Source organism: Catharus ustulatus, chromosome 14 (genome assembly GCF_009819885.2).
Source record: "Catharus ustulatus isolate bCatUst1 chromosome 14, bCatUst1.pri.v2, whole genome shotgun sequence".
NCBI classification, from domain to species: Eukaryota; Metazoa; Chordata; class Aves; order Passeriformes; family Turdidae; genus Catharus; species Catharus ustulatus.
The window spans coordinates 7,746,473-7,851,724 of NC_046234.1; the positions used below are offsets into that span (position 1 = coordinate 7,746,473).

At 50.9% G+C, this 105,252-nt stretch overlaps 4 protein-coding genes, 2 long non-coding RNA genes and 1 other non-coding gene across 10 annotated transcripts; 4 read left to right on the forward strand and 3 right to left on the reverse strand.

The window, feature by feature from the left end:
- The first annotated feature begins 12,944 nt into the window (after positions 1-12,944).
- C14H8orf48 (chromosome 14 C8orf48 homolog) lies at positions 12,945-26,737 on the forward strand. Its single transcript, XM_042779722.1, is given in 9 exon segments — positions 12,945-12,976; positions 13,867-14,263; positions 14,904-15,035; positions 17,942-18,052; positions 21,246-21,404; positions 21,407-21,456; positions 22,903-23,055; positions 24,024-24,108; positions 26,309-26,737. Coding segments are annotated over 8 exon segments (1,113 nt in total). The 5' UTR covers positions 12,945-12,976; positions 13,867-13,875; the 3' UTR covers positions 26,344-26,737.
- LOC122149431 lies at positions 24,093-26,302 on the reverse strand. The gene is made up of 2 exons (XR_006163047.1): positions 24,232-26,302; positions 24,093-24,184 (listed from the first exon to the last, which is right to left on the reverse strand). It is a non-coding gene; the product is annotated as an uncharacterized LOC122149431 (long non-coding RNA).
- Positions 26,738-28,641: 1,904 nt separating the features above from the next.
- LOC117002852 lies at positions 28,642-37,706 on the reverse strand. Its single transcript, XR_004419424.2, has 2 exons — positions 37,510-37,706; positions 28,642-30,278 (listed from the first exon to the last, which is right to left on the reverse strand). It is a non-coding gene; the product is annotated as an uncharacterized LOC117002852 (long non-coding RNA).
- Positions 37,707-56,496: 18,790 nt separating this feature from the next.
- Positions 56,497-56,568, reverse strand: TRNAE-UUC. The gene has a single exon. It is a non-coding gene; the product is annotated as a tRNA-Glu (tRNA).
- Positions 56,569-56,970: 402 nt separating this feature from the next.
- Positions 56,971-66,869, forward strand: LOC117003040 (ras-related GTP-binding protein A). Its single transcript, XM_033072658.2, has 10 exons — positions 56,971-57,106; positions 57,648-57,681; positions 59,648-59,747; positions 60,686-60,752; positions 61,369-61,591; positions 61,966-62,061; positions 62,746-62,868; positions 64,590-64,681; positions 65,397-65,512; positions 66,409-66,869. The coding sequence occupies exons 2-10, from the start codon at positions 57,655-57,657 to the stop codon at positions 66,504-66,506; spliced, it is 942 nt and encodes a 313-aa protein (XP_032928549.1). The 5' UTR covers positions 56,971-57,106; positions 57,648-57,654; the 3' UTR covers positions 66,507-66,869.
- Positions 66,870-69,780: 2,911 nt separating this feature from the next.
- On the forward strand, positions 69,781-75,959 carry KLF8 (Kruppel like factor 8). Of its 4 annotated transcripts, none has more exons than XM_033072781.2 (5): positions 69,781-69,819; positions 72,820-73,366; positions 73,945-74,047; positions 74,132-74,265; positions 74,396-75,959. In XM_033072781.2, the coding sequence occupies exons 1-5, from the start codon at positions 69,793-69,795 to the stop codon at positions 74,575-74,577; spliced, it is 993 nt and encodes a 330-aa protein (XP_032928672.1). In that variant the 5' UTR covers positions 69,781-69,792; the 3' UTR covers positions 74,578-75,959. The 4 variants fall into 4 exon arrangements, with proteins under 4 accessions (XP_032928672.1, XP_032928671.1, XP_032928673.1 ...); XM_033072780.2 differs by having other exon boundaries at positions 73,921-74,047; positions 74,396-75,957; XM_033072782.2 differs by lacking the exon at positions 69,781-69,819 and adding an exon at positions 71,917-71,974 and having other exon boundaries at positions 73,921-74,047; positions 74,396-75,956.
- A 6,537-nt stretch (positions 75,960-82,496) lies between these two features.
- On the forward strand, positions 82,497-104,852 carry LOC117003118 (Krueppel-like factor 5). Its single transcript, XM_033072784.1, has 5 exons — positions 82,497-82,598; positions 93,379-93,426; positions 96,592-97,453; positions 100,141-100,200; positions 104,674-104,852. Exons 1-5 carry the CDS (start codon positions 82,509-82,511, stop codon positions 104,850-104,852), a joined length of 1,239 nt encoding a protein of 412 aa, XP_032928675.1. The 5' UTR covers positions 82,497-82,508.
- The last annotated feature ends 400 nt before the right edge of the window (positions 104,853-105,252 follow it).

Consider the following 105,252-nt stretch of genomic DNA (forward strand, 5'->3'; position numbering starts at 1 on the left):
TAACTTATTGTAACTTCTTGGGCTTTTTAACTTGGGTGGTTTTAATGTGACATCCTGAGGCTTGTGTGAGATCCTGCACACCTGCTCAAGGACTGACTGAAGCTGTAGAAATGAGCTCCAGCCTCCCCATGGGGACATTTCACACTGCCACATTCTGGGGACATGTCTTGGTTTGAAAGAGAGGTGTTAAGAAAGGCAGGAGCCTCTCTTTGAAATGGAGAATGTAAACCCCCTCCCTCCAAAGTATTATAATTTTGAAATTAAGGGGCTCTCAGGCAAAGATATGGGAATGGGAATAATGGTGTTTTAGGAAAATTAAAATAGAAATACAGTTTTACAAAGAACAACCCCAAAACCCTGCCAGAGTCAGAATCCAACCTGACACCCCATCAGTCAGGCAGGGTGTTGGCAGCAGTCCCATTCCATGGTGGCTGCATTCTCCTGCAGTGACAGATGTGATTCAGTCAGAGCAGTGCTCCTGTACAAGGTGCAGTTTTCCTCCCAAGGTCCAGTGATGATGTGGAAAGGTCTGGCTTTCCTCTGCAATCCAGTGGAAAGAAGGCTGCTGTGATGTTCCAAATCTCAGTTTTTATCTAGGTAGGAAATGTTTGGCTCCTCCTCCTGGCTGGAGCATCTCCCCATGGGATGATGGAATTTCATCAGCCATGCAGTGGGACTCAGTGGCCATTAACAGGAGAGATCTCCTGGAGGCAGGATGGGATGTGAAAAGATAAAGAGCACTGCCCCAGCTGGTTTAACAACAGGCCCATTAACAGGAGATATCCCCACAGAGATCAGGATCCCTGCCCCAGCTGGTTTAACAGATAGTGATAGAATCCACACTGCTGGGCACATCCTGCATTGCAGTCTAAGACAGGACATTTCAGAGGATTTGGGCTCAGTTTCTGTGGCTGGCACTGCTCAGCAGTTGGGGACAGGGCAGTGCCTTTGTGGGGTTTTTAATTGTAGGGTTGTAAAGCACAGCAGGACTGGACTTTACCCCTCACTTCCAGGACAGTGAAACACTGCCCTGCCAGTGCTGCTGAAGGAGCAACTTCTATCCCTGATTTCACTAAAATGTAATTCACTACCTGAAGATAATAAACCACTAATGTGCTGCTTCCTCTCTTCCAGTGGCTTAGTGTTTTATTTTCTTTCTTTCCATAACTGGACACACCAAATGACTGAAGAATTAAAGGGTGAGGGAAGAAAAAAATTGAGATTCCAGGTGGTTTTCCTGAGGAGAAACCCCTGGCTGCAGCCATGCCCTTCCCAGCGGGATATTGATGGGAAGAAGTTGTCAAAATCCACAAGTCGCTGCTGGAGTGTTTGAACAGCTCCTGCCAGCTGGGAATCCTGAGGGATTGGGTTGTTAAAAGCACTCCACAGGTGTCACCAGCACGAGCAGAGGCCTTAAAAACCTTCCCTGTACAGAAGGAAATGCTGGAGCTTTCCCCCTCCTAGTGCTGCCTATCCAACAGCAGATTGGAAAAATAAAAATTTGGAAATGTTTCCTGCAATTCTCTGGAATTTTGGATGAAGCAATATGACCTTACACTGATTTATTTTACTTCAGAATGTTACATCAGAGTTGTGGTGAGCACCAAGTTGTGTTCATATTACATCCAAGTGGCCTCATTTGTAGGGGAAATGCCATAATTTGATAATTCCTGGCTCTTGCAGGGGGGTGACTCAGGAATTTCACAGAATTTAGCTGACCCTAAAGAAAGTGAGAGCAAGGGATAGGGATGTGGAGAGCAGCAGGATGAGATCAGAGCTGCCTGATCAGCTGCACTGCTGCCTTTGAGTGACTTTATTTCCAGCAGGTTGCTCAGCACCTCCTTGTGGGATTTCAGCTTTCCTTGGATCCTCATGGGGAATTTATCAGCAGATGCAGCCAACTCGACAGCCTTTATCTTTTTATCTGGCCCATTCTTATTCAGATAATTATCTAATCCTGATTTGAAACTCCCCAAGCTCTTTGCCTCAATTATTGAAGTTTTAGTCATGCTCTGGGGTTTGAAGAGCACAGAGAAATCCAGAGGATGTTCCTTTGTGGCTGGAATTGTCTGGTCCTGTGTTCCCTGCTGCTCTGCTGCCTGTGGGCCAGCTGAAAACGGGAGATTCAGCATTCAGGGGTGCAGGGATGCAAATGTGTCAGAGCTCCAGACTGAAATGTTGCTGGAATTGCAGAGCTGGACCTGAAGGACACACAGCCCTCCCCACTCCTTCCCTCACATAAAGAATGTCCCATTTTCCACTGCTCAGCAGGGAGTGCTCCTCACTTGTCACTGCTCCGTGGAGAAAATGAAGTTTTACACCTCGAGTTTTACTGAGGTGAGGGAGGGGAAGGCTCAGCTTTGTTCTCCAGAGGTTATTCCAGATGTCACTGAGTGCTTTGCAAACATTTCTCACTCTGCTCAGGTGGAATCTGCTCTGATTCCTTCAGATCCCAAAAGGGAAGGGAAGGGAAGGGAAGGGAAGGGAAGGGAAGGGAAGGGAAGGGAAGGGAAGGGAAGGGAAGGGAAGGGAAGGGAAGGGAAGGGAAGGGAAGGGAAGGGAAGGGAAGGGAAGGGAAGGGAAGGGAAGGGAAGGGAAGGGAAGGGAAGGGAAGGAAAGGAAAGGAAAGGAAAGGAAAGGAAAGGAAAGGAAAGGAAAGGAAAGGAAAGGAAAGGAAAGGAAAGGAATTTGTTTACTCAATCTCAGCCTGAGGTGAGTTTTAGCTCTCTCAAGAGGCTTCAGCCACATAATTGCAAATAGTTATTTGAGCTGAACTTCATAACTCTGAGTTGCCGTGATTAAACTGAAATTCCCATCCCAGACCTGCAGGAAGACGAGCCCTAATAACAACTGTTAAATCTCAATATTGCATTCAGCCACCTCAGTAATCTGTTTCAAAAAGCAAACATCTGCAATCTCATTATCAAGCAGCCCAGGGGCTGAGACCTCCCATGTGGATATGCTGGGAAAAAGAGAAATTTTGCTTAAAAAGGGAGCTTATCTCATCAGGATGAAAAAAACCCAAGGAAAGCAAAATGTGCTGTAAAACATAACCACAATCTTTTTTGTCTCTCCGTGTCTGAGCAATTAAAATTCTCCAGTGGATTCTCCCCCTCTGAAATGCAGCTCCAGCCCATCTTTTAAAACAATGGCTTCAGGTTTATCACAGCGTGTAAATTGTTTTTTCGTGACAAGCACAGCTAATACAACAAATAGCCTCACATTCTTAGGGGGTGCTGGCAAATAAATAAAATTAATTCCTACACCACCACAACTCCCAATATTTCAGTGTGATAACAATGCTCTGGAGCATTTCATCCCTGCACAGCCCTCATCCATCTGAGGAGCCAGGGCAGCTTTTCTCCTTTCATGAATCAAGAGAGAGGAACCAAAGCTGAGGCTGATCTTGCTGAATGTTTTTGGGTAGCTGAGCAGAACCCTGGCTGCATTATGATACATCGATTAAAAAACCCAGAAACTCACTTTCACACAGCTCCCAGCACTGCTGCTGCAGACAAAGTTTCTTGAGGAGAATAATGAAAAATATCATTACACTCATTAACTCCACCAGTTTCTGTAAATGTAAAGGATTGCAGAGATGTGGACAGCACTTTTTAAAGTGCTTTTTTAAAGCACTCAGTTGTTGGAACTCTGGAGACAGAGAGTTTTGAGCTTTCTGTGCTGTCAGGCACAGAAACCCCAAAAAAGTGACTCCCCAAAAGGTGACCCCCAAAAAAACACTGCTTTGGAGAGGCCTTGGAGAAAGCTTCCAAAATTCAATTTGAGAACTAGAATCACTGGTGTGTGTTTTGAATAGAAGTGTGTGATATCACATGGTGAAGGATTTGGAATCTGGAGTTTTAAAATACATTAATAAGTAGAAAGCAAGAGAGACGTTTTAGGGTGGAGGTTTTCTGTCTTCTCATCCTTCTTCTTGGGTATAGGTGGTACTTCTATAATTAAATGTAGAAGGGACACAAGTCTTTGGTCATTGAGTCAAAAGTAAAAATAATTTAAGTGTTAGTTCTTAATTAGACAATTTAAAAACCTTTAAATACATTGCCATTTCACCATTTTTAGCTTGTTAGCTGAAAGTGCTGTAACACTCACTGTAACATAAATAAATATTAATAAACATCTGACCCAAAACACGAAATTCCATCTCTCATGCCTTTAATCCCAACCCTAGCAAAGAAACAAAAAAGGAAAATTTAAAAGCAATACTCAATTTTACATCTTCACTTCTCTCTTGTTTCTCTGTGAAATCCAGCAACTGAAGCCTTACATGCAATTTGACTGAATAAATTACCAGGAGCTCCTCTGAGCATCCTCTGAAGCAGAGATGAAGCTCAGGGAGAAGCTCAGATTTCATTTAACAGAATTTACCTCTCTAGGTGGGAGCAGGATGTTGAAGGCTTTTGCAAGCACTCTGATATCCCTGATTCCCTTCACAACAGAACAACCCTGGCTTTACAAGGGGTGCTTCTAATGAAACTCTCAATATTTGCTTTATTTGGGGAGGGAAGAGAAGAAAGTTGGAACAACAGCTTGGCTTTTAAGTTTTGATAAAACTCCAGCAGCTGCTGTGATTGTCCCAGCCGAGATCAAGCTCTCATCTTCACTTCTGAGTGTTTGCACACCAGGGTGGTGTTTGATGCTCCCTGCTGCTGGGACAAACAATTTTTTGGGGGTAGAATGCATTTAATCACCCAGACCTGCTCCTATTCCATGCTCAGGGTGTCACAGCTTCCCTGGCTCGTCCTGCTCTGTCAGCTCAGGGGCTGAATTATGGTTTTAATATCTCACTCTCTGCTCTGACTGGGATTTGTTCTTCCTTGTGTTTCTGATCTGTACTTCAGGGTAATCCATTGTTGGCTGTGTCACAGAGCTCTGCTAACAGAAAAGCTCTTCACAAATTCTGTGTGTTTGTGGCAGTACATGATGGGAACGTGCTCAGGGGCTGTGAATCTTCCAGAACATTTGAGCACAAGTTCCTGACAGAACAGAAATGCATCTTCACACGTCATGTTTTAATTAAAACAACCAGCACACTCCAGTGTGTGTTTTCTCCATTTACATATTTTCATTCAAAATGCATCTTCGTACATTCTTCACAAGTTTTTTACTTCAAACATTCAAGGAGCAACACAGAAAATGCAATTGAATCAATTTGGCTTTGCTTTAATGAACTATTCCCAAAGCACAACACATATGGAGACACCTTAACACTTAAATAAGTATGCAGTGGATCAGAGTCTGGATTATTGTTATTCATAACTAGGAGAGCACTGTGGATGTATTTTGCTTTTCAAAATTCAGGAACAACCCAGCAGAGGCTTTTGAGTTATCACAGGAGTCAGCAGGTGCTCGGTGAATGAGGAATTGCAGAGCTCAAGGCCTCAGAGCTGTAAGCATTCCTTGCTTTGAAGAATTTACAAAGGTAAATAGGTGCAGGAAATAATAATGGGAAATTCCATTTAATGCAGGACAAATGCAGGGGAATGTCAAATTACCCTTAATGAAGTGAATAAAGCTTGGCAAGGAGCTCAAGCCAGGCAAAACCTTCAAAACTTTCCCCAGCTGAATCCATCCTGGACTGTGCAAATCACAGAGGGGAAAAAGTGCAGATCCCTCATCCTGTTCTAATCCAGCTGTGGAGAGTGAAATTTTTACAAGTTCAAAAGGAAAATAAAATAATTAAAGCTACAAGTTTTGGTAGTTCTGCAGGTCAGGTGTATTTTTTGACAGCATTTTTGGTTCAGGTAACCACAGCTGAGTGTTACTTTAATGACATTTCACCCATTAGGTCATTAAGATCAGTCCATTTGTTTCCCTTGTTTTTAATTACCTTCTGTGGAGTCATTCTGGTTTGCTACTGGTGTAAACACATCCCATCCCATGCTGCTTAATTTCCTTAAAAATTTTATTTGCCCATTTTTGGTTTCATGAGGACTTTAACTTGCAGGTGTTTAAATCAGCAAGGAAACAAAAGGATCTTCTTCTTAGAAAATGGAGTCAGCTCAAGCTGTATTTTAATTTTATGACTGTTCATTTTCTTACACTGGCAATTCCCAGTCAACAGCTCAGGTGAGAGAACAGGACATTTTTAACCTCCAAAATCCCATAATTTTGAAGTTACTATGGGCTTCTGCTTGTTATTGCTTAAGATTCAACAGAGGCTGCATCAGAAATGAGCCTTGGAGGAAACCAAGTCTATTATCCCTGCTAGCAGGGGCAATGGCAACCACCATGAAAGCAAAATTACTGCCATTAAATCAAGAAACTAATTAGAATCAGATCATCAAGTTCCTTTTCTGCTGGAGCCTTGGTCTCCTGGCATAGGATAGGGTGATTTACTCCAGAGTACACACCAGGGCTGAGCCCAGTCTGTCGGTTTAGAGCTTTTCTGATACTTCCAGAAACTCAATAAAAGCTCCAGAAGGTTCAGTGGCACTTTGAGGCCATGGATCTGGGCTGGCAGCTCTCAGGGAGAGAGGCTGGGAATGGAAAACTCAGGAAATCTGATGCCTATGGATGTAGTCAGAGGGAATCAGGGAATGAACTCAGGAAATCTGGGTGATGCTTCTGGATGGAGTCAGAGGGAATCAGGGAACAAACTCAGGAAATCTGATGTCTATGGATGGAATCAGGCAATCAGGGAATGAACTCAGGAAATCTGAGCTCTGGATGGAGTCAGAGGGAATCAGGGAATACAAAACTCAGGAAATCTGATGTCTATGGATGGAATCAGAGGGAATCAGGGAATGCAGAACTCAGGAAATCTGAGCTCTGGATGGAGTCAGAGGGAATCAGGGAATGCAGAACTCAGGAAATCTGATGTCTATGGATGGAATCAGAGGGAATCAGGGAATGCAGAACTCAGGAAATCTGAGCTCTGGATGGAGTCAGAGGGAATCAGGGAATGCAGAACTCAGGAAATCTGAGCTCTGGATGGAGTCAGAGCCTCTGCCCCCCCTGCATGGCCCTGAGCAGAGCAGGAGCTTTCAGCTGCATGTCAGAAATCCTGGCCTTGATTTCCTCCCTTCTTCCTCCCTCTCCCAGCCCCCAACACAGACCAGTGTGATCCCAGATGGAAGGATCCTGAGCATGGCTGGGCTCAGGCATCTCAGACAGACAGGAGGGATCTCTGTGCTTCCCACGAGACCTTCAGGTCTGGCAGCATTTGGGAGGCTCTGCACTCTGCAATCCCCTCACCCTCACATCTGGGAGTCTGGAATTCCACCTGCCTGCCAAACTCACTGCCAGCTCCCTCCCATCCATCTTCTCCTGTGGGTGGCTCAGCCACTCAATTGAGCACGATTATTTCATAAATATCCACCAGTGAGCTCAGGAAACTTGGGGGGAAAAAGCACAGGACTTGTGGAGTTCTCACACTGAGGATGAGAAAGGTGATTCACTCTAAATTTTACCACAAGCAATGAGATAATAACATGATCAAAGGTTAATAATGAATTACAAGATGCATCTGAAGTTCCCCAGTGAGAATCCAGGCTGTCACTCTGACCTCACAGGAGTCATTTACTCTTCATTCCTTTGATTTCCCAGCACTCATCCTTATTTTCCCTGTCTTTGGAGAGTAATCAATGTTTTGAATGTTCCTCAAAATTATATGAGTCAGTACAAATCATGTTCCCATTTGTACTCTTAATTTGGTTTTAAGGCCATTTTAGGCATCTGCATGCTCATAAGTCAAATAGGAACTCTTAAAAGCCTGAAATAATTTGGGACCAAAATTGACACCTGGGGGCCATTCTATTAATGGGAGTTGAGAGTTAACAATTTTACAGTTGTTTTGTTCAGAAACAGAGGGAAGGACAGGTTTACTCAGTAGCTGCAGCATTACTCAGCACAGAGGCCTGAAGAATGTTCCAGAAAGCACCAAGGAATTTGCCTGGTGCAGAAATAAAATTTAAGATTATAGGAGCTACTTTTATTGAGGAGATCTGCCTCAGATTAGGACGCTGAAGTCCTCAAATATCTACACACAAAAGCAGCACAAACTGGTGGCCAAACTTCAAATCAATGTTTATTTTCTGAGTTATCAAACAGCCCCAGAAAATGAAGGGAGAAGTTCTTTCCCCAATAACACAATCACTCAAAACAAGTCACCTCCTTCCCAGAAGGGAAATGCTCAGAGCAGCATTGATGTTCCTTCCTCCAGGACCATGAGATTTCTCAGAAATGAGCTGAAGCTCAGAAAAGATTATAAAAGTCCTCTGAACTACCAAATCAATCCAGGTTCTCCAGTAGAAACAATATTCCACCAGCAAAGGACTGGAAAGGAAAACAGAAAATCCCTTGCTGGTATGACCCACAGCATGTGTAGGGCACCTCAGTACTGCAACAAACTGGCTGAGGAACAAATAAATAAACAAACAGATAAATTATGTGGTTTTAGGTTAAACACAGAATCAGTGTTGAAAAGCTGCAATTTCTGAATCAAAGCATTTGCTGAACTGGCAAAATAACTCAAACCTGAAAGATTCCCAAAAGAGCCAACCTATCACCAAAGCAAAGAAAATTAATAATCCAGTATTGATCTGCCAAGAGCATGGATGCCTTTGCTGATCCCTCTGGAAGCTCTTCCCACAGCAATGCTCTGGGAATTCAGCAGGATGGGCCACAGGGAAATCATTAATCAATCCAAAATAATAAAAGGAGGGAAGAAAATGAAGGAAATCTCAAGGCTTCACTAGATGGGTTTCTGATTCTCCTCTTTCCTATGAATTAATGCCAGGTTCAGGTTGTAATATTGGAAAAACAAGGAAAAAGCACTGCTCTCCAACACCCAGCTACAATAACTCTGTACAATAACTGTAAAAAGAACTGATGCAAACAAGAAACCAAAGTGAGCTCAAAACCAGCCCCTCTGGGTGTCCCTGGGAGCAGCAGGATCTGGACATTTTTTCCAGGCTGCTGTTGTAAAGCAGTGCTGATTTATTCAGACACAAAAGATTAAAGCTGTTGGGGAAGATGTGATTTAGAAATTCAGTGTGTGGTGAGGACCTGGATGCTCCCACAGAAATGATATTTATCCCTGTGAATGGAGATTTGATAATGCTGCCTAATGGAACTTGATCACATTTTCAGATGTTTTCCCATCAGGTTATTGAAATTCTTGCTTCTGTAAGAAGAGAGGACTCAGGAGGAAATCTGCAGCTAGCAGGCACCAAGGGGGGAAGATAAAAATGTGCTCTTTGCCACCTCCTTGGGACAGGCTGAGGAAGGATATTTATCCAGGAAAATCAGGAAGGCAGAGCATGGCCTTGCTGACTGGAATGTTGTTTCCAACAACACAACATAATTAACAACAGCTGCCCACAAATATGGATTTTTTTTTCTTTCCCTCGTCTGAAACTCAGTGGACACGTTCAGCATCTCATTTGTATGCAGAGCTCTGATCTGCCAGGGACAGCTGCCAGTCTCCAGCAACTTTAGGCAGAGATCAATCCATTTTCTAATTAGGGATGGGAGTTGATGGCAGCTGAAATGACCATTTTAAATCCAGCAGGCCCTAAACAATGACTTCTCAGGGTGCTGCCTGCCCCAGAGCATTTCCTTTGTAATCTTCTCAGCCTCTCCACTCTCCTGGATGATTTATGGTGTCTGGGGGCTCCTTGGCAGTACTTTCTGTGCTGATAAAGAGGAAAACCTTGAATGTATCTTAAATTGTCAACAAATGCTTTCAAATTTCCAAAGAGTTCTTATGTTTGTCCTTCATATTTCCAGGGTTAAAAAAAAAATTGTTCCAGCCTGAAACTGCCCTTTCCCACAGAATAATACCCATGAGCATCTCGTTATTGAGCCTCAGGAACTTTCCCCACAATCAAAATGTGCTTAATTCCACTGGCATCACCTCATCATTCCCAACTGGATACCCAACCTCGTGGTGACAGCCCAATTAATCTGCTGGCATCATTAATTAAAGAGGCTGATTATTTGAGAAACACACCTGACAGGAGTGTATTTCCAAAAGGGATATTACAACTTTAATAGAAGAAGACATCAAAAAGCCTTTGCCCACAGCAAGGAGTTCAACAATTGTGTTTAAATTTAATATAACATGTGATAAAGAGTGGAGCTGGAGTCAGTCTGTCACTGGCTGTCCCACAGTATTATTTATGGCTCTATATAGGCCCAGCTCCATGACTTTAGCAGGCAGAAACCTTAATACTTGGTGACACAACTGGGCTGAGCCATCTAATATCACCCACAAATCCTCAAAAAACAAACTACTCCTTCAAATAATTATGCTGTTCCAACACATTAACTTCCCAGGCAGAGATGGAATGTCCTGGTTTAGGGAACACCACTGAAAAGCTCTGTCTGTAGCCCAGGCTTCAAATCAAAAACCTTTAATATTAGGATCACACTCTGCACTGAATAAATGTCAGAGAAATAAACTTGATGGAACAACATATTTTTCATGCTCTAAAATGAATTTTAAAAAGGACCTAGAACAGGAAACTACAAAGTCTTTAACCTCCAGGGGGAAAAAAATCAAATACCACCCAGGTCACTAATAATCTAATGTCAACTGTTTCCATAAAAAATGGGCAATGATAAATAATCAAAGCATTTAGTGGGAGCTGTGGGGATCTGAGTTATTCTCAGCTATCCTGTGCTATTCTCTGTGCATGTTGATTAGAATTTTAAAGAAAAGGTAATGTTTCTCCCAGTCATGGTTTCTAACTCAGAGCATGGAAATCTGTCACTTTATTTTCCAGATCCTGATTTCCCTCAAAGTGACTGGTTATTTTATTGAGAAGGAAAAAACCTCAGAGCAGCCCTCAAGGTGAACCTCTGGGCTGGAGAGGTTGAGGACACAAGGCAGGTTTGGCTGATCTAAACTGTACAGAATTCCAGAATTCCAACATTCCAGAATTCCAGAACTCCAGATCCCTGCCTCCATGAGCTCCTGGCACTGAGCTGACTCCCACCTCCTGCAATGGGATTATTGCCCTTCCACTTACACACCCTCTCATTTTTATGAGCAGGAAAGGTAAAAGAAATGCTTATCCCATGTAAATTATTTTAATTTCTTGCAGCTAACTACGAGAAAATGGCCAGCCCTGAGCAGCCCACTTAGCAAACAACTGATTTTAAAACTTGAACAATGTGTAGGCAAAGCTGTTTATTTATTTATTTATTTATTATTTCTCTACTGCATCCACCTCGTGCTGGCCAATCCTTCTTTATATTAAATGTGAGATCAGCAGAGAGTTTTGTGTTCCAAGAGACACAGGATCACTTCTGCTGCACTTCATCAAGTGTGAGAAAATACAAAACCTCTGTCCTTTGGCCAGGCAGTCCAAACTCAGCATGAGGATAAAACATAAAACCCTGGTGACAGACAACACACTCTGCATCCCAGGACTGAAAAATCAGCTTTTCTTGATAAGAAAGACTTCACTGAAACAAAACAAAACAAACAAAAAAGTGCTATTAGCTAACCTGAAATAACCTTAAAATAATAATTTTAAAGCAAGATCCCAGACACAGAAGAGGCTTTTATAACGGTGTAACCTATGGAAATTGTACCTGAAAACATGGGAAGATTTCATGCCCTGGAATACTTTTTGCATTTTATTTCCAGAAAGTGTCACATCCAAGGCCATCTGCATTCATCTTCTTGATTGCAATACACTGTCCTAAAGGTAAAAAAAGCAATTTAAACCCCCTGATGTTTCTCTTGGCTCTTCTGTCCTTCTGGCAAAGCTGACCTGTAATGTTTTTAACACAAGCTGGTGTCACACCTCGGGCCAGCTCTTCAAAAGTGTTTTTGCTATGTGTTATTAGTCCATATTATATTATCGGCTTTTTGCAAATATTAAGATGAATGCTGTATGTATATCGCTGGAAAACTTTGCTGTATGAATATAGTTTCTTTTAGTTCTGCTATTAACAAAACTTAGAAATAGCAATATGAGATATATATATATATATTTGTTGGACTGTAACATGGTAATGTAAAAAGCTTTTGTTCACATAAATAACTTAGAGAATGGTAAAAAAAAAATCAGGAAATTATTCACATTCTTGGATTATTGGTGGCACACCAGAACGCCAGGGAAGGAATTTATTGATATTCCATTAACAAATGTTGATTTACAGGTAAGAGTGGGATAATTTTGAATAATGCATGAAGATCTATGAATATGCAAGGTGTTGATGCACTTAAAGAAGTGTTTTCTGAGTTTGTGTGTGCTCTTGGCTAAAGGCTCAGCACCCGGCCCTATAACCTTATCTTTATTGTTTCCCTCTTATTGTATTTTATTAAACCTTTTAAAATTTACCAGGACAGTGAACCTCTTTTTTCACACAGGTATTGCCCAGAAATCCTATAAACCCACAACAGTGAATGAGGGATTTGTCTTTCTAAACAAGCTGGTGGATCAAACCAGCACTGAGAAATAAAAGAAACAATGGGAAGGATTCCACTGATTGATGAATGGAAAAAAAGATCTTTGCCTTTACAGACAAACTGTAGGTTTGCTGAGAAATGGAATTGGATACTGAAAGATGAAAGAAGCAATGGAGAAAAAAACATGAATTCTATAAGAATTCAAAATGAAAAGGGAGGGTTGTACATTAGAGGGGAATCTCAGGTATCAGTGTTTGGGAAGTCTGTGCCTCTCAAGTACCTCAGCAATGGGAAAGAGAGAGGGAAATTGGGATAAAAAGGGAGGTGAGGCCTCCAAAAATCTGAGAGACCCCAGGGAATGCCCCATGGCCTCTCCCTTTATTCCAATAAAGCAAAAGGACTCCTCTGGCTCCTTTTTGGACAGAAACCTCTGGTGTTTGTGGGTTCATTTCGCTAACAGCAATCCTATAACCCCACGACACCAATCCTATAAACCCGGACTATTGCAGGGCCGGATTTTCCGCCTCAGCCGGGGCCGCCCCGCCCTCAGCGCCCGGGGCCGCCCCTTCCCGCCCGGGGAGCCGGGCCGGGGTGAGGAACGGGCTCAGGAGAGCTCCGGGGAGGGAAAGTCGGCTCCTGGAGCCCGATCCTGAGGGAAAAGGGGAGAGAAGGAAGGGCAGGGCAGCTCCCGGAGCCCCTGAGGGGCGGACACGGAGCTGCGGCAGCGGGGCCGGGGGAGGCCGCGCAGCCGCTCCGGGCTGGAGCCCTCAGAGCCCCTGGCAGGGCAGAAAGGAGCTCCAGGAGAGCTGCAGAGACAAGGGATGGAGGGACAGGACACAGGGAATGGCTCCCACTGCCTCAGGGCACGGATGGGTGCGATTTGGGGCTGGAATTCCTGGCTGGAATTCCCAGAGAAGCTGTGCCTGCCCCTAGATCCCTGGAAGTGACTCGGGCCTGGTTGAACATTGGGATTGGAGCACCCTGGGACAGTGGAAGTTCTTTTCCCTGGGACAGTGGAAGGTTTTTTTCCCTGGGACAGTGGAAGGTTTTTTTGCCTGGGATATTGGAAGGTTTTGTCCCACTATCTCATCTAACCACACTCTCTTTCCATTTCAACTCATTCCCCCTTGTCCCATCGCTATTATAAACAGCCTTGCCTCATCTTTCCTCATCTTTCAGGTACTAGAAAGGGGAAAATTTGCGTTTAATTTTTTTAAATGAATTTTATCCAAATGTCAGTACAATCAGTCCACTACAGAATTGAAAGGAGTGATGCTCAGATTTCACAGCTCATGTGCAGTGCTAATGGTCACTGTACATTTAGTCTATGGATCTGAACTAATCCATGCTTTGGCTTGATCACAGCTGTGATTTTACCCTCGTGTTGTGGTGGTTAAATCTGGTGTGATGTGACTAGAAGAGCCCAATGTATATCCCATGCTGCTGTGAAACTTTATTTTTATTTCTATTTTTATTTGCAGTGCTGCCCCATGGCCACTGCCCCAGCAGAGAGCTCCAAGAAGGGGCTGGGGTTGAGCCAGAGCCACAGCAATTCTGCTTTGGATTATTCGGGAGACACCTTTGAGTCCTTCAGCGAGGAGGAGGAGAGCCAAGCACCTGGATCCTGGTGTTCCACTGAAGATGAGGAGAGCCAAGCACCTGGATCCTGGTGTTCCACTGAGAATGAGGAGAGCCAAGCACCTGGATCCTGGTGTTCCACTGAGGATGAGGAGAGCCAAGCACCTGGATCCTGGTGTTCCACTGAAGATGAGGAGAGCCAAGCACCTGGATCCTGGTGTTCCACTGAGGATTTGGAGGGGGCAGCTGTGTCAGAGGCTTTGGAAAGTTCCTCATCACTGGCAGGCCAAAGTCCTGCAGGTATGCAGAGCTCTCCCTGCTCGAGGCCCGTGTTTCACAGCTTCAAAAAGTGCAGGGAGGACTTGAATCAGCAAAAATAAATGTGTGAAAATTGCATACAGTGTTCTTGCAAAGTGCTGACCACATCCATGCTCAGACAGCTCCATGGGAAATCCTTCCTTAGTAATCTTGTGATGCTCAAATTCTGTTGGCACCTTAAAAAACAATTCTCCAAGCTATTTTTTTACCATAGCTGGGCCATAAAACAATTTTTCTATGGGATACTTCCAGGTTTTGAAATACTGAAGAGGGCTGGGGGAGATCTGAATGTGTAAATACTTCAGGTAAAAGACAAACTTTTCTCATGGTTTTTTGGGTTTGTTTCAGTAAAATTCAGAATAAACCCAAGCCCCAAAGTAAGAGCTGAGGTCCCCTGGGCAGGTGAGCCTCCCACACCTGGGGGAGATCTGAGTGTGGAAATAATTCAGGTAAAATAAGAGAAGATAAAATAAGCTGAAGTCTGTGGCCTCATCTGTGTGTCTGTGGCTCAAGGTTTCTCCTCCCTCAGCAGGGAGAACTGGCACATTCAAGTGGAAGATTATTTGCCTCCCACTTTGCTTTCCTCACAATGTGTGTTCAGATTTGCCTTTTTTCCTTGCAGAGGAGGAGTCTGAAGCAGTGGATGCTGCAGCTGCCATAGGAAAATGGATTGATGCCATGGGAAAAGGGATTGATGTGAAAAATAAAGCCGCTGGGATTGGGCCAGACAAATCTGACATCACAGCTCCTGCTGGTGAGTTTGGTAACTTCAGCAGAGTTTCTCTTGGAAGGAGGTCTAAACTTGACTTAAATTTTATACACAGGCTATTAAATTAAGCCAGCTAATTAGCATGGCTTAATTAGCCAAGTAATTATGTACAAACTTTCTTTTATTCTTTCTTGGAGAGCAGTTTGTCTCCTATATCACACATGGCTTTGGTGCTCCCCCCATGTAGTGCCATTATCCTGGTGATGCATTACCACAAAACCTGGAAAAGTACATTAAAAATGTCCCTACATTTGACATTTAATTGTTTAATTCAGGGTTTTTTTCTCCAGCTGTAGTGGTACCAGGAAATTTGGGCATTTTTCCCTCCAAAATAAACATGATTTCAGAATTGATTGTGTGAATGGTTTTTCCCCCTTGTTAATCAACAGTATTGATAATTGAGTGATTTGTTTGCCCTGTTTTAATTCCTTTCCCAAGCTGAGGGAGGCAGCAGGGCACCAATTTTGGCAGGAACAATGGAGCAGCTTTACCCAAATGATGCTGGAGTGTAGGGAGGAGGAGGAGGAGAGAAAGGAGGAAGGAAAGATCCATTTCCATTTGCTGGTTATGAAAAGAACTGTGAGAGCAGATGGTGGGATGCCAACCCCGCTAAAGTCTGTCAAAAAGTGGGTCAGAGATGTTATTTTTAATTAAGAAAAAAGAGCAAGAAAGCTGTAATTGAGCAAAAAAATAATGGGAGCAGAAGGGGAATCTTCCTCAGTGTGCATATTGGTGGGAAGTGAGCAAACCTGGAGTTTTGTAGGTCAGTGTCTCCACTTCTTCCTCCTCTTCTTCCTCCTCTTCTTCCTCCTCTTCTTCCTCCTCTTCTTCCTCCTCTTCTTCCTCCTCTTCTTCCTCCTCTTCTTCCTCCTCTTCTTCCTCCTCTTCTTCCTCCTCTTCTTCCTCCTCTTCTTCCTCCTCTTCTTCCTCCTCTTCTTCCTCCTCTTCTTCCTCCTCTTCTTCCTCCTCTTCTTCCTCCTCTTCTTCCTCCTCTTCTTCCTCCTCTTCTTCCTCCTCTTCTTCCTCCTCTTCTTCCTCCTCTTCTTCCTCCTCTTCTTCCTCCTCTTCTTCCTCCTCTTCTTCCTCATTTCAGGTAGTAATTTCTAGTTGAATAGTCAGTGCTGCTCTGCAGGTGACAAAAGTTTAGTTATTGAGTCAAAAGTATAAATAATATAGGTGTTAGTTCTGTTGGATTGTTTAGCTTTAAAAGACCTTGTAACTAAATTCAGCTCCATTTTGCTTTTAGCTGGTAGCTACAAGTGTTACAAAACTCTCTGTACTTTAGATCAAATTTAATTAACAACCAAGTCCAAACACAAAAAACCTTGTCTCTTGCATTTTAATCCTAACTCTGAGTAAAGACAGAAGTCTCAGGTACACTGGTGCTTCCAGTGATCCATATGAAGAGCACAAATTATGCTTCATGCTTTTCTTTGATTGCAAACACCTTACCCAGCCATGTTATCCCCAAATCAATCAGCATTAACCATGCACTGCATTTTTTTATTGCAGAATATTACTCTAAAATAAGCACAGCAACTTTTGTCTTCTGATATCTATAATGCTTCTTTTGGATTTAATCCTTCAGCACTTGGTAGCCCCCAAATTTTGCATTGTTTTAGCAGCTTGGAGATATTTTATGTTTTAAATGCAGAGAAGGAGCTCACCTAGAAGTGAGTCCCCTCAGAACACTCAGCTCAGTGAATTGTGTGCACTGAGCACACAGGGTACTCTGAATTAGGGTTTGTTTTATTGCCTCAAGACTTTCTTCTCATCTTACTACTAATAGGGTTAAATATGATGGGGAGAGCAAAAGGCTCTGGTTTGCTTGTGGGGAAATGTAATTTTTATTTTTCATGGTTTTCTTTGTGGGCTGAAAGAAGAAAAACATGCTGGCCTCAGGAGAAGTGAGGAATTTTCATCAGAGTTTGTCTTTGTCCCTCCACCCCAGTGTGGAACAGGAGCTGTTATTAGGAAAATGCATCACAGCACGACCATAAATTCTCAGTTCCACAGAGATTGCTCCATGTTAGTCATCTTTAAAATGCACTCAGGAAACTGCAATTCTTCAGCTTGATGGATCTGAAAATTCAGATTTTCAAATTTAACCCCCTGGCTGCTGCTGTGCTCACAAAGTTACCTCACTTTTGTGATTGAATGCTTTGCCTGTTTCTTTTTGTGCACTGTTCCTGGAATTGTTCCTGGCAGGGTGGGCAGGTCCTGGCAGAGGTGCCCAGAGCGGCTGTGGCTGCCCCTGGACCCCTGGAAGTGCCCAAGGCCAGGGCTTGGAGCAGCCTGGCACAGTGGGAAGTGTCCCAGGGTGGCACTGCATGGCCTTCAAGGTCCCTCCAGGCCAGGTTGTTGTGTGACTCTGGGATGATTCACTGTGCTGGAGGATTTTTACTCACTCTAAATCCCCCTTTGTGATGAGCAGCCTGGCATTTCAGCCTGTTTCTCTCAGTTCTGTGTCACCTGCAGGGGTCTGTGTCATGATCTCTGCTGGTCAGGCATGTTCATCTGAGCTGGAAAATCAATTTAGGTCATTATGGACATGGTGTCTGGAGCTGCACAGGTAAAACTTTGCTGAAGGGCAGTTATTGATTATTGCCTTTCACACCTATCTCTTTTTAATTTTTATTAGTAGGGAATCATAACAGCACAATGCCTGCCAATTTTCCTATTAAATCAAGGTTAGACATGAAAAGAAGAGGGAATTCATAAAGATTTTCTCCTCATGGATTTCAAATGTCACACTTGTTGTACAGAGAGCAAAACCTGCATAAGTCACTGAGTTCCAGGGTTTGGGATGCAGATATGGGGATTAGCTATTTTATTTTATTTTATTTTGTCTTATTTTATCTCTCCTGGGCTGCTGGAATCTGCCAGCACAGCTGCAGAAGGAGCAGTCCAGCATGTTGGGATCACACATGGAAAAGTGGGAATCTGGGAGAGACACAGAACAAACTCAACCCCCAAAGCAAGACCTGACATCCCCTGGGCAGGTGAGCCCCCCACACCTGGGGGAGATCTGGATGTGGAAATAATTCAGTTAAAATACAAACTTTTTAAATTTTTGGGGGGTTTGTTTCAGTAAAATTCAGAATAAACCCAAACCCCAAAGCAAGAGCTGACATCCCCTGGGCAGGTGAACCATCCACACTTAGGGGAGATCTGAGTGTGGAAATAATTCAGATAAAAGAGACTTCTCATGGTTTTTTGGGTTTATTTCAATAAAATTCTAGTCCTTGCTCCCTAATTTATATTCTTTCTGAAATTCCTGTTAAGCATGAGTTAATATGAAGAAATAACTGCAGCACTGAGGTTTAAAACTTGCTGCTCCCTTTGCCAGTGTTTCTTCTGAAGTCTGGGGGTGCAGATGAGCACTGGGTGGGTGTGTGGCAGCACAGCATTTATGCATTTTTAGAAACCAATTCTTAATAAAATTGCACTTGTGGATGTCACAAGAACCTTAAGTGAGTTATTCAGGCTGTCACTAAATGCTCAGTGGACCTGATGTTTTACTGCTCCCTTTGAGTACTCAAATGCTTTTGTTCTGGTTTTTTTTACCCCCCTCACAATGGTAACTTTTTAATCTTTTAATTCATTCTGTGTTCTGCATAAATGAACCTGCCAGGAATATTTAATTAGTGTGATTAAACCCAGTAGTGGCACATGATTTCCACTTTCCCACACAATTCTTGTAAGAAAATTCACCTGATGGTGGTTTCCACTCAGATATTTATGATTTTTTTTATTATTAAATTTCATTTTAAGGTATTGCTAATTTTTATTTATCTGTCTATAGATTGTCACCATATCTTTCCTTTTAATCATTTTGATAGATGATCTTTTTAGGAAGAGGAAGTTTCTCTGTGATGCTCTCAATTCTGAAGTGTTGCAGAATTTATTTATTTTTAATTGTGCTTGTTTAAGAATTGCACTTGAACATATTTTCCATGTTGTCCATGAAGCCACAAAATTCCTGCTTTGCTTAGTTTTAGTTATAGATTGCCTTTTCCTTTATAAATATTGGATTTCTGAGGAGATGCTCAGTTTCTTTGCAGAATTCCACAGCTGTGTCTTGTGCACTCAGGACTAAATAAATCCCAGGAAATTTGAGGGATATTTTATATTCCCATTTTTCAGTATTTTGAGGATTTGTGTTGTGGCACTGGAATGTCTGGAGATTGAATTTAATCCTGAAAAAGCAGAATGTGGAGGGGTTGTTGAAAAGATACAACCCAACCTCCCAGCAGGAATTTGGGGGTGAATCCTTGGCCTTAAAGTGGCCACACTTTGGAGTCAAATTTTGAATTTGGGGGAAATTTGGCCATGGAAACCTGGAGAGTTGTGGGGTCTCCACCTCAGCCAGCCCCATCCTGTGCTGATGTCCATGAAATCCATCCCTGCTTGTGCTCTAAGCCCTGGAAAATCTCCCCAAAAGCCCTGAATGAAATTGTAAATCTTTCCTAACCCACCCAGCTGAAGTCTAAGCTCTATTTTATTTATTTTTATGTGCCACTGGGAAGGATAAGAGAAGATGAAAGAGGGGATGATATTTTTTAAATAAGATCTTATGAAGAGTTTAGGAAATGATTGTTGAAGCTTTAGAGGAAAAGTGTTTTCCAATTGCATTTCCTCCAAAAAAAAATTGCCTTTCTGTAGTCTGTGCAATTTATTGGAGGTGTTTCCAGACTGACTCCAGTGGACACTGCCTCTAATTTTTCTTACAAATTGCTCCTTAGAGTCATTAATGAAGAACTCTCTTGAAATATTAATTAATTTGGGTTTAGCCAGTTGCAGTTTCAGGTAGGGAGATGCTAAATCTGTATTGCTGACAGCCAGTTTATTTAATGTCATGGTGTTTAACTGCTTGCTTTGCTAATCTATTTATCCTGTGCCATTAACCTTTTGTCTTTTTATTTCCTTCCCATCTTTAGAGCCATTTATTGTGCAAGTTCCTACAGTTTCCATTTAAGTTTGTGTTTAAATTCTGATTTTGGAACCTGTTTTTATTGTGCAAGTCCCCATCCACATTTGTGTTTAATTTCTGCTTTTGGAGCCTGTTTCAGAGCCATTTATTGTGCAAGTTCCTACAGTTTCCATTTAAATTTGTGTTTAAATTCTGATTTTGGAACCTGTTTTTATTGTGCAAGTTGCCATTAGGATTTAAATTCTGCTTCTGGAACCTGTTTCAGAGCCATTTATTGTGTGCAAGTTCCTATCCATATTTATGTTTAAAATCTGATTTTTGGAGCCTGTTTTAGGGCCATTTATTCTGCAAGTTTCTGCAGTTCCCATTTAAATTTCTGTTTAAATTCTGATTTGAGAGCCTGTTTCAGAGCCATTTATTGTACAAGTTCCTATCCATATTTATGTAAAAATCTGATTTTTGGAGCATGTTTTAGAGCCATTTATTGTGCAAGTCCCTGCAGTTCCCATTGAATTTTGTATTGAAATTCTGATTTTGGAGCCTGTTTTAGAGCCATTTATTGTGCAAGTTCCTACAACTCCCATTTAAATTTGTGTTTAAATTCTGCTTTAGAGCCATTTATTCTGCAAGTTCCCATCCACATTTGTGTTTAAATTCTGATTTTGGAGCCTGTTTAGAGCCATTTATTGTGTAAGTTCCCATCCACATTTATGTTTAAATTTTGATTTGGGAGCCTGTTTTAGAGCCATTTATTGTGCAAGTTCCTATCCATATTTATGTTTAAAATCTGATTTTTGGAGCCTGTTTTAGAGCCATTTATTGAGCAAGCCCCATCCACATTTATGTTTAAATTTTGATTTGGGAGCCTGTTTTAGAGCCATTTATTGTGCAAGTTCCTATCCATATTTATGTTTAAAATCTGATTTTTGGAGCCTGTTTTAGAGCCATTTATTGAGCAAGCCCCATCCACATTTGTGTTGAAATTCTGCTTTTGGAGCCTGTTTTAGAGCCATTTATTGTGCAAGTTCCTATCCATATTTATGTTTAAAATCTGATTTTTGGAGCCTGTTTTAGAGCCATTTATTGTGCAAGTCTCTGCAGTTCCCATTGAATTTGGTGTTGAAATTCTGCTGTGCTGTTGCTGCAGGCAGGGCCTGACCCTGCCTTTGGCTTTTCCTTGGCTGCCACGAGGTCACCCAGACAAAGAGCAGCAATTCCCCTTGCCCTGCCCCAGGCACTGATGTCCTGTTGTTTCCTGGCAGGGGTTCCTGGACTGTCCCCAGAAGAGCTGGCTGCTCTCAGGAGGTTCTGCAGCAGCAGGATCAGCAGGATGCAGCAGCAGCAGGCAGGGAAGGGCAGGAGGCTGCAGGGGAGGATCCCAGCAGGGCAGAGGGACACAGGAGATTGCTGTGCTGTTCTGCCCAGCTGATGAACAGGATCCTGCTGGACAACACCAGGCAGGCTGTCAAACAGGTATGGGCAGAAAAAATGAGATTTGCCCTGAATTCTGGGAGAACCACTGGAGAAAAAATCCATAATAACAACTTACTATGCCAGGCTCAGATCTCTCAGGTTGATATCCCAAATTTATCCTTCTCATTTCTTAGACATCACTGTAGAGCTGTTGGTTGCAAATAATCATCATAAAATATTGTCTGCTGATAAAATCCTGATTTGTGGGATTGAGCAAGGCTGGGATCATCATTTCTTTTATAAACTCTGGATCAGCTGAAGAAAAAAGCCTTTTTTTTCTGGTTGTGTTTGCCCCATTTATTTATCAAATTATTTTGCATGTTATTTGTTGTGAATTCTTTGTGTCTCCAGGATTAGAAATATTGCAAAGACAAAACCCGCTCCCAGCTTTCTTAGGTATTAGATAATATTACAGATAATAGTATAGATATTATATTATAGATATTGTAATATTATAGGTAATATTGATAAAAACAGTTCCAATGAAATCTTGCTGACCTCAGCCCCTGATTAAGAAGCCTCTGTCTCATCTTTAAAATGAGATTCAAAGCTCTTTTTTTTGTCACCAGCCCAGTGGTGTTTTCCCACCAAGGATGGTTTTTATGCCCCAGCTCCTCCCCTCAGCCCTGCACCTAAAAATAACATTTTAAACTCAGTTCTGGTGTGATAATTATTTCAGCCTTCCTGTCTTTTAAAACGATTTTGACATTTCAGCCATCTGCTTTTTAAATTTCTAATAATGTTAACCCACCTTGCAATTTTTGTGGAATTTTTATTTCCTCTTTATTTATCTTACATTGTGGGAATACATTCCCTAAAAAAAAAACTTTATCTGCTCTTCTGCTTGGTTCTGTCTGTAGCTCCACACAACATTTTTATCCAGAGAAGTCAGGGAGGAGGGGACAGGGAGGCCTGGGATGGGATTTCTTGGGTTGATTCCCCAGCTTTTGTAGCAATTTCATGTGTTTATGAAGCCAGATGGAATCTGAGTCAATAAAATCAGATCAAACCATTGATATTTCATAAAAGCACAAACCCTGGGATTTGTGTAATGCTGTTAAATAAGATTTCATGGTGGATAAACTAGCCCAAAATCAGTGAGTAGCACTGATTATCTTACAGAAAAAAAACTGCAGAGTCTGACTTGGATTCTGGCTCCGAGCTGCCTGTTTGAACTAATTACTCCAGAGTTTATTTGCCTCTTAATTTATTTATTAAATGTATAAATATAATTTATAATCATAACCCCTCTGGTTGGTGTTTAAGGCCTTGCACACAGTCAGTATAGGCACAGTTATAAATGATGGAATTGTGATTATGAATTATTTTAACACTGCCTGAAAAGCAAATTTTTGTCCTTAGACAGTCCCTCTGTGTATTTTTATAATTTGTTCTCAGAGTTGCCAGGCCAGACATTGCTCATGGTATCAAAGTTTCCTCTTCCAGGTGACAGAAGCTGAAATCCATGAGGCTTCAACATGTCCTGAGTGCCAGCAGAAGGAAGCAGAGCTGGCCAGGGCTGCCTTCCTCAGGCACAAAAAGACTCTGCTGGAAGGTGCTTTAATCCAAGAGAAATTGAAAGAACAGCTTTACTCCAGAGTAAGCAAATATTGTTGAAAAAAAATTTGTGCTACATTTTATAGGTGATGTAATGAAAGAATCTGTAATTCAGATTTTCCCTGATTTCTGGCAGAGAGATCAATGCAAACCAAAATAGAATTTAGATACTGAGATATCATTCATAAAATGCTTGGGACCAACATTCTCCTCAAGTCCTTTGAGCTGCCTGATTTATGGGAGGTCACTGCCAGCATGTCCTGGAATTGATTTTGGGTCCCTTTGGGCTATGTGTCCCCAGTTTGTTTTCTGCTGGGCTGTCCAAGCTGAAATGGAAAATGGAAATTATGTGATAGGGGTACCTGCCCCTGCTGGGCTTCCTCACTCATCCTTTGCCATGGCAGTCTTGGAATATTCTCCAAGAAACCTCCAAACTCTGGTCAAGGAGCATTGACTCATCTGGTTTGTGCTTGCTGGGGCATAAAAGGAGCTTAGGAGGGATTCCCTGAGAAAAGCAATGTGTGATGGAGGCTGAGGTACTCTGAGACTGCATTTCTTGGAATTCCTGTCTCTGTGCCAGTGTGTGCCTCTGGGTGAGCAATGAAATGTGCACAATTCCTTGGGCCTCCTGTTCTTCAGGAGAATCAGAAAGAAGAGCTCTTCTCTTTTCTGGGGGTCAGAGTGGAGGCAGCTCCTTCCTGTGTGCTGTGCCACACATTCCTTCCTTCCCTAAGAGTTTGGACTCTTCCTCACTCCACACCTCAGATCTGAGAGCTTCAGTCTCAGGTGAGGCTTCACCTTTTCCCACTTTTCCCCCCTTTTTCCCTCCTGCTTTTCCCTGTCCCTCCTGAGGGGAGAATCCTGCTTTTTGGGCCATGCTGTTGTTATTGTGTTATTAAACAGAATCCTTTCAAATTGTGTGGATGAGTGCTGCCCAGCTGGCTGGCTCTGAGGGACTGGGTGTGTGAAACATGAAATGTGAGACATTCCATGTTCCCTTTCTGTTTCAGGACATGCTCACACTTCTGGGAGAAGCCCTCAGCAGCTTTCCCAAACCTTCAGAGGATCCCAGGGATTTGTGGCAAAGGCTGAAGGGTAAGGAAATGGAAAAACAGAATCAAGCATAACTCCACTGGGTGAAAAACTGGGAGAGCCTCTTGTGGGCAGGCACCTCCAGAATTCCAATGGGTGAAGGACTGGGAGAGCCTCCTGTGGCACCTCCAGAATTCCAATGGCTTTGGCTCTGAGCTGCCCTGGCAGTGATGGATTGGGTGCTGCTTTAATATTCCTGCAGGTGGAACCAGATCTGCCTGCCTGGGGTGTGACTCAGCCCTTTCTCCTTCCTCAATGCAAATGTTGCTATATTTTGTAATCCATCTCCATAGGTTTCTCAAATTCTAGAAGCCAAGAGTTTCCATTATTAATCTGCAAAGGCAGAAGTATTGTTTTGGGTTTTTTTTTTTTTTTGTGGGATTGCTGTGGGATTGCAGAGCAGCTCCCAGCTGCTTCCATCCATAAGGAAAATAAATGATTCTGTTTGCCAGGCCAGGGAGGTGTAATTACTGCATTTCAGCTCAGTCTTTGCCCACTGTCTCATGGTAAATTGAAAGTGAGAGCCCCAGGTGGAGGACAAAAAGCAAAGTTAACTATAGAAAGCAGTGAAATGAGATGCAGTATTTATAGAAGGGAAATAATGAGGCTGTAGTAGAAATTAATCAGCAGGACTGGGGCTGCCAATGGGATGAGAAATGATAATAAATTAATCATGGAATCTGTATAGGATAGAGAGAAAAAAACCAATAGATTAAAACTGGAATAAAAATTGTAAGAAAATACTTTGGAATTTGTTGTAATATTTCAAGATGATGAAGTCACAGGCTGGATCTGGGGCTCAGTACACATGCAAATAAAATGGAATTGTGCTGGGAATCTTTGGCTTAGACAATGAAATCATCCTCACTGTGGCCTCCAAAGCCTGGTGCTGCTCTGTGCTCACCTCTGTGATCAGAGCTGGCAGCAGGGGCTCAGCCCCAGCCATGGCCTGACTCCTCAGCCTCCCAGTTCCTGATCTCTCTGCACTCACATCTCTCTGGAAATCTTGGAGGAATATCTCCATCTCTGAACCCAGGCTGTATTTTTGTGCCAAAGCAGGGAGGATGAAACCCCTCTGTTGCATTTTCTTCCCCCATTTTGGGACAAGAGCCCTCACTGCTGAAATGAGGTTTGTGTTTCAAGTGGTTGTTCCCTCCTTGTGCTCCTTGAGGGCTCTTTAGCCTCTTGTTCTCACTTCCCAGAAAAGCTGGAGGGAAATGCTGGGATAGAAACAGAATAACAGCATGTTAGCAAAGTTCTGCCTTCTGCTGCTTAAAAAAATCTAAAAATCTCTGAGTGATTTCCCTGGGAGTGGATCCTGAGCAGGTCAAACCCCAGGTGGGAACCCAGCCCTGACTCACCCAGTCCTTGCAGAGAGCTTTAATAATTCATCAAAAATATTCCCCTAAAAACATCCCCTTTTGGATTGTCCCTGCAGAGCACCTGGGTAATGAATAAACCCTGCTTGTTCCTTCCTGTTGCTCTGGAATCCTTACAGGTGTTTAAATCCATTAAATCTCTCTGTGGATACCCCAGCTCTGCTCCTCACTGGGTTTGGTCTGCACTCCCTGGTTCTCTGAGCCTTTGGAAGTCTCTGCAGACACTGGGAAAAGCACTCAGAATTTCAAATGGAGCCTTGGAAGGGCTGTCAGGTGTACAGGAGGGGATCAGGAGCTGAATCCTTGGAAAATGTCATTTTATAGCACAGATTTCAGCCCCACCAAAAGTGACTTCCATGCACATGTTGATAGTTTTGTTTTCAGAACACAGAAGCTTTCTAGAGCTACTGGAATTTCTTTGCAGCTGCTGTCATCAAGCCTTTCTGTGAATCCTGAATTGTGAGTTATTTGGGTTATGTCTGACAGTATTTGTCTGTGGAACAGACACAGTGCCTGCACAGCTCTTGTTTGTTTGCATAAATGTTACAAACAGAACTCAGGTAACTCCTCAGCAAAATCAAAGCAGATTTTGCTGATGGCTGTTGGGTGCATTTTCCTGCTGCTCACTACAGTTGTTTCATTCTTTTATCAGCAAGGACTCTGAGGTCTGAGTGTTTTTCTTCAGCAGCAATGGAATGAACAATCAGAGCCCTTAAATATTTTATTTTCTAATCCTGCAGTTTTTGAGGCTGGAGATCCAAAACTCTGCCAGGGAGGATGTGGGAAGGAGGGTGGGTGATGTTTCTTCCTTTTTCCCCTTCCAGGAGCTCCTCCCTCCAGCAGCAGCTTTTTCTTTTGATCCAAAGAAACCTCAAAACTCTGGTCAAGGAACATTTACTCATCTGCTGCCTGGTTTGTGCTTGCTGGGGCATAAAAGGAGCAGGGTGGCTCAGGAGGGATTCCTTGGGAAAAGCAGCTGTGGCTGTGAAACAAATCCATCTGCCTCTTCAGAGTGCTCTGCAGCTCTGCCTCTGTGGCTTTCAGGCCACCCAGACTTGCATGATTTAATCTTCTGCATGGCTGCTGATGTGATGGGATCACTGCTCTGAACTCTGCTAACCAAGAAGGTTTCTCCCACCTCAGTGGTTTCATGCTCTGTGTGTGCTGATACCCACTTTGGGGATGTTGGATTTGATAACTGACCCTTTGGAGAAACATTCCTCAAATTATCATTAAAATCAGTTTCCCATGGACTGCAGCACTGTAACTTTGCCTTTCACTTGCTCTAGCTTTATAAAAATCCATCCTTTTCCAGCCTGGAGCATTCCAGGCTCCCTCATTCCTCAGTCTCCTTTGCACCCATCTCTTAGGCTCTGGGAATTTGTATCTCTAGAAACAACTTCCATCTCAATCCCAACAGGCTGCTAGCCCTGAGTGGGAATGAGGTTGTAGTGTCATTAACTTCCCTGATGTGAGCTGGCAACAAAGCTAAAAATTCACCAATGACCTGTTCTGCCCATGCCAAGGAGCTGGCACTGGATGAGCTTTGAGGTCCCTTCCAACCCAGCCCATTCCCTGATTCTGGGATATTTGAATCTGGATTTGCAGCTGCTGAGGAAATCTCTTGTCCCACTGGTCCACAAGAAGAGTTTGAGTTGGAAGAGACCTTGCAAAGGCCACTTAACCCACCCTGCCATGGCAGGGACACCTTCTGCTATTCCAGCTGATCCAGCCTGGCCTTGGACACTTCCAGGGATCCAGGGGCAGCCCCAGCTGCTCTGGGAATTCTATTCCAGGGCCTCCTCAGTATAAAAACCCTCTTGTAGCTGATCTAAGCCAACCCTCCTGCAGGTAGAACCATTCTCCCCTGTCCTGGGGGCCCAGGGCCTGCTGAGAGCTGTGCCCCATCTTCCCTGCAGGCCCCCTTCAGATACAGGAATTTTCCCCCTTTCCCCCTGAACACTCAGTTTTTCCTGAGGGGTTCCAGCCCTCAGAGCATCTTTGTGACCTCCTTCCATTAATCCTGAACCTTTTCTCTGAAGTCACATAAAAATCTGAAATGCTCCAGGCTCCCCTGGGGTCCCTCCTCAGAAATTCCCCTCATGGGGTTGGGGTGTGGGGCATAAATATCCCATTAGACTGGGGTATTTTTTTTTGTTTTATTTTTTACCACAGCCAATTTGATGAGGTTCTAAGAAGAGCTGCTGAACCCATTTATTCATAGTGAGAACTTGACAGAAATGCTAAGCTGGTGGCACCAAGGATGAGATTTTGCTCCATGGAACTGGAGCTCCCAGTAAACCCCTGAGCTGAGTGCAGCTCCCTCAAACCTTCCACAAATCCTGCAGCAAGAGCTGCAGTGCTCCCAGCTCTGCATCCTTCAAGCCTTTCCCAATCTCCCTGTATTCTTCAAGCTGCAATTTTATCACCACTGGAAGGGATTGTTCAGAGGGTGACTTTTGATTGTGCCCCTTAGAGAGGCACTGGGTGTGTGCAGGTGAGCCCTGCCTGCTTTCCTGCCTGCTCTGGCTTTAAATGATGGCAGAACAGATATTAATCCTATAAACACCACATCTGCATTGTTTTCATGCAATTAATTGTCTTTTTTTTTTCCCCTCCACAACTGATTTTGAAGATCTTTGGCAGCACTGACAGCAGCAGGGTGTGGATGGGAGATGAGGAGGAGTGGATTCCTTCTGTCAGGGTTCTCCATCTTCCACATTACCTAAATAATTGATCAGGGTACTTAAAAAAAAAGACAAAACAACCCCAAACATTTTCCAGCTTCTGGGCATGGATATTCACTGCTCATTTATTCATTTATTTATTCTGTAATAAAATAGTACTGTTCTCACAGACTGGGCTGTATGATCCATAAACACCCCTGTAAAATAGATTTGTAGCATGTAACAGAATCCTTTAGAATATTCTGTGAAAATTCTTTTTTTTTCATTGTTGTTGTTGATAGCACTTTCAGAACATTTACATCCTTCATCCTGACATTTTGAAACAACATTTTTTGCCTACAGAGGTAAGTTTACAGCATCATCACAGTATTATAGCTTGTTTAAAAATACATACAGCAGCACTGGTAATTGCAAGCAAGCTGTAGACTTTGCAGGGGGCTGGTGGCAACTTCACATGGTTTGTACTTTATAAAACAATGACATTTATTCATATTACACCCATCACTTGATTAGAAAAGATTACTTACAAGTGCTGCTCACAATAAATCTGTCATTTTTCTGTGACATCACAGGACAGGCTGTGGAAATAGAAACACACTGTGGTAGTGTGATTTAAAAAGGAGTTGTAAAAAAGAGGTTTAGGCTGCACCTTCCCTTGGGAGTCGAGTTCCATCCACTTGTGGCAATGCCACAATGCTGAGCAGCTCTCTGCTGTGAAGTAAAGATGGAAATGTCACCTTCAGGAGCAGCCTGGCAGCACCAGCTGGTCCCAGGGGATTCCAAGCCCTGCTGGGATCAGTGCAGCACAACTCCCCTGCTTTGGGATCCCCCAAATCTGCCTCTCCACCTTCCAGTGGGTTTTGGAAAGAGTGAGAGCAGCAGATTGAAATGTGCTGGTTCAGTAATACACAGAAAATTGTGGTTAGGGTTGGAATGGACCCAAAAATTCATCCCACTGTCCCAGGTGATCCAGCCTGGCCTTGGACACTTCCAGGGATCCAGGAACAGCCACAGCTGCTCTGGGAATTCTATTCCAGGCCTCCCCACCCTCACAGGCACTGCCACAATTTTCCCAGCGAGGATTCAAAGGACAGAAGAGATTAAAAATACATCATTGCATTGGTTTTACTTTGCACAAATGAGACTAAATGTATAAATATATATATATATATATATGTATAATAAAGCTGTAGGAAATCTCCAAACTGCTAACAACTCTTAGAAATGAGATAAAACAAGAATGCATTTGCTTGGAAATCTCAAATTTGCAGTTCTCTCATGATTTCCACTTCCAGATAATTCAAGAGTACTTCATGGTGGATCCTGGCTTTCCTCTTTTTATGAAACAAGCCCAGGTGTGCTTTGGCAAATGCTCTTTTCTTGGTCTCTCTGGTACTCCTCTTGTGCTTTCTGCAGTCTTTTCCCTCGGAGTTTCCACTTGTGGAAGCAGTAGGTGATGAGGGATGTGATGAGCAGGGAGGAGATGAGGAGCAGCACGACAATGAGGGCGATGGTGGAGGACAGGGACCCCTCCAGCTGCTCCCTCTCCGTGTCCCTGGTGCAGTTGAGCTCAGCAAAGCTCTCATCATCTGCTGAGGCCAAAAGTGCAGCTGCAGGAGCCTCCTGGAACCTGGGCCTCATTGGGACTGGGGAGTGTTCTCACAATTCCTGCAGAAGGACGATTAGGACTGGGGCATCCAGGAGCCAGCGTTTCCTTTGGGTTCTGCAGGTTCTGCAAGCATGGGGGAGCCTCAGCAGTGGGGTTTGATGTCAGGGGAGCCTCAGCAGTGAGACTGGAGGCTCAGCAGTGGGGTTTGATATCAGAGGAGGCTCTGCAGCAAGGTTGGAGCCTCAGCAGTGGAGTTTGAGGCTCAGCAGTGAAGTTTGATCCCAGGGGAGGCTCAGCAGTGGGGTTTGATATCAGAGGAGGCTCTGCAGTGAGGTTGGAGCCTCAGCAGTGGGGTTTGAGGCTCAGCAGTGAGGTTTGATCCCAGGCACTGCAGGAACAGCAGCCTGTGGCACAAAGTTTCCAGCCCAGGTCAGTTTGATCCCAGATGTTGAGGTCAGGGAAGTCTCAGCCAGCTGCCAGATTGGGATTCCTTCTTTTCTGCAAGAGATAATTGGAGAGAATCCAGTCAGGAGCTTGTCCTGGGGCTGAAAGCAAAATAAACACTGCAACAAGTGTGACTTTCTGTCAGAGGAATTGTTTCAGTGAAAGATTTGTTTTTCTTTCCCAAAATACTGCCAGAAGAGAGGGAAATAAAGGCCAGTTTTGTACACTGCCCACATGAACAAAATCAGCTGCAAAGGGGAGTTCTCACATTAATGAAGGAGTTTAATTTCCCCTCCTCTCTGTATCTGCTCTTGGACTGGGCTTGAATTTGGGGTTTTAATCCTGGAGGTTTGGTTGCAGTGGAATTGATCTGGAGAAAGGTCCTGGTGAAAACCCAGCCCGGGTTACTGGGGAGGTGAGCTCCCCTGCAGGCACTGAGCTGTAAGCTGGAATTTAACCCCCCACCCTTCCTCAATTCTGATGGAATTTCAAACACTTTTAAGTCATTTTCTTTGATATGTGCTGTGTGTGACAAATCCTAAAAAATTCACTCATCTGAGCAGCTCTGAAGCCCAAAGCTGCTCTGCCCTCCCTGTTCCCTCCCTGATCCAAATCCCATTTTGCAGTTAAACCTGAGGACAAGGTTTAACTCTGCTCTTGATTCCTGCTCCTAATCAGGACAGGAGGATTTGCCCCGGGCTGTTTTCCTTTGAGGAGCTGTAAGTACATTCAGGGCTCTTTATTTCAAACAACAGCTTGCTCCAAACCCCCTCCACCCTCCTCCCAAATGCTTGGAGGCCAAAATGAGGTTTCAGAGATCTTGGAGAATCATTGTTTGGAGATGCTGTGTTTGAGAGGACGCACTTCATCCTCTTTATAGAAATAAAGTTCATCCCACTCAGGCTCACAGGGAACTGAGGGTCTCTTTTCCTAATTAACAGCATGTTGTTGATTAGCAATAACCACTGTTTATACAACTCAGCATTCTGTTGGTGCTGGAAGATGTAAACAGCATTTCCTGCCAGTTTGGAACAATATGTTCAGAGTCAGAAATGGGGATTCACTGGGAAGTTTGGAGAATGGATTCACAGAGAGAGGAATGGGAATTATCAGAGAATTTTGTGATAATATATTCACAGAGTCAGAGAGAAATGGGGGTTCTCAGAGAAGTTTGGGACAATGGATTCACAGAGAAATGGAGATTCTCAGAGAACTTTGGGATAATATATTCACAGAGAGAAATGGAGATTCTCATGGAAGTTTGGGATTATATATTCATAGAGTCAGAGAGAAATGGGGGTTCTCAGAGAAGTTTGAGACAATATGCACAGAGAGAGAAATGGGAATTTTCAGGGATGTTTGGGACAATATTCACAGAGTCAGAAATGGGGATTCTCAGGGAAGTTCAGAGCAGATTTTGCTGTGGCTCAGGGAGAGCTGACTGAAAGCTCCTTTCAGAAGGGCCCATCTTTATTAATGGCCACAATGGCACTGCTGGCAGGTCATGCATCAGGAGGAGGTGACACCAGAATATTCCAGTGCTCCTTGGCAGTGCCACCACTGCTCCCCTGGGTGACACGGCAGTGCCACCTCTGCCCCTGTGACACAGCAGTGCCATCTCTACCCCTGTGGGTGACACACTCCTTGCAGGGATCCTGTGGGACTGGCAGGGAAGCTGCAGACTCCAGCAGGGGCTGGTGACAACTTCACATGGTTTGTACTTTATAAAACAATGACATTTATTCATATTACACCCATCACCTGCTTAGAAAAGATTACTTCGAAGTGCTGCTCACAAGAAATCTGTCATTTCTCTGTGACATCACAGGACAGGCTGTGGAAATAGAAACACACTGTGGTTGGGTGGTTTAAGAAGAATCAGATATCTAATTTAAAACAGGGAATTAAAAAGGGGTTTAGGTTGTTTCTGCCCTTGGGAATTTGAGCTCCATCCTCTTGTGGGAATGGAGGAGTAGAGAGGAACCCAGTGAATGATCAGCACCCATCCCATCCTCTGGACCCTCACTGGCACCACGTCCTTCCCATCAAAATGCCCCAAATTTCTTCCTTTTCCTTGCTTCAGCTGAACTCCAGCAGCAGAGAATAATCAGAGATTGTTTGGTTGTGAGTCATAAACCTTCAGTGGCTTTGGCCTGAGCCTTGCAAACATTGCAGTCAGGAGCTCAGGGCTGGGCACATTTCATTCCCATTAAAATCTATCAGAAAGATTCAAGTCTTGACAAAAATAATGAGATTTTAATTTTTTTAATCTGGAAATTTGTTAGGATAAACTTCTCATGCAAGCACATTGGACTATCTGGGAGTTGCATTCATTTTTAAAGCTGTTGATGAAATATAAATGTTTTACTCTGGTGTTTTTACAAGCTCAGGCTCTTGGTATAGCACATGTCTGCCTTGGGATGGACTTTCCATGGTCCCTTGTCATTTTTAGCCTGTTACAAAGTAAAATACAACTGAGTTCAAGATGGGGAGGACAAAATCTGCTCCTTGATTTGAAATCTCCTTAGGACAGGCATTGCCTTCCCTTTGTCCTCCAAGTTTGGCCTTTGAGGGCCTCAGAGAGAAACAGATTTTGGGGTTTTTTACAGTTTTTGAGGGTGGAAAATAAGAGAGGGTTGGATGCAATTTATATGAGAGGAACAAAGGAAATAATAGTAAAAAAAACAGTGTCTAAGATGAATTCAGGTTATTGACACCTGTCAGTACTGAATCACTGAAAAGGGATAAGAATGTTCATCAACAGCTTTTTGATTTCTGAGTCCTCCTTTTTATGAGGGCAAACCTTGCCTCTGTTTGCCACACTTGGCAATAATGATGTTATCAGTGTTACATTCAAGACAGAAATGATGATTTGCACTGCATTCCTGAAAATAAAATAAAATAAAATAAATCAAAATATTGTGTAGAAGATCAGACTTAAGTCTTGGATCTTTTGTATAGTTAGGAGAAGTTTTTATTTCAGCCCAAGTGCCTGAGTTCAGGGAATGTCTGGAATTTTCAGGTTTATTGGAAGGATGAGGGGCAGGAATCCCAAAGGGAAGCTGCTGCCACATCCCTGACCCTGGGGATAATTCATTTCCTCATGGGCTGATAAAAAGCAGCTTGTGAGCACATCACAAGCAAGTGAGGAAAAGGAGCAGCCCTGCTCTCAAAGAACACAAAAGAGCTTTCCAAAGGAAAGGTGACTGCCCTGAAACCACAAACCTGCTCCTTAGGATGGAAAATGATATTTTAAAAAATCTTTGATATCAGGAGAACCTTGGGTTTTGTCTTTGTGTCTCATGTCCTCATCCCCCCCTCTCCACTCTTCTGAATTACTCCCTGCATTTATGTACCCTAAATATATATTGATTTTTTTTTAAAACATAGTTTCAGGCTTGCTTTCTTCCCTTTTTGCCTTCAGCTTTGCCTTTCAAATTGCCTCTTCCATTTTAATTGCATTAGGGAAGAATGCAGCTCCTCTCTCTCCATTTGCATCTTTTTGATGTGAGAACACTGGGATGAAAGGTGTCCCTCTGCTTCAACCTGGAAATGTGGAAAAGGTTCCTTGGAAAAGGTTATTTGGAAAAGGTTTTCTCCTCCCCCAGAGGTGGGGAGCAGAGACATCAACTCCAACACTTGTGCTCAGATAAAAGGCACAGTGGGAGTGGGAGCAGTGCAAGGGGGACAGGGAGGAGGAAAGGCAGAAAATGCTTGGGAAAACACAGTGAGATGTTTCAGCCCTGCTGCATCTTCCAGAAACTCAGAGGAACAAAAAGCCAGGCTTTAAGAGTATTTAAAACAGCTCCATAAATAGGGGTGTGTTTATTTTTGGATGCTTAAAATGCCTCATTTGGAAATCTGCAGGTTTCCAGTCTCCAAAGTGCTGCTCAGTTGAATTCCTGAGGTTCTGTGTCCTTTGGGGTGTGTCCCCAGGTTTGTGGGTGTTAAACAGCACAGATTTACCTGAAAAAGCCTCACATTAAACCTCTTTGTGCCTCTTTATTCTGTATTGGTGATCTCCAGAGAGGAAACACGACCTGTGTTTGATTTTTCCATGTGGTCACCCCTAGAAACTTGATTTGCATAAACCCCTTGTGATTACAGCCAGTGCCAGGGCTGGCACTTGGAGAAAGGTTGGAGCAAGCCAATTAATCTTTTCATTAAGTGTACAAAACCCTAGCCCTGATTTATCCCAGTGAACGAGAAATCTCTGCTGTTGGTGTTCCTGAATAAAAGGAAAAGGTTGGGAGTTTGGGGATCACTCATCCCAGGAGCCAGGGGAAAGTTCTGTTCTTATAAAAACACCAAAATCTGCTGGGATCCTGATTGTCCTGGGCTTGGATCACTTGGTGTGCAACAAAACCATTTCAGAGCAGAACCTGATCCCATTTCCCCTCTGATCCCTTGGAAAATCCTGAGGAAAACAATCCCATGCCACTGCTCAGGACATTTTTGGGGTGCAGAGGAGCTGCTGTGGGCAGGGCCATAAATGTCTTTTTTTTTTTTTTTTTTTTTTAAATAAAGGAGCCACATGAGGCAAATTCTGTTTTAATTTTAATGGAGTAATCCCTGAAGTGCAGATGAATTAAAGCCACAGGTGTGTCTGGTTTTAGGCTCTCTCTGAAGCTGATTTCCATCCCACTGATTTTATTGGTGACCTCTGCTAGTTTAATGTGTTAACTTTGCCTAAGTGTGATTTGGTGAAGAGCAGCAGCTTTTGGGGTGTGATCACAGCCTGCTTGTCACTGCCTGTGTTGGCAAATCTGAGCTTTGGGCTGTGCAAAACCCAAATCTGCTGGAATGGTTCCTGTTCCCAGGACTAAACTGAGCCCCTGCTGGATTCCCTCCTAAACCAGCCCCAGATATTTTAACCTTGTCCAGGAAATGGGAGCAAAGTTTCTCATTCTGAGCATTGGGACCCTTGGGTGAGTGCTGAGAGGAAAGTTTGTTATCCTGACCTGCAGGATGCTTGGGTGCCATTTTTAGGGTGGTTTTAAATTTCCATGAAGTGCTCCCCAGAGCTGGCACAAACATGTGAGGAGGAAACACTGGGGTTTATTCTTTTCACAGGAATAATAATAATAATGATTTGAATCTAGGAAAAGGGTCTGGATTCTTTTCCCTTTTAAGCTTGGAGAACAGTGCTGTATCCAGATGTTCTCTGAGCATGTTCCTTCCAGCTGTTCCCTTCCCCTGCTTTCTAAAAGCTCTGCTGGGGTTGTTTTTCTCCAAGCAGCACCTCCATCCCTGCTTTTGGAGGGTGGATTTTCCTGCTCAGCCATTCCTGCCACAGCAGCAGGCTTCCAGCATCAGCTCACCCTGCAAAATGGGGATTCTTTGTCCCTCTGAAATTATGTTTTGTGGTTCACTCATTGCTGATTTAATTCAGACTCATTTTTTATGCTGCTCTTCCCCTCCAAAATCAGGGGCAGTTCCATGATTGCAGCCTGGGAATTGCCCCTTGCTCCATGTTTTAGAATTATTCTGTGCAAACACAAACCCTGGAGTGAGCAGTCCCCAAACCTACACTGAGCTTAAATTGCTCAGTGATTTTTTTTTCCCCCATTTGCTGTTTTTAGGCTCAATTTGCCCCAAAGTTACAGGATTTTTGGGGCCAGGACAAGCAGTGCAGGCACAGGTGGATGATGGATTGTTGAGTTAGAAGGGAAATGAAAACTGAAAGCTGTTCAGAGCTGAATTCCAATGAAAACCCCAAGCCCAAGAACCCTCATAAAATATAACCTTAAGCCAATCAATGGCCTTTTTGTTCAATTCTCCTTTTGTGTGCAGGTGAAGGAGGGATTTAATTCTGGCCTAATTGTGAAGGGATGAACAAATGAGATCTGGTTTTGTGTCCCCTTCCCTATTTCATCTCTCCTTTCCCATTTTCTCCTGCCCTACCACAAGCAAGGAAAGCCATTACAGCTGGGACACTGCAGCCTTTCTCTTGGATCTAAAACCTGACTGAAACTCCTGCAGGGATCATTTATTTGAAAAAAAGAATACATATTGCAAAGAGCAAAAGATTGTTTGAACATTCCAGTTTTCATCCATTTCCTTTCAAAAGAAAGCTCTCCTGCTCTTGATGAACAGGCCCAGTGTAGGACTGCAATAAATTCACAACTCAGGGAATTTCACCTTTAAATTGTACAGGAAAACAAGAAGTTAAAGGGTGGGAGGGAGCAGGGGCTGGGAGGGGGAGTGATGAGTGTCACTTTAGAGACAGCGACTTTGCCTGCACATTTCTGGAATAAAATCCCATTTCTCTCCCTGCAGCACAGACTGGGAATAGTTTCTGTGGGGTTTGGGAGTCCCAGGTGAGCAGCAGCTCACCCCAGGGAGGGAGGGAGGCTGAAGGGGGGAACCGAGGTTTGGAGCACTCAGAGCTTCTTGGAGCTCCCAGCCCCATTCCGGGCGGGATCAGCGATGGGGCTGCGGATGGTGGCACCGAGGGGATGGCAGGGGACACGGGCAGTGCTACAGGGGACAGGGGCACCCCGAGGGGCTCAGCTGCAGCCAGGGACGAGCCGGGGGGGCAGGATTGGGATGGATGGGAAGGGTCAGGGACACTTGGAGCCTCAGGGATGGGGAGAGGGGGCGGCTGAGCTCAGGAGTGCCCTAGCAGCTCTGGGGAGGTGAGGGGTGCGGCAGCCGGGGCAGGGGGGTCACGCACCCACACCTGGCACACCTGGCACCAGAGCAGGACCCCCGAGTGGCCCCGGGCTGGGTGCCCAGCCGTGGAGTGTGCGAGGGACCGCTGGTACAATGCTGTGCCAGACTGACCCGTGCCAGCACACCAGGGCCATGCCGTGCCTGTCCCGGTAGCGTGCTGTGCCAGACTGGTCCGTGCCTGTCCCGGTACCGCGCCAGCCTGCACACCCCGGGTATCTCCGTGCCATGCCAGCCTTGCACACAGGTATTTCTGTGCCGTGCCAGCCTGCCCAGTACACGTTTGTACCACCGCTGCCCGGTGCCGAACCGTGCCAGCCGTGCCGTGCCAGCTTGCACACCGGTACCGTGCCAGCCGTGCCGTGCCAGCTCGCACACCGGGACCGGGACCGGCCGTGTCCCCGCGGGGGCTGCGGGCCGGGATGCAGCGGAGCATCCTCGGGCTCTGCCGCAGGCGCTGCCCCAGCCCGGCGAGAATCGGCTCCAGGAGCGCATCCCTGCGGGAATGGGAACGGGCACGGCGGGGACGGCACCGGGCTGGATTTAGGAATCACCCCCTTCCTCCTGCCCTCCCTCCCTCCGCACAAAGGAGCCACCGCAGCCGCTCGCTCACCTGCTCCGGCCGCGTCCTCCCGGCTCCCCGGGGCTGCGAGCGATGAGAGCCCGGGCAGGGGGGCCCGAGCCCGAGCAGGTAGCCCCGAGCCCAGCCCGTGGTAGCCCCGGATCTCGGGCAGGTAGCCCCGAGCCCAGCCCGTGGTAGCCCCGGATCTCGGGCAGGTAGCCCCGAGCCCAGCCCGTGGTAGCCCCGAGCGCAGCCCGTGGTAGCCCCGAGCCCGGCGGTGCCGCAGCTGCAGCGAGGGTGGGAGCTCCACACCCCCTCGGCAGCACCATCTGAGCCCAGGCGAATTTGTCAACTTTATTTAGGGGAAGAATGGATCACATGGGGAGCGCACGGAGCGGGGAGGAGCGCGGTGCGGAATCAGGTCAGCGCAGAACGGAGAGTTAGTCACGGCCACCGGGGCGGGGAGAGGCGACAAAGCCCGAGACAAAGGCAGGACACGCGGGGGCAACCTCGGCTTTCCTCCCTGCCCTGCCCATCAGTCCGCGCTGCTCTCATCGGGTGAGTTTTCCCAATCAAGTGTGAAATAAGAAGGGAATGTGATAGAAATGTTTTCATTGATCCTGCCGAGCGTTCCCACTGCCTTTTCTTTTCCCGTTCCTCTATTGATCCAGCCCCAGAGAAATGGATGCAAAGCACCACATCCAACAGCCCAGGTGGAATATTTGCCTCTGATAATTTAAATTCAAATCTTTAATTTGCATCTCCTGCTCAGACAAAGGCTGCTGCCTGATCCCCGTTGTCCCAGGGGCTGAGGAACCCTCGTGGAACTGGGTTTTTCCTGCTCTGTCTCATTCATTAATGGCTAGCAAAGTCCCCAAGCACAGCTAACCCAAAATTTGTCCTGGACTGCAGCAGGATCCGTGTGACTTTTAATATCATCGATTATTTCCTCACCACCCATCCCCAAAAAGCTGTGATGACTTTGGGTTATTCAGAGGCCAGAATTGAAAGTGTGGATCCCTAAATACACACATCTCTTGTGAAGGAGTGGGCCTGACTTTTCTAGGTGCTAAGCAACTGTTCCTGTGCGTTTCCATCTGCCTTGGAGTCACATCCCACCCTCTCCACCTTCCCCGTGGCCACACTTGGAGACAGAAATGAGATTTTTGGAAAGTAGGCAGGCTCCTTCCTCTGCTGCCCAAAGGAAACTCCATCCTGCCCCACAGAAAATCCATCCTCGAGCAGGACACCTGATGGGAAGGAGCTGGGAACCAGGGGAATTGTCACTGATGTGTCCAGGGAGGATAAAAACCCCGGGGAGGGCGTCTGGTGCAGCCAAAAACGGCTCAAGCAGCCATGGAAGGAGTGGCAGCTGCCTACAGAGGGACTTCCCTTCCTCCAGCTGGCAGAAAATTCTCCAGCCTTGGCACTTGGAGGCTGCAGCAGCCAAAATGTTGATTCTTGGCAGCTCCTTAATGAAGCCTCTGGATTAGGGAGGGTGTAAATGAGGATATCCCAACAGGAACACAGCCTCACCTCAGAGAGCACCCCAAGGCAAAGCTGGGTCCCTGGCTGCAGCAGGAACTCCCATTCCTGGCTTTCCTCTCCCCAGAAAAGGGGGGAGCTGTTCCCAGAGGATCCAGGGAGTGCAGCTGTGTGGGAACCCAAAAACCCAAAATTTCTGGGATTTCTGGCACTGACCCCCAGGAGAACTCTGCTTTGGTCTTGAGGCCTTGGAGAAGGCTCCAAATTTGAGTGATGGAGTTAAAATCACAGGTGTGTAATTGAATAAAAGTGTGTGATTTCTCATGGTGAAGGGTTAGGAATTTGAGGTTTGGAATTTTAGTGATAGATGTGGGACAGAATGGAGGATTTGGGGGTGTTGTCTTTTTCTTTCTCCTTCATGATTTCAGCAGTTTTTGGTTGCACAGTCAGTGCTGCACTGAGGACACAGGAGTTTGGTTAAAGTATAAATAATTAGTTCTCTATTGGACTGTTTAGCTCTAAAAGACCGTGTAACTAAGTTCAGCTCCATTTTACTCACTTTTAGCTGGTAGCTACAAGTGTTGCAGAACTCTCTGTACTTTAAATAAGATTTAATAAACAACCAAGCCCAAAATTCATCCCCTTCATGTTTTTAATCCTGACTGAGTGAAGACAGAAGAAAATTAAGACAATCTACTAATTAAGTGCTGCACAAACCCATTTACATAATCCAGCCCCAGCTGGTTCTTTGTGGGGCAGAGCAGGAAAAGCTTTTGGCAGCTTTGCTCCAGCCCAGGGGAATTGAGATTTCCCCAGGAAAAGCTGGGGTTGTGCCCTGGTGTGGAATTCCACTCAGCCTGGAAGGATTTGTCCCTCAGCACAGCAGCTCCAGGTATTAGGAGTTATTTTGTGTGTTATTATATTTCCCTTTTACAGCCCTGCTCACCCCTTATTTATATTTAATCCCCAAGTTCTTTCCTCCTTGCTGGCTAAAAGTTTTCTGTTTCCTGAATTTCATAAAACTTTCCTTTTATATTTTTATACCCTGCTTCTTGCTGAAGTGTCTGATGTCAAGTGAAAATCTATATATAATGTGTGTCTAAATGCATATTTATATACATTCACCCATATACATATGCAAAGACCCAGGAATGCAAATTTGCATTGGTGCAAGGGGAGTTTTTCCTCTGCTTTTATTCCATTCCACTCTCCCCAACACTTTGCCAATGAGCTAAGCCCACAAGGAATGCCTGAAAAAATTTTAATATATTTTTATGCTACATTTAAGCTTTTCTTCAAATGCTTGCTCTTAATCCACTGTGACTAATCCACCCCAATTCCTCACACTATCAGATTTGCCACTTCCTGAATCTCCTCTATTTTAAGGCTTGCAACAGGTCAGGAATTGTATCAATAATTTCAATTCTGTGGCCCTCAGGGAGCTGCTGACCAGGCTCAGTGTTGATCAGCTCCGGTTCCTCCAGGAAAACTTACAATTCCCAGGAAATCAGGAAAACCTTGATTTCAGGAAGACTTCAGGAAGGAATTCTGGGTTGGGAGGCTGGGATGGAATTCCCAGAGAAGCTGAGGCTGCCCCTGGATCCCTGGAAGTGTCCAAGGCCAGGCTGGAGCAGCCTGGGACACTGGGAAGTGTCCCTGGATGGTGATGCAGGGAGATCACTCCCAGGAAAATGTGGAATTTTCCACATCAAGGTGGAAAGATTGGAGCAGGTTCTTCACCTTTAGTGGGTCCCCATCTCTCCTTGGAGCAGAGAATCTGGAATGTGACTTTTCCCCATCCCAGCTGAGCAAAAACCAGAATTATTAAAAGCAAAATTTCCCATCAACAGGAGGCCATCAAATTCCTCCTCACTGGATAAAGTTATAAATATTAACTGCAGGGGAAGAGCAAAATTTAGAGGCAAGCAGAGTGAAATGAAAGCTCATCATGCAGAAAGTTTGTGGGGGGTTGTTGCTCTTCCTTCCATCCTAAGTGGAAGGTTTGGCTTTATTAGGAGAGATAAAATTGACCTAATAAAAAAAAAATCAGTGAAGAGCTCATAATGTAAAAGTGGCTTAGCCAGCACTGCTGATCTATCAGTCTCACTGATTTTAATTGCACTCAGCCTGAGCATGAAAAGTGGAATGAGGTCTGAGATTTCTGAGGCATTGTTGGAATTCTCAGACTGCTCCCCTATCTCTGAAATGGCTCCTGGGGAAAACTGGCAGCTCTGAATTCTTTATTCCAGGAAGGAGGCAGGCAAGGGGGGTGTGGTAGGAGCACAGAAAATACAAAAACCTGAGGGAGGAAATCAGGAATTCCTAATTGAGCTGCCATTTGGGGAGAGAGGAGAAATCCAGAGGGACTGAAAGACATTACAGAAAATATTAATGTGCAGAAATGCTGCTGCACAGGGCACAGAATTCCCCCAGGGAATTCCCTGCTGCAGGATGAAATACTTGGAGGATTCCCTGTGGGGATGGGAGCACCCAGAACCATCAGCAGTGGCTTTGATTGTGGGGCTGTAACTCAGCAAAGAGGAAATTCCCTTCTGGGGCAGATTTCCTGCATTCCTTTTGCTCTGAGTGTGTAAAACACAAATTTTGCTCTGAGTGTGTAAAACACAAATTTTGCTCTGTGTCTCTAAAACCCAGATTTTGCTCTGAGTGTGTAAAACCCAAATTTTGCTCTGAGTGTGTAAAACCCAGACTTTGCTCTGTATGTCTAAAACCCAGATTTTGCTCTGAGTGTGTAAAACCCAGATTTTGCTCTGAGTGTGTAAAACCCAAATTTTGCTCTGTGTCTCTAAAACCCAGATTTTGCTCTGAGTGTGTAAACCCCAGATTTTGCTCTGAGTGTGTAAAAGCAGTTTGAAAGCAGCTGGGGGAGTGTCAGGAGCTGAGGCTGCACAAACAACCTTGGATCCTGAGCAGACTCTTTTGTCTCCTCACCATAAACATTTCTGGGTCCATGAGGCAGAAATTCAGCACCACAACAGAAAGATAAACCTGGATTTTCCCCTGAGCTCAGCTTCTGTGCACATCTACCTAAATCCCCAGTCCTGGGCTGGAGAGCTGATGAGTTTCCTCCTTTGCTGGATCAAAAAGCTCCTGGAAAAAGCTTGGATTAAAGGATGAGCATTGGAAGTGTGGAGGGCAGGATTGTGACAGCCAGGCCTTGTTTTAGTGCTGGGTTCCAAAGGTCAGGGCTGCTGAAGGGATCCTGTGTCCCTGGAAATGACCCTGAGGAATCCCAGCATCACCCCTGGAACTTCCTTTTATTCCCTGAGGGGAACTGGGAGGGCTCAGAGGTCCCTTCCCACCAATTCTGGGAACAAATTGGATTCTGTGGCAGAAAATTCCTGGGTTTTGCACTCAGCTGTGCCTCCACCTCTGCTCTCATTCCCACTGTCACTGATTCCATCCTGCTGTCCCCATTCCTGCCAAGGCCAAACTGGATATCCCAAATTAATCAACACTTGTTCAACACAGCAACTTGCTCATCGTTTCTTCAGCACTCAGTCAAGATAAAATTGGGATAAGTCAATCAAAAATGCATTTGTTATGTGAACCTTGGAAAAAAAACAGGAATAAATTAACAATGTGTGCTCAGGGATTGGCACAAATGTGTCATTCCCTGGGACAGGAATATGGAGGGATGAGGTTTGGAGAGTCCCAAATTTGAAAAAAGGCAGAACACCAATATTTGTGTTCATCATCAGCGTGGGCAGGTGCAGCAGGGGCTGTAAACAGGAACTTGTGGGGTTTCATTATTTACTTTGAATCACATGAGGTTTTAATCTGTGGGCACAAATATCCCAAAAAACCAAAGCTGTTCTGGGCAGGGGCTGGCACCCTGAGCTGTGTCCTTCCAGATTTGAAGGGATCAGGGAAGGCTCTGCAGCATTCCAGCACAAATATTCCCAATATTCCCCTGCTTGCCTCATTGCCAGGCACAAAGGGGAATCTCTGGGGAAGGGGCTGGGGGATGATGTTGGGAACAGAGGGAGCTGAGCTCCCTGGGGAAGTTAAATCTCATTTTTGGGAATGTGCTGGGATTCCCCTGGAGCTCCAGGCACTGCCCAAGGTCCCTCAGTCCCACCCCACACTCCTGCAGGGTTTTTAGGAGCAGGGGACATTTTCACCCCACACTCCTGCAGGGTTTTTAGGAGCAGGGGGACATTTTCACCCCACACTCCTGCAGGGTTTTTAGGAGCAGGGGACCTTTTCAGCCCCCACCCGTGTGAGTCAGCAGGTGTTAAGCCAGGCTGAGCTGTTCTTAGTCACAAGTTTGGCTTAAGGAGGCTGCTCCTGTTCCTTTGTTCCATCCTCTCTATTCTTCCCAAAACACAATTTCCTCACAGCTTTTCTGAAATTGGATTTCAATTGACCAACAGCTCCAAGAGTCACAGAGCCATGGGATGGGTTTTTGTTTCTTTTTTTGGAAGGGACCTTAAAGCTTTTCCAGTTCCACCTCTGTGATGATAATTTCAGGATTATAAAATTCACAGGATGGTTTGGGACCCCTTCCACTGTCCCAGGCTGCTCCAAACCTGGGACATTCCAGGGATCCAGGGGCAAATCCCACTGGGCAGCCCTGAGGGAACAGGAAATACAAACCTGGCTGCTCCTGAGGGAGTGCTGAGTCCTGCACTCCAGCTGGGAGATCCATGAGCTGCAGCAGGATTTTTGGATTTTTCTGCTGCATTCTCAGTTTTCCCTGCACCTGTCCCCCTCAGAATCACAGCAAACACAAGGAGGTTTTGTTCCCTTTCTTCTTTCTCTCCCTTTCTGCTTTGTTTTTGTTCTGTTTTGTTCCTCTCCACTGCTCTTTGATAAGTTCTGTGTTGCTGTTTGGGTATCAAGCTTTAGTGCTGAGGTTTTTTTTTTCATTCCCAAGTGCTTGCTGGGAATAAAAATACACTTTATATCTGCTGTGTGTGCACGTGGCTTGGGCTGTAGATTCACAATTTGAGTGGGGGGAAGTCACTTCACAGCTGGTGTCACTTGGGGGGGTTTGTGGCACACCCAGCTCGTGCCCAGTGCTGTCCCCAGCATTCCCAGGAGCTTTCCCAGTTTTCCAGCCCCTCCTCCCCAGCCTGGAGCATCCCTTGGGGTCGTTGTGACCCAGGGGCACTATCTCACTCCAGGGTGGGATTTGAAATTATTTTAATTTTGCCACTCCAAGCCTTTATACAGCTGCATCTTGGGCTGGAAAAATTCACTTTTTTTATTGGTGTGGCTGCTCAGGGGATCTCTGCTGACTCTGATACCCAGGACAGGGAAAGCTGAGGGATGGCCAAGCCCCTGTGTCAGCAAATCCCAGCTTTGCTGGTGTTTGCTTTCCCCCAGCACACTTTGATTGGATTTATCCAAACAACTTTCCTGGGGCACTTTCCCTCCCTTGGAGCTCTGTGCCAGCAAGGGAGGCTGAAATCCTGCCTCAGCAAACAGGGCTGACCTCAGGAACCTTCCCTCCTGGAAGAACCTGGAAAATGAGTTCATGCTTCAGAGTTTTGCTGACTTTAATATCACTGAGCTGCACAGTTCTGCCAAAAGTGGGATCAGTGCCAGCAAAAGGAGCCTTTGGACAGCTGGGAATTGGGCTCAAAAGGATTGGTGTCACCTCCCTGGAACTGTGTGGGCTGATAGCTGCCAATCTGCAGATATTCCATCATTATTATTATTAATAATAATAATAATGATAAGTTCTACCATAATAATAATTAAAACATCTATTAATATGGTAAGACTGGGATAAATCCTTTCCAAAGGCTTTCTCAGAATGTACCCAGAGAGGACAAATTTCCTTTTTCCAGAGTATTTTTGGGATGAGAAGCAACACTGAGGAATTTCAGTGAGCTGGGATGCAGATCCAGCACTTTGCAGGGAAGAGCTCCTGCAAACAAAAGTTAATGATTAAAAAAAACCAAAACTCCTCAAATTGCCTCAAAGTCAAAATGCCATTTCTCAGGAGGCTGTGCCAACTTTCTGGTGGAGAGGTTTGGGATTTATTAGGAGCTAAGGAGAGGTTTGGGATTTATTAGGAATATTTATTATTATTTTTTTAAGGAAGACTGGCCAGCCCCTGAAATAATTCAATAAATTATTATATATAATTATATATAATTAATATATACTATTATATGAGATATGATATTTGATATGTTATATATATGATATATGATATATGATATATTATATATATTATTAATTCAATATAATTATTATACATATTATTATAGAAATAATTCCAAATTCACCTCCTGCACCCCAGAGCAGCCTTGCTGAGCAGCTCAGGTGCTGCTCACATCTCCCAGAGCAGCACAACAAGGCTTAGAGCAGTTTAAAGCCCTAATTCCTCCTGCCCCTCTCCAAATTAACTGTCTGGACACTAATTGACATCTCCTCAGTGCCTGGAGCTGCAAACAAATGAACTCTTAAACAAGGCAGGGAGGGAGAGGTGGCTGCTGGAAACACAGGAGCAAAGCACAGAGCTGGGAAACACTGAGGAGCAAACAACTCCTAAAGAGAGAATTGAACTGAGCAGAGAATTAAACTGTGCACAAAATTAAACTGTGCACAGAATTTGAACTGTGGACAGAGCAGCCCTGCCATGCCCTGATTCTTAAAAGAGAGGGAGGTGCAGCTCTTTGGGTTTCACAGAGGAAAACAGTGGCAAAGCCTGGAATTGCCTTGGGAAGTTTAAAGTTTGAGTTTAAAGAAGTTCAGCCCAAAGCTGAGGAAGAACCAGGTGGGTTTGTCCCTGCTGGGGATGTGGGCTCTGCCTGGCTCACCAAGAGGCAGCAAAATTCATTTTCTTTTCCCAGCAGTGATGGCCAGAGAGACTCCCTGGAGCAGAGGCTGGGCAGGGTTAAAGGAACAAAGCAGGGATTTATTAAAAGGTTTTCAAAGGATTCACCTTGGGCCATGGTTATACCCAGGATGGACCCAAATCACAAGTTTTCACACTTTTATCAGTTTTGGTTCATTTCCACATTGGGGTTCATTGTCCAATTCCAGCTCCAGGTTCTGCAGTCCCACCCTCCCAGATTCTCTCCCCAATTCCCTGCTGTTTGCACTTTTTGGGGCTGGAGCTGCAGCAATGTCCTTGGTTCTGGGGCTGGAAAAGGATTGTTTTGTGTGACTCAGCTGGGAGGAGAACTGGTAACACTTTGTATGGAGCTCAGAGTTATAACCTGAGTGCAGAATCTGGAAAATATAAAATCTGAGACTTTAAGGCATCACAGGGAGCTGGGATCTTTTTCAGAGGAGCAGCTGAGCCTGGGCAGAGCTGTCCCTCACCTGGCTGGAAAATGAACCCACAATGAACCCACAAACACCAGAGGTTTCTGTCCAAAAAGGAGCCAGAGGAGTCCTTTTGCTTTATTGGAACAAAGGGAGAGGCCATGGGGCATCCCCTGGGGTCTCTCAGATTTTTGGAGGCCTCACCTCCCTTTTTATCCCAATTTCCCTCTCTCTTTCCCATTGCTGAGGTACTTGAGAGGCACAGACTTCCCAAACACTGATACCTGAGATTCCCCTCTGATGTACAACCCTCCCTCTTAATTTTTAATTCTTACAGAATTCATGGTTTTCCCCCATTGCTTCTTTCATCTTTCAGTATCCAATTCCATTTCTCAGCAAACCTACAGTTTGTCTGTAAAGGCAATGATCTTTTTTTCCGTTCATCAATCAGTGGAATCCTTCCCATTGCTTCTTTTATTTCTCAGTGCTGGTTTGATCCACCAGCTTGTTTAGAAAGACAAATCCCTCATTCCTCTCACCTGTGCCAAAGGAGATCTCAGCTGCTCCCTCCTGTCCTGTACATCCCTTTGTTCCTGTGCTCCCCAAATTTCCAATTTTCCTCAGAAGCTGCGGTGGTTTCTCCTTCCCTGCCTTCCCTCCCTGTCTCTGCTCCCTCTAGCGTTCCCAGGCAGCTCTCCTGAGCTGCTGCTGCAGTTTGGATTTCTTTTCCATCCATCATCTTTCCCGTCCCCCCTTGGGACAGGAACCAGTGCAGAATCACTTCCCCTCCTTGTGCCAGCACCTGAGGCCAGCTCTGAACCCATCTCACTTCCACTTTTGGTGATTTCCAACTCATTAATTCATTTTCAGTTCACAGTTTGGGGATTTCTTCCCCAATCATTAAAGCTCCTTTCTAATTCAGGGAGCTGGAAGTTTAATGGGATGTGACACCTGGGATTAGGTTTTGGTGCCATTCCTGCAGCATCCATTGCACCGGGACATGGTGCTCGAGTTCACTTTAGGCTCAGTCTAAGTTGAAGTCTACAAAAGCTTTTGGAGCTGTGAGATGTTGCCTAGAAATCAGAAAATGTGAAAAGGGACTGGAAATCCATGTTGGAATCACGGGATCACTGCTGCAGAGGAGAGGTGGAATTAAAAACACCTCACACAGAGATGGTTTGCAGAGCTTTGACTGAAGTTTAACTGTTTAATGAGCTCTAAATCGTGTGTTAACAGAAATATTCCATTCTCATGAGAATATCTGGGAAAGAGCTTTGGGATCATCAACCAGCTCAGTCACCACCAACCCCTGTCCTCCAGTGCCACATCCATGGGTTCTGACCCTTCCAGGGATGAGGGCTCAGCCCTGCCCTGGGGTGGGACACTCAGGGACACCCAAGGACACTCAGAGGCATCCAGGGACATTTAGGGACACCCAGGGACAAGGATTCCTCTGCTTTTGCAGGAAGGGGGAGGTGGAAGAGTTTCCCTCACCCAGGAATGGGTGAGTGACAGCTGAAGGCTGAGCCCGGGCAGCAGCACAGCTAATTAGCACCTAATCTAATTAGCACCTCCCTCAGCTCAGCCCCCTGAAGGCTGCTTGGGGGGATTTTTGTCACCCAGGCTTCTGCAGCGCAGCTTTGTCCGCCACGTGCTCGTCCTGCCTGGACTTGGACTCAAGGGGGTGGGAAATGAGGTGGTTCCTGATTTTGGGGCTCCAGGACACCTCAGCCTGGTGTCCCCAAGGCCAGGGAATGGAGCACGTGCTGCCACCCCCAGCTAATCCAAAAGATTTCTCTCCAGGAGTTCTGGGATTGTTGCTCCCAGCTCAGTTCCTTGGGGCAGCCGTTTCCTCACCCAGGGAAAAGCTGGAATGCCGGAATGTTTCCCCATCTGGCAGCTGAGGACATTTTCCCTTTCTGTCTGGGAGCTCTGAGGTGCTGCTCAGGGATTTTTAGTCCCTGCAGGGTTTTGTGCCTCGTTGTCCATGCAGGACAAAGCAGAAATTCCATGAATTCAGGGATAGATTTCCGATTAATTCTGTCAGAAACCCTCCAGCTACCCTAAACCACCTCCAGGATCCCCCCCCAAACCTTCCACACCCGGGCACATGCCAACCCTCCCTGTGTGTCACTCACCGGGAATGTCCCTCTCTGCCTTCCCTTCTTGGGGCCAGAATGGTTTCCAGAGTGACAAACCTGCAGAGAAATGCTCCCACCCTGCTGTTCCCGCATCATCCTTTCATTTATTCCATGAGGAATTTCAACATTTTGATTTTCTGCTCCAGTCAGGGTCAGAGGGAAATTTGGGCAGAAAAAAAAAAAAATCTGAAGTTGACTCAGATTTTAAGCCTGGATTTAAAATGGATCACGTTAAAAGAACCTAAATAAATGAATAAATAAATAAATATTCAGAAAATAATTAAAAAATCCCAAATTCTCCTCTGCTGCATCCCTGTCCTCCCATCCCCTCTCCCCAGCACCTTCCCTTGCTCTGCTCCAATTCTAGATCCCTCCTGTGTTTCTGTCAGGGAAGTGCCAAGCCCATCCACGATGCTTTACAAATAATCACAGGGAACACACATTTTGTGAAATACTGAAGCTCTTCCTGTTAAAAAGCACGAAGAAATGTCAGTGTGCCATCCTTCCTAAATTAACATCCTTCCTAAATTAACATCACTGTCACTCTGGCTTTGGGAGCCCAGATCCATCTCCTCCTTCCCTCAGGGAGGAATTTGGGTTGAAATCTGAATTTGTACAGAATTAAGTGTCTCAGGTGGGTAAGAATAAGGGAAAATCACCTCAAATCTTCTTTGTTTGCTGCCCTTTAACTCTTCATTCTCTGAAATCACTCAGAATACACGGAAGCACCATGTTAAAGGCTGCAGAATTCTCCATTTTCCCTCGATTTTTCCAGCACCTGAGCACGTCAGGAGCCTTGCAGCCCATCCCAATGCTTGACAGCCCTTCCCACAGAGGAATTATTCCCAAAATCCAACCTGAGCCTCCCCTGGCACAGCTTGGGGAGCACAGAAATTCCATAAAAATGGGAAGGCTGCCATGGAATTGGGAGCTCAGAGGAATTTGGAAGGTTCTGCCTCCCAAGGTGGGGTGGGATTGGCAATTTTTGGGGGTAGGGATTGAGCTCCTGGGGTGCTCCAGCTTTAAAGTCTCACTCCAAAAGCCCTCAGAGTTTATTTCCAGGCTAGAAATTGTGCCAGGAATTTGTGTGGCCAACGTGGAGCTCGAGGATTTGAGGTGACAGCTGGGAGAGAAATCTGCTGCTACAATTGCATTGGAGGTTATTTCCCCCTTCCTGCCGTCTCTCTCCCTTCGTTCAGAGCCTGGGCTGGAATTGAATTATTTCCTTTCACCTCCGATGTGCCTGAGGTGGAGCTGGAAACACAAACAAATCCCATCCCCACAGGGTTAAGGGCTAGAATTGTGTTTCTCCCAACCTCTTTTGACCAGAAATTTGGGATTTTTTTTTCCCCCTTCATGCTCCTGGAATTGTTTTGGGGAGCAGAAGCTTCAGGGCTGTGCCCCCCAAGCAGCTCAGGCTGTGTGAACACAACTTTCTGCAAGTGAAATCTGCTTCTATTTGTGGCTTTGAAAAGGAGCTGAAATGCCAGTGGTGATGTAATGTTCATTTACATTTACACTCTCTCTCTATTTATTTTTGCTCCTATTAACTGCAGCTTGAGTCCAACAGTTTGGGGGTTTTTTTGGGTTTTTTTATCCACAGAGGCTCTCTTTGCCATGAACAGCTCATTTTTTACCTGAATCCTGCCAGATTTTGTGCCTTATTCAGCCCATAAATGAAGAAGAATGACAGGTAGAAGGGGAAATGGCTGTTCCCTCCTCGAGGGAAGGCTCCTAAATGTGATTTTTCTGGGAGCTGCTGCCTCTGATTGCCACTGAAATGGTTCTGGAATGGAGCTTGGAGGGGATCATTCAGCCCTGCTCTGGCCTGGGGAGATGCTTTGGGCCTGAGAGATTTCTTGTGCCATTTTCCATAAACATGAGGAGAGAGATGGATTGAAAACACCTGCAGAGTGGTTTTGTGTTGGTATTTAAATGTTTTTAGTTGATATTTGTGAGGTGGCAAAGTAATAGTTGTGGTTGTTGGAGTTCTTGTTGGAACAATCAGTGGAAGGCTCCATGCTTGTATTGAAAATATTTTTATTGTAGTTTGTCGAAATAATAGATGGAAAAACTGTAAGTTTTAAGATTTTTTTTTTTGTTTCTAATTAGAAAATTTGGTCTCCTTTGTGGTGTTTTTTTCACTTTTGTGGATACTCAGTATGACAATTTTGTAGAGAGCAAATAGATTTGGAAGTTGTTAGTTTGTATTGTGCCTCTGCAGGTGAGAGTGGGGTTAGAAATAGCTAATAGCAGAAATAGTTAAATTAAATATCTGCACTATTTCCTGACTCAGAGCCTGGGGCTCCCAGTGCTGCTCCAGTCAGGAGGGTTCTCAGCCCCAGAGGAGGAGGAAAAGGCAGAAAATCCTGGAATGACAGGGAAATGTGATTTAATGGGATTAAATGCTGGGGTTTTTCCTTGGCCAAAGCTGTTCTCCCAGCCTGCTGGGCCTTCCTCAGGGTCGGGGCATATTTTATTTTTATTTTGCTGCCTGTTTCTGGCAGATTTTCCCAGCACTTTGATGGGTGAGAAGCTGCATTTTCCAGCAAAATTTTAGGGATTGGTCTGAGAGTTTTGCTTCTCAGCAAAGAGGGTGGAAGTTGAACCCTGGATAATGAATCTGTAGTTTTTAGAGATAAATGTGAATCATGTGAAGAGGTTTGACTTAAAGGGTGTTGGGGAGTTCCCTATCCAATAATAAAGGTGAAAAAATGGAATTTACTGCTTTCAGAAAGGTTTGAGTTGTGGTGGGGTAAAAATATTAAGAGAAGAGAAAAATAAATAGAAAAAGGAAAAAGAGGAGAAAGAGAGAAAGAAAAAGGGACAGAAAAGGGAAAGAGAAAGGGAAAGAGATGGGAAACAGAAAGGGAAAGAGATGGAAAAGAGAAAGGGAAAGAGATGGAAAAGAGAAAGGGAAAGAGATGGAAAAGAGAAAGAGAAAGGGAAAGATATGGGAAAGAGAAAGGGAAAGAGATGGAAAAGAGAAAGGGAAAGAGATGGAAAAGAGAAAGGGAAAGAGATGGGAAAGAGAAAGGGAAAGGGAAAGGGAAAGATATGGGAAAGAGAAAGGGAAAGAGAAGGAAAAGAGAAAGAGAAGGAAAAGAGAAAGGGAAAGAGAAGGAAAAAACAGATGTAAAAGTAAAAATAAAACCAAAAATAAATGTAAAAAGAGAAAGAGAGAAAAGAAAAAGCAAAATTAAAACAAAAAAAAGAGAGAGAAAAGGTTTGGAGTGCCCATCCCAGGAGGTGTCCAAGGAAGGGCTGGAGGTGGGACTGAGTGCTGTGGGCCGGTGACACGGTGGGGATGGGGAACAAGCTGGATGTGGCGATTCCGGGCCGCTTTTCCATCCCTGCATCCCTCAGGGAGCTCGGGGCCGCTTTTCCATCCCCTCATCCCTCAGGGAGCTCCGGGCCGCTTTTCCATCCCTGTATCCCTCAAGGAGCTCCGGGCCGCTTTTCCATCCCTTCCATCCCTCAGGGAGCTCCGGGCCGCTTTCCCAGCCCCGCTGTCCCTCAGGGAGCTCCGGGCCGCTTTTCCATCCCTTCCATCCCTCAGGGAGCTCCGGGCCGCTGTTCCATCCCTGCATCCCTCAGGGAGCTCCGGGCCGCTGTTCCAGCCCTTCCATCCCTCAGGGAGCTCCGGGCCGCTGTTCCAGCCCCGCTGTCCCTCAGGGATGAGGGCGCCGCTCCTGAGGAGCGCCCGCCGCGGCCGCCAGGGGGCGCCAGGAGCCGCGAGCCTGACGCACGCGCAGCGCCCGCTCCCCTCTGCACCGCCCCGCCCGCGCCCCCTCAGGCACCGCGCGGGCGGCGGAGGAGCTGCACTGCCCGACCGGGAACACCGCGGGTACCGGGAACACCGCGGGTGCCGGGAACACCGCGGGTACCGGGAACGCCGGTGCCGGCCACCAGCAACCCGGAAGCAGCGCCGCTTCAGCTGCAGCATTGCGCAGGCGCAGGGATAGACCCGACCAATCACAGCGGTGGCGCGGCTGTGACGTCACAGGGCCGTGAGGAGGGGGCTCCGCTCTGGGGAGAGGAACGGGGAGCGGCTTTGGGGTCCCGGGACGAGTTTGGGATCCGGGAGCGATTTTGGGATCCTATAGTGGGTTTGTGGTCCGGTATTTGCACCCAGGGGTCCCGGGGGGTCACACGGTGGCTGTGGTGGCCCTTAGGAGGGCGAAAGGAAAGAGTGTTCGGTTGTGGGTGAAACATCTCCGGTGAGGGACGCTCCGTGGGAGAGGCTGGCGGTGCCGGGCTGAGTTTTCCAGGCTGGATGGGGTTGAGGGACCTGAAAGAGGCTGCGGTGTCCTGGAGCTGCAGGCAGCAGGGGAAGGGCAGAACCCCGTGGCAAATCCTCTCCAAAGGAAGAGGCGGGGGTGATCAAGAGAAGGAGGCTCCAGGCTGGGATTGATCCGTGGATGAAGTTCCCCACAAGAGAAGGAGCTGCTCCAGGCTGGGATTGATCCATGGATGAAGTTCCCCACAAGAGAAGGAGCGGCTCCAGGCTGGGATTGATCCGTGGATGAAGTTCCCCACAAGAGAAGGAGCTGCTCCAGGCTGGGATTGATCCGTGGATGAAGTTCCCCACAAGAGAAGGAGGCTCCAGGCTGGGATTGATCCGTGGATGAAGTTCCCCCCGTGGCATTGTGCTGCTGTCACACTGCCAGCATGCAGAGGAGGAATGTGCAGCCCTGCCCCTGAGCTGGGGTGAATTCTGTGCTGCTGTACAGCTGGATGGACTCGGGGTTAAAGCACACACTCCGGCTGGCAGCCGGATCTCCACAAGCTCATTAGCAGCTCTGTGCAAGCTGCACTCACCCTGTGTAATCCTGACAGCTTTGGGGAAGGATTCTGCAGGGAGATCAGACAGGAATGTTGCAGGAGACGAGGATAATTAAGGCTGGGGACGCAGCAGAGGCACTCCTGACTTTCCACATGGGAACAGAAGGGAATCTCCATGTGCTGCTGGAGGCTCCCTCCTGTGCAAACAGCTCTGGTCATTCCCTGATTCCCTCCTTTCCCCTGCACTGCTTGATCTCTTGGAGTTACTGCAGGACAAGACATGGAACAGCTGAAAAGGGGATTACAGAGACTGGAGCAGCAGAGGAGTTCCTGTCAGCTCTGTGTTCTTAGGGAATGCCACCCTGGGACAGTGGAAGGGGTAGAACTGGATGAGCTTTAAGGTCCTTCCAACCCAAAGCAGTCTGGAATTCTTTAATTAACGATTTTGTGCTAATTACTCACAGCAGCACTGGCACAAAGTGCCCCTCATCCCACCTCACCTCCTTCAGAGGATTTTGCTGGTTTTGGGGCATTGGGAGGACTGAGTGCTACACACAGGGGACTGGATTAAAATAACATTTATTGATCCCCTGTAGTGAGGCCAGGGAGACAAAGGAAGGCCTTGGCTGGTGACTTCTGATTTAAAATTGCCCACAGCTCTAGAGGAGCCTCACTTCCCTTGGCATGGATAGGTGGCAACACTGATAGCCCTTAAACACCTTCTGTGCTCCATAAAAGAGATGAAAACGTTCAGTGTGTGAAGAGAACCCTGCAGAGGAGCAGGGAGAGCCTTGGCACAAAGAGTTTTGGCATTTGCTGAGCCCTGAGTAAACTTTGATCAGAGAGCAGCCAAACCCAGGCTGGTTTTTGTATACATTCCACACAAAATGGTTCTGGCAGCTCACTTTGGGGTTTTTCTCCTTGACAGTAACGATTCTGTGGGGTCACTGATTTATTTGAGAGCAGCACTGAAGCCAATTAAACAATACCTGGTGATGGAGCTATTTTTTATCTTAAAAAATCAGGATATTTTTGGGAGTGAGCACAACTTCCTGCCTGCTTTCCTGTGCTGCTGCTAAAGATGATGGGTGTGCTTTTTATCTTTTTATCTCTGTACAAACAGCCCCAAATTCCAAATCCAGGGCAGTCTGTCAAGGAAGGAGTGGAGCTCCACCTCTTTCAGCTCTTTGTGGTTTGCCACAGTCATAAAAACAGGAGTTTGAAGTGCTCAGTGCTTGTCTGGGGTTGCACTTGGCTCCTGGAGCATGGGGTTACCTCTGCACAGCCCCTGAGCTGCACTTTTTGCAGCTTTTGGGTTCGTTCAGTGAAAATTGGGCCAATAAAACTTCAAAAATGAACAGCTTGAGTGTAGAGGATCTGTGAGCAGAAGGCTGGTGCTGAACAAGGACAGCTCAGAGCAGCTGCTGGCAGCAAGTGAATGTTGTCATTGTGCAGCTCAGAAACTCAGCTCCAAAATTGGAGACAACTTGTTCTACAAGAACACCAAGGAATCAGGTTTTATCAGAATATTCTGACTTTGGATCATTTTCTTCAAAAATCTGCTTTAAAAATAGAGGAGAGGTCCAGAAGGAAGGGGGGTGGGAGAGGGAAATAAAACCATTTTATTCTCTTCCCACTTCACAGTTAATCAGATTGGGAATTTTTTTTTCTGTTTCATTGGGATATCTGAGAGTTCAGCAAGAGGAACAAAGAGGTGAAATGGCTCCAAATTCTCATGGACTTTGGCCCAGTTTTAGGGGACACAAAGTCATTGTCACAGCTGCTCCTGGGATTTGTTTGGTGTGCAGTATAAAATGGACACACCCAGAGTCAGAACCTGCAATTTGGGTTTCAGGCTCTGACAAGGATGTTTGAAATGTAAATAGAAAATATTTGTTAAACACCAAAAGGAAGGGGAGTGGGTGTGTTTCCCTGACATCTTTCCTGGTTTTTAAAGGAGAAATCTAAACCCACTTTTATGTCCTTGTTGGCTTTAAAAGCTTTAAGGAATGGGGGAAAAAAAGCTTCAAAAAGCTTCCAAAGCTGGAATCCTGCCTTTGCCACCCATTAAACAGGTAAAGGTTTGCCAGGCTGGGATTTCCTTGGAGCTGAGGGAGGGGATGGGTGCCAGAGCTGGGGAGGAGGTGACAAGGCACTGAGGGGGACACACGAGGTGACAAGGGATGACAAGGCTCAGAGGGGGATGACAAAGCTCAGAGGGGACAGATGAGGGATTGGTGGCTCTGAGAGGGGACACACAAGGTGACGAGGCTTGGTGACAAGGGGTGATGAGGCTCTGACAGAGGATATGTGAGGGATTGGTGGCTCTGAGAGGGACACACAAGGTGACAAGGCTCAGGGAGGGGTGATGAGGCTCTGAAAGGGGACACATGAGGGATTGGTGGCTTTGAGGGGGATGACAAAGCTCAGAGGAGACACGAATTGGTGGCTCTGGGGGACACATGAAGTGACAGGGCATGGTGACAATGGATGACAAGGCTCTGCTGGGGGACACAAGGTGGTTGATGGTTCTGAGGGGGATGACAAAGCTCAGAGGGGACACACGAGGGATTGGTGGCTCTGAGAGGGGACACATAAGGTGTCAAGGCTCAGAGAGGGGTGACAAGGGGTGATAAGGCTCAGAGGTGACACATGAGGGATTGGTGGCTTTGAGGGAGATGACAAAGCTCAGAGGGGACACAGGAGGGATTGGTGACTCTTGGAGACACATTAGGTGACAGGGCTTGGTGACAAGGGGTGATGAGGCTCTGAAAGAGGACACATGAGGGATTGGTGGCTCTGAAGGGGATGACAAAGCTCAGAGAGGACACACAGGGTGATGGCTCTGAGGGGACACCCAAGGTGACAATGGCTCCAGCTCTGTGGCATCAGCAGCTCCGGAGCTCCCAGGATCTCTGGGAGCCAGGACACCCCAGCAAATCTCTCCAGATCTCCCACAGATTTGGGGGAGCTCCCAGGATTCCCTTCAGCAATAAATGAGTCCCCTCATGTATAAATGTATATATTATATATGGATTTCTATATGTGTATCTTCAGCACAACCCTGTTTGCCTTGAGCAAGTCAGGGCGGTTTAAAACACGCCGTGGGACACAAGCAGGAATTTTCTTGCTTGCGTTAGAGAAGAAGCCAATTAACAGCATGTTAATTAGCTGTGGGCTCTCTGCTCCAATGCACTTGAAAATTTAAACAAGTAGGAGGCTGCGTTTGCAGTGGCAAAGCGCTTCAAGAGGCTCCTGGCGACGAGAAAATTTACTGGAGAGATGCAAAAAACAAAACCCGAGGGGCTTTGAGGATGAACGTGCGGGAAAACAGGAGAAGGCTGCGGGGATTTTCCTATGGGGCAGGAAAAAGTGGAACTTCCCATACCGGGAGTCGAACCCGGGCCGCCTGGGTGAAAACCAGGAATCCTAACCGCTAGACCATATGGGAGGCGCTGAGACATACTGCACCCGCACGGCCCAAAGCGCTACTGCCCGCCCCGCTGATGGCCGGAGTGACTCTGTTGTTGTATAGGAAGCACCGGGAAGCAGCGGGATTTACCGGGAATCACCGGGAGCCCCCCAATAAACGCCCCCGGCCTTGCCAGAAAGGCTGTGCCCTCACCCGACATGGCGGCCGGGGCTTCGGCCGTCCCGCGCGCCCGCGTCACGTGAGCCGGGGGCGGGCGGGGCGCGCGCGCACGTGACCGGCGGCGGCCGCCGAGCGCTGGGTCCCGTGAGCGCGGGGGGCGGGACGGGGGCGCCGCCACAGGCCCGGGACAGGCCCGGCCACCGCCCCGGCCCCGCCAGCCGGGCACTGCCACCGCCCCCCGCCCGCCCCGAGCCGCCCGGCCTCACACCCACAGCGTCCCCGAGCCGCCCCGAGCCACCGGGCTCGCACCGGCAGCGCCCCCCGAGCCGCCGGAACTACCGGGGTTCCCCTGGCATCGCCCCCCACGCCGGCCCCGAGCCGCCCCGAGCCGCCGGAGGTAGCGGGGAGCGGCCCGGTCTGGGGGGCGCGGGCCCAGCGGGGCCGGGGGCGGCTGCGGGGAATCCCGGGGGAATCCGGGGATGGAGCTGCGGGACATCCCGGGGGGAACCCCCCGGATGGGGCTGCGGGACATCCCGGGGGAATGGAAGGCCATCCCGGGGGATGGGGCTGCGGGACATCCCAGGGGAATCCCGGGGATGGGGCTGCGGGACATCTCGGGGAAATCCTGGGGGAATCCGGGGATGGGGCTGCGGGACATCCCGGGGGAATTCGAGATGGGGCTGCAGAACATCCTGGAGGAATGGAAGGCATCCAGAGCAAAGGGGCAGTGGGACATCCCGGGGAAGGGGCTGTAAAGGGACTCCCGGCCCGGCGGCAGCTGGAGTTCCCCATGGCCCGGAGCAAGGGAAGGGGAGCTGGGGCTGTGTCAGCACTTCCCCAGTACCGGGGACGGAATTGGGACTGGGATTAGGATTAGGATTGGGATTGGAGCCTGGGTGTATGAAAAGCAGCGATCCAAGGAGGGCTTCTCTCGGCAGGTGTGTGATGCCAAGCACAGCCATGAAGAAAAAGGTAAGGACAGGAGGAAGATCCTGTGTTTTCCTTCCCCTTCCCATCCATGAGCACCGTCTGTTGTATCCATGGTCCCTCGGAAGCCTCTGGGGGTCAGCGCTGCATTCTCTGCTGGAAGTGCCAGGCGTTAAAACCGGGTTTAATCCTGGCCTGGGCGTGGGCTGGCTTCGTGCAGAGCCCTCCCCAGCAGTTGCTGTTCCCCGGGCGCTGCTGGGGCTGTTGCAAAACCCAGCTCAGGGAGGAGGATCTGCTCGAGCCTGTCCCTAGGGCACCCTCCTGTCCCTGAAGCCCCCAGTTCCCACAGGGCTTCCAGGAGGATGACATTTAACACGTGGGGGAGGAACAGCGGCTCTGGGAATGGCAGGGGTGGGTGGATCCCAGCAGGAGCACATCCAGAGCTCTTAAAGGAACATCTGGCAGCTTTTCTGTGCTGAGGTGGGATTGGGTTCCCTGCCTGGCTCACTGTGTTGCTCTCTGACCCCTTTGCAAGGCCTCTGCAGCCCAGACTTTGGGAATTGGGGCTGGTTTGGGCCGTGCCTCAGAGCGGCATCGAGTTTCTGCTTGGGATTTTGTGCTGGTGCTGTGAAATAAGAGCTTGGCTGTTCTCTGGGATCAGCTCAGGGGACAGGACAGCACAGGGCAGCATCCTGGGGTGGCCTCCCCTGTCCTCCTGCATGTGGAACAGCCAGGAACACTCCTTGTTGCCAGATCCTGGAGCCTGTGGGCAGCTTCCCTCTGGCCAGGGTACTCCCAGCCTGGAGCTGCTGTAGGAATGACCTGAGCACTCAGGATTGGGGAATTGTGCCTTGCTTTTATCCCGAGGCTGTGGCAGCTCCTGCTGTGCCAGGGTGAGGGTGGGAGGGAGCTGGGCTCTTCTCCTGAAATCCCTCCTGGATGGGAGACTTGCAGGGCTGCTGCCAAAAGTTGGATTTGGCTCCGTAACTGGAACTTGTTGAACAGCTGGGTTTTGTGAGCAAGGCTGTGTTGGCTGCTGCCGAGGGGTTTGTTTTGTTTAATTTTTATTTTTAGATCACAATGTAAAGCCTTGCCTGGTGTGACTGTCGCTGGTGTGACTGTCTCCCTTCATCCCCACCCCCAGCATTCCCTATTTTTTGGCTGCCTCTCCTTTCCCCTGAGGTCTGCAGGGATGGGACATCATGGAGCCAAGAGTCTCCCCTGCTCTGGGGACCCTGACCTGGGCTGTCTCATCTGCTTTTCCCTTTTTTTTTTTGGTCTTCTGGCACCTGAAACTGGGAATGTCCCTGGTATTTGGGGTAAAGAAAACCAGTTGTGTTGTAGGAAGAGCAGTACTAGAAGATCTTTAAGGTCCCTCCCAACCCTGTCTGGTTAGGACAGAGTGTTTGGGGTGGAAAACCAGGGGGTGAGGGATTGTTTCTGGTCTGGAGGGGTTGAGAGAAAGCTGTTCCTCATCTTTAAAGTCCTTTGGTGCCACCAAAGCCATCAGGTGGGAGAGGCTGGGAGTTTCCTGAGTCCTTTCCGTGTTTTTTGAGAAAAGTGTTGGATCTGACCATGGCCCAGTGTCCAAGGACAACAGGGCTGGGATGAGCAGGGACAACAGGGCTGGTATGAGCAGGGACAGCCAGGTTTGGGATGTCCAAGGACAGCAGGTTTGGGATCACCAAGGACAGCAGGTTTGGGATGTCCAAGGACAGCGGGTTTGGGATGTCCAAGGACAGCCAGGTTTGGGATCACCAAGGACAGCAGGTTTGGGATCACCAAGGACAGCAGGGCTGGGATCACCAAGGACAGCAGGTTTGGGATCACCAAGGACAGCAGGGCTGGGATGTCTGTCCTGCTCCCCACATGTTCCTCTGTCCTGGTGCATTCCCATCTGGAACGTGCCACTCCTGTGTTCAGTGGCTTTGGCAGTAAGGTGGCAGCTCCAGGAGCTGGGAAGGGCTCAGTGCTCTGTGGGAACTCATTTTCCTGCTTTCCCTCTCTGCAGGTGCTGCTGATGGGTAAAAGTGGCTCTGGGAAGACCAGCATGAGATCCATTATCTTTGCCAACTACATTGCCCGGGACACGCGGCGCCTGGGGGCCACCAGTAAGGAATTCCCGGCCCAATTCCCAGATCCGGGGCTCCAACCCCCTCATTAGAGGGGCGGGGCCGTTCCCTGCAGCCATCCCTGGGTCGGGTGTGTCCCTGCAGGTCCTCCCGGCTGCCACACCCTGCTGGGAGCTGCGGGATCAGCCGGGGACAGGCAGGAAGTGGAGGGAAGGGAAGGGCAGCACTGGGATTGGCTTTGCTGCTTTATTGTTCAGCTTTTATCCTCCCTTTTTTGGGGATCAGGAAGCAGCCTTTGGTGCAGCTACACCTGTCAGAGTCTCCTCAGTGCTGGTGGAACATTCCTGCTGTATCCAGGCATCCTGCAATGCCCCTGTGGTTTTGGCAGGATGATGCACTGGGTTTAATGAATGCTTTTCCTTTTTCCCTTTCCAAAGCCTTTGTTGGGAAAGTGCAAGAAGTGATTGCTCTGGAAGAAGGGGATGAGTTGTTGGGATCTGGTACTTCCCACTGGGAAGGATTTAATGTCAGAGATTGGTGTAATTTTCCTCTTTGCCATAAATCCTGAAGTTTACATTCCCTGTGCTCCTGGTTTATTTGTAAGGATGGCTTCAAGCCCTGCAGAGTCATTCCTACAATATCCCAGGGATCAGGAATGTGTGATTGAAGGGGGGCACTTGCTGCACTTCTCAGGAGAGCAGTGGGCAGGGAGGCCTGAATTCCTCTGGGAAATGGTGTTTTGGTGGGATTTTACAAACTGGGGCTGCTTTGTGAGGAATGCCCATCCCTGGAAGTGCCCAAGGCCAGGCTGGACGAGGCTTGGAGCAACTGGGATGGTGAAAGTTGGCAGGGGCTGAAATGAGGGCTTTAATCCTTTCCAGCCCAAGCCATTCCATGATTTTGTGCTGATTTCCATGATTTTTGGCTCTGCCCTGGGTGTGTGGTGCAGGCAGTGAACTCCTGCTGTCTCTTTGCAGTTGATGTGGAGCATTCCCACGTTAGATTCCTGGGAAACCTGGTGTTGAACCTGTGGGACTGTGGAGGGTAGGTACTGATTATTCCTGGCCTTTCCCAGCCTTTGGGGGAGGCTGTGGGGAATCAGGGCTGGAGCAGAGTGGATTCTCCTCCTGATGTTGAGGGAATGCCCCTTCTGCTGTCCTGAGGTGCTGGAATTGCTCATCTCCAGCTCAGTCCAGGTGGGATTTGTGCAGGGGCCATGCTGGAGGCTGATCCTGTGGCTCCTGGAAGCTTTTTCAAGGAATGCTGTCCCCTCCTCAGAGCTCCTTCATCTCAGCCATGCTCAGCCAGAGTTAAAGGAGATTTAAGTCCTGGGATTTAAGGCTGAACTCGTGCTTTGGGTCATGGTTCACCTGTTCCTGCTGCTGTGGGTGTCACGAGCAGCTCCTTAAAGCCAGAGGCAGCAGGACATGAGGGAATATTCAGCTTCCTGTGGGTCTGGGGGAGCTGATGCTCTCCAGCTTTCCTTGGGAACACTCAGGGCACACAGCTCCAGCTGCAATTCCAAATCCCAAACATTTTTTGGGGGAATTTTTGGGGGATTTTTTTTCCAAATCCTTCTGCTGGCAGGAGGAGTTTCCCACAAACCCCTGGTGCCAGGCAGGAGCTGCTCTAAAGGGAATCTCCTGCTCTGCCCCCTCAGCCAGGACACCTTCATGGAGAACTACTTCACCAGCCAGAGGGACAACATCTTCCGCAACGTGGAGGTGCTGATCTACGTGTTTGATGTGGAGAGCAGGGAGCTGGAGAAGGACATGCACTACTACCAGTCCTGCCTGGAGGCCATTCTGCAGAACTCCCCTGATGCCAAGATCTTCTGCCTGGTGCACAAGATGGACTTGGTGCAGGAAGACCAGCGGGATCTGGTGAGGAGCTGGTGCTTGCCATGGAAGTGCATCCCTTGTGCCATGTGGGTCACACCTCAGGGCTGTTCCTTGAAGGCTTTGTCTTTTTTTTTATTATTTCCTGCCTTTTTAAAAAGTGTGTCATCCTAAAATCCAGTGGAGAACAGCAGTGGTGATATTTAGGGACAAAAAAAAGCCTTTCCAGAGCTCCCAGCACACCTTGGCTCCCTCCAATCCAATTTTGGGATTCTGCAGCAAGGCACCCCAGCCCTGCTGCTCCCTGGGAGGGTTCCTGGCCAGTCCCAGAGATCCATGTGAAACTCATCCCACAAATCCATACAGCAGCCACAGCAGGAACATTTCAACTCAATCCCTAAACTCTCTTTGTTCCCCAGATTTTTAAGGAGCGTGAGGAAGACTTGAAGCGCCTTTCCAGGCCCTTGGAATGTGTTTGTTTTAGAACTTCCATCTGGGATGAGACACTTTACAAGGTTGGTGCAGCTTCCTCTCCACGTCTGCCTTCCCACTTGGAGCAAGAGCAGGAGGAGGATCCCTGCAGCTGCTTCTGCAGGGTGTCAGTTAAATCCATATTAATCCTGAGTTTAATTAATTAATTTTACAAAGTGTGGTAAATACCAGGAATTTGGCAGACAGGCATCCCAGATATCTCCCTGGCTCTCAGGAAGGGTGAGATTGGACACTGCCCCACAGCTGGGTCAGCAGCTGGGCAGGGAGGGGAGGCTGAGCTTGGAAAATCCTTGTGTGGATGAGCACAGATGTTGATCCCAGCACCCCCAGTCCCTGCTGGGCTTGTTCTGGCCCTTTGGGACAAGGTGGAACTTTGTTTGGATCAGGGATGAGCTGCCAAGTGTCCATCTGCTTGCTCAGGATTAAAATTCTCTGGAAACTCGAGTGGGAGAAGGAGACAGCAGCATTCCCAAGTTAAGCCAGGGGTGATTGAAGTCTCCTCAGCTGCACTGTAGTTTCTCTGCCAGGGAAGGATCTCCTCAGGTCTGGGCTCCCTCTGTGACCTGGGCATGGAGGGGGAGAAGCTTCTCAGCCTTGCCCAGGCTGTCAGCACCCAGAAGTGCCAAAAATCCTTCTGGGAGCAGATTTCTCACGGGAGGCTGAGGGGGAGAGGAGCTGATGGGACCTTTGTGTGTCCCCATGTCCAGGCCTGGTCCAGCATTGTCTATCAGCTGATCCCCAACGTGCAGCAGCTGGAGATGAACCTGAGGAACTTTGCTCAGATCATCGAGGCAGATGAGGTGCTGCTCTTTGAGAGAGCCACATTCCTGGTAAGTTCCTGGGATGGATTCCCTGGATGGAGCCTCCCTTTCCCTCCCCCTCTGCTCTGAGAGAGAGCTGGGGGTGCTCACCTGGAGAGGAGAAGCTCCAGGGAGAGCTCAGAGCCTAAAGGAGAGCTGGAGAGACAAGGGATGGAAGGACAGGACACAGGGAATGGTTCCCACTGCTAGAGAGCAGGGATGGGTGGGATTTTGGGCAGGAATTCCTGGCTGTGGGGTGGGGAGGGGCTGGGATGGAATTCTCTGGGAATGGGTGGAATTCTCTGGCAGTGTCCAAGGCCAGGCTGGACAGGGATTGGAGCAGCCTGGGACAGTGGGAGGTGTCAGGTTGGAACTGGATGAGCTTTGAGGTCCATTGGGGTCCACAGGACCATTCCAAATTCCCCCTGCAGCAGCTGAGCTGAGGTTTGGTTGGGATTTCCTCTTGCACGCTCTGGGAGTGTTTCATGTCCCTGTTGTGGTGACACTTCTCTGAGAATCCCTCTCTGCACAGGGCAGGAACCTTTTGTAGCTTCAGAACCAAACCTTTTCACTTCCTTCTGCTGGGGCACATGAGCTGGACCTGATTGCTTTGGAGTTTTCATGTTGTGCAAATGCAGAGCATGGCTGGAGGATCAGCTATGGGATTGTGATGCTTTTCCAGCTCCTTGTTCTGGATAAAACCAGCTTGGTGCTTGTCCCTATTCCTCATTGCTGGGCTGGGCTCTTCACACTTTGCACCAAACTCTTGCTGAACTGGAGGAAATATTTGAGGTTTTTTGGAGTGTTTTCCTTGCTGGTGATTTGGAAAGGATGGAGGGAATTTGGGAAAGGAGCTGTGACTTTTTGTCCTCCTTAAACTATCAGAAACAAACACTCACCATGCCTGGCAAGTTCTGCTTTTTGACCTTTTGGAGATAATAAAAAGTTCCACCTTGGGGTGTGTGACAGTGTGATTGTTACAAGGACATTTTTAACTGAAAGAAATTATCTTTTAACTCCTCCTTTTTTTCATATATTTAAACATTCCTAGGACTCTCTTCTCTTCAAGGGAAATCTTCCTCTGAAAATCTCTTAGGGACATACTACTTTGAAAAACCTTATTCTGAAATTGTGTTTAAATTGTAGTGAAAAAACCTCATTTGGGAAGTTTAGGAAGGAATTTGAACACTGGGAATTGCAAGTCTTGAATGTGGCTAAAGCTGTGCTTGTGGGAGTAATTGGGCAGGTTTAAAAGTGATGGTTAAGGGAAAAAAAGAGGAAAAGAACTCTAAAAAAACTGTTAAATGGAGGGAAAATCTATCACAGCACTTAGCCCATTCCTGAGCTGATGGACACATTTTTTTCTTCTGTTTACACCTATTTTTGGATCAAGGTGGAGAGGTGGAGAGATTTTTTCCCTCTCTTTACCTATTTTTGGATCAAGGTGGAGAGATTTTTTTCCTCTGTTTACACCTATTTTTGGATCAGGATGGACACATTTTTTTCCTCTGTTTCCACCCATTTTTGGATCAAGATTTAAATTGCTGCTGAGGTGAAGCCCTCAGGGCACAGTGGTGTCACCTGGCAGATCTGTGTGCTGATCCTGTCACAAAAGCCCCACAAGAATTGCTGTGAACACTTCCCAAGATCCAGTCAGGCAGAGGGAATCCCTGCCCTGCTCCCCAGCCTTTCCCAGGATTGCTGTGGAATTATTGCTGTGGAATCCCTGACTGGCTGTGTCCCTTCTCCAGGTGATTTCCCACTATCAGTGCAAGGAGCAGAGGGATGTGCACAGGTTTGAGAAGATCAGCAACATCATCAAACAGTTCAAGCTGAGCTGCAGGTGAGCTGCTCCCATCAGGGAATTTCCACAGAATCCCAGTTTGGCTCCTCAGCAGCTGGAATGCCAGGGTGGAGTATTGCAGGAACACAAATCATTAAATGTTAATTTAACACCTCATGGTGGGAGAGGTTTGGTGCTGTTTTATTCGAATTCCAGGGCTGAACTGATCAAAAGTGTTTTTCTTGCAAAGCTGGAGAGCTCTGCTCCAGCCCAGGCCCTCAGGGCTGGCTGGGGAGGACAGACACAGTTTATCCCTGTTTTCAGTGGGAAAGTGGGAAGCTTGGCTTTGCACAGCCCTGCACAGTCAGGTTCATCCTGAGGCTGTGTAGGATGGGGAGGTTTCTGGGGGGGTTACAGATGTTCTGATGTCTCCAGCTATTCCCATTTTATGCTTATTTGTGCTGCTCATCCAGGGTGGCCAGCTGGGAATGGCTGGGCTGGTATCCATGGGGGGCAGGCCTGCTCAGGGGGGTTGTGTCTGGAATTTCCTTCATTCAGTGCACAATCAGCTGATATTGTTCTCATTTGGCCCAAAACTGAGGAATTTTGCCTTTAAAACCAAGGCCAGCCAAAGCCCTGCTGTAACCACACCTTGCCAAGTGGGAATTCCAGCTCCTCCTCCTTCCCAACAGATCAGATCAGGGATTTTAGCCATGTGGGCACAAGTTCTTCATTCACTCTTTTTTTTTTTCCCCTTTATTTTCTTGTTTTCCAGTAAGCTGGCAGCTTCTTTCCAGAGCATGGAGGTCAGGAACTCCAACTTTGCTGCTTTCATTGACATCTTCACATCCAACACCTACGTGATGGTGGTCATGTCAGACCCCTCCATACGTAAGTCAGAGCCAAAAGAAACCTTGGGCCAAAGAAAACCCTCAGAAAAACCTCAAAAAAGGTGAAATCATCCGGTTTAAACCGTGTTTCTCTTGGAAAATGAGCTTTAAATTACAGAACTGCTGAAGAGAGGGATTGAGGGTGAGCAGGACCCTGCAGAGAGGGGGGCACAGGGAGCCACCAAACCTGAGCAGGTCGTGCCTAAAACCTATTTTGGGCAGCTGAGAGCTGGCAGCCTTGGTGATTTTTGGGGAGGAAGCAGAGCTGGCTCATTTTGGGTGTTGCTCTGGCTGCCTGGGCTGTCTGGGGTGGACAGGCTCTAATTTTAGCAGCATCTATTTATCCCAAGGAGGAGCTGCAGCAGTGCCAGCCCACAGCCCCTGGGAGCAGATCCCTGTTTACAGAGCTCTTGGAATTCCTGCTGGGAGCTCAGGGACACTGCCCAGGGCTCCTCAGGCCTGCTGCTGTGGTTTCCCTGCCCTCCTCACTTGGGGAGTTAGGGACAGTGTGGGAGTGAGGCACCAGCTGGGCATTGCTGGGTTGGGGAGCAGCTCTGGGATGAGCAGCTCTCCCTGGGAGAGGCTTTTCCTCATGTTTTTCTGGGACCAGCAACAGCCCTGACCATCCCATATTAAATTTTGCTCTGACCATTCCATGCTGAATTTTGCCCAGACCTTCCCATGCTTAATTTTTACCCATCCCAGATCAAATTTTGCCCAGACCATCCCCCGTTAAATTCCACCCAGCCCATCCCACCTTAAACCTCGCCCAGCCCATCCCAGTGTGGATTTTGCCTGGCTGGGGAGCAGAGCAGTTGAAGCAGGCAGCCCTGAGGACGTGGTGACTCTCACCCTTTTGAATTTGTTTTTATCTCCCCTGTCCCTTTTCCGTCACAGCTTCCGCGGCCACGCTGATCAACATCCGGAACGCCAGGAAACACTTTGAGAAGCTGGAGAGGGTGGATGGACCAAAGCACAGCCTGCTCATGCGCTGATCCCAGGCACTGGGGCTTTGGGGGGAGAAAAAACACAACGGGACTACTTCTTTTTAGGAGAATCTAACACTGTCCATGTCTTTGTTGGGCTTTGAAATGAGTGTGCTGCTTGTTTTTTCTCCTTGTCACGTTGGACACTAGAGCTGGAGGTTGGCTGAGGACTTTCCTGGAATTCCTGAGGTGGGGAAGGAGGCAGGACACAGGTGATGTGCCCTCAGGGGTGTGGCAGAGCCCTCGTGGATGTGTGGCTGCCAGGTGATGGGATATTTACGGTTTCCTTGGATGGCTGCAAGAATAAGTTTATAAATTTCTCCTCGTCTTCGGTCATGGAAATAAAATTTTTGCTACCAGGGATTTCAGATGTGAGAGCTTTGCAAAGTGGGTTTGTTTTCTCCAAATCCCGAGGCAGCTTTGGGAAGCAGAGCTGTAGGAGCTCCATTCGTGGTTTTGGGGGGATTTGGCTGCAAGCCATTCCAGAGTTTCACTGGGAATCGTTTGGCAGCATCTCTGTCCTTTTTCTCTCTCTTGCTGCATCAAATTACTGTGTAAAAAAGGGTGCGGTGCCTCCGTGCCTGGCTCTGCCCTGTATCCCTGCCCACACGCCCGCTGGGAGGGCAGAAATCCATGGGGCGAGTCCGAGGAGTGGGAAGGAGGAGCTAAAAGGGCTGGAGAAGCTGGGGGGCTCCGCACAAGAGCTGCCAGCCCTGCTCCATCCTCCTGGAATTCCACAGCCGCGTCTCGCACCGCCCACCCGGCAGCTGCCGAGCCTCGGGCTGGGGGAGTTCCCATGGGAATCATCCCCGCGAGAGAGGAGCTGCTCCCAGGGGAGCCTCTGGAAAGCTGGGAATGGGCTGAGGTTGAGTTTGTTTGCCGGGATTCAGGTGTGGAATACCTGGAGTGGGAATCGTGGAATGAGCCCTGACACAACCACAGTTCCCCCATGGCTGGGAGCAGATCCTGCTGGGAATGTCACAGCTTCCCACATTCCAACCCTGCCCTCGGAGCAAGAGGATGAGGCGGGTGCTGAAGCCTCTGGAATATCCCATCCCACTGGGAAGGGCTTCAGGAGATTGGGGCACCTGCTGGGAGCTGTAGTGTGGAGCAGAAGGAGGGGCAGTGGGAATGCTGCCTCATTGCCATGGTGACATGGCATTGACATGGCATGGTTTCCTCAGGGATTCCACCTGGGAGTGGTGTGATGGCAAAGGGGGAATGAGGAGTGGGGAGTGGGTGACAAAGTGAGGGACAAGTGGCTGGAGCTGTCAGGAGCCAAATCCTGGCTGGGCTGGAGCCTCCTTGGCAGTGACCCAGTGGGGCTTGGGGTAAAGTTCTGCTGTTCTGCTTCAAGTCCTTTTTCCTGAAGAGGATTTGGGAATCAGCCTGGTCCTTTAGCTGTGCTCATGGAGTGCCAGCTGTGACAAACACGGGTGGCTGTGTCAGAGCACCTGCCCTGCCTGCTCCGAGGGCACTGAGCTGTGTCCCTTGTCCCTTCCCACAGCAGTACCAGGCCTTTCTGGGAGCCTGGGCTTGGGGGCTGCTCTGCCTCCTTCCATTCCAAGCAGGGAGGTTTGGGAGATCAGGCCCAGCACCCTCATCCCACCCTCTGGAAAACTCTTCCCACTTTCTCTTTCCCTCAGAGAGAAAAAAAAAAGATGCCTGCTCCAGATGTGTCTCACACAAACATCATCCCAAACCTGGATCCAACCTTTTCTTTCAGCACTTGACCTTGGAATGAGGACAAACTTGCTGCCATGTGTCACTGAGATCCTGAATAAATCCCCCCTTGGCCCACTTCCTTTCCCTGGGAGCTGCTGTGGGGCCCTGGGGCAGGCTGTGCTCCCTGGGCTTGTCTTGGACCTACTTCCAGGTTTTTGACCATTTTTCTTTCTTGCCTTGGAGCATGGATAGCTCCAGTGGGCTCAGACCCAGGCTGTTTCCCCCAGTATAAGCTGTGTAGGGTCAAGAATTCCTGAGGGTCTCCCTGGGGATGTTTCCATTTGTTTTCCTCTTCTGTGGCACAGAATTGTCCCCTGGAGTTGCTGGAGGGGGTGGACACGGGGCTATGGTGGGCACACGCTGCTCTCCAGCTGGGACCAGCTCCTCCAACACATCCAGGGGGTCACAGGTTCCCCAAAGTCACCCTGGGTTGCTCCCCAGGGGAGGTTGGCCCTCCCTAGGCCTATCCTGGTGCCTCCCTGGCTGTTTCCTGAGGAGGGGAAGGTTTATTTTTTGCTAAAAAAGCAGGTTTGGTCCTGCTTGAGGTGTGGCAAAAGTGGAGACTCACCTCCTCGCCCTGGATGAGCACTGTGTGTGCCAAGGTCACCACCCTGGTGGCCATGACCTGCTCCTCGAGTCACCCCTGGCAGGGACATCGTGAGTAGGGGACATCTGGCTTTGTCCCCATTCCCAGGATTTCCCATCCCTGGGGATGAGCTGGGTCAGGGCTGGGGGTGTGGGTCCTGCACTGGGGGGTTATGGGGTGATTAAACCCAGCCTGGGCCTGCCCCTGGCAAACTCAGCACAGGGCGGGGACACCTCAGGGCTGGGGACACCCCGGGGCAGGGGACACCCCGGGGCAGGGGACACCCCGGGGAGCAGCCAGGTCCCCTTGGGACAAGAGGCTGGAAAACCAGCAGGGTCCAGGGAGTGGGGGGCAGCTCCAGCCCAGGCAGGGGCTCCCCGAGACCCCCAGCCCCCCCAGGAAGGGACCCCCAGAGCCCCCCGTGGCTGCAGCCCCTGGAGAGGCTCCCCCAGCTCTGCCACCCACGGGGACCCCAATATTTGGGGGCTTACCTGTGAGGTGAAGGGGCTCGGGAGGCAGAAATTTGGGGGGGGGGGTGCAGGCAGTGCCTCCCCCTCAGGGCACCCATGGGTGCTCGGGTTTGGGGGTGCTGCAAGCCTGTGGTGCAGGGGGAGCACAGGACCCCAAATGTGGGGGGTCTCTGCTCCCCCTCATCACTGCCTCACAACTTGCCCAGGCCTGAACCCTCCAGCAGCACCCCCAGTCCGATTTTGGGGTGCCTTCGGTGTGGGGGGGGTGGGAGCAAGTTGGGGTCCACCCCCCCTCCCCCAAATCCTGCGCGTTCCCATGGCAACGCCGGATGCGAGGGGAGCCGCCCATTGGCTGCCGATGATGTCACCTCAAGGGCGGGGCAGCACCCCCACCCCAAAAAAAGAGGGTGGGGGAGGGGAGCTCCGCCCCACGCGGCCCCTCCCCGCCCGTGGGGGCCCCACCCCGCCCCACCCGGCACCGCCCCGGGGGCAGCGGCGGCGGCGGCGGCCGGGGATGCGCTCGGAGGAGGCGCGGGGGACGGTGCGTGGGGCCGGGGGCGCGGTGGGAGCACGCGTGGGGGTCTGACGGGGCTGCAGGTGGGGGTGGGAGCGCGGGGGGAAAGAGGAGAGGGGAGAAGGGAGGGGAGGGATGGAGAGGGAGGGTCCCGCGGCCCCTCAGGCCACCCCTCCCCCCTCGCCCCCTCACGAGGGGGTCGCGCGTGGGGTGTCACCCCCCCCCGACCTCCCCTCACGCGCCGCGCGCTTCCGGCGAGGGCGCCCCCCCGCGGCTGGGAGGTCACACCGGGCGGCGGCCCCGCCCTTCCCTCCCCCCTCCCACGCCCTTTGCTCTTAAAGGGCCAGACCCCCTTTGAGCTCCAGGCCCCGCTCCCACCGTGTGCCCCCACCCGCTCCCGGGGATCCCCCCTCTGTATCCCGTCCGTGCCCCCCTCCCCCGCCGTATCCCCAGCGGCCGCTGGCGGAGGGTGGAGCGCGGAGGAAATTCCACGGGGGGGTGTGGCGGCGGCGGCGGGGTGTGACCCCCCCACGCCCACGGGTGGGGGACACGCTGCGGGGGGAGGGGGTGGGGACACACAAGGGACAAAGCGGGAGGGGGTGGGAGAGTTGGGGGGCCAGTGGAAAGCATTTTCCCACGCCCCCCACCCCCCACCCAAGGTCACCCGAAATCCCTCCTTAAGCTGTTTAGGGCTAAAAACGGGGGGCACTAATTCTTCCCGGGGTGTTGGGGACATGAAGTGTTGGGAACACTCCCAGATATGCAGGTTTGAGGAGGGGGACCCCCACTCTGCACGCCTGGTTGGATTTTGGGGTGCAACAGCCTGAGGACGGAGGAATCCAGTTCACCCATAAAAGTGGGGGATCAGCGATGGTGGAATCTGGGGGGCAATGAATCCCCCCCACCCACCCACTCAGCTGCCCCATCGCGCACCCCCTGCCCCAGCGGGGCTTTGGGGTGCAAGGGACCCCAAATTTGGGTAGGGCAGCGTCCCCCAGAGGAGGACAGCGTGTCCCTTTTGTGGCCCCCCATGAGTCTGTTTGTGGGGAGCCCCCGTGTGTGAGGGAGGGTCTGGAGGGACATTGAGGTCCCCAGTGCGGGGTGTCTGTCTGGGGGTGTCCCCTGGTGTATTTTTGGGGGGGGTCTGGCTGGAGGGAGTGCTTTGAGGATCTGGGGATGTGCTGGGGGGTCCCTGACTGAGCGTGGGGTGTCTCTCCTTGTTGGGGGGGTGTGTTTTGGGGGTCCCTGGGTTTTTTGGGGGGTATGGGGGTCCCTGTCTGAGAGTGGAGATGTTTTGGGGGTGCCGGTAGTTTGTGAGTGTGTGAGGGGGTGTTTTGGGGTCCTTGGCTGGTTATGGGGTGTTTGGTGGGGGTCCCTGGCTGAGTGTGTGTTTTGGGGGGGGTTCCCCCAATACGTGGGTTCTGGGGGGTGGTCTCTGTCTCTATTTGGGAGTGTTTTGGGGTGTAACGTGCGTTTGGAGGGGCCTCTGTGTGTTGGAGTGAATAGGTGGGTTCTGGGGAGGGGGGGATGTCTCTGCCTCTTTTTGGGGAGTGTTTGGGGGGGCTCCCGGCTGTATTTGGGGGGGAACCCATGGAGATAGGTGGGGGGCTGTGTCCGGGGGTTCCGTGGCTCTGTGCGTGTGTTGGCGGTGTCCTGTTTTATGGGTGAATTCGGGGCTCCGGGGGTGAGCGGGGGGTTCCGGGCCGGTGCCGGGGGCTCCGTGCCGGTATCGGAAGGGCTCGGTGCCGGTGCCGGGGGCTCGGTGCCGGTATCGGGAGGGTTAGGTGCTTGTACCCTGGGCTCGGTACCGAGGAGCCTGTGCCAGTACCGGGGGGATTCTGTGCCGGTGCCCTGGGCTCGGTGCCGGTATCGGGAGGGCTCGGTAGCTGTGCCCTGGGCTCGGTGCCGGTATCGGGAGGGCTCGGTGGCTGTGCCCTGGGCTCGGTGCCGGTGCCCTGGGCTCAGTGCCGGTATCGGGAGGGCTCGGTGCCGGTGCCCTGGGCTCAGTGCCGGTATCGGGAGGGCTCGGTGGCGGTGCCGGGGGTGCGCTGTAGCCGCCGCCCCTCCCGGGCGGGGCCGGGCCGTGTGCGCGGGGCGCGGCGCTGGGTGTGGCGGGGCGGGGCCGCCGCGCGAGGCCGGTGCGTGGGGGCTCCGCGGGCGGGGACGGTCCCTGCGTGGGCAGGTACGTGCGGGGGAGCCGGGGCCAGCGCCGGGGGGTCCCGGGGCAGCGCGGGGGGTGACGGGCAGCTCGTTTGGACTGGGGATCCCCCGTGCCCGGTGCCCCCACGCGTGCCCCGGGACCCAGCAGCGCGGGGCGCGGTGAGGTTGGGGGTCCCGCTTGTCCCTCGGTTGTGTCGCGGTCCCGCGGGGGCGCAGCGCTGACCGCGCCGCGGGTGGGGCCGTGCCCGGTGCCTCCCGCGGGGGCCGGGCCGGGCCCTTTAAGAAGCTCCACCCGCGGCCGAGCCCAGGTGGAGCCGCGGGGCCGTTCGCACCTCGGCCGGCGCGGCCCGGGAGATGGTGCCGCGGGCGGCGGGGGGGAGCTGCGGGCGCGGCGGACACGCGTGGCAACCCCGCGGGTCAGTGCGTGAGTGACCCCGGCCGGGGGGGGGGGGACGCGGGCTGGGGGGGTGGGTGCGGCCCCTTTAAGCAGTGGGGCGGGGCTGCCACCGCCCCGCGCGCGGGACACGCCCCCGCCGCGCCCCTCCCGCGGGGGGCGGGGCCAGCCCGGCACAAAGGCGCGGGTGGGGGGCGGGGCCTGCGGTTCCCGCCCTCGGCGCGCGCCGCGGCCGCCGTGAGGGGCCGGGCGGGTCCGTGAGGGACGGGCGGGCCCGGCCCCGCCTCAGGGCTTCGGGCGGGCCCTGCCATGCCCGGCACGGCGACCCCGGGCTGGCCCCACGCCCTGCCGGAGCCGCCCCGAGGCGCCGCCCCGGTCGGTTGGTTGGTGGGAGCCCGTTAAAAAAAAACCCTTGCGCCCCCGCCCCGTGCCTCAGTTTCCCTGGCTCCTGACGGACTGCGGGTCTCTTGCAGGGCAAGGGGAAGGCGACGCCCGCCATGAGCTCGTCGGCGCTGTTGGCTGAGGGCCCCCTCGACCCCCCGGTGCTGCTGGCCGACATCAAGACGGAGCCCCCCGAGGAGCTGCTGGCCAGCGACTGCAGCCAGCCCCAGGCCGAGCCCGTCGATCTCTCCCTCAATAAATCCAAGGTGGCTCCGGCCTCGGCCCCACCGCCACCGCCCCCCACCTCGGTCCAGTCTTCCCCCATGCTGGTGGCTCCCCCGCTTCCCGCTCCCAGCACCGTGTCCATCCCGCCCTCCGGTCTCAGCTCCACCTCGGCCATCCCGGCTGTCCTCTCACCCGGCTCCATCCTGGCCTCCACGCAGGGCAGCGGCGGGCAGCAGATCCTCCACGTCATCCACACCATCCCCTCCGTCAACCTGCCCAGCAAGATGGGCAACCTGCAGACCATCCCCGTGGTGGTGCAGTCCCTCCCCGTCGTCTACACCACGGTGCCCACGGACGGCGTCACCGCCATTACCGTGCCCCTCATCGGGGGGGACGGCAAGAACGCTGGGTCTGGTAAGGGAACCCTGCAGCCTGGGGGGTGGGGGGTGTCTGTCCTGCCTCGTGGAGGGGCACCCCTGAAGGGAATCTCATTTTTCACTGTGGAGTGTCCCTGCCACCACCGTGTGCCACTTTTGTTCAGAGCCCCTCAGCTGGCCCCCAGGCTGTGCCCCCCAGGGAACGTGGGGAGGGCAGGGACACACAGGGCATGGCACTGCCTGTCCTCCACCCATCCTGCTGCTGGCAGCCTGCCCTGCCCTTCCCACTGGCTGCCTGCTGCCAGCAGCTCTGGTTTCAGCTCAGCTGCTCCCTGTGCTCCCCACAATCCCCTTTCCCAGGACATTCCCAACTTCCCACCTTATCTGGGGTGGGGGGCCTGGGCAGCAGCAGGCAGCCAAAAGTGGTGGCCCCAAGTTGTTTCCTCCCTTTGGGGGTTCTCCATCTGCCCAGTTGGATTTGATTCTCTGGAGGTCTTGGAGCACTGCAGGAGCAGGGGCAAGGCTGGAGTGGGTGTTTCAGGGGGATCTCTCTGCTCTGTGCTCACCCCTCACCTCTCTGTGGCCCTAAAGCTTTCCTTTCCCGGACCCCTCCAGTGAAAATGGACCCTGGCTCCGTGTACCCCATGGACATGAACAGTGACAGCGAGGACAGCGCTTCCGAGAGTGGCCCAGCACCCTTCCAGGACCTCCAGAGAGAGTGAGTGAGCTCCTGCCTGTGCCTCCCCAGCCTTTATCCCCGTTTATTCCCCTGAGCCCCCCTAAGCTCTCTCTGCTCCCCCAGGCCAGCAGCGCGGGGGCCCAGAGCTGATTCCCCAGACCTGAAGAAGCGGCGCATCCACCAGTGCGACTTCGAGGGCTGCAATAAGGTCTACACCAAAAGCTCCCACCTCAAAGCCCACCGGAGGATACACACAGGTAGGGCTGGGATGGCCCTGGATCCCTGAGCAAGGGGGTGGGGGTGCTGAAATTCCCCATCTGGAGTTTCTCTGAGGTGTTTGGGGGGTCCCTGTGTCAGAGCTGACCCCTCGCTGCTCCCCTGGCGCAGGTGAGAAGCCCTACAAATGCACGTGGGAAGGCTGCACCTGGAAGTTCGCCCGCTCGGACGAGCTCACCCGGCACTTCCGCAAGCACACGGGCATCAAACCCTTCCGCTGCTCGGACTGCGACCGCAGCTTCTCCCGCTCCGACCACCTGGCCCTGCACCGCCGGCGGCACGTCATGATGTGAGCGGTGGGAGCCGCCTGCGCCTCCCTCCCTTCGCCCATCCGCACCCCTGCGGGGCGGGCACTGCGGGAGCGCCGGGGCCGAGCCGTGCCCGCTGCAGGAGCCGGGATGGGACGGCAAGCGATGGATTCTGGACTGCTGCCCCTTCTCTCTTGTCCCCAGCTGTTTTTATTCCTGGGTTTGTCCTCGCCTGGAGGCTCCTTGACTCCTCACCTGGAATTCACCAGCTGTGCAGCCTCCTGCACGTTGTTGCCTCTCTGTGCTCCCTGTCCCTGGGAGCTGCAGCAAGGACGGGGGCAGGGGGTGATGGGCCCCCCGTGGAGGAGCTGTTGGCAAATCCCTCTCCATCTCCAGACTGTCCCAGCAGGAGGAGGAACATCAGCTCTCAGTGTGTCCCTCAGCACGTGCTGGGCTTCGTGGGAAGTGCTGGGGACACGGAGAGCCAGGAGAAAAAGAGGAATCAAGAAAGGGGGAAACACAACCTGACAGTGACCCACCAACGAGACCATCACCACCACAAAAAGGGAAACTTTGTGGAACATGGAACTTTTATTTTATGGAATTCTACGAGGGGGTGGGACAGGGTGGGGGGGGAACGAGGGCCAGCAGCTCTCGGGTTTTTTTGGAAGACTCTGGGCCACTTGAACGTGTTTCTAAGTTAAACCAGCGGCTGTGGCCACACGCTTTGCTTTTTAATAATGGTTTTTGAGGAGTGTTTCTTCCATCCCTTCCCCCAGCCAGCCCCGCTGGTTGCTGGGAGAGTGTCAGGATTTGGGGTTGGATGCTCTGAGCTGGTGGGTGGTGGGAAGGGGACCATGACACCTCCCATGCTCGGGGCAGTCCCTGAGGGGGCTGCTTGGGAGGAGTTGCTTCCCAGACACCTCTGAGCTGGTGCTTTTGCCCTGGCTGTGTGGGGATGAGGGAACTGGAGCTTCCCAAACTCCTCTGAGCTGATGTTATTACCCTGGCTGTGTGGGGATGAGGGAGCTGGTGTGAGGATGGGCTGGGGGAGCACTTCAGGGAGCTGAAAACAACTCCCAGCTGCTTGGGAAAGTGCTTTTCCTCAGCTTCCCATCCAGCAGCCTGGGTGTGCCATGGGCAGAGCTTTTCCCTGGCCTGAGGTGGTCCCTGAGTTGGGCACACCTGAAATGCTGGGAGCTGGCCACAACCACCCTGCTGAGCTGCAGGCCTGGGGAGGAGGGGCTGGAAAGCTGCTGGGTGGGGAGTGTTTGTTCAGATCTATTCATGGCAAGAGGCACTGCAGAAACACCATGGGTTGGCCTGGTCAGGATGAGGATGTCACCTCCCAAAGGGGACAGGGACAAGGCAGAGGATGGAGCAAGGGGGTCCCAGTGCCCTGAGCTGCAAGAATGATCACCTTCCTGAATTTGTGCAGGATCTGCTGCTCCAGATGGATCCCTCCAACTCCCTGTGGGACCTGGGAACCTCTAAATGCCTGTAGGATTTAGGAACCTTCAAATCCCTGTGGGACCTGGTGGAATTCATCTGAGAATCCTCCAAGAGTTGCTGGTACCATCACAAAGCCTCTCTTGATGGTTTTGCACAGTCCTGGGAATCCTGGAGGTCCCAGCTGGCTGGAAACTGGGGACTGTTGTCCTGCTTGTCAGTCTCACTTCAGTGCCCAGTAAAATCATGGAAAAGGTAAAGGTTATTCTGGGAAGTGTTGAAAACACCTGGAGGACAGCACAATCATTGGTCACAACTCCATGAGGGGAAATCCTGCTTGTCCAACCTTCTACAACAGGGTATCCCACCTGGGTGATCAAGGAAAGCCAGGAGATTTATTTTTTAACTTCAGCAAAACTTTTGTTCCAGGGTCCTTCTGGATGAAATGTGCAGGCCACAGCTGTACAAACACATCATGGGGTGGGGGAGCAGCTGGCTCAGGGGTTGGGCACAGAGGATGAGAGTGGGGTGACACCAGCCTGGCACCTGGCACTGCTGGAGTTCCACAGGGCTCCAGCCTCATCCCAGTTCTGCTCCTCATCCTGCTGAACAACCCAGATGCAGGACTCCAAGGAATACTGAGGGAAAAATCTCTAAATTCTTCAGGTGAAGCTTTTTGGAGCTTTTCCTTGAGAGATGTCCTATTTCAGAGGGGAAAAAAAAGACAAAGAAAAGATATAAATACTCCTTACAGAAATGAAAAACATACTTTTGGAGGATTTGGGGATTCTGTCACCTTTTGAAGGGCCCCGCGGCCCCGCCCTGGGCTCGGCCGAGGGCGGAGCTTCCTAAAGAGCCCGGGAGGCGCCGGGCACGGCCAGCGGCACCGAGGGGACCCCCAGCCCCACCGTGACCCGTCCTGGCTCCCGGGCACGCGTGGGGTACCGGCCATGAGGCACCACGGGGACCCCCTGCCCAAACCAGCTCCCTGTCACCCCCGGGAGCCCCGGAGCTCTCCTGCACCTGCCTGTGGGCACCCTCGGGGGTGTCACTGGGGATCAGTCAGGGGTGTCACTGGGAGTGCTGGCACTGCGTGTCAGGGCTGGGCTGTTTCCTCTAGGGCATGATGGCACTTTTGGGTGCCCTTTAGGGGGACAAGGCGCTTTTTGGGGGTGCTGTCTCCCTGTGGTGACTTTGGGACACTTGCTCGCCTTTTTGGGGATGCTGGCAGGCAAAGCCATGCTGGGGGGGACTCTCCTGGGTTTCATTCCCCAGTTTGGTTATGGGGTGGCCGTGTGTGGGGTGGGACCCCCGGCAGTGCCTGGGGGCTGCTGGGCCGGTCCCGCTGGGTGCTGCTCGCACCCAAACCCAGCGGGGCCGCGCTGCCGTCACCCGCTGGCAGCGCTCGGGCACCCGGTGGCGCCAGCGGCCCGCGATGCGCCGGGGATGGAGGAGGAGCCGAGGGAATAATCCCGTTCCTTGGGAATGTCCCTGAGCGCTGTGACAGCGCTGATCCCGCGGTGCTCCGCTGGCGCGGGTGAGAAGCCCTAAAAATGCCCGTGGGAAGGCTGGAAATTCCACAAGGACAGGGACATCAAACCCTTCTGGATTCTGCTTCTGTTCCGACCGCTCTTGGCAGGGACTGGTGGCACAGGCTGGGTTGGGCAGCGGCAACTGGGGCACAGTCCCAGGTCTCGGGAGGAGCTGCAGAGATTTTGGGGTCACACAGGATCCTGTGACAGGTGCCCGTGACAAAGGGACATCGGTGTGTGGACATCACCCTGCGGCTGGAGAGGACGCCGAGCTCCTGCCACAGCAGGTGGCAGGTGCCAACCCCTCCCCTGGGAGGGCTGGAGCCTGGGAGGGCTCCTCTCAGGGCTGGAATCGCCATCCCCAGGGCAGGAATCGCCATCCCGGGGGTCCAGGCTGTGCTTCCTCCCAGCCCCTTCTCCTGGGTGAAGCTCCGAGGGATTTTAATTGCTCTGAGCACCCCCACCCCACATCCCTGGGCCCATTTAAGCTCAGCCTGGGACCTCCAGCTCCTCCCTGTCCCAGCCCTTCCCACCCGGCTCTCATCGTGACCTGCCCCATCCCTGTGAGCGGCGCTGCCCTGCAGCTTGTGCCGAGGGCAAGGCGAGCCCTGGGAGGGCTGTGCCACCTCATTCTGGACACAGGTGGTCCCTGAGCTTCAGCAAAGCCCCTCACTGGCTGCCAGATCTCATGGGACAGTGGGGACAATCCAGCTCCACATCCCCTGGGAATCCTGCAGAGCCTGGGGTTGTGCTTGGTGAGAGCACAGAAAATCCTCCCGGTTGTTTGTGTTTGGCAAAGGTCCAAGGCTGGATTTTTGGGGGAAAAGGCCGATACCATCCCCTTCCTCCCACCCTGCATTTGTCCTGGAAACCCACCTCAGCCTCAGACCCTTCTGCTTCCTCACCTCCCTGCTCCTCTCCCAGGAATACCTGGAGCAGCTGCTCCATCTCCCTGCCCTGATGCCTCCCAGCGCTCTCCCACCACCCAACTGGGGCATACTGGGGATACTGGGAGCCGGTTTCTTTCCCCATCACCTGCCTGCACTTTTCCCTGGCTGGGAGAAGAATTTAACAACCCCCAAACTCCTTTCCTCCTGAAGGAGCAGTGCTGGGGGCGGTTCTGCAGCCTGCTGGGGGGTCCTGCTGGCCGATGGCACCCCCGTGTCCCCAGGGGTGGCAGTGCCCTGGCTCTGGGGTCACCGCGGTCCCTGCGGACGGTTCTTGTCCCTGTCCCTGTCGCGGGTGCCGGGGCCTCTCCCGCCCGCCCGCCCGGCACTGCTCAGACTGGTTTAGCAAGTGCATGGGATGGGGCGGCCGCTTTCCCTTTGAAGGGCTCCCGGGAAGCATTTGATGGCTGGAAACCTCCCGAGGAGGAGAAAGGAAAAGACAAAAATAGGTGGTTTTGGGTTTCGCTGGGGGAGCGGGGGAGGCGCGGGGCTGCTCCGGCAGCTTCGCAGAGCTTTGTGTGCCGGCCGTGGGGACAGGTGAGCGGGGTGTCCCTGCCCAGAGGGATCCCGAGGACAAACCGGGGTGGCCCTGGCCCAGGGAGGCAGAGCCAGAGCGGACTGGGCATGTCCAGCACGGCCCCGAGAGAGGTGGGTGCTCCAGCATCGCTCCGGGGTGCCTGGGTGGGTTTGGGTGGCCCCTTCCCCCGAGTGGGGGCTGCTGGGGGTCCCTTGGGGAGCCAGGCCGGTGGTGAGGTGTGGGGGTGGCACTGGGGGTGCTTCTGGCTGTGCCTGGGGTGATCTGGGGAGTTTGCTTCCCAACCTGATCCAGGTTTCCTCAAAATTTGGTGCCGTTCTTGCCTTTTAGCTCCAGTTTGTAACTTTGGGCTTCACCTGCCTCTTGCTCCCTGGTGAAAGGAGGACCTGCCTGTCCTTCCTCACCATTCCCATGGATTTGGAGTGCTGGGATCTGGGATCAGGGGCTGGCTCCACACTTCTCCCCCAGTTCTGCCCCCAGCAGCCCCCGCCCCTGGCTTGGGACCCCCTTTCATCTCCCTACATCCCCTCCATCCCTCCCTGCCCGGGATCTCCCGTCCCAACCCCCCTCCAGCCCTTCTGTGCTGGCTTTTCAGCCGGGAATTCTGCTTGGAGCGAGGGAGGAAAACGTGAGGAAGGAGGGGAGGGTCACGGGCCCCGTTATCTCTGCGCCACCGCGGGTGACACGTGGGGACACAGCGGGACCTGGGGGCAAAGTGCCCGTGGCAGAGATGGGCTCAAGGCCGCTCTGCCGGGGCAGACGAGGGCACTGCCTGGGCTCGGCCCATCCCTGCGAGGAGAGGCGGCTCCGCCTCGGGAAATCGCGCCTTGATCCGTGCTGGGCAGGAGCAGCCCTGCTCCGGGAATGGGATTCAGCCGCGGGTGGGATGGAGAGAAGGGGAATTCTTTTGGTTTTTATGATTTATGGTGGAATCATGGCATGGTTTGGGTTGAAAAGACCTTGAAGCCCATCCAGTGCCACCCGCTGGACGGCAGGGACACCTTCCACTGTCCCAGGCTGCTCCAAGCCTCACCCAACCTGGCCTTGGACACTTCCAGGGATCCAGGAGCAGCCACAGCTGCTCTGGGCACCCTCACGATAAACTTCCTTCTCTCCACGTGAGGTCCTGCAGGGTTGGTGGCACATCCCCCTGTCCCTGCAGCACCCGGGAGCCCTGGTGAGCGCTCCAGCAGCATCACAGCTTCCCTGGAAAACAAAACCCTGTTCCCGTGTTTGCTCTCCCAAGGGCTCAAGCAACTCTGCTCTCTGGGATGCTCAGCCCCCCCGATGATGATTTTGGTCCCTGGGATGGCGTGACACCACCAAGCCTCTGCTTTGAGCTCCTGGAGTGGCAGGAATCCCATGAGAAGAGGAATTCCCTTCCCTGACTGCTCTCCCTTTGGCCAGGGGGTTAGAGCAGCCTTGCCCTCCACCTCACTTCCATCCCCTGCTCCTGTGGTCCCCTGGAGCTGCGGGGATGTCCCCAAGGTGGTGACAGCAGCATCCCTGCCTGTGTGGGATCCCGGGACACCAGGGGAGTGGGGAATCTGGGGCTGTGAACACAGAGAGGGGGAGGATCCAGACTGTGCCTTGGGGAGGGGCTGGGGGCAGTCGGGGCTGGATTATCTGGAGCAGAACAGCTTTGTTTTTTAAATTCTTTGCCAGAAAGGTAATTTTTATCCCCTTGTATCTCTGGATCTCTACACTCCTTCCCAAACACAGTTGCCTGGTGTCTCCACATGAACCCTGGGCCCTCCTACCTGTCTGTGTTTTCCAACTGTTGCTTTTCTTTTCCTTCAGGGTTTGTCCCTTTTATTTTTTATTCAATCCATCCCTTTTATTTTTGATCCAATCCATCCCTTTTGTTTTTGATCCTTCCCTTTGATTTTTGATCCTTTTAATTTTTGATCCTTCACTTTTTCTCCCTGGGAATGAGAAGTGTGAGCAAGCAGGAATTTCCTCTCAAAATTATTTTTTATGCAAAATTGACCCATTCATGGAAAAAATGGCATTTTCTCATTGGAAAATACCCATGTCTGTAAAAAAACCCTGAAATATCCCTCTTGTTTCAGTGCAGGGGACTCAGTTTGGGGACAGTGGCCTGGCTGGGGGGTGTTCCAGGCCTTGGGATTCGGAACTGAGGCTCCTGGAAGGGCTCAGGGTTTGGGATTGGGATTTGGATTAAATCCTGGAGTGCTGGAATTTGCTGAGCTCTGTGTGGGATCACAGCTGGTGACAGAGTTTGGGATTGGGGTTAAATCCTTGGGTGTGGGATCTTCCTGAACTGTGTGTGGGTTCATGGCTGGTGACAGAGCTCCTGGTTGGGATTGGGATTGAATCCTGGTGTGTGGGAACTTCCTGAGATCCCTGGTGACAGAGCTGGGGGTTGAGATTTGAGTCCTGGAGTGCTGAGCTCCCAGGTTGGGTTTGGGATTGGGATTAAATCCCGGGGTATGGGAGTTTCCTGAGCTCCCGGGCTGGGTTTGGGATTAAATCCTGAGGTGTGGGAGCTTCCCAAACTCCCAAATTGGGATTGGGATTGAATCCTGGGGTATGGGAACTTCCCATATTCCCTGCTGGAGCTTCTAGGTTGGGTTTGGGATCAAATCCCGGGGTGTGGGATCCCCAAACATCCAGGTTAGGATCGGGATTGAATCCCGGGCTGTGGGATCTCCCTGAGCCCCCGGGCTGGGTTTGGGATTGAACCCCAGGGTGTGGAGCTCCCTGAGCCCCCAGGTTAGGACCGGGATTGAATCCCAGGGTGTGGGATTTTTCTAAGCCCCCAGACTGGGTTTGGGATCGAATCCCAGGGTGTGGGAACTCCCAGGCTGGGTTTGGGATTGAATCCCGGGGTGTGGGAGCTCCCAGGCTGGGTTTGGGATTGAACCCCGGGGTGTGGGAGCTCTCAGGCTGGGTTTGGGATTGAACCCCGGGGTGTGGGAGCTCCCAGGCTGGGTTTGGGATTGAACCCCGGGGTGTGGGAACTCCCAGGCTGGGTTTGGGATTGGATCCCAGTGTGTGGAGCTCCCCGAGCCCCCAGGATGGGTTTGGGATCGAATTCCAGGGTGTGGGAGCTCCCAGACTGGGTTTGGGATTGAATCCCGGGGTGTGGATGCTCCCAGGCTGGGTTTGGGATTGAATCCCGGGGTGTGGGATTTTCCCGAGCTCCCCGGCTGGGATCGGGACCGAATCGCGGGGTGTGGGATCCCCGAACTCCTCTCTCCCTTTTACGTTCGCTGTCCTGCTGGAGCTGATTGGCTCCGCACCCTGCGCCGCTCCAGGTTGGCGTTTCCTCCTCCCGCGGCCAGGTAAAGCCTTCCCGACCCGGCACCGGCCTCCACCAGCGCAGCTCGCTCCTGCTCGCCTCAGGGCTTTTTTTTTTTTCCTTTTCTTTTCCTCGTTCCCCCCTTTTTCCCCGTTTTCCCGTTTTGCGGGCCGGGCCCGTCCCCGCGCGGGGGGATGAGCAGCGGGCTGGCGGACGCGGCGGTGTTGGCACCGCTCAAACCCGTCAGCATGTCCGGGGACCCCCACGAGGACACCCCGGTGTTCGAGGACATCAAAACCCCGTCCCGAGCCCTGGAGAACCCTCCCGACCTGGCACAGGTAAGAGCTGGGACGGGGCCGTTCCTCCCGCTCAGGTGTGCGGAGCCTCCCCAAACCTCAGCATTTGGGCTCGGTTCTGCTTTGTTTTTTTTTGTTTTTGTTTTTTTTGCTGCGACACCTCCGTGGCTTTGTCGGCTCCCGCTTCCCCCTCCGCTGGGTTTTCTCCTGGGCGTGTTGGGTTTCGTTTGGGAATTTTGGTTTGGGTTTTTTTTTTTGCCTCCTGTGTGCCTTCAAATCTCCCTGGTGGGTTTTGTTCCCACCCCAGGGCTCAATCCCTGTCCCCTGGCGTTGGCAGGCCAGGGTGTGTCCAGGGCTTCTCCCACTGGGAAGGATTTTGGGATTAGGATTGCGTGCTGGACGGAAAACAGGACTTTATTTTCCATTTGATTTCGTTCTCTGTATTTCTTCGCCACCACGGCGGGGAAGGAATGCTCCTCGAGATTCCCTGGCAGCATTCCCCCGAGATAAAAACCTGGATTTGGGATGTCCTGCAGGCCCACCCCGGCTGTGGGGACGAGGCTCTGAGTGCCACCAGCAGATCCTGCAGCCTTTTCCGGGTGGGAAGCAGGGTGAGGCAGGCCCAGCCCCACCCTGGAGCTGTGGTTTCCCCCTTTTCCCGCTCTGTGGGGTGTGGGGTGCTCGGGTAATGATTAACCCCGAGCCCCACAGCCCCAGCGCCATTTTGATCCGGGCGGGAACGCTCCAGGGCCCAGCTCCAGGGACCCCCAGGGACCCCAATCCCGGCTGCTGCTACCCCAAAACCCCCAGGGTTTGGGGCTGTGTGTCCTTGCTTTGTCCCCACGTCACCAGTGTTCATTTTGGGGCTCTGTCCCACAGAAGGCAGCATCTCCATCTCTGGATTTCCTGGAGATCCAGGGTCCATCAGCAGTGCTGGTGTTATGGGGTCAAACAGGGGAGCCTCCCCTGGGTGCTCCTGCTCCTCCTGTGGGGTTTGGGGTCAGCTGGATCAGATCTCAAACAGGGGAGCTGTTCCTCCTTCCCCTGTGGGGTTTGGGGATCTCCTGGATCAGAGCTGGGTGGTGGCTCTTGGAAAGCTGGGGATTATCTCAGGGGGGAAAAGCTGTCAGGTTTCCCCCAAACCTCCCCCCAAAATGGGCTGGGACAGGGTGAGCTTGGCTTTTCTCTTTTTCCATTTGGGTGGGACGCAGCAGCGTGGCTGTGGCCCGTGAGGCTGTGGCCAGTGGGGCAGTGTGGTCGTGGTTTCCCTGAGACACCTCTTGTCCCCCTCGTGGGGACACCCCTGGTGTCCCTTTCTGGGCCGTGGGGATCCTGGGACAGCAGCTGAGCAGATCCCATGATCCTCAAACCCCCCATGATCCCCAAACCCTCCTCTGATCCCCAAACCCACTCAGGGATCCTCAAACCCCCCATGATCCCCAAACCCACCCAGGAGGAGTTTTCCATGCCCTGGTCCCTTTTCCCCACGGATTCCTGGAGTTTTGGGAGCTGTGGCTGGAGGCTGGGAGAGGCTGCAGGGCCCTGCTCTGCTCCAGAGGGTTTTTATCACTTTGACACGGCTGCTGCTCAAGGCTGTGACCTGTCAGGCTCCAGCTCAGGCAATTCCCGCTGCTCGGGCTGCCCCAGCTCGGGGAAGAGTCAGGATCAAATTGTCCCTGTGGTTTCAAAGTCCCATTGCCATATATCCCTCTGAAATTGCTTTTTAGGTGGGAGCTCTTTGCTGTCAAAAAATTTATTGGATCTGGCTCAGGTGGAAACAGATCCTTTGTGGAATTTCCAATCAGTTTTTCCCTTTCCTTGGCTTTTCCAACAAAAAAAAAACAAAAAACAAAAAACAAAAAAACCACCCAAAACCAAAAAACCCCACACCAAATAAAACAAAAAAAAGAAAGAAAAAAACCAGAGAAAAGGGCTTGTGAGAGAAAAGGACTTTTCCTTCCTGAATTGAGTCAGATCAGCCAGAAAAGGTATTCTCCTCTTTAAATCTCCAGGGGCTGATACTGGAGAAAATAATAATAATAATAATAATAATAATAATGATGATGTTGTAAGGCACATCCAGGCAACATTTCAGGAGAGGAGGAGCTGATCCCCCTGTGTGGCTGTCGGGTTCCCTGGAGGATTGAGGATCCTGGGGGATTCCTCCTTGTTCCCACTTGGGTCCCACAGCATTCCCAGGCACCTGGGGGTGGAGAAACATCCTGGGATCACCCAGGGAAGGACAGGGCAGGAATTGGCTCCTCCAGGCTCCTCCAAACTGGAGATTCTGGGAGAATGGGAATTCTGCTGTTGGAGGCTCTGAAGGACAAACCCCTGGCTTTAACCCCTTGCTGCCTGTGCCAGGCCCCAGGGCAGTTGTGGTGGGGCTGAGGCTCAGTGGGAAACGAGGAAGATGCTGATGAGTGTGGAAAGGGATTTTCCTCGGCTGCAGGCTGAGGAACAGCAGCAAAGGGGTCCCTTTGTACCCCTGATCCCAACTCCTGCCCCATGGGATTCCCCTCCTGTCCTTGGCTCCCTCTGGGCTAGGGGGGATCAGGAAGAATGAAGCATCTCCAGCATCTGGGAGTGCTTGGACACATCAGGAAAGTTCCCAGAGCTTTTCCTGGCACTTCCCAGACCCTTCCAGCAGCGGGGAAGAGCTGTGGAACAGAGTGGAGCAGGGTGGAACAGGGTGGAAGTGCAGATCCCTGGCTTGATCTTGGCAGGGATTTTGCTTCTGGATCACAGGAGAAGCTGGATCCAGCATTTTTAGGAATGCTCCAGTTTTTTTGCTCTGTCTCTGTGCCATGTCCTTGTCCTGGATGTGGCTGTGCTGGCTTGAGGGTGGCTGTCCCTTGGGGCAGGGGTGGCTTTTCCTGCCCTTGGTGCTCCTGTGCCTTGCACAGCCCAGTTGGGTCCTGGTCAGGGCCAGGAGAGTCCTGCCTTCCATAAATCAATAAATCCTGCCTTCCATAAATTTATTTTATTTTTTCGGAGAGGTGTTGGAGTGCCCTGCACAGCTCCCAGGGGATGATTCATTTCTTTGGGATCTCAGGAGCTGCAGCAGGGGATAAATTTGGCTTTTCTGGAAAGAAAACTAGAATTTTGCTCTGGATCTGGAATGAGATGCTTGGGGAGAATTCCCTGCCTTGGGGATCCTCCAGGCTTTGGAAAAGAGTTCAGAAATTCCACAGAAGTGTGAAAAATCCATTTCCAAACAGTGCTGGGAGCCCTGAGGGCTCCAGGGTGTGCAGGAATGGGGTGGGAGAGATGGGAAATTAAATCCTGACCATGAGGAATGGGAACACCTCTGGCACAGGGATGGGTTTGGGAGCTGGTGGAGCCTCACATGAGGATCTCCAGAAGGAGGGATCCTTCCCTCTGTATTTTTTGGGATCAGCTGATCCCAGTGTTTTTTGGGTTTGCAGTCTGATGGGCTTCGTGCCTGGCAGGTGCCTGGCAGGGAATTGGGACAGATGCCCCGGAAGGATCCATTTATCCCTCTGATTGTGCAGGAAAACCCTCAGGAGAGAATCGCTTGTGCCAGGGGTTGCTCCCATGGCAGCTCTGGATAAAACCAGCAGGCCAAAACCCGGCAAATTTATCCACAATATTGGTTATTTTATTTTTCTGGAGGCACCAGGTGGGTGCAGGATGGAAGGAGGAGAGGGATGGAAGGAGGAGCAGGATGGAACAGCTCCATGGAATCGCTGTGGCCGAACTTTGAGCTGCTGGTGGGACAAAGGCTGATTGTTCTGCTCGGGAACTTTGGCTGAGCAAGGAGGGGAGAGAGGGAAGGGGACAAAAAATTCCAGGTGTGCCTGCTCGTCCTCCTCCCTGCGACCTCCGCTTGGGTGAGCTGGAAAAGCGCCTGCTGGGTTGGTATTTAATTTTTTTTTTTTTGCTTTTTTGGAAAGCTGGAGAAGGAGGGAACGAGCGGATTTCCCTCTCAAAGCAAAGCTCATCACCTGGACTCGCCGCCCGGGCTTTGGGGAATGCATTTCTGGTTTGTGTGTGATTGTTTGGGAGTTTTCCCCTCCTCTCTCAAACCTGTTCGGTCACCTCCCGGCGCTGTTTTGTTCTCCTGCCCTGCTCCAGTGAGTTCTTTTATCCAACCCATCCACTGCAAATAATCGCACTCACGAGCGCCTTGTGAGCCCGATTGCAGTGTTTGCTTTGCTCCGTGCTCCATTGGAGAATTCCCGCAGTCACAGGGTCCCGCCGGGCTCCGGCCATTGGAGAGCTCGTGTTTACAATTCAGATGTTCTCAGAACTTGAGCTAGCATGAAAAACCCTCCAAAAAAAACCCCACGGGCTGTTTACCACATCAAAGAGCTTCCAGCCCCGTTCGAGCCCGGCTGGAAAGTCGAACAAAGAATCTTTCATTGAGTTCAGAAATGATGCGAGAATTCTTGGAAAATTATTGTTTCCTCGGCGTGGTGGGGAGGGACCTTCGAGGTCCCACCCAGGGCAGGATTTGCAAGTATTAAAATGCATTTCAGGACCTCGCTCTTTGTAGGATTTTCAGTGCAAGTAGGAGAAGGGAATGGCAAGGAATTCATCCCAGTGAGGCTGCTCTGAAAACACAGGTTCATCCCAAAACCAGGGTATTACCCATCCTTATCCCAAAACCAGGGTATTATCCACCCCTTACCAAATCCCAAAATCCAGAATATCATCTATCCTTATCATATCCCAAAATCCACGATGTTATCCATCCCTTATCAGATCCCAAAATCCAGGATATTATCAGATGCCAAAACCAGGGTACTATCCATCCCTCATCAGATCACTCCCACCTGAGCTAATTTATCTCTGAGCCCATCCTGGAGAGGCCAGAGGATGTGGATTCTCTCCAGCCCACCCACCCATGGGTTTTTTTTTAGTTGTACCCCAAATATTTTAATGTTGTCTCCACAAAATCATCATTTTGCTGCTCCTCAGGGATGTTTCAGGGAGCTAAAACTGATATATTAAAATTCCTCACAATGAGCAGGTTTGATGTTCTCTAAACTGTGGAGAAGCCCCAAATTTGTTGGGGCAATCAGGGCATCTCCCCAGCTTCTCCTCCAAAACGTTTCTGAACGTTTTGTTCCGGGCAGCTTCCAATATTTGGGGGTTTTGTGGTTGTGTGGTGTGGGAGGAACTCAAACCCATGAATTTGGGGTTTGCCATCCCCTCAGGGATCCCAGTGGCAATGCCCAGGCTCCCAAATTCTACCTCTGGAGCTTCCCCAGGCTCGGAGCCTTCTCCTGGGAGCTGTTATTGGCCTAATTAATAGCAACTGGGGATTCCTTTATGCACAGGGAAAACGTGGAAAGGGAGGGTTTGGGTGGAAGGTTTGGGGCTGGAGGGAATTCTGGATTTCTGCTCATGGCAGGGGGTGGGATGAGGTGATGGTTACAATCCCTTCCAAGCCAAACCACTCCACAATTCCATGAAATTCATGGAATGAAATCCCCCTGATTTAATCAGGGGACAGGACCTGCTCCAGTCTCCCCCCCCCGTTTTGGATCTTCTTGCTCTGGGAGGTTGGGGCACAGGGATGGGGGGATTTGCTGTCTGCACCTCAAACCTGACCTTGTCCGGGGTCAGCCCCATGGTTTTTCTGAGAAGAACAGGATTTGTAACAGGATTTGTGGTCTCTTGGACGGGATCTGGATGCCAGGAGGGCTCCACAAGCCCCGGCAAGCAGCCAGTGACTCATTCCATTGTCATCCCCTGGGAATGTGCCTTGGAGAGGAGGGGGAGGCGGGCACAGTGAATCCCCCCCACCCTGGGAGCTCTCCCACAGCACTTCCCAAACCCCAGGATGACCTGGGCAAATTCATCCAGCTCTTCCTGGCCACTGGGGTTGCCTTTGAGCCTCCCAGTTCCACATCCCTGCCCCAGGAGTGAATCCCAGCGGTTGGGGAGGATCCCTGGGAGCTCCAAGGCTGCTCCTACAGCACGTTCAGGACTCGGGGCAGGGACTGGGGGAGCTGAAAAGCTCAATCCCAGTGGCCAGGAACAGCTGGATAAATTCGCCCAGGTAATCCTGGGGGTTGGGAAGGTGCTGTGGGAGAGGCTTTGGAGTTCCCAGGGATCCTCCCCAGCTGCTGGGATTCACTCCTGGGGCAGGGACTGAACTGAAAAGCTCAGTCCCAGTGGCCAGGAACAGCTGGGTGAATTTGTCCAGGTCATCCTGGGGATTGTGACACCCAAGGGTCAGTTCTGGGGTGGAGCTGAGCCCAGAAGGAGCAGTGGAGCTGCAGGGGGGCCCCTGCTCCTGGCTAATTCCAAACCCAGTTTGAATTTGATTTGTGCCCCTGTGACCCAGGGTTCTGTGGTTTGGCTGAGGCTGGAGTAGCTCCAAGGCTCTCCATCTTCCAGCAGTTGAAATGACATGAAATAATTTCATTTTTCCCAAAAATCCATCCAAGGGGCTGGCGCAGGAATCATCCTGCTCGATCCCAAAGAGCCTGGAGGGAAAAGTTCCCCTTGGCTCTGCTGGAAAACCTCCTTTGCCTTTCAGGGGCTTCACCTCAGCTTTGGTGAGCTCAGAAATCATGGAATGGGAATATCCTGAAAGCTCTGCAGGCCCAACTTCCTGAAATCCTTGTGTGCTCCCTTCCCATGCCCTGAGAGTTGTCCTCACACTGATGGGAGAGGGGAGAGGCCATTCCTGACTCCCACCTTCCTTCAGCCCCATCCAGGGCTCATGTGGCTCTTGGGGGCCTTGCAGAGGTGGGATCTTCCCCAAAAATGGGGATCTACTCCAAAAATGAGGATCCAACCCCAAAAATGGGGATCTACTCCAAAAATGGAGATCCAACCCCAAAAATGGGGATCCAACCCCAAAATCAACTTGGGTCCCCCACCCTCACATCTGGAGATGCTCCTGTGTCCTTCCCCTTCTCCTTCCCTGGTGTCTCCAAGGTTTTGTTATTTTTCAGTCCCTTTATGGCTTTGTTTTTGGAAAGGTTTCTCCTCGCTGTTCCCAGCTGCTCCTCGTGCAGCCCCTTGACCTTGCAGTTGGGTGAGGGTGTTTTCCCGGCTCCCTTGGCCTTGGGGATTGTGGCATGATCCCGGTGATAAATACCTGAGCTGGATTGCCTCTGTGGGAGCCTTTATCAGCCGCCTGAGGGAGGGGATTGCAAACACAGCCAGCAGGTCTGGGAGTGGGGCTGCCTGCATGGAGATTCCCAACCTCCCTGCTTCCTGGGAAGTCATTATCTGCTCTGGGGTAACCCTGCCCATCTCCTGGGCCACCCATGGGCGCACAGCTGGAGGATGAATGGAATTCCATCAGTGGTTTGGGGGCTGGGGTCGCATCCTGGGGTTGCTCAGCTTTGGGCAGGATGGGGTCTGGCAGGGAACTGAGGCAGGAAAAGGGGAAAAGTCTGGAGTGGATGATGGGAACCTTGGACTCCATCACCTTGGAGGTGTTCTCCAACCCAAATAATCCACGAATTCGAGGGCAGCTCTGATCCCCTGTGGGGCTGAGTGAGGCCTCCCTGGGCCCTGCACATTCCCATGGGAGCTCAGATTCCATCTGGGACACGGCTTTGTTGTTTACAGCAGCCAAACGTTGGGCACTTGAAAGGAAGAGTCCCGGGGCTTTCTTTGCTAATCCCGTTTCACAGAGAGTTCCAGGAGACTTGAGGAACAAACAGAAAAATAACGTCGATCCAGGTCGGTATCAAACCCAAATGATCAGAGGAACAAATATTTACCCAGGTCAATATTTAACCAGGAGACAATAAATGCTGATATTGAACCAAATCTGGATATAAATACAGGCTATTTATAAAGTGAGCCTGTGAAGGGGCACTGCCAGCGCCGTGCCAGGGGGGTTGATTGATGATTATCCTGCCCATTGTTTGCTGATTCCCTTGGAGGCTGCACTTTCGTGCAGGTGCACGGAGGAGAAAGAGCCGGGCTGGGCTGTGGCACGACCGTTGTGCCACACCTGTGCCCTGGGGACAGTGTCCCCATTCCCTGGAGCCGTGTCCTGTCCCCCATTCCCCCTGAGTCATGTCCTGTCCCCTATTCCCTGAGTCACGTCCCCCCCCATTCCCTGAGCCCCCACATCAGAGAATCCTGGAGCCATGGAGTGTTTGTGTTGGAGAGATCACCCAACCTCAACCTTCCACCACCCCAGGCTGCTCCAGTCCCAATCCAAGCTCCATGGGCTGTTCTGGGCACCCTCCCAGGGAACAATCCCTTCCATTATTCCTGTGGCCAGTGTAATTGGATTGGGCAAATTTCCCGGCTCCTCACTTCAGGCAGGAGTGTTGGAAGGAGCAGAGGATGAGGGTGAGAGAGGCACTGGTGGCACAGCCCCAGGGATGTCCCCAGCCCACCTGGCTGCCTGGGCTGGGCTCGCTGTGCCTCCAGCCCCCCAGGCTCTCCCAGTGCCTGTCTGTGCTGGGAGTGCTTTGTTCCTCATGGGCCACAGCGATCCTGGGGGAGGAAAGAGCTGTCAGGAGCTGCAGCAGCTCTGTGTGAGCCTGTCCTGTGTGGGGGGATGCAGGAGCACTGGGACTGTCACAGGGTCAGTGCCAGGATGCTTTAGGTTGGGCAGGGACACTTCCACTGTCCCAGGCTGCTCCAGCCTGGCCTGGGACACTGCCAGGGATCCAGGGGCAGCCACAGCTGCTCTGGGAGTTCTATCCCAGCCAAGAATTCCTGCCCAAAATCCCCTCCATCCCTGCCCTGTGGCAGTGGGAGCCATTCCCTGTGTCCTGTCCCTCCATCCCTTGTCTCTCCTGCTCTCCTGGAGCCCCCTCAGACCCTGAGCTCTCCCTGGATCCTTCTCCTGTCCAGGTGAGCACCCCCAGCTCTCCAGCCTGGCTCCAGCCCTGCAGCAATTCTGTGGATTCCTCTGGATTTATTCCAGCAGTTCCTCACCCCTCTGATGCTGGATGCTCTTGGCTGCCCAGCACGGGCACAGGTGACGTTTTTCTTGCTCTCCTGTCCCCAAATCTCTTTGAAACAGTGACAGCACCACGCTGGGGATGAGCAGGAGTCTATATCCAGCTGAGAAGGGATCTCCAGTCTGGGAGCTGGGATGGGAGCTGTGGCCAGGCAGGAGTGAGCCCCTGGCACCCCCAGCCCCTCCCTGGGCCACCTTCAGAGGTGCTGCCTGCTCAGCACACCCTGCTTCCCCTGCTGCTCCCTCCTGATGTTCCTGGGGCCATTGTCACTTGTCACCTGCAGATTAGGAGGTGTTTAAGCAGGGGACAGCCACGTCCCAGCCCCAGCTCCCTGTGGTTAATCCGGGTTTATCTGGGGCCTGCCAAGAACTGTTTGTGTTGGACTCTGCTTGGATCGATCTCTGTGCTGATAACGGCTCCCCCAGGCTGGGACATCTGATCCAGGAGAAATCCCAGGCTCCTGCAGGATTTCTGGGAGCTGCCAGGGGTGGAGAGGCTCGTGTCCATCCCTGTGAGCCACTGGAAAATGCTGGCCCTGGAAAATCCACCCTGGAGAGGTGGGAGGGCATTGCTGTCCTGGTTTTACTGGGGCTGGGGGCTTCACATCCTCCAGCCCTCCCAGGGGCTGCTCCTCTTTTTTGGCTTTTGGCTTTTTTGGGAATTTTGGCCACCAGGTCTGGGTGTGCTGGATGGAACACTGCTGGTCCAGTGACACAAACTGGTGTCCAGTGGCCTTACTGGAGTGCTGCTTTGTGCCTTCTCTGGGTTTCATTCAGCTTTTCTTTCTCTGCCAAGTTGAGGAGTTGCTTCTCCAGGATCAAACTTGGGTGACTTTGGGGGGAAAATTCCCCTGAAATTCAGTGCTTTGGCTGAGTGAGAGGAGTTTCTTGTTGGCTTTGCCTTCCTAGACACATAAAGATGGCTGGAAATCAAAGAGGGTGGGTTTGGGTGGGATATTGGGAGGGAATTCCTGGCTGGGAGGGTGGGGAGGTGCTGGGATGGAATTCCCAGAGGAGCTGAGGCTGTCCCTGGATCCCTGGCAGTGTCCAAGGCTGGAGCACCCTGGGACAGGAAAAGGGGGCTTTGAGGTTCCCAACTCAAATCCTTGTGGGATTTTGTGAGTGATCCCAATCCCTCTGGACTCCCAGAAGGTTTCTGGGTGTTTCCTCTTTTCCCTGAGCTGCTGTCCCTTGGTTCTGTGGTGCCTGCTGCAGCCTGTGCCCTGCCCTTGGTGGTGTCTGGTGCCTCCTGCCCCATCCTGGTCTCCAGGGACTGCAGGGAAACTGGGCCATGATCCCACTGAAAACCTGCTGGTTCTTCATCTGGGAGCCTTTCCCCATCAGCTCACACCTCGTGCACTGCTGGGATGAGCTGAGCACCCTGAGAACTGATCCTGTGTGGGGTCAGCTCAGTCCTTCCCAAAAAGAGCCAGGGAATTGTTCATTCCCTGCCTGGAGGAAGGGATGGGCTGATCACTGCAGGGGTAATCATTGTAGGGCTGATCAATGCAGAGGTGAACAATGCAGGGCTGATCAATGCAGTGCTGTGCCTCAGTTTCCTCAGGAGAGCTCTGCACTTCCCATCTCTTTTTTCCAAAGAGGCTTCCCTGTTCTTCCTTGGACAGGCCCCAACTGTCATGGGCAACCATCAACCCCCTGTGGGCAACCATCAGCTCATGATGGGCAAACAACAAACCATGGGGATCAACCATCAGCTCATGGTGGGCAACCATAAAACCATAGTGGGCAAGCTACACCCATGCCATGGGGTATGGGGTGGGAGGAGACATCATTGCCAGAGGGGATTTTGGGGGGGCTCTGGGGGTGCTGGCCCCCCTGGCCAGGGGAATTTGGGGGATTTTTTGGGTGGCAGGACACCCTACTAACCCAGCCCTGCCTCCACAGCTGCACCCCATGAGGATGGACCAGAGGATGCCCCCGCTCATCCTGGAGGTGAGTGGTGATTCCCTTTAATCCTTTAGGGGAATCCTAAATTTCCTCAAATCCTGGAGGTGAGTGGTGATTCCCTTAAATCCTTTAGGGGAATCCTACATTCCCTTAAAGCCTGGAGGTGTGTGATTTCGCTTAAATCCCTTAAGGGGATCCTAAATTCCCTTACATCTCTTTAGGGGAATCCTAAATTCCCTGAAATCCTGGAGGTGAGGTGAGTGGCTTCCCTTAAATCCTCCCCCTTCATTCTCCTGCTCCTGTTGGGAGGAGAAAACACAGAAATCCCCAAGGCACTGGAGGAAGGGAGGTTGGGTGACACCAAACAAGAACTCTGCCCTGGTTTAGGGCAAAATTGGCAGAAAAACTCTGAATGAGGTCTTAAATCTGCAGAACCCAATATTCCAACAGAACAGAAAATTGGGGATACAAGCTCCATAAGGCACCCCAAGGAAGGCCCTCTGTGGGATCCTTTATTTTTTTGCCCCATTTCTTTTCCTGGGGCAGCAGGACCTCCCCTGTGGGAACTGGAGGTGAGAAAGTGAAATGCTGGAGATAAGCAAGTGTGGAAGGGAAAGTCACCCAGCCCTTTCCCTGCCCCTGCTACTGCCCCATCACGGCTCAGGAATGTTCGGCATCCCGAGCTGTCCGGGGCGAGCTGGCTCCCTGGGAACGTGCCCTGTGCCAGCCTGGCTACCAGCAGTGCCCAAGGCTGGCCCCCAGACTTGCAATATCCCTTTTAACCAACCCAACCCATTGTATTTTATGGCTTTTCTCTTTTTTCACATCTCTGTGATCTGTTGGTTTTTATCTGGGGTTAGCACCTCTTCTGTCAAATCGAACTGGCACAGCTAATACCGGCTCAGGAGTTAAATCAGAACATTTTTATTTAATTGTCTTGTGCTTCATCACTGAAAAATGTTGTGGTGTCTTGGACAGAGGGAGGGAGCAGGGCTTGGAGCTCTCTGAGTCCTTTCCCTGCATCTGCAGATGCCTTGGGGTAAAAAGGGAGGGGCAGCACCTGGGACAGGACACAGGGAATGGCTGCAGGGGTGCCAGGGAGGGTCAGGATGGATATCAGGGAAAGATTCCTCATCCAGAGGGTGCTGGGCACTGCCAGGCTCCCAGGGAATGGGCACAGCCCCACAGAGCTCCAGGAGGGTTTGGTCAGTCTGGGTGGGATTGCTGGGTCTGTGCAGGATCAGGGATCTTTGTGGATCCTTTCCACTCTGGGACATTCCATGGTTCCACAGGTCACACAATCAGGATTTAGGCTCTGCCCAAGTAAGAGTTCCCTCTCCAGAGGGGCTGTTTGAGCTTCCTCAAACCAGGACAGGAACTCTCAGCACCCCACATCGGATGAGAACAGACAAGTCCATGGTTGGACTCACTGCCCTCAGAGATCTTTCCCACAGGGAACAATTCCCTGATCCTGCAGGATTCCCAGCACGATTTGTGCACACCCCAGTGCCAGCCTGGCCTCTCTGAGCTCCTCCAAGGGTGGATTTGTGCCTGTCCCCGTGCCTGGGTGACAGCCAGCTCAGCCATGTGTCACCAGCACGGCTCCCAGAGGTGCAAAGGCTCCTGCAGTGAGCTGGAAGCTCCTTGATCCCTTCCCTGGAAAGGGCAAAGAGGAAATCTCTTGGCTGCCACCCAGCTTTGTTCAGAGCCTGAGGTAGCAGGGCTGACTTTGGCCCATGGCACCGTGGTGACACAGTTCAGGGCTGGAAAGCTCGGCTCAGGGCGTGGGCTGAGCTCAGCTCCAGGCTCTGCCAGGGAATCCTGGTGCTTTTCCAGCTGCTCTCCATAGGAATGAGAGCTTTGACACTTGCAGAACCACGTAACTGAGGGCTGGAGCTCTGCACAAGAGCTTTAGAGCTGGGATCTGCAAATGCAGTGAGCAGAACCTGAGTCATGCGGCGCCAGGGGATGAATTTCCTCGAGGATTGCTCCATCAGTTGTGCTGGATTGTGGGCCTGGATCCAGTTCCAGCAGGCAGGAATCAGGAGGGGAAAGAACCAGAGCCAGAGCTTCTGGTAGCTTGGAGGTTGTAAAAACAGCTCTGTAAAACCAGAGCTAGCCCAAAGCTTGGGCCAGGGCTGAGTCACTGCCCAGGTGAGGCAGGAATGTTCCTGTTTTAGGTGAATTAGTGGCAACACCACTTTGATTTCTAGACCCAAATTATTCCCAATTAATTAAAAATGCTGTCCTAGAATTCCTCAGCTCATTAGAGAGGCTGTCCCAGAGCAAACCACTGCTCAGGCTGCTGGGGTTAAAGGAGACCAGAGCCTGTCCAAGGTGGGCTGGATCCATCCCTTTCCTGGAGCTCACTCCTGCTGCTCATGTCAAAGCTTTGTACCCAAACCTTGCTTGCCTTTATCAGGTTTGATTTCTGCATCCTCTCCTGCTGTTATCAGGGAGATAGGGAGGGGGGAAGTGGGGCAGAGGATGCTGATTCAGCCCTGAGGAGCCTGGCTGAGTCAGAGCCGGAGATAAATCACCTCAGCTCAGGTTCTGGGCTGTTCGTGGGCTGTTCCTCCATTTCCTGCTGGCTTTAGGGCAGCCAGGCTGGTGAGGGGCTTGGAACACAAGTGAGGAATGGCTGGGGGTTGTTTAGCTGGACAAAAGGAGGCTCAGGAGTGACCTTGTCAATCTGTAATTCCCTGAAAGGTGGCTGTGCTCAGCTGGGGTTGGGTTGTCCAGGCAGCACTGACAGAAGCAAAGGACACAGCCTCAAGCTGCACCAAGGGAAATTTAGATTGGATATTAGGAAAAAGTTTTTAATGGAAAGAGTGATAAAATACTCAAATTACTGCCTGGGGAGGTGGTGGGGTCACCATCCCTGGATGTGTTTAAGAAAGCCTGGATGTGGCACTCATGGTTTAGTTGAGGTGTTAGGGTTGGGTTGGACTTGATGAACTTGAAGTTCCCTTCATACCCAGTGATTCTGTGAATTCTGGGATTCTGTAAATTCTGTGAATTCTGTGAGTGTGTGAATTCTGTGAGTGTGTGAATTCTGTGAACTGTGTGAATTCTGTGAATTCTGTGAATTCTGTGATTCTGTGAATCCTGTGAACTCTGTGATTATATGAATTCTGTGATTGTGTGAATCCTGTGAACTCTGGGTGTCAGTCTCACCTTTCCCAGCCCCGTGTGGTGTTTCTGCCGCAGGCACGCTCCGAGATGGACAAGTACCTGTCCAGCGAGGCGCCGCCCGTGCCCATGCTGCAGGACAAGAAGTACCGCCGGGAGAGCGCCTCGGTGGTGGATGAGTTCTTCTCCACAGAGAAACCCAGCTCCACACCCTACAGCGTGAACATCAACGTCATCCTGCCCGACACCACCCACCTGCGCACGGGGCTCTACCGGCCCCCCAAACCCGTGGCTGCCTTCCCTCCGATCAAAACCGAGCCCGGCACCGGCTTCTCGCAGCCCTGCTCGTCCTCCTCCACGCAGACCCTGCCCGATTTCACCAGCGTGTTCAGCATGCCCCAGTCCGTGGCCGTCAATAACATTTTTGTCAAGCAGGAGATGGCGGCGGAGATGCCCCTGCCCGCCCACCCGCAGCAGCCCCAGCTCTTCCAGATGCCCGACATGCCCAGCCTGGCGTCCTCCTCCAGCAGCACCACGGCCATCAGCTGCCTCAGCGGGGTCACCATGGCCACGGGCTCCGTGGCCAGCGTGCCACACAGGCCCCTCAAGCAGTACCCGCACGTGCCTCAGGGACAGGGAAGCTTTGGGAACATCCCCGGGCAGTTCTACCCCGCCCCGGGGGTGACTCTGCCCCCCTCGCCCCCCAACTCGCAGCCTGGCAGCCCCGAGAACCAGCCCGAGCTCATCAACACCATCTCCCCCCCGCCCTCCTACGAAGCCACCTTTGGACTGAAGCTGGTCCAGTCGTCCCAGATCCCCCCGGTCCCCAATGGGGTCGGGGGCCTGTCCCAGGGGCACATGGTGATGCAACCCCCCAAGTACAACCGGCGCAACAACCCCGAGCTGGAGAAGAGGAGGATCCACCACTGCGACTACCCAGGTGTGCCCACAGGGGATTTGGGGGATTTGGGCACTCCGAGGGTGGGAGGGAGCCTCCAGGGGGCATAATCTGGGATCTTTTGGGGTGGAGCTGTGGATGCAGCCCCAGGGAAGGGCGGGGAGTAGAAGAGGTTGGTGCCACCAGCACGGTGTGGTTGATGCTTTGTCCCCTCCCCTCTCCCTTTGTCCTCTGGTAAAAGCAGCTCAGCAAGGCAGAGAGGTCCTGCAAAGGCAGAGATGCTCCTGGGAATCCGGATTTGGGAATCTGGATTTAGGGATCTGCTCCTGGGAATCTGCACTGGGAATCTGAATTTAGGAAACTGCCCCTGGGAATTTGAGTTTGGGAATCTGCTCCTGGGAATCTGAACTTGGGGATCTGCCCTTGGGAATCTGAACTTAGGGATCTGCTCGTGGGAATCTTCACTGGGAATCTGAACTTAGGGATCTCCCCCTGGGAATCTAAATTTGGGAATCTCCACTGGGAATCTGCCCCTGGGAATCTGAACTTAGGGATCTGTGCCTGGGAATCTGAATTTAGGAATCTGCTCCTGGGAATCTGCCCCTGGGATCACCCAGTGCCACCCCCTGCCATGGCCAGGGACACCTTCGCTGTCCCAGTTTGCTCCAAGCCCTCAAGCTGGATCAGCCCAGAGCAGCTGTGGTGCCCCTGGATCCCTGGAAATGCCCCCTGGACAGGGCTTGGAGCAGCCTGGGACAGTGGAAGGTGTCCCTGCCCAGGGGGTGGAATGGGATGAGTTTCCCTTCCAACCCAAAGCAGTCTGGGATTCCATGAGACACACCAGGGATGCAAATCCCATGGGGAGATCCCAGTGAGATCCCATCTGAGGGCTGGGAAATCGCCACTCCTGGAGCCAGGACACACCTCCCACATTCCCTGTTGTGGACTAGCAAACAGTTTTGGGGTTTGTGGATGAGGAAAGTTACTTCCCAGCTGCCTCCTGTGGGATTTGTGGGCTCTTTCCATGGAATCCACATTCTGTCCCCAGCCATGGTGCCAGGAGCTGCAGAAGAACAGGACAGGCTGAGAGATCTTTGTGTGCTTACACCTTCCCACTCTCTGGCATCCTGTGCATCAGGGATTTTCTGAGCCAGAAGCTGCCAGTGGTTGATGGCTTGTGCTGGATTTTTTTATTTTTTACCTTCTGGTTATGGTGAGAATATGAAAACTGGAATTAGAGTTGAGACAGATTCCTCATGTCTGACTGCTCAGAGGCTCATCCTGCAGGATTTGCACCAAGGCAAAGCTGGGTTTAGCAGGATTTTGGTCTGTGGTGAAAAAAAAAACAAAACCAACAAAACACAACTGAAAAAAACCCACTCTCCCACTCTGTGCTGAATAAACCCTGGGTGTGTAGATGCAGAGATGGAGCAGGGATCCATGGAGGGTTCAGCAGGGGGTGACTCCAGTCAGGAATAATGGGAAGGAATTCTCACAATCTGCTCTGAGTGAGGAACTGATTTGGCTTGGAGATTCCACACCTGGAACCAGATCAACATGGGAGACCTGATTGCAAACCCCTTGTCCAGAACCTTCCAGGGCCTGAAGGGGCTCCAGGAGAGCTGGAGAGACACGGGATGGAGGGACAGGACACAGGGAATGGCTCCCACTGCCTCAGGGCAAGGATGGGTGGGATTTTGGGCAGAAATTCCTGGCTGGGATGGAACTCCCAGAGCAGCTGTGGCTGCCCCTGGATCCCTGGCAGTGTCCCAGGCCAGGCTGGACACTGGGGACAGTGAAAGGTGTCCCTGCCATGGCAGGGGTGGGATGGGAAGAGCTTTGAGGTTCCTTCCCACCCAAACCATGCCAGGATCCCATGATCTCTGTCCCGAATTTGAGGGATTGCCAAAGGTTCAGAGCCCAGAAGCAGAACTGGACGGGGCCACCAGCCCTTGTCCTGCTGCCAAGGGGGGAGAAGCAGCTCCTGCCCCACCTGAGCAGGATGGGACCGAGGCTGGTCCTGGGCAAGAGGCTCCTTTGGGCTGGGATGAAACACTGGGATTAAAAACATGCCCTGCTTGTGCACGTCATAAAAATTCAAATTCCTATTTGAATGTCCTCATCAAAACACAAAGCAGCAGGGCCAGAAGGGCACCAGAGGCTTCCTTAAACTTTATCCAAATGAAACTTAGAGGAATTAAGCCTGACTCGTTTAGAGGCACCCGCTGTTGGAACTTTTCCCCAGTCACTGTTTCTGTTAAACCCTGTCTTTGATGGAACCTGTTCATGCTGGTCTTGTGAAAACACTTCCCCCTGGCTCTGTTCTGGCACCTGGAAGCCAAGTTGTGACTGTCCCTGGCTGTTTCCTGCTTCCTGGAACATTTCTAGCATGTCTGCTGGGCCAGGACTGTTCCAAAGCCCACGGGAAAAAAAAATAAAGTGCAAAGTGATATCAGGTATGGCTGGAGCCCAAAGAGACAGGGTAGCACAGAGCCAGAAATGAGGGAGAATTGAGATTTTTCATCCTGCTGGTGGAATCAGGGGGTTGAACCTCTGTGCTTGACTCTTCCCCCATTAATTCCCAGCACAACTCCCATGGGTGGCAGGAGAAGGTGTTAGTCTGAGCTCAAGCCAGGCTTATTTGCACGGCCCTCCCCTCAAATATCAGAGTTTGTTGGATCAAGGCTCCCTTTCTCACTGGGAAATTGTGGTTTTTTCTGCCCTTGCAGGCTGCTCCAAGGTTTACACCAAGAGCTCCCACCTGAAGGCGCATCAGAGGACTCACACAGGTAAGGGCAGCTCCAGGGCAGGGACTGGGGGGTGTTGGGATGGAATTCCTGCCTGGGAGGGAGGCCAGGCCCTGGAATAGAATTCCCACAGCAGCTGTGGTTGCCCCTGGATCCCTGGAATTGTCCAAGGCCAGGTTGGAGCAGCCTGGGACAGTGGGATTTAGTGTGGTGCAAGATGAGCTTTAAGATCCTTCCCGTCCTGATCTGTTCTTTGATTCTTCGATTTTTTTGTCACACTGAAATGTCCCAAATCTTACCTGGGGCTGATCCTACTGATCCTACAGGAAGGTTGAGTTGCAGGTTTAGGATCTCAGAGGAGACCAGGGCATCTCATTGTGTCAAACAAAAGAGATTTTTATCCCCAGAACTGATCCCAGCTCCCCTGGGCTGATCCACAGAGCAGATCCCAGCTCCACTTGGCTGATCCCAGCTCCACTTGGCTGATCCCAGCTCCCCAGGCTGGTCCCCAGAGCAGATCCCAGCTCCACTTGGCTGATCCCAGCTCCACTTGGCTGATCCCAGCTCCCCAGGCTGGTCCCCAGCGCTGATCCCAGCTCCATTTGGCTGATCCCAGCTCCGTGACTCTCTGCATTCAAGCCCCGGCGCCCTCATTAAGGCATTTATTATACCTGAAACGTTATCAGATCCCCAGGTAGTCCAGGAACCATCAGTGCCCTCATAAATCTCTTTTATAGGAGGGCTGATCTTTACTGAGGGCAATTAAGCCGGGCCCAGAGTTCACTTCTCTTTTTTATGAACAACGACCAAACCCCGTTCTGCGGCTGGGAATTGGTTCTGGCTCTTGGCTCCGTTCCTTCCTCCCCTTATCAGCCCTTCAAACAAAGAATTTCACTTTGTGCCTGAGCCACGATATTTCTTTGGCAGGGGCTGGGGAGGAGGGGGCTGGAAAACAGCACGGAAGGGGTGGAAAAAAAAAAGGAACAGGAAGGATGTTGTCCCTGAGCTGGGTGCTGATAGGGATTTATCACAGTCTGGAATCAGGGCTTTAAAATTAAATTAAATTCAATTAAATATCTCTTCTGTCGGGAGGTCTGTACCCAGGACAGGATCCACGATTTGGGCACATCCAGGAAAACTTGGATGGGTTTGAAATCCAGGAAAACTCAGTGGTTTTTCCACGTTTCCCAGTAATGAGGCAGGAAATCCAAAGTGGTTTTATCTCCTTCCCCTGCTGTTAGAGGGAAGGGTGGAAAGGTGAGGGAGGAGAGCTGCTGGTGTGGGATGAGCAAAAATCAGGGAATGCCATCCAGAACCACCCCACAATCCTGGCCCAGGATCTCTGCACCCAAAATTTTTAGTATTTTCTTTGGAGCCTTGGCCTCGCTACAACAGCAAGAGCTCACCCCAAACCCTGCCTTAGCTCCATCACCCAAAGGGTTAAAATGTCCCTTCTCCCATTCCCTGCCGGAGAAAGGCAGACCTGGGAGCTCTTTCCTTGTGGTTTCCCGTTGCCATGGGCTGGGTGTTTTCCTCTCCTGGAGCCACCACTCATTTCCTGGGTGCCACAGGGAGGTTAAACATAAACCCCTGGGCTGGGAATGCCACCCTGGATCCTTTGTTCCATTCCTGCTGGGAATGTCACCCTGGATCCTTTGTTGGGACCCAGGCTGGGAATGCCACCTTGGATCCTTTGTTCCTGTCGGGGCTGGGAATGCCACCCTGGATCCTTTGTTCCATTCCTGCTGGGAATGCCACCCTGGATCCTTTGTCCCTGTCTGGGTTGGGAATGCCACCCTGGATCCTTTGTTCTATTCCTGCTGGGAATGCCACCCTGGATCCTTTGTTCCAGCCCACCCTGCCGTGCTGGCCTGGGAGGGGCAGCCAGCTCCTGGGACAATGGAAATCCTGGGACAATGGAAATCCTGGGACAATGGGAGACTTTGGGTTTCTGTCCTGGAGATTAGTCTGAAAGCAAAGGGCTTTGGTGGGGCTGACCCAGCCAGGGGCCCTGAAGGGGACAATGTGGGGCTGCGAGGGGTAAATCCTGCTTTTGGGAAAATCTTGATTTTGGCAAATCCTGCCTTTGGGGAAATCTATTTTGGGCCAAATCCTGCCTTGGGGTAAATCCTATTTTTGGGCAAATCCTATTTTGAGGCAAATCCTGCCTTTGGGGAAATCCTACCTTTGTCTTGGCATGTCCCAAGTCCATGAAATCCCCACCAACTCCTTATAAACCCTCTGCAAGTGCTGTGTTTACCTGAGCCATAAAAATCCCCGTCCCTTTCCCATGGGGCAGCACCCAGGGGCTTTTGGAAGAGCAGGACATGCTCGTGCTGCTCTGCCTCCTCCAGGATCATGAATCCACGTTTTTCTGTTTTATCCACTGGAGACCTTGATTTCACTTCCCTGCCCAAATGTGGCATTCCCAGCCCTGGAATTATTGGAGGCCAGGTTGGATAGGACTGGATCTAGTGGGGTGGTCTAGTGGAACCTGGTCTAGGGAAGATGGGCTTTAAAGTCCCTTCCAAGCCAAGGCATTCCAGGATTCCCTGGTTCTGTGGGAGGAAGGGCTCCCTGGGAAGCGTGGAGAGGAAGGAATCCCTAGAAATTGGTGCAGGAATCCCTGGAAGTTGGTGGAGCCCATTCTGGGCAGGGTGGAAAATAAAGAACTTTCTGGTCCTTTCCAATCTGAGCTGTTCCAGGATTCCCTGATTCCATGGAGCAGCCCATGGGACAAAGGGCTCCCTGGAAGCAGGGAAAGGTCTCCCTGGAAGTGTGGAGAGGAAGAAGTCCCTAGAAACTGATGCAGGAATCCGTGGAAGTTGGTAGAACCCATTCTGGGCAGGGTGAAACACAGAGAACTTTCCGGTCCTTTCCAAGCTGAGCTGTTCCAGGATTCCCTGGAACTCCTGGATCTCCTGGTTCCATGGAGCAGCCCATGGGAGGAAGGGCTCCCTGGGAAGTGTGGAGAGGAAGGAATCCCTAGAAGTTGATGCAGGAATCCCTGGAAGTAGGTGGAACACGTTGTGAGCAGGGTGGAACAGGAAGAACTTTCCGGTCCTTTCCAAGCCGAGCTCTTCCAGGATTCCCTGGAACGCCTGGTTCCATAGAGCAGCCCGTGGGAGGAAAGGCTCCCTGGAAGGATGGGAAGGTGTCCCTGGGATTGCTGGGGAGGAAGGAATCCCTGGAAGCAGGGCAGGGCAGGGCACACATGCCCGTGCATGCGTGCTGCGTGCGGACGTGCGCTCCCGCCGCGCCGCTGCGCCCGGCAATTGGCCCCGGAAAGGGTAAATATTTGAGGTCGGGGATGTCAGCACATTCCCTGAACTCTGCCTGCTTGTTCAGGCTGTTAAGAGCAGCACTAATATTTGAGAGCACCACGCCCTGCGTGGGGACAGGGCTGCAGGCAGGGTTCAGCGCCGTGGCCTGGCTGGAAGCGGCCGCGGGCTTTTCCAGCCCGGTTCCCAGCTGGGAAGGTTGGGTGGATGAATGGGTTTGGGGTGGGAGTGGGTGTGTTTGGGAAGGAGGGGGAGAGGTGACATCACCTGAACGCCTGCAGGGAAACACAATGGTTGTGTACAGAGTTACTGGCAGGGCGCGCTCGGAGGTGTAGAGCATTAGGTCATAGAATCCTGGAATGGTTTGGCTCTGGGAGGGATCTTTAAAGGCTGTCTGATCCTTTTGGGATGTCTTCCACTAAGCCAGGTTGCTCCAAACCCCATCCAACCCAGCCTTGAGCACTTCCAGGAATGGGGCAGTCACAAATATTGGATGGCGGTTTCAAAAAAATTTAGATTTTTCAGATGGAAATGTAGATTTAGAGCCCTGTCTCCCTCCTGGTGCCTCCCACCTTCCTTAGGAATTTTTGCCTTTTTATTTAAACCACCCCCCTAATTTACAAGCTGGTTTTAACCAGAAACGCTCCAAAATCCCAACTGGAGGAGCACCAGAAGGCAAAGTGGGAGGGGTGAAGAGGGCCAGGACCTGCTTGGTCCTTGCTCAATCCCTGTGCACTCTGGGCAGTGCCAAGGACGTTGGGTGTCTCCCAGAGGTGTTTTTTGGGTGTTTGGGGGTGTTTTTGGGACTCTGGGCAGGAGGAGAAGACGGACAAGACCTGTGTGGTGCAGCTCAACCCCTGTGCACTCTGGGCAGTGCCAAGGACATTGGGTGTCTCCCAGAGGTGTTTTTGGGGTGTTTGGGGATGGTTTTGGGAGTGTTTGGGGCTGGTTTTGGGGGTTGTTTTGGGGGTGTTTTTGGGGGTGTTTGGGGGTGTTTTTGGAGGTGTTTGGGGGTGGTTTTGGGAGCGTTTGGGGGTGTTTTTGGGACTCTGGGCAGGAGGAGAAGAGGGACAAGACCTGTGTGGTGCAGCTCAACCCCTGTGCGCCCTGGGGAGCCCTGGCAGTGCCACAGGATCCGGGCACCTCCAGAGGCCTGGGGGTGTTTTTGGGAGGTTGGGCACGTGCCCTGTGACCTGTGCTCTGTGACTGTGACCTGTGGCTGTCCCCTGGGCAGGTGAGAAACCCTACAAGTGCACGTGGGAAGGCTGTGACTGGCGCTTCGCCCGCTCGGACGAGCTCACCCGGCACTACCGCAAGCACACGGGCGCCAAACCCTTCAAGTGCCTGGCGTGCGGCCGCTGCTTCTCCCGCTCCGACCACCTGGCCCTGCACATGAAGAGACACCAGAATTAGGAGCCACCTCCCTTCCTGCCTCTCCCAGAGCAGCTCAAACTCTTCCCTCCTCCCAGGGGAGAGCCTGTACATAGGAACGACCCCACGCCGCGATCACCGAGGCAGCAGCAGAGCCCCTGCCAGCCTGGCCCCGACTCTGTCTGGTTTTCCAAGAGACTGGAACGGGCCCAGCTCATTTGAGATGAGCCCTGAGTGCAGATTGATCTCCTGACGAGGCTCCTGGTGGCACCGGGCCCATGGAGCTGGGATCCCAAGGGCCTGCTCCCGGCAATCCCGCTATTTATTTGTCACTCAGGAGCGACCACGTGGCTCGACTTTTGGGAGGGGTTTTGCCCCTTTGGTGAGGCCCAGGAGGATGGGACAGCTTGGCTGTGACAGGTCTCACCTGGACTCTCTTGGA

Bases quoted from the DNA above. Each gene is read 5' to 3' on its own strand.
- LOC117003040 (XM_033072658.2), top strand. From the start codon at position 57,655: ATGCCAAGCACAGCCATGAAGAAAAAG. The intron at 59,748-60,685 runs GTAAGGAATTCC...GTCTCTTTGCAG, and splicing joins GCGGCGCCTGGGGGCCACCA to TTGATGTGGAGCATTCCCAC. The intron at 64,682-65,396 runs GTGAGCTGCTCC...CTTGTTTTCCAG, and splicing joins CAGTTCAAGCTGAGCTGCAG to TAAGCTGGCAGCTTCTTTCC.
- KLF8 (XM_033072780.2), top strand. From the start codon at position 69,793: ATGCGCTCGGAGGAGGCGCGGGGGACG. The intron at 73,367-73,920 runs GTAAGGGAACCC...GTGGCCCTAAAG, and splicing joins CGGCAAGAACGCTGGGTCTG to CTTTCCTTTCCCGGACCCCT. The intron at 74,048-74,131 runs GTGAGTGAGCTC...CTGCTCCCCCAG, and splicing joins TTCCAGGACCTCCAGAGAGA to GCCAGCAGCGCGGGGGCCCA.
- LOC117003118 (XM_033072784.1), top strand. From the start codon at position 82,509: ATGTCCGGGGACCCCCACGAGGACACCCCGGTGTTCGAGGACATCAAA. The intron at 82,599-93,378 runs GTAAGAGCTGGG...CTGCCTCCACAG, and splicing joins ACCCTCCCGACCTGGCACAG to CTGCACCCCATGAGGATGGA. The intron at 97,454-100,140 runs GTGTGCCCACAG...CTGCCCTTGCAG, and splicing joins CCACCACTGCGACTACCCAG to GCTGCTCCAAGGTTTACACC.